The 128,184-nt window shown below is 41.4% G+C and overlaps 2 protein-coding genes across 10 annotated transcripts; one reads left to right on the top strand and one right to left on the bottom strand.

Moving 5' to 3' along the window:
* Positions 1 to 17,249: 17,249 nt before the first annotated feature.
* On the bottom strand, positions 17,250 to 119,994 carry foxp2 (forkhead box P2). 8 transcript variants are annotated; one of them, XM_077499370.1, is made up of 19 exons: positions 119,547 to 119,994; positions 110,265 to 110,328; positions 109,730 to 109,797; positions 77,789 to 77,978; positions 61,827 to 61,916; positions 51,411 to 51,548; positions 47,400 to 47,489; positions 45,154 to 45,343; positions 43,526 to 43,880; positions 42,134 to 42,238; positions 34,691 to 34,778; positions 32,495 to 32,578; positions 28,924 to 29,134; positions 28,224 to 28,327; positions 27,986 to 28,087; positions 26,227 to 26,348; positions 25,101 to 25,170; positions 23,278 to 23,576; positions 17,250 to 19,577 (listed from the first exon to the last, which is right to left on the bottom strand). In XM_077499370.1, the coding sequence occupies exons 4-19, from the start codon at positions 77,966 to 77,968 to the stop codon at positions 19,433 to 19,435; spliced, it is 2,373 nt and encodes a 790-aa protein (XP_077355496.1). In that variant the 5' UTR covers positions 77,969 to 77,978; positions 109,730 to 109,797; positions 110,265 to 110,328; positions 119,547 to 119,994; the 3' UTR covers positions 17,250 to 19,432. The 8 variants fall into 8 exon arrangements, with proteins under 8 accessions (XP_077355496.1, XP_077355500.1, XP_077355501.1 ...); XM_077499374.1 differs by having other exon boundaries at positions 28,224 to 28,300; XM_077499375.1 differs by lacking the exon at positions 77,789 to 77,978.
* A 2,447-nt stretch (positions 119,995 to 122,441) lies between these two features.
* On the top strand, positions 122,442 to 127,871 carry ppp1r3aa (protein phosphatase 1, regulatory subunit 3Aa). Of its 2 annotated transcripts, XM_077499369.1 has the most exons (4): positions 122,443 to 123,441; positions 124,431 to 124,456; positions 124,550 to 124,611; positions 125,642 to 127,871. In XM_077499369.1, the coding sequence occupies exons 1-4, from the start codon at positions 122,699 to 122,701 to the stop codon at positions 127,613 to 127,615; spliced, it is 2,805 nt and encodes a 934-aa protein (XP_077355495.1). In that variant the 5' UTR covers positions 122,443 to 122,698; the 3' UTR covers positions 127,616 to 127,871. The 2 variants fall into 2 exon arrangements, with proteins under 2 accessions (XP_077355494.1, XP_077355495.1); XM_077499368.1 differs by having other exon boundaries at positions 122,442 to 123,441; positions 124,431 to 124,611.
* Positions 127,872 to 128,184: the final 313 nt, after the last annotated feature.

Genomic DNA, 128,184 nt, shown 5'->3' with positions numbered 1-128,184 from the left:
ATTTATCCAGTTGATGAGATGGCCTGCGCGTTCCTCCCCACCAATAATTAAAGACAAAGCTAAAGGTGAGGAGTGGTCGTGACATCACATGACAGTGACAAGCTGCTGAATGAACTGGAGTATGTGCTTGTTTTCTATGTGTGAAAATATGTTGACATGACTCAGTATATTGAATTGTATGGAAAGGAATTGAGATTTTACATGATTATTTTCTCACACAGACTGTCCAACATTCTGGGTCATTTCTCACTTAATAAAAGAAGCTGAACTACAATTTGTCTTGCAAAGTACAACTATCTTAACTTACACTGTATTTTAGATTTTAAAAAGTAAGAATGAATTTTAATCTCTCTACCTGTTTAAAGACAGGCAGAACCCCCAGTGTACTTTTAAACACTTAACACGTAGTTTGGTGAACAGTTTACCAAGTCAAACGTAGTGGTGGTCGAGCCAGCCAACACTGTACTGTCATTCGCTGACTCTCAAGTCCCTCAACAGGCCAGGCCCCCCCTTTTAAAGTCATACACATTCAATCGCAGATACTGCAGTACTGGAGAACGTCGGAATGGCAACCCCAAGTGGACCAAAAAATAATGCATGCATCTCAAATGGAAATTAATCACATGATTTCCACAGTTAACTCATGATTAATCTGAAATTAATAGCACATTTTATATTTTTTTTCTAAATGTTTAATAAAGCACGGTGGATGACAGGTTAGCACGTCCGCCTCCCAGTACTGAAGACTCGGGTTCGAGTCCAGGCTCCGGCCTTCCTGGGTGGAGTTTGCATGTTCTCCCCGTGCCTGCATGGGTCTTCTCCGGGTACTCCGGTCTCCTCCCACATTCCAAAGACATGCATGGCAGGTTAATTGGGCGCTCCAGATCGTCCTTAGATGTGCTTGTGAGTGTGGATGGTTGTTCGTCTCTGTGTGCCCTGCAATTGGCTGGAAACCAGTTCAGGGTGTACCCCGCCTACTGCCCAAAGCCAGCTGAGATAGGCTCCAGCACCCCCTGCGGCCCTTGTGAGGAATAAGCGGTCAAGGAAACGGATGGATGTGGATGTTTACCTAATACAAATATGGTTGTCTTTTAGTTAATTGATACATTCATTTTATAGTAAATCATAAAGTCAGTTGAAAAAGATCTATGTACTACACAAGTCCAAATGAGTCTAAAACATCGAGTCATCAATCTCTGTTGAGGTAATGTTTCATCCACTTGGTGGCAACAGCATTTCATGTTGGATGTTGATGACAGGAACAGTACATTTTTTTCATTTCAAATTAAAAGCTAAATTAACTTGAACATGAAGCAACTCATTGACTCGTCTATTATTTCATTGTAAATTACAACTAGACAGACCCCAGTCCCCACAGCACCACCTGTTGAATCCAGTGGGGCACTATGCCACATGCCCCCAATGCAAAATTGATATGGAGAGTGAGACTATCTCCGCGATGAGACGTCGGCATGACTCAAGGCACCTGTTGTGAGAGCCGAGCATTCCCAGGCAGGGATCTCAGCCTCGGGTGGCGCTCATGTCCAATGAACAGCGCTCAGCACGCCGGGATAACAATAAGAGCAGCGCAGTCGGGAAAATCAATAAAATCACTGCTGGGGCTCTCGGCGGAGAAATAACAGGCTGCCAGAGTCTATCAGCATCTGGCTGCTATCTCTCTTAACCCTTTGCTAGTTTGGCCTTATTCAATACATAATTCACATTGACGTCTTGTTAATTGAGAAGGCCGAAAACCAACAAAAACACTTTGAACAGAAGGTTGATTGATTTTAGTCACTACTCAATTCAAGATTCCTCAAGGGTCATAAGTACAGTATTCTGTCGCTCTACAAGTTGCAATTATCAAACGACCTTATCCAACTTTGAGAGGGAAATAACAATACGATCACAATAACAGATCATATTTGGCATCTTGTGGCTAAACGCGCCCTTAGAAATGTCACGACTAATCCTCGCAGTATTAGCAAGCACGCGGATGGCGAGAGCAGAAACAAGAAAAGGAGGCTTTGGCAAATCTCCCATCAAAGTTGTCTAATTATGTTAATCAAAGAATTCTCAAAATGTCAGAGTTGCTGGAGAGAGGATGAGATTTGGAGAGGGAGCACATTAAATGATGATGATGGATTTCACCCCCGCTCTCGACCCCGCACAATTGTGATGATATTAATTAATTAAAGTTGGACATGGAAGAGAGAGTGGCTTAAATCACACACCAAAGGGTGATTATCAAGAATCAATTTGTTGCGAGATAAATATTTTCTTGAACGGAATCATCACTCAGTTTTTTCTTTTCTTCGTCTTTTTTTTTTTACTGTAGAAAGCAAGTAATTTGAGCAAATACTTGAGCAATTCTCATTTATTTGTGTATGCGATCATCAAAATGAGACATCTTTGTTGACTTTAATGCACATATATATATATATATATATATATATATATATATATATATATATATATATATATATATATATATATATATATACATATATATATATATATATATATATATATATATATATATGTATATCACACTAGCATGTAAAAATGCAATAATTGGGGGAAGAGGTAGGGTCGGCGGGTGTTGCGCCGCAGTGGATGACATTAAAAACAATCAAGCTGTTTATTGTGTTTGCAATAATTAGATATTCAACAGTGGGAGCTTCGCTGCCTCTGATTCCTTAATTTGATACAGTGGCGTCTGTGCCGCACGCTCTGCCTCATGGGGAGGAAGCGTCTATCTATCTAATCTAATTCTAACACTTAATTCAAAACTCCAGGGGACCGCTCGCAAAGTGTTGACTATTAAATTAATGTTGTTGTTTGTTTCTCGATAAACGCCTGAGCGAATCGGCGTTGCAGAAGTGTGAGCAATTGAAAAGATGCGCAGCGGAGTGTGCCTTGATTAGCATATTTACACTGCAATATGAAGCTTGTGATGTTTAAGCAGTTTTAGAAGTGTTTTTGCACACATTGTCAGCTTTATTTTAAATTGGTCTAAGCACGAAAAAAGCTGCTGAACTTTGAGGAAACAAATAGAAGGATCTCACTTACGCAGTTCCGCCAAAAAGAAGGAAAGTTGTTTGTCACACTTAGTCTACTGTAAACATTGTATAATTCAATGCCAACATGTTCAACCAAACTACATCATTTCGTCTCATGAAAGTCCACTCATTTAGTGTGTCAGCGTTACCTGTTTGACATCTATTAAACATGACACAAAACGGAGAGAAGCCACTCAGTTCAGGGCTCGCGAAGAGAGGAGAGGAACTGACTGATACGATTCACTCCTGCACTCTCTGAAGATTCTTCTCCTCACCATCTCGATTTATTTGGTTTTCCACGCCCGTAGTTACATGGGTGTTCCAACCCTAAAAATGCAAATGCAAGGCATAGTTGGAACACAGTGTACTTGTTTGTCTATGTGTTGTGTATGTGAGTGGAAGATTTTGAGTACATGTGGTCAAGTTTGCAATAATTTCTTAATAGAAGACAGGAGACCTCAGCAGACTGACTCGAACCATTCTGCTGTTTTAGATGTTGTGGTTCTTCAGCTTTTTGAGTCATCTTCAAAATAGTCAGGCTATGTGAATGTGAGTGGGAACAGAGCAAAGCATTACAATTATTAGTACACTTGGTCTATGACATGTGACCTCATCATATCCAAGCATGTGATTAATATGAATAACAGAACAGCAAACTCATTTGGAATGGGCTTGGGAGTCAAAACAAAATATTACAACCCATTTGCATGTCATTAGGAAAATGTAATGTCACACTCACCCCTCCGCTCCCATCCTTAGGGTTTCAGGCCTAATAAATATATTTAAATATATAAATATCATGAATACGTTAATTGGTATGGGGCTCCCAACACAAAGCACGACGCTTGGGAGGGCTCCAAGCATGCACACCTGGATGCCCAAAACGAAAGACAACTTTGGCCTGTAAAAGCTCCACCCAGCATATAAAACGCATACACTTGCCAACAATCGGCCGTTTTCATGGATCAGCAGCGGGAGCGATGACATCAGCTTATTGAACGACTACGCTCAAACAGATGGAGACGTTTTTCGAGTGGTCCAAAATGAGCTTTCAACGCCACACTTGCAAAAGTCAGCCCGCGAGTTCTCCATCTTGACACGCTCGCCAACATTTACATTACAAAAATGAAAACGTGCACGTCATCGCGGCGGGCTCAGGTGTCAAAAAAGCTTCAAGCCACACTAAATAAAAGCACTCCCAGTCGAACGCTGGCAAGCTAATAGAATGTAAATCACTTGCAAAGTTGCTCGTGAGTGACGTGATGACAATGAGACAAAATGAAGGAACATGTGGAATGAATGGAGAGAGGGAATGGCAGAAGGGGGAAAGGGGGGGCGGTGCGTGAGGACGGAAGAACTGCTCTTTGACCTCTCTCTGACCTTTTGGGAGAGCTCAGAGGCACAAGCGATCACCAGCTGGCATGGATTTCCATTCCATTACAACAGCTGACTCATTTGTGGGAGTTACTTTGTTCAATACAAATCGAACATATTTATGATATGCATTTATTGGATTAGAAATACATATGTGCATTACACAATAAGCAATTTTTAGTTAAAATGTTTTTATTAATTTTGCAACGTTTTCTTTTTAGATTTTCTATTTTAATATTTATCAATTTGTATTGATGTAATTAAAAAACTTTTGAATGATTAGAATTAATAATAATAATTATTAAATGTAATTATTATTTGTAGTTGTAGTATTTGTTTTTTCATTATTAATGAAATAAAATATGTCTGGCATTTTTTTTTTTTTTTCACATGGTAGGGTAAAGGAGTGTTTGAAAAGGGCTGGCACGAATTGTCATACATTTTCATGATTATTGATCTTCCATTTATTGAACTAATTACATTAAATGACCTCAAAGTTTGTTGCATTTCATATTTTGATATGCTTTGATATACTGTATAACTTGTTGCAACGTCGCGCTGAGCTGGTCTGTCCCTCCTAGCCAATTAACAGTCAAATCAACCCAAACAGATTTCCGATTGATAAATCTTTAATGATACGAGGGATTTTACACAAGGCGCACGCTTGACAGTGCTAATTTAAAGCAAATAGCGGGGCTTGATTAAAAATTCCCAAGGCACGTCGCGCGAGAAGATAAATGTTTGAATAATTTATCATATTTAATTGACACCACTTGGATGTTGTAAACAGAAATGTTTTGATGTTCATAATGCAATTTGACACGAGATTTTTTTAATTTTATTTTGGAGTGTGGGGGTGGGGTTGCTTTGAAGAAAGGAATTGCAGATGGTGGGGAAGAGAGAACAAGCAGGAGGGAGTAATTTGTAAGGATGGTAGATTTTCTTTTTTTATCCAATCAAATTTCAGCCTCTATGTGCTGCCATGCCATTGTAATCTGCTCATGACCTTCTCAAGTTTGACCCCACCAAATGAAGTCGGGTGTAAATAGTATAAACCCGAGGCAGGTATTTTTTCAGAGTAGAACGAAGCATGTTGAGAAGGTGAGCACCTATGGGAGCTTGGCAAAGAGGCTGAGGCCGGGGCAACCCTCCGATAAGAAAGGAATCCGCAATGTCTGCCCAGCTGACACCTGGTAAACACGACGGCTGTCGACAAACAAATAGAATGTACCCCTGCTGAATATGTTCAATCGAGATGGAATGTCCTTGTTGTCACAGTGAAACAAAGTTCACCTGAAAACATGAATAGCCAATGATGTTTTTGTTTTGTTTTTTGTTTTTAACTCATTCAAGCCCCAAAACGTGTAAAAACGTCTTTAATACTTTGTCACTCACGCCCATAAACATGTTTACATGTTTTGTTGTTGTTGTTGTTGCTGTTGTTGTTGTTTTTTAATACAACAGCTTCATGTCAGCTTCTGACATGAAGAGGTGGATTAAAGCAGTGGTAGTTATTAAAAACACACCGAGCAGGTGGCAGCAGAGTATAAGAGATCAGCCAGGGCCATATTGCAACAAGCTCTGTTTTGCAAGTGTTTTCACCAGGAATGTGAATATTGATGAAACTTAGCGATATTCTAATGCTAATGGACGCAAAATGGAAACAGGTACAAATACTTTTTTTTTTTCCTGATGAAAGAAGAGACTAATCTTCCTTTTTGTAGGTTCCATATTTTTATAGCAATAGAACACAATGTTCTGTGGGCCTTGCAAAATCTGTCAAAAGGGGTTTCTTCAATGAAAATGGCTGGGAGTCAATGAGTTAATTTTGGAAGATGTTATTTCCGCTATCATTTATCGTGAGCTGATAGTGCAGCTGATAGACAGACCAATCATCCCAACCACAGCATTAAAAATGGTCCAGCCCTGTTGTCTTGCGTCATTTCTCCATGAAAAACGAACACTAATATTCGTGATATTCTCTGATATCATTAGTATCAAGTATCAAACATGGTACAGCCCCATGGTCTAACCTCATCTTACGCAAACTTATGGAGTGTCAGTAGTACCCTCGGGCAGCCATCTTATGTTGCCACTTTTACTGTCAACTGAAAACACTTATATGTATATTTTACACTAGGAAGGGCAAACTTCACTGTTTGCGTCAACCATTCAGATTATATCAACTCACTATTTGTGATTTTTTTTTTCCTGATGGGCCTTATTTTCACTTGATTGTTGATGGCTCTGACAAAATCATACAGACCAATCTTTGAGTGGCACTATGTTACCTTATCAGAGAAATATAAAAGTATTTTTCTTAGCAATGAAAGGAACGTGTAGTGCTGTACCCAGACTTATTGGTACAATTATAAGGTGGAATTTTCACTGTAGGATTAGAAAGTAACGTGAAAATGCTGCAGATAAAATCAGTAGATTTGAGTTAGGTGGTCTTACTGAATGGCAACGTAAGATGGCTGCGAATAAGCGGCATTGACAGTCCATTCATATGAAAGACATACAAATATGGTGCGATATGATTTTTTTTTTTTTTTTTTTTGGGGGGGGGTGTCTGGATAAAGGTGGTCTAGGGATAGAACTGTCTTTACTGTTATAAATACATATAGGATGAGTGAGTGCGGGAGGAGAAAGTTGTCAGATCCAAGTGTGACAGGCTCGCAGTGACATGAAAGCACAAACATGTAAAGAAAAGCAGCCGTTGCACACGATCAGACGTCAGCATAACGCACGGCAACACAAAGTTGCCTCGACAGCCCCCAGGAAAGTAATTGCCACCATTTGTTTCTGCTAACATCGTTTTCTTTATCCACTGCCACGACAATAAGGCTGAAATGTGGAGAAGCGAAAATAATAATAGGCCGGCATTGCAACGTAAGCGTCGTGGTTGCCTGACAATGCATCGCTTTCACATCAAAAGACACCAAGTGAATACATTCCAGCATCTCTTGCTTTATTAACTCGCAATCAATAAACATGCGGTGGGGTAGCGAGGTAATCAGGAAGCGGCGCCATATTGGCCTGACAACATATCAAAGCCCATGCTCCCAGGCAACCGTGCTAACGCTAACAAGTGTTTTGTGAGCACGCTACAGACATTAGTGGAAGGATAAGGCAGATAAAAATAAAAAAAGAAAGAAAGAAAGCAAAGGCCTTCGGCAAAGCTGCGTCTGCAAATGTTCCTTTTTTGCAAAACATATTCTTCAATACATCAAAAATGGTGCAGTTTCCAAGATAGATGGCAGTGTTGTTTCCATGTTTTTGTACACCATTGGAAAAAAAGATGTTATGTGTAAGAAAAAACAAAATACAATACAACATACATACATACATCGATTTGGTTAGACAATATATATAGCCGTCATCCCTTTTAAGTGTGGATGAACTCCTCCTGGGTGCCTTTCCTCACAGGGTTCTTCTGTGCCCCGCCGTATTGTGGTTTGTGTGTGTGTCTGTAGGTATGATCATGGGAATATGAGGGGTGGGGTGGCTTTTTCTTTATATTGTATTATGGATGTTTTAATTGTTCAGCACTCTGAGTTGCATTTGAATGTATGAAAGGTGCTATATAAAGTTTGATTTGATTTTATATATATACATGCAACAAAAATGTAAACAATACTTTTGTTTTTGCTCCCATTTTTTTTATGAGATGAACTCAAAGATCTAAAACTTCTTCCACATACGCAATATCACCTTTTCTCTCAAATATTGTTCACAAACCAGTATAAATCGGTAATATTGAGCACTTCTCCTTTGCCGAGATAATTCCTCCCACCTCACAGGTGTGCCATATCAAGATGCTGATAAGAGACCATGATTAGTGCACAGGTGTGCCTTAGACTGCCCACAATAAAAGGCCACTCTGAAAGGTGCAGTTTTGTTTTATTGTGTGGTGGTCTGGGGAGTCAGAAAACCAGTTTGTGCTGACTGGTTTTCTCTTTTTCCTGTGAGGTGTCATGACTCGTGTCATGCAGGAGTAATGTTTGGGTCTTGTCTCATGTCTGGGGCCACGCCTGGGTTAAGTTTGAGTTCATGACCGTGAGCCAGAGTTCACGACCCGTTACGTGTCTGTTTTGGTATCGATGTAACAGCATCCAGTTTCAACTAGTTTTAGGCTATATGATGTCTGGACTATGTGATGTCAGGAATCTTTAATGCTATGTGATGTATAGGACGATCTGTAATATTATATGATGTATATGATATGATGACAAGAATCTGTAATCACGTTACGGGGTCAACAGCCAATCAGAGAATTCCATGTCAGTACTAGTCCTCATATGTCTAGCCACAAACCATTGAGATTGATTGGTTGTCTATATAAGGGTCTGAGAATTGTGTGTGTTTTGCCGGATTATTGCTCACTGTTTCGCTGTGCTTCTCCGTTGCCCAAGGGGGGCTTGGCGTGTCGTGATTCTCGATGCATTCTCGTTGTTTTTAGTTTACCTTATTTGTGTCTGCGTTTTGGGATCCAACCCTCCACAGCACACAACAGAGGTGGGATGGTTTATCTCGGCAAAGGAGAAGTGCTCGCCATCACAGATTTAGACTGGTTTGTGAACAATATTTGAGAGAAATGGTGCTAATGTGTATGTGGAAGTTTTAGATATTTGAGTTCATCTCATAAAAAAATGGGAGCAAAAACAAAAGTGTTGTGTTTATATTTTTGTTATACATATAAAATTGTTTCTAATCTTTGGTACTGGTTGTGCTTTTTTTTCCTCCTTCCCTTTTTGATGATTTTTCTCTCAATTTACATTTTTATTTTTTGGGTTAGAGCCAAACTCTGTTTGCTTGTGGTGCTGATATAGAAAGAAGATCATGAGAATGGATTCACAGGTATCAGGTGTAAAAAGATGCAGGAAAGAAAGGAGTGATGGAGGAGAAGACGAGAAGGAGAGTTAAAAAAAAATTAAATCTCATCCACATAATTTCCAGCCTGCAGGCGCAGAAATGCAAATGACAGATCAAAGAGGTTGGGAATGGAAAGTATGGAGATTGGGGAGGTGTGTGTGTTCGGGGGGGCTGGTACGATCAAACTGGGGTTATATATGTATGTTCAGGATGTGAGGGGCACATGTTGGAGACAGGTAATGGAGATGACCTGTATGTAAACACAATCAAAATCATTTTCTCTTCTTTTAGCACAATATGGCGTAGACATGATGGACAAAACTGCAAAGTCCGCCATGTTTTGTCAAGTGTTTTGAAGCAATTATTTATTGGGTACTGGCAGGGTAGGAATGGAGGAAGGACTCCGCAGAGGGTTGAGACGCACTTAAAAAGTGAGCGTGGAAGGTGAGGCCTCTCATTAATGCCTAATTAATGTCTGTCTGCCCATTATTGTCTAATTAATCATTCATGTGACTCTTCCTCCACCTGCAGCTGTCACACACCAACTTTGCTCGCCGTCGCACATGAGATGCGACAGTGCACGCGGCGGCCACTTCATTAGGTACACCTGCAGCTGTTTTTTTATGACACTGGGTGAAATTGACTGATTCAATGCAGTTGTACACTGAAATCACAACATGAATTGACACGGCAGTCTCATTGCAGGCAGTATTTTCTGTTTTCTGTCACAGATATTTGTATTTTATTTCTCTTTTTTTTTCTCCGTTTGGCACCTCGCACCTGCTTTGTAATCGGATTTCTCCACGGCAGAATTAGCATGTATATTTAATGCAGCGTCTTTTCTTCTTTTTCGCTCCTCTCTGTCTTTGCTACTTTTTAAATGTTGATGAGTGATGAGGGGAGGAAGACGAGGAGGTGGGCTGCCTTCTCCTTGCATGTCTGGCGGATATGCCACAGCGCCGCTAATAAATGACAGCTGATTTATGCGTCTGTATTCTTTTATTTATTACAAAAAAATAGCAAGCGGGCTGATTTCTGATATTAATAATACAAGTGGATCCACTTTGATTAGGCTCGTGCGGCGAGCTGTGCATATTCAGCATTACAATTAAAGCCTCTGATGTGAAATAGGAATGACACGCTAATGAAGCGAGCTAGCGAGCCTGAACCGCGACTGTCCAACAGCATTACGGCCCATCTCAGATGAAGAGTAATTATACGAGGAACACTGAAACGTCATTAAAAATCTTCAGTAAGTGATTTAACCCACCACTCCTGGCTAATGCTACATTCCTCTTTACTTCATCGGCAAATGCCGCCAGGATCTACTCCCAAGGTTTTGAATTCAATGCGAAAAAGAAATTCAAACAAACTTTTTGTTTCAGAAGTTTGACAACACTTGACTCCTTTAAAGGCACAGTCCTCCATTTTCACTCAGAAAAATGCACTATATAAATACAGGATTTACACCGATGAAGTCCTTCTCAATCTACACCTCTGGGCTTCTGTTAATGTGTGGTGGTGATTTTTTCCTAAACCCCCACGCCCACAGACTGTATTTTGCCATTTTGTGAACAGCGGGACGTTTCTGTAGACAGACCGTTGTTTACCCCTTCATCCAATCGCAGAGCGGGGGCTGACATGGGGCCATGGATTTTTATTATTATTTTTTTAATCCATGCGTGCAGTCAAGTTGCCACAGGAGTGACGTCATGCAGCTGACAAATTCGCCCGGCACTGGCTGCGACAACCCAAACCCCCCCACCCCCGATTTTAGCACCCCTATCAACATGTAAATAATCAAAAACAACGAACTGACCGAAAACCTAATCCTAAACTCAACCATAGAGGGAGTGACCTGGAATCAAACCCAGGTGAATAGCTTGCCAGTGGGAGGGGAACATCTTGACAACAACTTTTGCAGCCTCAACCATCGTACAAACCGAAAGTCAAAGACGAATCTGGACAATTTGATGTAAAGAAAGAATCACCGTGCGTTGAATACGGTCCTAGAGTGGTAATTTCGTGCTTTGTCCGATGACCAATATGGTTGTTTAAATTGGAGGACATGTTGGAATTAGCAGTTATAAAACACAACTAACTAGCAGTATTCACATTTTGTGATTATCTCCACCATAATTGCATCATGTCAGTCATCATGTTTTCCATATTTGCGCCATGTATTCTGATATGTCACCTATTTTTGTGCAGAGTGAATGGAGGACCTTCAAGGCTTTCATCGCTGGCCTAAGCACGATCAGAAGCACTGACCTACATTTACAACTTACAAGACGTTTTATTAATTTATCCATGGCAATGTGACGTCTGAGTGTTGTAATGTCAACTGTGGAGTTCCACAGGGATCAGTACTCGACCCACTGTTAGTTCTGCTTGATAGCAACACGTTGATCTTTCTTGGTGATTCTGAAAGCCAAAAACAAGTCCACAGGTTTGAGGGCATTCTGGCATCCTACCTGAGCCGCTACCTCAGTAGAAATGTTAAAATCTCGACTCGACTTTACTTACAAAAAGTGCGTCAAAAGTGCGGGCGGAGCATTGTCGGGGGTCAACTAGCACTGAAGTCTCCTCCCCCTACCAAATCCGAGCAGCAGTGCCTGGGAGCTATGCAATTATTTTTTTGCACTGTGTCCAAAATCAACTTGAGAGCAATGAAAATTATTTAAGACGCGCGTCTCAGGCACTGCAATTATAATAATGATGATCTCAATTAGCGTTGCCATTGCCGCTGGACTATTTAGCGGGCAATTTGGCAGCCCGGGGGGCTGAGGAACTGCCACGCATGGTTGGGTCAGAATTGGGGAAGAGAGGGAGAAAAAAAAAAAAGAAGAAGAAGAATCCGCACTCTTTAATCAATAAAGTGAGATGAGAGGTGTCCTGCCAATGCATGACTCACGCGTTGACACAATTGGTCTTCATTAGAGATGAAATGGATGCAATGAGGATGTGCTGCCTCATTTAGGAGTGGAAAACAGTTCTTGAAAGAGTTCAAAAAAAGCTCAAGTAACAGCTTGCAGGCTCTTTTTTAATTATGTATTTGCTATAGAATGAAGAAGGAAATAAAATGATACCTGCCAACAAGTCTCATTTATTGAATTAATAAAAACATTAAAAAGTTGAAGCCTGAAGATTTTATGACAACATTGAGTATTTGTTGTAGAGTTGTTGCTCCACTATGACTCAAGTCCAAGTTCCAGCTAAAGAATAAAATATTTGCAGGTAGGGAAAACCGGGGCTAGTTGTATCACGGGTAAATTGTCACATTCCAATTTTCATCTCCACCAGAGGGCGCAACGAAAAAGCGGAATACTAGTTTTTCTTCGTATAAATGGTGAGGGGTTGTGTACTGTCTGAGAAGAGAATAGCACATTATGAGCTGAGTGCTAGTTATCTGTTTTACACAACCAAAAGTACATTTTTTCACCTTCACATATTTTGAAAAAAGCGTCGTACATAGACAAATTCTAGCAGAAAATTGTGTGGACTCGTTAGAGGAGAGATTCAGGCATCTTGTCATGCCTCAGTCACTGCTCTGTTTTAAGCTAACTTGAAACTAGTGCAAGTATTAGCCAACATGATAGTTTGGGGCAAGTTGTCTCAGCCATTTTGGGGTTTGTTGTCACATATGCAAAGAATGGGCCAATGCAAAATGCACCTCTGGCAACTCTGTTTACGTATGCCAGAATTGTTCTTCAGATGATGAGTCTGAAGAATGAGGAAATTAGTTTGATAGGTTTTGTTTCATTGATAAAAATGGATTTTCCAGTTGTTGGAACTACAATATGCTCACATGTCAGGACTGGTTTAAGTTTCATAATGAACCATCCATCCATTAAATGAAATGCTTTAAAAATAAATAAATAAATAATTTAATCTCAAATTTCCAGTTTAAGGGAAGCAAAACAGACATTTGAGGCTGAGAGCTATGACCTAAGATGCCAACAGTTCCTAAGGACTTGAATTTATTTAATAATATTTTATGTTAAAGTTTGCTCAATGACTATAGTAAATTGTCAAGATCAATGATAAACAATTTATCTGGCTGTAAAAACAAAAACAAAACAAAACAGGAGAACAAGGATATTTTTTCCCTAGTTTAATTAGTTGCAAAATCCAACGTGACATCTTACCCCATATAGTGTGACAACTTACCCATTGGTGGGGCAACATGTCACATGTTCACTCCCTCTATTTGATGGCTTAATAACTCTGCACCAACACAAAGTACGAAATGACATGAATACGAAGAATATACCCAGGACTTTGGTCTTTCATCTGGTAGAAATATATCAAGAAATATATCAAAGTATAAAAAGTGATACAACTAGCCCCGGTCTCCCCTACTGCAATGTTGCATTCGGCCTCTTACCTGACCAGTTTTCTTCTTGTCTTATCTTAATTTTGGTGTGTAGACTTTTTACATCCACCCAATTTCATTCCTGCAGTATAACAGTTGATTTATTAGTTATTTTCTTAATAATTGTAGTGATACAGAATACAAACAGAAAATAAACAGCCTCCCTTGTCTTTACTCTGTGCAGTATACTCGACTGCCACAGTACATTACAAGCTCCTTTTTCCACCCGCGTCGCTCATGCGGAAAAGGCCTGCCTGCCTCACCAACTAGCCTTTCTTTTATTCATCGCACTGTAAATAACTCCACTTTATGAAAAGCAGCCAGTGTGACTCACAGATACCTCTCTAACCACAAGCCATTATTATTTCATGCTCTCTGAGAGGCGGGCCAGGAGCCGCTCGCGCGCTTCCATGCCTCTGATGTTGTGTCGTACACAGGCGGCGGCCCTTGTTGCGCTCCGTATGCCATCCCTCACTTGAATTCACAAACACTTGCCGCTGCATAAATAGCACGAGGAGACAGGAGGCCCTGCTAATGCTCCGGAACGCCGTTGGTGAGGAGATAACGGGTAGAAAGGAATGGAAGAAAAAAAAAAAGAAAAAAGTGATGTTTTCTGACCTCTCTTGGGACGTCACTTTGGCGAGGAATGGTTACGATGTTCCTGAGCACCCTTTGGAACGCCTGCTAATGGGCGACCCTATTGGTCATGGTGGGTTCCCGTTTGAATCGCAATGAGGGCTCCGTGATCGACAAGGTGCGGCGGGCCCGCTCCAGTTAGCCTGTTAGCGCCTTTGACCTCTCAACAGCCATCAATCCTGCCAGCCAATTTGATTTGAAGTGACAAGAAGTTAGAAGGAAATTACAAGATGTTTTTTTTTTGCTTGAAATGATTCGCTCTAAACACATTTAAATCTAATATACTACACAAAAGTATTCAAACAGTATTTTCCGTTGCAGGCTTATTTAAACTTTTCTAATTGTCACTCCTACTTGCAGTTTATCATAAAACTGACACATAAAACCAAAGAGAATGAAAGATTGTAAACACCAAAACAATCCACCAAACCCATTACAGTAATTCCGGCTTACAAAAGTCTGCTAGCTCAATGGTAATAGATTAATTAATTAATGAAATACCCAGCACAAGCTGAAATTAGCATACATGTTATGCTACAGTACTGCTAATTTTACACACAGGCTCAACACATACAAACAATAATACTCACAGGTATACATTATGTTCTTCAATGACAATGACCTGCCTCATCTTTAAACACATTTAAACTAAGAACAACAGCAAAACATACACAATTATTAATTGCTAGCTTAATGCTAATGAATTTGCCAAACAACCAGAGCTAAAATAGTATAGATGTTACAGTCATTGTAACACAAAGGGAGGTTTCAGTGTTTATTATTATTATTATTATTATTATTATTATTACTATTATTGTTTTTTTATTTTTTTATGTATTTATTTCTTTATTGCACTTTTTGTATTTTAGTATTTGATTGACTGATTTTTTATTTTATTTTTTAGTTAGTTTTACCAAATTTTCTGTGTATGATAGTGTGCTGATCTCAATGTGCATGCACTTTGGAAACGCTTGTTTATAAAATGTGCTATAGAAGAAATAAAGTGGATTGGATAAAACCCATTTAAAAAAAAACATTGATTAAAAAAACAAACAAAAAAAAAACAGGTTCTTTATCAGGAGCGGAATGTTGTACCACTGAAAAATTTTTTTTATTTTAATTTTATTTTAGAAAAATGTTATTGGCATTGTAATAACTTAATAGTAATAGTAATAAAATGACCAACTAACCATACAAATAACTTGAAGAATGTAAAGACATGTAAAGACATTTTATTCATAATATTAAGATTTTATTCTTATCAGATAATCAATATTATCAATTTAATTTCATATCATTTTTTTTTTTTTTTTTTTTCTTGACAAAATACAACTTCCTGCTCCAACATAAACATGAAATCACGTTAAATTATGACTTGGCTTGAGTTTTTTTTTTTTTTTTTTTTTTCAAACTGTGATTATGACAATTTTAAACTTTTCCTCAAATTTTTACACGTTCACTTTTTTTTCCCCCCTCATAACATAACTATACATTGACATGGCCAACATTTTCTGGTCAATTATTCTTTCTTTGCAGCTTTGCCCTAATTCTGTTAGTAATTAAGTAGTTTGTCTCACTCCTCGAAACAAGACTCGAGGTGCGACAAGACGGAACAAAGACTTGTAACGTCCATTAATCTTTAAATGCCCCCCGGCCCGCAAGTCTCTGAAGTATCCGCCCCTGGAACGCCAACTTGTACTGTATATTTTCCTGCCTTTGCAGAATAAAAGATAAACGTGTACAAGAGGAAGCAGGAAGAAGAAAGTCAATAAATGAAGCAGTCTTTGATACTGGAGGTAGTCAAGGTTGCTTTTTAAATTCCAACTTTTGGTCCTTTATTTTATTCAGCAGTGAAATGCCATGAAATACAGAAAATAATGACGTTACAATTCTCCAACATGACCTTCTAATGTCAGAGAACCTTTTTATATGGACACAGTACACAGTCATGAAAAGTATCAAAAAAGTAGCTCAATCTCGTCAAGAAAGGAAAAAAAAAATACTTTTTTTTTTTTCTCACCAATGACATAAACATATGTTTGCTACTATCCCAATTTACCTTATACATAGGTGGATCATACTCCCAATTATTAGAGAAGGATAGCAGTAGAAAGGATACATGACTCAACTGCCGGACATAATGCTTCATAAAGTATACACAGAGGTACAAGCAATAAATACACACGTTAGGTTTAAAGCCTTACAGCTATGCAAAGCAGATGCAGAAAAAAGCAGGTTCGCTACTCTGAGCCAGCGATGAGAGTGAATTGGTAAAAATTACGGTAAAAGAAACACAGACTGGATTCTTCCTCTTTAGAAAAAAGTCAGGTCAATGATGGGTCCACCGATTTTTTTTTCTTTTCTTTACATAAGTATGCACAGTTATCAAAATACAGACAAAATGAACCCCAGAAAATCCAGACAATCCTAAAATCTAGTGGAGGAGCAACTTCTGGAGGTCTTTCTGGTATTATGTGCAAGCAACTATTTTAGACTTTTTTTTTTCTCTTTTTTTTCACTGAATTTATACAAAACCCATGCAAATCTACAGGTAATATGCATTCTGTGGCTGACCCTCCCCAAACTCTGAGGTAATGCATTCCTATGCATTGTTATATGTATAGCTAGGCCATCCTCTCTGACATTATTAGCTCTTGTTCTGTCCACCAAATGATTCTTCTTCTTCTTTTTTTTTTTTGATTGACATGCATGTTTAAAACACAATATTCCCTTACAGGTAACCTATACATCAGCACTCTACAAATGTTTGAGGACAACCTATTACAATGCAAATTTCCCGTATCTTGACGCACTGGGGGGGGGGGGGGTGTAAACGTGGGGAAAGTGTAACAGCTCTTGTGTGATCTGTCATCGTCGTTCGGAATGAGCAGAGGTAGAAGCATTTTTTTATTTTTTTTTTCAAAGCCTTTTGTGTTGTTTTTGGGAGCAAGTGGGAGAACCTTTTTTGTTGGTTCTTAAAGACATAACATCCTTTTTATTTGGTGCGGTAAGATTATGAACAAAGTCACTCCTGTTGACTCAAGTTAGCAGGCCTCTCGCCATGTGGAACTGCTGCTACGTGTTGGTTCTCAAAGCTAAATGCTTACTTGCGTGCAGCTTGAATCCGCTTTGGTCGTGGCAGGCCGACACATTGCTGTTGTGCCGGTTCTTTGAAGACATTTGTTTTTTCATCAAAATGCTAGCAGAATGCAAACTCCGGTTTCGCGTTTACGTACTATTATCTCATGAGAATTCTAGAAAAAAAATGGACTAAAACCTCAGATTGGAGGATTTTCTCAGCAAGCTCATTTTCCACAAAATGGCCGAAACGCAGAAAGAGACTCCAAAATGTTATTTTCATAACAATAATTGTTTAATTTTGTACAAAATCCTACTAATGTTCTCATGAGAATTGTTTTTTTTTAACACGCGGAGGCAGAATTTTGTGTCACTTTGGTTTCCTGACAACAGAAATGAGCGTTTTTATTAAAGCAACAACACTTTCAACAGGACGAATTGTAAGCACGTCCATCTATCCAGCTGCAAATTCAGTAGATAGAGATCAACAGCAAACATGACCTAGAGAAGGTTCCCTTTCACATTTATGACATGGCTATTTTTTAATATTATCAATAAGATAAGTAAAAGGTTTGCTCTTCATGTGGTAACCAAGCCACACCTCCATTTCCACTCGAATACTATTTGGCTTTGCTAGATATTTTTGTCATGTTTGGTTCATCATGACGTGACGGTGCCATTTAGAACATTACATATTCACCAGCTTGATTAAATGAAACAACAATTAAAAAAAAAAAAAAAAAAGACCAACACAATGGGCTCTATTTTCATAGACAGTCCATCTGTGGCAGGGCACAAATACCGGCGGATCCAGATTTTCGTAGTGAGGCAGAAAGTCAATGTGAATTTATGCCTGCTTCGACCACATCTAAATAATGTCACAAGGTAAACCACTGGTGATATTGTTGAATTTGATTTGACGACATTTAGCAGCACCTGCAGATCCACTAGTCTGTGCTGGTCCACGAAATTACCAAAACAGTTGCGCCATCCGCCATGATGGATTTACGCCGTTCAAGAAAAGAGAGCCCATGATGATGCTGCACTTCTCCACAAATGTTTCTTGTTTTTGGTTATGATCCACTTTGACATTTAGCTCCTCTCTGGAATTGGTTTTAAACCTGTGGTATGTGTTCTAGAAGATTTCCATGGAGCGTCTTTGAGGAGGCCTTAAAAGGAAACAATCCCAGAGGTTAGTCGAAGGTAGTTTTTGCGGAACGAAAGCTTCTTCTTGGTCAGAGTAGCTGAGTTTGGCGTCGTCTGTCAATAAGCTAGCGTGGGCTTTGGTTTCTAGCTGTTGCCTGTGACTGCTTGCAGGTAGACAAAGCTTTCAGAAGGTGAAGGTAAAGGAAAGATGTTCCGTTGTCATGGCGCTTTACAGAGTGGCTTTTCGATTTGTATCCCTTTTTCTGACTGCAGCTTTTGTTGTGATGGAGGAATGGCATTTACAGTTGGTGAAATGGATTGAAAAAAAAAAGAAAATATATTGTAGCGACATACAAGCGGTGACACAACAGACTTGATTTGAACCAGCAATCATCTCTAGACATCAACAACTACTGTGGCTCGGTTTATTCACAAACAAAATGGTCCTTTTTTTTTTTTTTCTATTTGGCAGAATATGATGGAATTTTGCTCATTTGTGTCCTCCCTCCTTATATCCATCCGTCAATCCATGAGTCCATCATCCTTGTACTGAAGTGGCCAGGCCATCTTGGATCAAATATCTTTTTTTTTTTCTTTCTTTCTTTCTTTTCACCGGCATCTCATGCCTGACAGGTTCGTGTTAGCAATCCCAAAGGGCTGCAGCAGAGAGTTCCTTTGGAGCGTCCGGATGCATGCTCAATAAATAGTCCCAGTGGTGAGAAAGACAGAGAGAGAGAGAGAGAGAGAGAGAGCGAAGGAGGGAGGGAGAGAGGGTGAAACAAAAGGAGAGTGGGCGGCAGTTTGCATGGATTTTGTGGAGTGGTTCTTTTCCAAGTCTGGCCTTGGAGGAAAAACAAAAAACAACGAAGGGATAGAAAAGGAAAAATCACTCGAGGTCTTCTGAAAAGTTCCCTTCCTCCAGCTCCCGGTCGTCATCCAGCTCCGGACTGTGATTGGCCGTCGTCACCAGTGACATGGGACAGTCGTCGTCGTCCATGTTGGGAGGCTCCTCCTTGACGTGCACGGGCAGCCTGTGACACAACCACATTTGTCGTCACTTTTTTCTTTCTTTCTGGTAAACACGAGAAGGCCGCGTATATGCATTATCCAGCATGCAAGCGTGTTGTTTTTCGCCAGACGCTAATTTGACATGATGCCCCGCGTCGACGGCGAGGAAGAACACGAACAACGCGGCCGATGGGCTGCGATGCCTCAGACATGTTTGGCATTTAAAAGTTTACTGATGACACCAGGTTGAAATACATGAAAAGGGAGGGTGGAGTGGAAAGGAGAGGGAGGAAAAAAAAAAACATGGGCCACATGATAAATAATGGAGAATTTCTCATCCCTAAGCCCCCCGGAGCAAAGGCAGAGGAGAGGCTTTTTTATCTAGTTAATAGAAAGCGCAGCCGCTCGTTAATATGCAGGGGCTGCGCGTGTCGCTCCTCAAGAGGAAAAAAAAAAAAAAACACGGCGAGGTTCTGCCATTAATCAACTTCAGCCCTGGCAGTTGGCTCGGACGCCATGATACATGTTTTTAACTCCAAATGGACGAACATCTCGGCTCGATAAGCGGCGGCGGCGGAAGCTGGAGGAGCGCGCGACAAACAGCCAAGAGTTGGTCGCCTAACAAGAATAATAATGCTGTCACGCACAAACAAGGCAGAACATGATCTGAGGCCTGAGTCGGGGAGAGGGGTTTGTGCCACTATGATAAATCTGACAAAACCTAATTATTTCTGACACATCCGATGCATCACAAAATCCCCTCAGACTCGAACAGAGGAGGTGGGAAAGACGGGAATTGGGGGGGGGGGGCTTATCAAGCAGGAGTACATTAGGACTCCTCTCATAGCGTCTCTCCTGAGCTGCCCTCATCACTGCTAAGGAGAGCCCAAAGTGCCATTTTGAATTTGAAAAGAAAAGAAAAAAAAATCTAAATGGTACAGATGACTTGAAAGATTCAGAAGCAAATGCTGGAAATGAATATTCTGGCAACAAATTTGATTGAAAATGTAGTTGTTTCAAACTGTTGAAGGAGGTGAAAATGTCATAGAGGTGGCCAATTAAAATATGAGAAAAAAATGTGCTACATTGTATAAACAGTTGAGTATTCCTCCCTGTGGTGGTTGACCGTCATCCCCTTCAGTGTGGACAAACTCCTCCTGGGTGCCTTTCCTTACAGGGTTCTTCTGTGCCCCGCCATGTTGTGGTTTGCGTGTGTCTGTAGGTATGATCATGGGGATATGGGGGGGCTTTTCTTTTTATTGTATTATGGATGTTTTAATTGTTCATCACTTTGAGTTGCATTTGAATGTATGAAAGGTGCTGTATCCTCCTGACCACCAGAAATTCAAATGTGTCCTCTGTAGTGGACCTTTGTCATCCTAAATATCTCACACCCAGTGCATACAATTGAATTAACTCCTTTTGTGCTCTATAGGGGACATTCAGAGCTTTCCAATGATACCAAATGTGTGGGGGTGGGGCTTTGCTACCTTTGATTGCATCATAAAAGAAAATGGCTTCCCTCAGTGCAAGCACTTTTTAGGGAAGAGGAAAAGTAAGTGTATAACACTTTTTATTGAACATATTTTGGCTTTAAATGTTGTTGGCATGCTTTCTATAAGACTTAAGAACACATAAAAGTATTGTTTGAATTATTTTAATTGCATTTGAGCCTAGCATTTAAGTTTTTTAAAATGTCCTCTGTGGTGGACACATCATAACTTAAAAATAAAAAACTTTTTTTTTTTTGGTCAAGTATTTCTTATGCAGTATTCCATTTACTTCAAAAAGATTGGGGAATATCAAAATAAACATGATTGGACAATATTTTTTTTCCTGGTAGTCAGGAGGATATAAATCAAGTTTGATTGAGTCATAAATAACACAAATTGGGCCAAATAGGTACCAACTGGTTTGAGCTTTTTGGGTTATTTAATTAACCCAAAAAGCTCAAAACTCAAAATTAACTCAATAATTGGGTTGCTTTGTGGGTTACTAATTTAATTTTAGCCAACTTTGTGGGTAAACTCAAAAAGTTGTCAAATTAATAAAAAATAAATAAAATTCCTCCTTGCCTTCTTACCCACATTTGACCAATACGAACTTAATTTTTGCATTCTGGTTTTGTGAGTTTTAAGATCAGTTTTATAGAAGTATACACCAAAAACTATTGGGTCAAAAATCCTCCAAACTGGATCAAAATTGGACCCAACTTTTGGTGCTGTAAACAAATTAAATTAGCACACCATAAAATGATCCTTCAAGTTAGCATGTTGAGAGCTCAAATTGCCCAATGTTACGCGGTGCTGCTTCTTTAAGCAAATCCCTTAGGGTGTACGTGAGTGTATTGCTCTCTCACACACACACACGCACACACACATGAAAACACACAGCAGGCATGTCCCGGGGCCATCTGCTTCGTGGTATAGTCGATAGCGTGAACCTTTAAGCGCTAAAGGGGAAGCAGAGTTTTGTCTAATTGTCAGTCCACGGTGTCTTCTCCTGAGGAAGGCCTTTCAGAGGTGATGTACTATTTAGTTTAGCGCTACAGACCACTCCATTATTTAAAAGAGATCCTGGAAGAGGCGGCGGTGAAAAACACATTTCTTCCATTTTGAGGTTCTTGTGGTAGTATATACGGAGGGACGCGGCGTCTCATGTCGGTGTCGAGGCAGTCGGAGCGAGAGAGAAAAGTATGAAAAAAACAAAAAAAACACCAATTCCGTTCTGTTATTAAAAGTTAAATGACCTGAGGGAGTTGGGAATGGCAGCAGATTTGGCCCACTTAACATTCCATTTCAGAGTGGGGGTAGTAAACATAGATTCATGTATGGACGTCTGGTGGGACGAAACAAGCGTGTCCCTCTTAGACATCCTCACAAAGTGCATCTTTTGTCCATTACATGCTAGGAGAATGTCATGTGACTCTGCCAGTGAGCACTGATGGACATTGCATGAGCATTATGTGTGTGTCCATGTGTGTATCTATTGGTAGGCTGTGTGCGCGCACATGACAAGCACATTCTGTCATGTCAATTGGAAAATAAAAGTTTCGTTTCTCGCTCTCAGCACCATTAGAGAGGTTTATTTTAAAGGCAGGGTCTTCTGTTTTCAATCAGGAAAATGCACTTTTTAAATACAGGCTGTATAGCCATGAATTCCTTCTCAATCGACACTTGTGGGCTTCTATTAATGTGTGGTGGTGATTTTTTCCTAAATCGATAAAAAAAAAAAAAAAAAAAGCAGTTTTTTTTTTTTTTTTTAACTCAATTTGAGTTATTTTAGATTTTAGACCCAACTGCTGTTAGAGTGCATTCATAGACGATGCGCAAGTGTGGGAATCACATGGGGGGGTGGGAATGATAAATGTAACCTTGCCCCAGGGTCATGACATCGTAAAAAAAGCAGTGGTACCGTGGGTTAAATATCAGGCAATTAAACTAAGAAAGGGCACAAGGACACAAGGTGGGTGGTTGAACACGTCTTACATTCCCAGACAGCCTCTCAAACTCATAAAAATGTGCCAAGTGTGAGTGTACATCGTGCAAATTCTACAATAATTGGACCATTAAAAGCATGAGCTCTCCTTGATGGCTGTCAGTCTACACAACGGCTGTTATGATTCGTGGAAATTGGGGAGTTTCGGACGCCGTTTGCACTTTTTTTATTATGTGCAAAATGGCCGCCGTGAATGTAGAGCGGGAGCGAGTGTGCGGAACCTACATGTGTCCCGGTGGGGAGTAACCGGGGCTGCCGTGCCCGTTGGTGTCCAAGTGATCCAGCGAGCCGTTGAGGTCGTCGTGGGCAGACTGCAAAAGGCCTGGGGGGCTACAGCTCAGCGTGCCGGGGGGGCTGATGCCCAGCAGGCCCGGCGGACTGCCGCATAGCAGGCCCGGCGGACTCGCGCCCATCAGTCCGGACGGGTCGCCGCCCAGGAGGCCGTGGCAGCCGCCGCCCATGGAGCCACTGTTCATTAGGCCCGGGGTCCCCAATAGAGGCAGGGTGGTCTCCGCCAGAGCGGCCTGTGGACACCCAGACAACAGTTAGACCAGAGATGTCACTGATGGCCACATACAGGCTATATGAAACACGTGAAAAACAAACATGCACAGTCAAAAAGGAAATGCAAATGTTTTGTACTTTTAAGGTAAATTAGTGCTTCAAAGTTAAAACGTTAACTGAATAATTAATCACAAAAAAATATTGCATTAATCGTGAATTAACGCAGATTAATTACACGTCATTTTGACCGCAGATGATTCTTTAGCTGACAGCAGATGGTTACGTTAAAGGTAGCACAGGTTGTGTTTGAGCAATAAACGTAACTACAAGCATTAAAGTTAAGCATTTAATAAATGTTTGCGTATGATATTCAGAATATTTGCTCATGTCAAACCATTGGAGTTATGTTTTTCCCCCCATTTTAAATTATGCAAGTAATTCACTGATTAGAAAAAGAGGAGGATGAGCGTGTGCAGTAGTTACATTTTTTTGACAACGTCCTCATAACATGAAATGTTGAAAACAATTACACAACAGATGCTCTTTAAATTTGGCGGGTAAAAAATGTTTATTAAAAAAGCCATTTTGAGTGATGAATCGTGATTAATCAAAATTCCAAGATGTGGTTAATCTGATTAAAAAATGTAATTGTTTGACAGCTCTAAGTTCAATACAACTGAACTGTACTGGACTTAAAAAAAACAAACAAACAAAAAACCTTATGCAGTTTGAATATTTACCGTAATTTAATTTGCCAGTACAGGGAGCACTTATGTTCAACATATAATAAATATTACTGACAAAATTAAAATATCTAAGTTTTAGTGTGACATTTTTTTTATATTCATAAAATGTTCATCTTACAGTTAACTTAAAAACATTTTATAATGTACTACTTTTTTAAATGAAATTGATAATTCAGAAAAAAATGATCTGACCATTTTCATTAAACTCTTAAAATGAAAAGAAAAAATTACATCTTATGTTGCATTTTATTTTTAATTGAAAAAAATAATGTCCATTATTTTACCATATTCATTTTTGACTAGGGCGGTGTTTAATTTCATCAGGCAAATAAAAAACGTAAATTGACAAACATCCCTCTTGAATTCCACAACGAGCTGGTTTGATCAGATCAGAGGTGAAAAAAGGGCGAGAGGAAGCATGATGAATAAATGATGGACGGTTTGGGGCAGGAAGTGACAAGTGTACGCACTTCCACTTGCCATTCAGACGCCCTCGTCCCCTTGAAAACTTTACCTCCAAATAATAAAAACTCTCTGACACTTTCGCCTGCCGAGCATTAAAGTTATATGCCGCGATTAATTTTTTAACGTTTTTTTGCCATGAGAAACCTAGCAGACGTACACAATGAAGTCAAATCATTTATGACAGCTTGGATAAATATTAATGTGCATGCCCTTGCATTTGCACACGGATCCGATCACTCTCTGGAGGAAGGAAGCACGGGGGTGGGTGGTGGAGGGGTTCTTCCTGACTGGACCACTCTGTTTATTGAAGTGGCTGTCTAGTTCGGTTCCTACCTGTAGGCTGGCGTTTAGTGCAGATCCATATCCCAAACTGGAGGGCAGGTTCTTGACGAGTGACGGGCTTCTGGAGAGAGAAGGGGGAAATAGCGCTCAATCAATCAAGATGACAAACTTTATGAAAGTTGGCACTTAAACCACCTATGCGAGATTGGGACATCAAGAATGAACACTTTTGGGACATTTTCTACTCATTTATAAACAACTCACTTAGATAAGCAGAATGTTTACATTCAACCAAAATGTCATGAAGGGAATTGATGGCTGAAGTTTTTGTGTGTCCACGAAATATGTCTAAAATAGGGGTCACCAACATGCATACTTGCATAAAGTGTAATTGCACATCCACTGCAGTAGGTGGCAGTGGCACCCTCATTAGGACTATTAGCTCCTTTGCAGAGGTGTACTTACAACCATTTTACAGACAAATTATACTATTTATAGTCATTCAGGAGAGTTGGGGTAGGTGCAAAATATTTTCTTTTTCCTGGGGGTGACAAAAAAATAATTGATTAGCACCGAACGTGTGAGATGTCTGTCATTGTCCTTTTGACAGTTGTAAAAAAAATTCTATTCTATTCTAATATGATCAGCGTATTTACTAGAGCTGTCAAACGATTAAATTTTTTAATCAGATTAATCACATCTTAGAATTTTGATTAATCATGATTAATCACTGATTTAAAAAAATCTTTTTTCCCCCCAACATATTTTGCCTGCTAAATTTGAAGCGTACCTGTTATGTGTTAATTTTTTCAACATTTAATGTTATGAGGACGTCTTCAAAAATTTATATCCACTGCACACGCTCATCCTGCTTTTTCTAATCAATTAATTATTTGCATAATTTAAAATGGGAAAAAGTGACCTAAGGTAGTAGTTATGTGTATTGCTCAAACTCCAACAGCTACCTTTAACGTAACCATCCGCGTGTTGGCTAAAAAGGATCATCTGCGTCAAAATTAATAGTGAGATTAATCTGTGGTAATACAATGATTAATGCGATAATTTTTTGTGATTAATTAATTAGTTAACGTTTAACTTTGACAGCACTCGTGTTTACATAAATAATTTGTGGAGAAGTGAGGCCCCCCCTCCTCCTCTTTTCGGCGTTTGCTCGTACCCCGTAATCTTCTGCGACCGGCGTTTCTGGTACTCCACCTCGTCCACCGTCCACACGGCGCCTTTCACGTTCTCCACGCGCACAAAGCACTTGTGCAGGCTCAGGTTGTGGCGCACGGCGTTCTGCGGGTCAGAGGAAGACAGTGAAGAAGCGTGTTCACTCATTAGCCCCACAAGTGATTTTTTTTTTTTGGTACACTTTTTTTTTTTTTGAAAGAATTCTGAACATTCACGCTCCATTGATTTAATTAGCAATAAAAAATAAAAAAAAAGAGACAGAGAAATGAGTGAACGTGAATGCTCTTACAAGTCCGGCCTACAGTACATATCAATCAGAGTAAGTCGGCTAAAAGGAGGTAATCAGCATAGCGAATGGCTTATGGTGCTGACAGAAGTGGTAATGCCGGCCTTGATAATGGTGATGTCAGTAACCCTCTCTTGTTCTTAATGGACACGCTGCGTAAAATATGACAGCGTTGAGACGTCACCATATGTGCGTGCGCGTGTTTATCTTTTCACTATTCAAGCCATATTGTTAATGACTAAACCAATCCGATGAGGTGATTTTATTAATTACAAGGCGTGTGACAAAAAAAAATTATTATGACCATAATTAAAACATGCATCAGACTCAAACAATAAGCATGGCTTTAATATCCTTGCCTGTAATATTTATCATCTCCCTCAGCTTGGTGTTTTTTTTTTCTCTTTCGCCAAGAAAGAAAGAAAGGAGAAGGAGAAAGAAAGAAAAAAAACCTCATAAGCAGATCTCGCATCTGACCTGAAAATCCCTGGATTTGATTGATCTTAATGCCCATGGCTCTGAATATGATCATTTTAATATTAATGAGCAAATGAGCAGTTTTATTATGCATGCTATATAGTTCCAACTAATAAGCTTCTGGATGAGAGAAGAGGAAGAGTACGATGTGTGTGGGGGTGCGTGTGTGTGTGTGTGTGCAATTGGGGGGGGTAAGAAAAGCCGATATTAAACTACCTTTCATTCCTTTCTTTTCTCCTAAACAAATTCTCTCCATTCATCAAAGCAAAGGCCATCACACTCATGCTTCCCAAAAAGGGAAAGTGCGTGTAAACGGCCGACCTTGGTTCCGGGCGGGAAACAGTTGTAATTGACGGCGTGATGTCAGCGCTATTGTCCATCAGGATGCACAGCAAAACGTGCCGCACGCTTATTACGCAGCGCCGTCCCACCCTCACGCGTGCTCATTTGCATCCCAAATCCAAATTAATTCACTTTAGCGCCATGACGCCACGTCCTGCATGCTGATGCAGGATGGAAAGACACTGGAAGACAGTTTTTTTTTTTTTTTCCACTTTGTGCATGGAGACAGGACAATAAAGTATACAAATGGGCCCTATTGTGCCAGTAAATAAAGAGTTCCTCCTCCATGACAGGCCAATTCTTAACCCCGACGAGGTTTGACCTCCACTCCCGCTTGACGGCCATCTTTCTTCCTAATTAATCAATGATATGCAGAGGGACGGCGGCTTGAGGAGTAGGTGGGAGGGGGAGGAAGGGGGGTGGAGTGGGTGTCTCGCTCAACAAAAGGTGCTGATGATGGAGTGGCTGCTGTATAATTAGTGCGTCGGCGCCCTCTCCACGCCAAGCTTTTTGCAATTAATTGCGCCCAACGGAAAGAAAAAAAAAAACACAAAAGGTATCTGAGATGTTGTCATTGGGATGGAAAAGGAGGAAGCATGCAGTTTGTTTTCAAGGTTTTGCGGGGGTAAGAGCTTACCTTCCAAGTGGCGGCGTTGCGTCTGAAGTACGCAAACGTGCGCGTGAACCAGCTGTAGATTTCATTAAGTGTTAACTGCATGTCGGACGAGTCCATGATGGCCTGGAATGAGATGACATCAAATAATGCTTTACTAACGACGTGTCATGCCACACGCATGCACAGATTGAGACTGGAAAGCTTCATGCCGCAATTAATTTTAATCTAATCAGGCAAAGTTAATTTATTTCCCACTCACCTGTCTTATGAGGGTTGCATAAGTAAACGGTGGTCTGACATCTGCATTCTTATAAAACTCGTAGTTTGGGGCAATCTCTGGAAAAATAAATACTGTGTCACCACCTGAAATAATTGGTAAATTTTTATTCCTCCAGGTATTCCATCGGCTCACACTTTCATCAAATTAAAAGGAGGGGCTGAGGGGAGGGTGTGGAAATGAGAGGGAGAGAAAGGGGAGGGCGGGGGTGCACATCAAATCAGCATTTTCCATGTCTAACAAAATGCATTTTTAATTAATGTCTCTCGTGAGAGATCTTAAACACTAATAAATCCATAAAATGAGATCCGTGCAGTTAGTTAGCCCGGCGCTGAATAATTGATGCGACTTCACGTTAAACACAGAGAGTAAATATAAACATCAAAGGCAGAACATTTAAAATGCAAAAGTCAGAAACGTCCTAATGCAATAAATATTGTATTTACTTGGCCATTATTTGAACTTAATTAACACTCGTGTAATATTTATGCGCAGAGTAGGTTTGCTGTCTATTTACATATAAAGTGATTAAACATGGGCTTGCTTTTTATATCATCCCGCTCTGTGTGGCTGTGTGTGTGCGCTATACAACTGCAGTGTCGTGTTATAATAGCTTATTATCAAGTGTAAAACACATATCTTAAAAAAAAAAAAAAGGGGTATGCTGTGTAGTTGGACCTACCCGACGACAGCGGCATTGAGTATTTGTCCGAATGGCGTCGGCGCATGGCTCCCATGCTGGGCACGTTGGCGCCGCCCAGGACCGAGGGGACCTGGGGCATGGCCGCCATTGGGGTGATGGGTGCCGTGGGCGTGGTGGGCGTCTGCGGTAAGTTAGGGGGCGACGCCGACGGCAGGTTCTTGGACATGGTAACACTGGATACCAAGTTGAGCTGGAAGGAAGGCACAGCGTGGTTACTGAGGCCAGAGCAAGAATTCAGGAGGATTCGGAACAAAAAATTTGCAGGAATTAGTTGTAACATTTAAGGCCTTTTCACACTGCACTTAGCAATGCACAGAACATGTTTCTTGTCTATTGAAAAATGCTCACTGCTAACTAGTAGGCTCTTCCAAATCTGGCACATGAGAGAATATACTAATTGACACAAAAATGACATTTTTCGGCAGTGGTGAATTTTTCACAAATCAATTTTAAGCTATAAAATGCACTTCCACTTTGAAAGTATGTAACAACTAGTGTTGTTCCGATACCGATACTGGTATCGGCAGAGGTGCCGATACTGCATTAAAACAGTGGTATCGGTATCGGTGACTACTCACAAGTAACATGCCGATACCATTAATTCCAACGCTAATATAGGATTTTGGAGGCAGCATCTTGTGTCCTGCTCGTGCACGACATTCATTGATATGTGACATGCTCACTGCATAAGATATCCTATTGGTCCTTGAATGCTCTGAACCAATGGCAGGACAGCTTTTTCATGTTGAGGTGGGGGGGGGGACAACAGGTATCGGTATGGTATCGGTATCGGCCGATACTGCAAAGCTGGATATCGGTATCGGGGGCCAAAAAACGGTATCGGAACAACAATAGTACCAACGCAGGGGAGCAACAGCAAAAGTAATTTAAAAAGGAGCCAGAAATGTGAAAGATGGAACTTTTTGTCGTCTTCCCTCCTCAATACGAGCATGTCGAGTCATTCCGCAGCCCGTCTCCGAGTGCCACGTGTATGCGCTCCCTCCTCCCTCCTTGACGCAGCTGTGTGTTTCCTCTAACAAGACTCGTGGAGAGGAGGCAGCCCATCTCGGCTAATTACAACCGCCAAATTGTATCACGCGATTTCTAATTAGAGCACGCTGTTCGAGATTAGCCAACGATCAGCCTCCGTGTTATCGGGGCCCCATCTCGCTTTAGCTCTCTATTTATCACTCCCTTGAACGATCCTCCTGTACATTTGCGATGTAACACATTCATGTTCATTCAAATCCACGTCTGCTTGTTCGGGTCATCACTGGAGGATGAAGGAGGTCTACTTTCTTGAAGTTGACTATATCGGAGAGGCGATCTCGTCCCCAAACCTGGTTACATGAACAAAGAGTGACTCGATGACTTCATATGTCAGTCAGCGAAAAGTATGAGGCCACTCCAGCCGCAGCTCCACTCACTAATTGTCCATCTTTTGCCTCCAAATCTCATGTGCGATCCTCCAGCCGAGTGGAAAAAAACGCCAAACTGACCTTTCAGTCGCGTGGCTAATTTCAGCCTGGAAATGGTAATGACATCGTTACATATTCAAACCAAATTGCCTTAATTGTGAGTCGACAAGTGGGGATGCGTTTGCAGCGAGGAGTTTGGCATTGACTTAAAAGATGGGAGGGAGGAGGGAGACCAAAGGAGTGAGAGGGTATCGCTCGGCCCATTTGTGTTGATAAATAGGATAAAATGTCGTTGGAAATACTCTGGCTAGCTGTCGGGCCTTTCAGATCATAATTAAATATCCACTTGGCTGTAACGAGCACAGCAGAATAAAAGTTAAGCAGAGGTTAAAAGTGGATATTTTTATTGGTTCAAAACTTCACTTATCTGCAAAGTCCAGTCAATGAATTCAAAATCTGGCAGTCAAAACTTTGCACAAGTTAGACTTGAAGATAGCACAAAAGCAACTTGATTCATGACTACCCGATACCTTGAAATAAGGCCAATAACAGCCTGATACTGATACCTGGTACTGATATCCACACATCCCGATGAGAAATTGCCCGATTATTTCCAATCGCAAAAACCATCATGTGTAAACAATACATTTTGAAGACTTTTGAAAGCTCTACTTAGGATGTTTTAATACCAATTAAGGCCTTACTTTTTTAGAGCCCATAGATTCAATGCCTTGCAAGACTTAAAGGATCCGTGGGAAGCATGCTTGAAAATAATTTGGAAGTTATGATGGTTTCAAAAGAGGCGATTAACAGCTCCCTCAAAACATGGACAAACTATTTTGAGTTTAAAAATGTCGGCAGACCAGCTAGGACATAGGTATTATCGTTACTGTACACAAAACCACCAATAATTTCTTACTGTTACTTTAACAATCGACGACCAACTACTTTAACAATGTAGAAAATAGAAATATTGACAGAATGGCCTGGACGTATCAACTTTTGTTTGCACCAGCTTAGGTATAACATTGTTTTATACAGGTGTGTCAAGAATTGGAAAACCACCAATAATTTATTAGTGTGACTTTGAAAATCTACTACAAACTACTTTGACAATTTAAATATATCGTTAGGCTAGCTTGGACTCACCAAGTTTTGTTAGCATTAGCTTAGGTATTAGCATTACCATATTCAGTTGCATCAAGGACTAAAACAACCAAATAAAGAAAGGACTACTTGCAATCTAAAAATATCATCAGACCAGCCAGGACACATCACGTTGTGTCAGCGGTTAGCTTAGACATTAGCATCACCAATAATATCTTACTCTGTGACTTTTATCATGATACTTAGCCTCAAAGACGAGGGAAGCCTTAAAACGAGGACGTTCCTGAATGTTCATTTAGGAATTCTGTCAGAATGCGCCCCAACCACCCCCGCCCACTTTCTTCGACACCATCAAATGCAATTAGCTGCTCTTTCATGTGTGCTTTATGTAACGCAATACTTCATTAACATCATTCATTCATATTCAGCGCGGATTAGAAGCAGTCGTCATTGGAAGACCCGGAACCGTTCTGCTGCAATTTTGAAGAAAGATGTTATAATAAAAGGGGAGTTTGATTCTTGATGGAATTATCCGATGATTACGCAATCATGTGATTATCTTCATTCAGTGTTTCCAATGAAAGTAGGCACTTGCTCGGCAGCATACGCATGCTCCAATAATTCAATGTGTAAAATTGGACAATATTTGTGAAATAAATATGTTAAATGGCTGTCTAGAGAAAATCCTCACATGGGACCCATTTTAGCAACAATTGTGTGTTTATATCAGCATTCACTATCAATCCTCAGCTATAATTTTCTGCTGTTTGTTGCTAAAATGATAGCGTCTGAGTGCCAGGGGCTCAATCATCCAGCCAACAGGTTGTTTTGGCTATTATATCTATCACAGAGAAATGACCCCCCGACGTTTTTCGCCGAGCACTCCACGCTCCTTTGGCCATCTAATATACTTCCAAACTTGTGGTCCACCCGCCAGAAGCGGGTGATACAAATCCCATTACATCTTCATCTGTGCTTGTCATTCAAAACATCGCTAGCGTGTTTACGGAGCAATATGCACTCACTGGTTTGGGAGATGACTTGGGTTCGGAGGGCCGCATGTGCAAGTGGGTCATCATGGCCTGGAGACGCTCGCGTTCTTTCGAAAGCTGGTAAAAGACGGAGAAGAAGAGGGAATTAAGTCCAAAAAGTAAAGCAACATGCAGGATGATGTCCACAGGTCAGGCAAAAACAAAATAGCGTTTCATCTTTTTGTCAATAGCCGAATTTAGGTCAGCGAGGACCTGACGGTAACAAGGCAGCCGGGCGAGTAATGAGGGGGTCTTGAGTGTGGACTAAAAGTCCCGTGCACACCGTTAAGGGGATGGAGGCGCAGCCTGCAGCTGGCAAGAGGTGAAGGGGTCCTTCTAAACATGGCGTGAGACGTACCCGCCTCTCCGGGTCCAGTTAGTGGCCCCGAGCCTTCACGGACTATCATCAATCTAATACATGTGCAGGAGTGACAGGGACCGCACCTCGAGCAAGGCTTAATAATAATAAAAAAAAAAAAAAAACAGCACACATACATAAGAGAGAGCCGGTCTTCATTAGTAGTGATGGCTCTTGAGGAAAAAAAAAATAATAAAAAATGGTCACACAGCTCCACTTCACACAGGACAACAAAACAAAGAAGTCAATACAAGACAACCAATAGCATGCTGTAATTCCCCGTCTCGTACTGGTTGAACAGGTCAAAACATTTCCTTAGACAGATGTTCAATAGGGTTTAGTTTAGAGGATGGAACAGATTGACACTGTCAAATGTTTCGTTCTTAGTCATTCTTATCTGTTTTTATCCTGTTGGAGGACCCATAACCGTAACGTACTGCCACTGAACCCTTGACAGTCCTGAGATTTCACTGGACCCTGCATGGGTTCAAGTCACCTTCGGCCCAAGGCTAGAACACGCTGTCAAGTACTGCTAGGTCCATAAATATTGGGAAAACAACGTTTTTTGCAACTGCCCTGCTTGTTCTTGGAAGGTTTCCCCTTCAGTTGTGTCTTCAGAAAGTAAAATGCATGCTCAATCGAAATCAGGGCAGCCCATTGCTAGAAGTGGGCACTTCTGTCAATTGTCAATTCCCGTCAATGACGGTGCCGGCCTTTTGAAACGCTTCCACATTTTCGGTGCATGAGGCAAAGCCTCGTACTCTGTACTCACTGATCGACGGACGTAAATCTACTTCAGTCGTTGCTCAGTCCTTATAGTTTTTTGCAGCTCCGCGTCATTAAGCACTCGCTGTAAGGTGGGCATCGTCATAGATGAGAATTGCCCACCTCTGTTGACTGACTTGGTCAATTTTGCCTGACAAAACTCTTTGTGCTTCGGGTCATTGCACTGTGAAGCGCCATCCATTGAGTTTTGAAGCATCTGGCTGAATATGAGTACAAATATTGCCCAAAACAAATGAGAATTCATCCTGCTGCTTTTTGTCAGCTGTCACATCAGCAATAAATAGAAAGGTACCAGTTCCATTGGTAGCCATACAAGTCCACCTGGCCATGGAACAGCCAATTGGCCCAATACTGAAAAAGTGCAAGGTCAATTTCCAAACTTGCAATCCCTTTCACCTGATTTGAATGCAGACCCTACTTTAAATAACCATAAATTAATAAAGCTGTAGAAAAAGCACATCTTGTTTAATCTCACATCCATTGTGGTGGTGGTGGAGGTGAATTATGTCCCAATATTTATGCACTGTAGCTCTTCTTTCTGATGCGACTTGCTAAAAAGAAAAGCTCCTGACAATTATTCCGACGTGTATATTTGAATATATCCACTTGTTTCGAAATAGAAAGACGAGCAGATGTCAGTGGCGCTGAGTAATAATGTCGCTCAATCAGCGCGCTCATTATCTAGCCAGCATGACTTCTTAATAAGGTCACGCTCCACCTACTGAAAATAGTTCCCTCCTTTTGAGCGTTCTTCAGGTGCAAAGTGCAGTTAATTAACACGGCAGGCTGGGAGAGACGCGCTCGCTATTAATTGGAAAGAAAAAAGCAAAGCGGGCAAAATAAAGCACACGCTTAATTCAATTAAAAGAGCCATAATGGTTTTCGCTGCGAGGCCTGAGGATCCCATTGTTTGGTGGCTTTGTTTAATTCAGCAGGTCCTGCTTTTGCGGCAGACCTTGTCGTGGCCTCGTTTGACAAATCGCAAGTCGTGACGGCGTAATTAGGCGGCGGGGAGTGACAATGCAGAGTTTCTTGAGAGAACTTACTTGGATTTCCAGCTGCTGGACAACCTGCATCTGCACCCGACACTGGGCTGTGCTGCGATCATCCAGGGCGTGCTCGTTGTTTAGATGCCTGCGATTGAACACATTCACTTATTAAGCACCACATCAGTATCACCTTCAATGTGATTTGGTTGAAATTTCTATAGTGGGGGAATTATCTATAGGATCCCGTTAGGGCGCCATTGTCCCTCACTGAAACGAGGTAATTAGAAGCAACATGACGGCGTGTGGCGCCATGTTTAACATGACAATAGGCCCGCACCAGTTGAGATGGCTAACCGGCGGGAAAGGAGCTGGCTCAGCGCGGGTCGCTTTTGTCTCCTCGTTTACGCAAAACAATACACACCATTTAACAGCGGCAACATTTTGACGCACAAAAGCATCTCCTCCAAGCGGCATTAAAGCGATCTGCTGTGTTCGCCTCATTAGAAGAAAGAGACTGCCAGACAGCTCCAACAGTCAATGAGGGTTTTTGTCTCGACTGGATTTTGTCTGTAGAACACAAAAGCGTCATCGAGACAGACCCCTTAATATAGAGGAAAACAACAAAACGAGATGCGAGGGTACGACGGTCCCTTGCAGCCCGAGCAACTTTGGGGTACTGGCACATTGGAATTTGAATTCTTTTAAAATGGCACAATAAACCTCTAATAAATTATGAATTACTTATTTCTTTTTTGCCAGGCGTATGTGTGTCCTAATTTCATTAGATTTATGGTTCTTAACCTAGATTAGATCAATCTGGGGTTGCACAGGGTTCAATTCTAGGGCCTCTGCTGTTTTTATACAGGAACTAGAACTACTGCACTTCCCACTTGCATGTTTAAGAGTCATGGGAAATGTAGTCCTACTAGGCTACTACTTCTTCGCCGGTCAGACCCAACGCAAGCTGAGCTTTTCTGGCGGCACATTTGCAATGTTGCAATGCGGGAAGGGCACGAGGTAAACCGCACAGCCAGCTTCCAATAGCTGCTGGGACTGAGCTAAAAAGATTGGATAATGGTGAGTGCATTGCTTGTTTAGCACTGTTGAACTGTGAACGAAGATAGCATTAGCTCAAGTAATGACACAACCACCGGTCACCAGATTGACGAGCATCGTCTATTTACTGCTAGCAATGAAAAAACACATTTTTACATTTTCTGAAGAGAAAAATCAGTTTTTGTGCATTTGTAGGCCTTCAAAAACAACGCTGTTTTCTCATCAAACTGTGTGTCGCAACGGCAGCAAGCAAGCATTTCATGAAATTTTCCGTTTAGATGAACCAGCCAAAAGTTTGAAATACATCAGATAGAATTGCTGTCATTTCCACAAAAACTATATGGACCCCGCAGCGTTGTAGAGTTGTGAATGATCACTGCTGGCACAAGCGAGTTTTGAGGAGGGAAATGCAAATGCCAAAGCTGCCGCTTTATCTGCCGTAATAATAGGTTCACTTTCAGAGCGTTCAATGATCATTTACAGCACAAACTCAGTTCGTCATGAACTTGTAGGCGCAAAACAGTCCACAGCCATCCATCCTGTTCAGAAATGTTTCATTAGCAACCAAGAATAAGGAAGCATATGGGAGATGAGGGAGTGAGGGGAGGGAAGAAGCGGCGTGTTTCTGCAGCCCAGCGCCTAATTGCTGTTTCAGGATGTGCATGCAGAAGAGGGGGCATTTCATTAATCATTTAATCACGTCCCTCGCAGGATGAGGGAACTAATGTTGCAAATACCCTTTTCATTTCACTGCCCATAATGCTATCTTATGCACTTGATGTATGGCGCGTGTCATGAATTACAGCTGCTTCAAAAGCACAGCGCACACTGCTCGCCGTCCCCAAAGATACCTCATTACAAAAAAGAAAAGGATGCGGACGGGGAGGGGCCTCCATTAACTTTTGTTTTTTTTCTGAATTCAGCCCGTGCGCATGTTTGCCAATGATTCAAAACACACCTTCTGCTAGTGGCCAGTTAGTGAGGCGATTACAGGGAAGATTACTACATTTATGAAATATTCAAATGGCAGCATGTCCTACTGTGCATTAATAATTCCGCAAGATGGGGAGAATAATGGCAGGGAGTGGCGCAGGCGGAGAGACAAGGAAAAATCATTAAAAAAATACAACTTATTTACTGAGCTGGGGCCTCACATTCCTAAGTACAGTGGACCCCCGCTATTTGAGGGGGATAGTGACCCACGAATGGTGAAAATCGTAGTATAATTGAAGCCCATTATAAATGCATTGGAAATATATAGATATATATTAGGGGCGAACAATGAATTGAATTCAAATTGACATTTAGAAAACTGCACCTTTCTAATCACAAAAGCTGCAATTGCAAAAGAAAAGAAAAAAAACGGCATTATTTTGGTTGCTTTAGTGTCCTTGAGCAAGATACTGAAACCCGAGTTGCTCCTGATGCTGCGTCATCAGTAGGTAAAATGAGTAAACAGTGCTAAAGTGCTATACAAGTGAAAACTCAAATATTATAAAGAATTTTTGGTTGTCTTCACCTTTAAACTCAAAGAACAAATGTTTTCAGAAAAAAAAAGGGGGGTTACTCCCAATATATAAATAAAGACATCTGCAAATAGCAACTAGAACTGTGAGTACAGTATTGCATATTTTTGTGCATGCAGCGGAGTTGTTTTTGGAGATTTTAAAGCCTCCAAAGTTAAGTCAAAACATTTCCTGGCAATACTATAATTCTATTATATGCGCCCCACTAGTCTAAACCCAGAAATTTGGTAAATATTGTGTTTGTGGAATAAGAATCAAGCAGAATAATCTATTTTTATCCATATAAGTGGGCCACCATTTTGTTCTGTACTGCCACCTGCTGTTGGCTGAATTTGACGTCAAAGTGTCCACGGGCTCGGCTTGCAATCGTCATATGACCCAACCCAGAAGTTCTGCTTAATTCTTATTCCACAAATACAGTATGAATCAGAATACCGTGTTCAGACAAACGAACATAGAGCAAAGCTATTTTATAGCTACACTTTGTAACAATTTGCCCCAAAAATATATTTCAATATCCTTTTTATTTGACTATCTATGACTGAAACTTTTTTTTAATTAGCGGATTAACACCTTAGATGTTCATAATGGCCAATAATTTTCAGATTGGATTCAGGTTCGAATTTCCCGTCCTCTGTCTGTATGGGCGTGAAGAAGGGAAAATGCAGTTTAATTTTGTGGCCAGAGGTGGCAGTAGCGATTTGAAATTAATTGTTCTGCGTCTAAGAAAGCAAAGACAACACGGGGATTTAGCAAATATGTTTCCTGCCTTGTTTGTTTATTGCATCCTGCAGGTTTTTCATCACCAACACATCTTAAAGGCTTCCCCCAACAGATGTGTATACAATATGAATATGTATGGGGGGGGGGCCATCAGCGTCCACTCAGGGCCCAGTAATAAATCTACACTACGACGGAGTTGGGCTAATTGTCATGGGCTGCGAGTTTCAACACCCAAGCTCCACCCTGTACACAGATGCTGAGCAAAACACGCGTGCAGCATATGTACACATGCATGCATGCGCACATACGGCACACAGACACTCTCCCTGTGGTGGTGATGCATAAGGAATGCCCTCCGTTTTAAAGGTCTTGTCACAGTGCGGCAGACATGTGGAAGGCTAGAGGGGAAGCTCAAGTATCAAGGGGCTGCGGGGGAAGGCGGGTGGGCAGCCTCGCTGCCGACTCTATGAGACACTTGGCTGCGGCCTTGTGGGTTTAATTAGCAGCGAGTTACAGACGCCAGGTTAGCGGGGGCCGAGCTTGCCATTTCAACGTCAGTGGCACTAATAAGGCCGCCGAGTGGATGACTTAAGCGCGAGCGTGTCATCAGCAAAACCGGCACGCGGCTAACACGTCAACACAACACAAACTCAAGGATATTATCTTATTTTGCACTTCAGAGAGCCTCGTCGCGCACACTCGCCACCTCCCTTTTCCAGGTGAGCGCGCTTCAAAGAACAGAGGAGCTTTTAAACGCTGATGGCGACAAGTTTCCCCGGCGCAAGACAACAAAAGATGACTAAACGTGTCGCAGGCGCCGAGCGGAACGCCAACAGCGAGCGATTACTCCTCCTCCTCACACCCGTAACCCGCACCCATCTCGCGACATGGAAACTGTCATCTGAATCTGACACCCGCTTTATGTAACCCTGTTTAAACGCCGCTTGTGTGTAGTCGACTGGCATCTCCGGCAACATGAAAGGCCTCCCCGTGACACCGACAATCACCGCTCCGAGGCACGCCGCCGAGCAGCCATCTTTGTTCCAGTGACGAGCCCGCCTCCTTTGTTGCCGTCTGTTTTCATGTGCCGGCTGGGTTACGGCAGAAAGAGCCAGCCTCTGACTCGCAGGGGTGTGTACGCGTGCGTCGGGCGGAGAAGCGAAGCGAGACGCTGTTCTGTTTTGTTGGAGGCGATGTTGTGGAAAGCATCCGTACCAAAACTGTCAGCCAACCTTTCAACTTCCTGCCTTGCCTCCGTGCAGCAACACCCTCTCGCATCACTTTGCCAGCTTATTCCAGTGCCTGACCTGTCGTTTTTTTTTTCTTACAGTGTCTCCTAAATAACCCGCTAAGCTACCTCCACTATATCCTCAGAGCATACAGACCATCTTTAAGTAAGCGTACCGAGGTGATGTAAAGATGGAGGGAAAAAAAAAGTGATAATCCGACACAAGCTTGCCTTCTCATGCGTGCGTTCGTCTCCAAGCTGGAAGGCAAACTCCTCTACCTGCACCAGACCACACAAACCGGCTCAAGTCATACATCATGCCTATGGATACATATATTACTATATATATTATATTGTCCGTTATATGGAATACTTTTGTATTTTTTTATAGTTAGTTTTTATTTCATTTTGACATTGCTTTTTTTTATTTTTTATTTTTTTATTATTCAGCTAGTTTTTAATGAGTTGTTAGAGCAGGTTTGTTAGTTTTTATTTTTAAATGTTTCATTTTATTATTTTTAGTATTAGTTTTGTTTTGTTTTTTAAACATATGGATCATTTGATGGATGTGAGGAAAATGGATATAGCCTGTTATATGCAGGATCGTAATGGTTTGGGATTTTTCATTACGCATAGTTAGTTTTATTTCATTTTGGGTGTTATTATTATTATCATGTTTTTTGGTTGTTTTAATTAGTTTTTAGATCAGGTTTCAAGTTAGTTATTTTTCTTAATTAGTTGCAATATTAGTGATAGGTTTTTGTTTTGTTTTGTTTTTTAATTACTAGAAGTATTTTTCAGCCTGTTCCTGTATATCATTGGCGTCAGGGCGAAACCTCGTAAGCCACAATTTGGTGAATTTCAGATTTTTTCAAAAATCTATACTATTGGTCAGACTACATGGGTGGGTGTTATTTTTTACAAATTATTGACCAAGCTAAACTGTTAAAAACAGGTTACTCTTTTTGATGATGTAATGTTAATGGTTGAACAAATGTGTTGTTTTGGGGGGTCTTCTGAAAAGTGGCGATTTTGGATGTACAAGGTTTCGGCCTGACACCAGCGATATGCAGGGTTATAATAGTTTTGGATTGCTTAGTTTTTATTTCATTTGGGCTTTTTCAAATTCTATCTTTTAATCATTTTTTTGCGCAAATGTGTTATAAGTTTTCCTTTTTTTAATTCTTCGTTTTACTTTTTAATTTTTTTTTTTAATTTGCCGTTTTAAAAATTGTTTTTTTAATATATGATGTGTGTTTGTTGAGTGGAAGAAAACAAACAAAAAAAAGGTCACCAAATATAAATACATAAATATTAATAAACTCCAATTCTCAAATGACTGTTTGATTTTCCTTATTCTGTATGGATACACAGCAATGCCGAAATACTGTAAATTCATTCATTTCAGTGTTCATTTCGAAATGAACACCGAAAACAAAAATTAAAGACATTTTTGCTCGAATTATAGTATTATAGTATAAGTATAGTATAAGTAAGTATCGTAATGCATTTCAGTTAGTTTCTATTTTTTAAAAGCATTTTTATTTTATTTTATCAACAAAACTGCAATTCTTCAAACTTTCAATTGCAGTTTTTTCATTTGTTTTCCATAACGTTAACAATATTGTTTATATGTAATACATATTCTGCAGGGGATAAGCAAACACTATTGCAGTCTGTTGTTGTCATTTACATTCAACCTCTGATTCATTCCCATGCAATGGTGTCAATTAAGGTTCACAATATGAGTTGATAGTGCGTGAAAATGCGACTTAATATACTGTCTGGCTGTTTCGCCCAATAAACACCGGGTTTATTACGGTTAATTCCGAAGCTGGATGAGTTTTTTTGGCTTGCAACCGAAAAAAAAAAAAAAAAAAGAAAAAAAACAAGTCATAACAATCTCTGGACTCAATCCACGTGGACGTTTATAGCCCGTCGGAAAATACACACCAGATCGTTATTTCACAGTTAATTACAAATCTAATTAGAATATTCAAATGAAAGCCTTCCCCGGCTTTTCTTCTCCGAGTGAGAGAGAGAGAGCGGGTGAGTGGCGGCGTGATAACCTGTAATCGTCGGGCCCGCAAACACCTTCCCTCCTTTGATGTCCCCTCACTGACATCCCGGCAACAAAGCCGGCCAATTACAAATGAGCTAATTAACTAAATTGTTGATGGAGCATGAAGAGTTCATTCGCTCCGCTGCCGCGCACCGTGACAACAACTGAATGGCGGCCCTTTGTTGTGGAGGCGAGTGTGCGGCCGTGCGAGTTGCCATTAGCCTTTTGACGACTTCCTCCACAAGCCTATCAGGCGCTTCCACGCCGCGTAGGAGATTTGTTATGGATCACGACTGGCTGCTCGACCTGAACCCTGTCAACGAGCTGTCGGCAAGGTCAAAGGGGCGACGGTGAAACTCTGCTATATCGCACTTCAGCATTTACGCGACTGCTTTTGTGCAGATTTTTATGCAATCTTATTTGTTTATGGATTTTTACAGTAGTGAAGTGCATCTCAGAAATACAATAAATACATTTAAATACCATATTAGTGTCACCCGGAAACAGTGTTTGGCCACTTTCGCGTTTCCTCACGGGCATTTGTTGCTGATGGATAACGTAGGACTTCCTTGCTTCCAAAAGCCATTGATTATCGGAGTAATTAATGGAGTGATGATCAATTCCAAAAAGATTTGTTCATGACAGCCTTGCAATTTCGATGTGTACGCTGTCAGTGAAGTACCAATTTGTGCCACAATTTGCCAGGCAGCACTGAGGTCTACAGGAAGAAAAATTTGTGTAACTAACAGTGAGACGAAGTGGCTGTGATAGCTCCCCATTTGTCATTCTTTGTAGAGGATAAAGAATATATAACGGTGAGCAGTTAGATTGTAGCACCATATGTGCTGCATCAACTCACTTTAAATAGAAATGTTAGCTTGTGAAGACACATATTGTTATCTTACTTCAAAAACTGTCCGAAGTCCTCGCAGATGCTCTCGCAGCCGGGCCACTTGCATACGCCGTGGCCATACAAGGGATGGGAGCCGCCATTTTCTTCATGTTGTGAACTGTGTGACAAAATGAACAGGTAGAGGTTAGAGAATTACGAAAAACAGGTCGACAAGAACATAGTAGATTCTGAAGTTGATAAACACTGGAGAGGACGATTTCCTAGTTTTGACTACTCTATTCAAGTTATAATAATGTTTTGACCACCCTTTAAAAATGAGACACTGTCCAGTCATAGCTGCGCTGCTAACTAATTCAAACATGGTCAAATATGGTGCTCCCCAAATTCATTTAAGAAGTAAACAGTTGGCCTTGGTAGAGGTCGACTTTTACTCAGACTTGACCATGATGTGATGCGTGTTTCTACGGCTACAAAGAAAATTGTAGCGATATCCTGTGTGTAACTTGTGTTGTCTTTCTCCAAATAGCACCAAAATAAGTAAAGAAAGCACATCCCATTAAACAGTTTGACAGTTTCACATTTCGGCCGCGTGCACGCGCGCACGTGCTCGCCAGGCGCCGGCTTTTTCCGAGGGGCTTACCCCGCATCGATCGGCGGCGTGTTGGTAAGCAGCACTCCTGACAATACTCCTCGTTCGATCATTACCAGACGGCGCACGCACGCAGGCGGGCAGGCGGCCCTCGGGACACGGGCAGATAAAGTCTTTTTTCCTCACGCTTCCTCCAGATATCCTTTTTCCCGCCTACTAGTGGCACCGCGGCGATAGCATCTACTGTAAACCAATTACACAGCACTTCCACCTCCAAGCGGCGCCACCATAAGGCCTTATTATAATATCGCCCAAGTAAAGCCTTTGAATAATGCATGGGCCGATATGTGAACAGTCAGTGTCTTGGTGCAGGGGTGCATTCATAAAACACGCCATCACAAGGATAAACATCCTGGAAACGCCACTCAAGGCATCATGTATTCTGTTTACATGACAAGCAAGCAAGGAAGGTAATTTTCAAAAGCGGCAGAAAGCACTAAATACTTAATGTTATCTCGTCTTGTCTGCCAGAGAGGTTTGTTGTTGTGTGTGCTCCTGCCTGCATGTCTCCCTTTGCTGGCTTTTGATATCCGCGTGCAAGCTAAGCGCGTTCAACGGCACACGCGCTCCTCTGGGACGACAAACCTCTTGTTTTGTGCACACGACGAGGAAAGTGATCAACTATTAAACAAATAAACAAAACATCTTGTTTTCCCTGTAGTTAACAACGCCGCCTCTTTGAAGAGGAGCAAATAACGTGGGAGTGCACAGTTGTGAAGGAAACAAGCTTATGTTGTTATTTGTTTCATCTTGTGTTCCCTTTTTTTTTTCCTTGCAAAGCATTTAGCTATTTACCCCTCTCGCTCCCGTTCCCGCTCGCGCTCTCGTCTGTGGTTGAGGATAGGGGACTGTCCGTTGGCGATGGAATGGTGCGAGATGGGCGGTGACGCTTTGGGGAGGTTGGAGGAGGAGGTAGTTGACGAAGAGTTGCTGCCGCTGCTGTTGCTGTTGTGGTTGTTGGTGGAGAGGTCCAGGCCGCCGGTGACGCCCGCGCCCGTGTTGTTGTTGATGCTGACGCCGTGTTTGATGCCGTTGTCCTCCATGGTGTGCCCGCCTCCGCCGCCGCCGCCGCCGCCACCACCACCTCCGGCCCCGCCGCCTCCGGTCACGTCCTTCCACAGCTGCTGGAGCTCTGCGGGGCTCAGGCCGGCTGGAGTGGAAGACATCAAAAGAAATTACCCAAAATGGCAACCCTGATTTCCTATTATAGTGGGAGTGTTTTTTCTTTTGTTGATAAGGTCAAAATATTAAATAAAATAAAGAGTTAAAATGTGTATGTAAACCAAAATAGCTTTATTTTATTATTTGTAAAAATAGTATATTCATAACTAATATAGTTTTCATTAATTTACCATTAATTAACAAAATACTTAAATTTTTGCTTAAATTATATATATATATATATATATATATATATATATATGTCTAATTATTTAGTAAAATTAATTTAAATACATAAATGATTAAAATCAAAATTAATACATGTGCAAAATAAGTACATAATACATATTTTCATTAATTAAATTGTTATTTATTGTTAATCATAACTATTACCAAATATTTAATAAAATAAACTAAATGTTAAATGCTCTTTTAAGTAATATAATTATTTTTTTTAATTAATATCAACCAATTAGTTGATGAGATAAAATGACAACTAAAAGAAATTATTAAATAAGTTTTAACAAATTAATTTGAGGAATAAAAATTGTAAAATTAATGCAACTCAATACTACAGGACATATAAATACTAAAATTTAAAAATGTACAAAATAAAATGTTATTTTATTATTTGCATTAAATCAAATAACCAATACTTATTTTTCTTTCACAATTACTACCAAATAGTTTTTAAATGTTTTTTTTATGTAATGTAATGTTTCTACTAATATTCAATCGGTTTTCTGAAAATATATATATATATATATATATATAATATAACCCTTGTGAGGAATAAGCGGTCAAGAAAATGGATGGATGGGATGGATGGATGGATATATAATATACACATTTCTGGCATTTGTGAAACAACAAACAAAGATGTTTATTTTGATCAGGGGAAGAAAATGGAGCCTTTGCTTGTCAGCAAAGGAGGTAAACAAGAAGAAGAAGAGGCAGCAGGGAAGCTGATGGAGTGTTGGGGAACAGACGAACAGCAAATACGGACACGAAATGAGGTATGGAAGGTGTCAAGGCGATCATGTGGCAAGTTAGGGACAAGGCGGCCGGCGGACGAGCATACCAATGAGGGCAATGCAAACACACAAACGTACAACGAGATAACACGGTGTGACCACAGGTGCATACCGATGAGCCAGACACAGCCAGACGGGGGGGAGAGAAGCATTTGACAAACATTTGCACCTTAAACCTGCCGACAAAACACAGGAAGCGTGCGCGTCGCACGCTCTCCATCCTCTTACCTGGCGGGGGCAGAGTCTGTCCGGGCAGGGCGGCCTGGCCGGGGGCGGGCCCGGGCAGCGAGAGCAGGCCCTGCCGCTGCATGTTGAGCAGGTGCTGCTGCTGCTGGAGCTGCTGCATCTGCAGGAGCTGCTGCTGGAAGACGAGCTGCTGGGCGGCCAGCTGCTGCTGCTGCTGCTGCTGCTGCTGTTGCTATAGTGAAGGAGAGAGCGGGAAAATTACAGACGAATTAATGACTTGGGAAAGTGCGGCAAGGAGAGCGACTTGGACGAGCTTTAGCTGTGAGAGGAGACACAATGAAAACAGCAGAGGTCCCAGAATTGAACCCTGTGTGACACCATACCTTCGGTTATACATGTGAATGCCTATCGCACATAGTCGTCCATTCACTTTCTTTTTTTGCTCAACATAGTTAGTATGACGGCATTACAATAATAAAGAAATCACATGACATATGACATACTGAGGGCACCAAATTCCCTGCAGTCAATGATGGCCAAGCAGGGCGTAAATTCAAAAATCACGAGTCGGGTATGTGCCTTGACCTCTGCCGACCTCCTGGGGTCGAACGAACCCAGGTTAAGAACCACTGATTTAAGTCAAAGTCCAAAAGTGCAAACTCTGAAGGACAGCAGTAATAATAATGCATTTTGGTGTGTAGCTTGAATAAACTAAGAAAAAACATCCACATGTATTGTTATAATTATTATTATTATTATTGTCTTTTGGTGTATGATTCTGCTTTTTCAGAATATAATGTATACGCTATGTGACATTTTTGCTTGTATATATTTTTTTATATGATGCCATCATCTTACTCTACAATAAATTGGGTAAAAAATAACCCCAAAAAATGGACCAACCTAACTTTGTGCATTATTAAACAAATTAAATTAATAATCCACATAGCAACCTAATGTTTTGGGTTGTATTGGGGTTTATTCGTTTGACATATTTAACTGAGTCTAGAATGAACCAATTCAACTTTCTGGGTGCAATAACTCAAACTGTTGGACAAAAATGAATTAATAACCCATCACAAAGCAACTCAATTTTGAGTTATTAATTTAACCCAACTTTTTGGGTTAACTGAATACCCAAACAAGTTGAGTTGGTGACCGACCCAATTTGGGTTATTTTTTGACCCAAATGTTTTTAGAGTGTGGTGTGCGGAAAGAGCGTGAGAGTGACCTTCAGTTTTAATATATTTCATATTTCAGTGGAAAGTTCAACATAATACACTAGGGTCCATAAATATTGGGACAGAGATTTTTTTTTTTTGCTGAAAAAACAAAAAACACAATGGATTTGAAATTGATTGTCGTGACCAAGAGTAATGGGTTATATAGCTGTTTCATAGCCCAGTGGAAATATGTGCCTTGTACTTTATTTACTGATCATATGGACTGCTGACAAATGCAGCAGGATCAATTCAAAAGCGTTCCGGGCCATATTTTGTGCTCAAGATCAGCGCTCATTGGACGGCGCACAGTGCAGATGCACAATGACCCTATGCCAAAGCAGACTGCAAAAGCAACCGAATCAAACCACTTGGATCAAATCAGTATGTTTGCATCATAGAACTTCAGTGATGTGCTCACTGGAACACAACCTGCTACTTAATGGAGTGATGCAGAGTTTCTGCCGTCTCCCGACCATCCCATCCCACCTCCTCTGGAGAAATAAGGGAGCAATTTCTATTCCATATTCGACGGCAGCAAAAATAAAACCATTTACAAATCCAAACAGAAACAAAGCCGCAGGGAGGTCGCGCGCCGCTTCCTGTCGGGGCGTCGTAATGGGCTGCAGGAGGAGACAAAGGAAGAGCGACGCCACGCGTGTTTTCCGATCAATTTGACTGTATTTGGACGAGGCCTGACTGGCCGGCCATTGAGGCTGTCAAGCTCGCGCCGTCTTTCTTCTATGATAGCCAGCTGATGAGACAGTGCTATCTGTTTGTGTTGACCGTCTGCCTGTCAATGTGATTTATGAGTGGCACACAGTGCAACTTTGGGATAGCAGAGCGCTGATTTGTGTCTTCATGTGTGTGTATGTGTCGAAACAATTCACTAATGAGTCGCACCCAGTCGCCTTTTTTCCCTTTCGGTCTCTTTTTGAGAAATTGTTGTTGTTGCTCGAAACACTTCATTAACTGAGCAAGTCACAGCATCCTCTGCATTAAGTAGCTTGGATTGATGATTGGTGCGGCACGTCTAATAGAAAACAAAAAGAAGAAAAAAAAACGTACCTCTTTAGCTTGTTTGCCAGGATGTTGTTGCTGGAGAAGCTGGAGATGAAGCTGCTCCTGCTGTTTCTTATAAAACTCCTGCAGGTGTTGCTGCACACAAACAAACATGCACATTAATTCATCCACGTGCGCGTCTCCAAATTTGCTTTCATATAACCCAAACAACTCGACGCTCTTTATTGCATTGTACAGGAAGGATTTGAATTCATTTACAAGCTCGCTCATGAAATGCAGCTTTTCCTCTAAATATACAGCCACAAGTTATGCATTGATTATGCAAAAAAGTGCTACACATTATCAGTAATGTTTTGTGACAGCTTTTGGAATTTGCATCTGCCTTTTCCCCTTATGGACCCAACTAAAACAGCACAATCTATATACTGAAAAATAATAAAAACAAAACATTACTTGTATTTTTTAACAAGCAATTTGCTGAGCTGTTTTTACTCTAGATGTTAAGTTCTGGAATTGGATCCCAAAAACGCAGACACAAATAAGATTTTAACTCTTTATTTGCATATCATTGAGATGCGTGGAACAAACTTGACTTGATGAGAAACAACGAGAATGTATCAAGAATCACGAGACGCTAAGCTAACTTGGGCTGTGGAGGTGCACAGTGAAACAGAGGTAATAATCTGACAAAAACACACCCTTCTCAGACAGGCTTATATAGACCGTCAATCAATCTGATTCGTTGTGGCTAGAAATGTGGGTAACAGGACTGACATGGAATTATTTGATTGGCTGTCACCAGACAAAGAGATTAAAGATTCCTGACATCACATAGCTTCTGACATCACATAGGTTTCTTACCAGTTGAAACAAGATGCTGGTTACATCAGTTCAAAGCAGACACTTGACCTCACGGTCATGACCCAAACATAACCCTTGCATGACAGTAAGCATAACAGTTGCATGATCCTAGTCATGACAGTAAATATAACCCTTGCATGAGCCTAGTCATGACAGTAAATATAACCCTTGCATGAGCCTAGTCATGACACTAGAGCTGAAAAATGAATTAATCAACAATTAATCGAGGATCAAATTAACTATTTTAATAATCAAGTAATTTTCACTTTCATTTAAAATTGTGCAAATCTTCCAATTTCAGCCTCTCAACATTACAGCAAAATGGGCAGTGTAAACACCTAAAAAGTTTCATTTAACACTTAAAGTGTTGATATTGGTCCGTACTGAACATAGTTAAAACAACACTTAAAAGTGTTATTTGAGATGAGATGAGACTGAAATGGAGTTAAAACAACTCCGATGCTAGCTGAAAGTTAACGCTGGTCAGTGTTGATTTTTAGCTTAAAGTGTCTATATTGGACAACATTGAATATAGTTAAAGAAAAATCACTGTTAAAATGTTTTTTTTACACAAAGATGGGGTTAAATCAACTCTGATGGTAGTTGACATTTAACACTAGTCAACACTGGTCAGTGTTGATTTAACACGACACACTACTCCCTTTCTGCCTTTCATGTAAGGGACTCATTCAGTTTTGAATTGCTAAGGGGACCTGCAATAGAGAATGACCTGTAGCTTAGGTATATATTTAGCATCTTGCTAATGCATTTAAATGTAGCCGAAGAATATTTTTAAATGCCAATTGTTATCACTTTGTGATCTTTCTATTTAATAGTACTCACCATTGAAATGGATGGCGCAGTTCTCTGCCATATAGATGCATCTACATGATTAAATAGTCACTAATAAAAATAAAATAAAATAAAAAGATGGGAGGCTACGACTGATTGCAAACTCTTGCTCCATTCAATTCATCAACATAAACCAACAACAGAACATTGCTCTCAGTCTAGTTTGCAACGGAGTGTTTCCCGTTCATTATGAACAAATGATGCTTCGACGTAATACAACGCCACTCGCGTATTTCATATATTACCAAAATCAAATTCTCCTTATTAATAATTGAACATTTAAGTGCCTTTAAGTTGCCATGACAGACGCGGTCACAAAGTCTACCGCACACAACGTGACGTCCCGGAATAAAGAGGAACAATCGTGATAAGTGACAATCTTAATTAAACAATTCTCCTTGCCTTAATCAAATCCACAAATGAGAAATGCACTTCAACTCTGACACTGCCGCGTTCCTAAATGTTACATCATCCGTCACCTACAGTATCACTCAGCACCGAGTGGTAGCCCGCAGTCCCAGATGGGGGAATTGAACCGGCGACACGTGGGAGATGCTTAATTAGAGGCGACGTGGAGCAAGCGAGGCAATTTCAGATTCCTCTCGGTAAAAGCGTGTCAAGGACGTACGGAGGAGCGACCGGTGGCTAGCATGCACAGGTGTCGGTTTTCATGCATGGAGATAAGGTAAAGTTACATTTTGTTTAATTGGTGTTTGTTTCATGCTTTATTTGTATGTTGTTGCGCAAAGTGTTGAAGTATGTGATGTTTAAAGGCTCATAATTACTGTAACTCTTATGGCAACTTCCGTTAGCTTGCTGTGTCGTTTAACATTACATGCAAGCACTATGTAGGAATAATTGTAAATAAGTTATCATACATTGTTGCAATGAAGAACTGCTTCTGCTTGCAATGAGGACTGCTTTGCTCTGTTCCCACTCACATACACATAACCTGGTTATTTTGAAGATGACTCAAAAGCTGAAGAACCACAACCTCTTAACGCAGCAGAATGGTGCGAGCCAGTCTGCTGAGGTCGCCTGTTTTCTGTTAAGAAATGATTGCAAACTTGACCACACATGTACTCAGCAATCTTCCACTCACATGCACAACACATAGACAAACAACTACACTGTGTTCCAGCTATGCCTTGCATTTGCATTTTTAGGGTTGGAACTAGGGGTGTTAAAAAAAAATCGATTCGGCGATATATCGCGATACTACATCGCGCGATTCTCGAATCGATTCAATATAAAAAAAAAATCGTTTTTTTTTTTTTCTTTTTAAGAGCTCAGAATTGTTCATTCGGTAGTCTTACCGATTCAACGTCTTATCATCATTGCCTTTTTTTTTCTTTTTTTTTGTGTGTGTGAATCGATTTTTAAACTTCCATTTTTAATGGAAAAATATTCAACAAAACGTCTGACTTCGGGTTAGGATTCACACCTTGAGCATGGAAGAATGTTATATGAACGGAACATTAAGCCTTAATATTTTATTTTAATGCTGTTCAAACATGAAACAGATTACAACCTCTATAAGACTGAAATTTCAGATAAATAAATAATACATTTTCATATAAATCTTACACTCTACAAGCTTACTGATTAGTATTTTCTAAATTTGAATGAAAAAAAATCGCAACAATCGACTTATAAATTCGTATCGGGATTAATCGGTATCGAATCGAATCGTGACCTGTGAATCGTGATACGAATCGAATCGTCAGGTACTAGGCAATTCACACCCCTAGTTGGAACACCCATGTAACTACGGGCGTGGAAAACCAAATAAATAGAGAGGGTGAGGAGAGGAATCTTCAGAGAGTGCAGGAGTGAATTGTATCAGTCAGTTCCTCTCCTCTCTCCTCGCGAGCCCTGAACTGTCTTCTCTCCTTTTTGTGTTGTGTTTAATAGATGTCAAACAGGTAACCCTGACACACTAAACACTGACACACTGGACTTTCATGAGACGAAATGATACAGTTCGGTTGAACGTTTTTGGCACTGAATTATACAATGTTTACAGTAGACGAAGTGTGACAAACAACTTTTGTTATCAACTTGTGTGTTTTCTTTCTTTCTTTCTTTTTTTTTTTTTTTTTTACACATTTGGCCAATAAAGATCATTCTGATTCTCAAAGTGATGTCACATGATTGTCTCCCCTTTTTTGACAGTGAGTGTGACAGTGTGAGAGATGCTCAGGAATACTTTTTTTTTTTAAACATATTTCAATGTGTTTTAATAAGTTGAAATGTGTTTAAAGTATGTTTGAAGGGTAAAGCAATTAAAAAACTAAATGCTATACGGCAGATTTGGTCTTGAACTGGGTGTTGACCGTTTACCTGCTGCAGCATGACCGCCTGCTGCTGCTGGAGGAGCGCTTGTAGCTGCTGCGGGGAAAGCACCTGCTGCTGGAGGATCTGCTGCATTTGTTGTGGCGTGATCACCTGGGGACTCATCATGGCCACTGAGACTGGAACCTGCGACGTAGCAGAGGAACGGAAAGGGGGGTTGAGGAAGAGACCTTTTCCAGAACTGGTCAGGGAATACTGATGGACTGGAGGTGGTACACAGCTAAATATGCAGTTAATATGACACCTGCACAGTCACATTTATCACAAAGCTTTAGCACCATTTAACTCTGAAAATGTAAAATTGACACCTCAGGAGTTAAAACAAAAATGTAACCCTGAAATTTTAACACTCTGCTTTTTGCTATGTTGGCTAGAGGAGATGCTGAAGGACAGGTGGGTGCCGTGCCTTTGTGTTGCTCGTCTTATTTTTCCATCCTCCCCATTCCCGTTGGGAAAAGTAAGCCATTTAAATAGACATAGACCTTAATTAGCAGGTCCCTTGAACTCCCCTACTTCAGCTTTTCCTATCAGTGAAGCTAATGTGAAACAGCCAGGAAGTGGATTAAAACAGTACGCTGGTGACTCACAGCTCAATTGCTCAGAAATTTACTTGTTTACTGTACTTGACTTCAACAAACTGCACAAAATGAACTCCACTTGAATACGATTCTTACAAACGAACATAGCTTTGGATTTTCCCCACCAAACATAATATCAACATGTAGTCACGCCCAGGCGGACACTAATTTGTCGTCCGGGCGGCCATGACGGTAGCCGTCCCGCGCGTTGTGTCAAGGGGCCAATAAGACATCCCCGTCCTCATCGCCGCTAATCAAGGCGCCTTGATTACTTTCCACGCGTCTCTCCTCCCTCCTTTCTCACTGCCTTCCTTGCCGGCTGTCAGGCCTTGACACGTCCTTGTTTAGCTCCTCTCCCCTTCCCGGCCCAGGTTCTCCCCCCTCTTTGATTAGCTGAGACATTTGCATGGTCACTACACATTTTTCATTTTAGAAGTCATTATGCATTAGTGGCTCCTGATCGCCCGCCTTGACTAATCCTGATGAACTGAAAATCACAGCTGAAGGTCAACTCGCAGCCGGCCCCTGCTGCACATTCATATTCATATTCAAACAAATCCTGCCTCCATTGTTCATTAGGGTCTTAGCGAGGAGGGAGTCGGCCGAAGGTGCAAGAGGACGTGAAGGAGGAGGTGGTTGTTGGCGCTGCGATGTCGCTCCTCTCCTCCGGACGTCACGCGAAATGCGTGCACAACAAGCGGGAGGCTGAACAAAAGCCGTCAAAAAGTTGCAAATTAAACAGCCCGCGTGTAATTATGCAAATGCCCTGCTTACACCTTCAACGTTATTAACCCTTAAAGGTACATTGGCAAGGTAAGTAAGTAATTACCCCGCAGTCACGACTGGTTCTGTGTCAGGCCGCCGTGACAATGGCGCAGAAACAACATTAAAGATGCACTCATTAAGACTATTAATTGGTTGCTGGCTCAGAGATGTTTTTGCAGCACAAAAGCAGACGAGCCTTCGGATTTAACAGAAATGTATGCGCATGCATATATAAAATGAATTTGCTTTTAAATTCCACACTATACTTCAAAGTGCTTCTATGTTGTCTAAGTGGGGAAATAAAGGCATTCATGGTCAAATACCTATACAATGAATAATGCAGTGAATTTATTTAAAAAAAAAAAAAGCATTTTAACGAGTGAAGCAGAATGACAATACAAACTAAAAACTAGTGGAAGTTGCTTACATTCGTTTTTTTTTGTTTTTTGTTTGCCCAAAAATCAAACAAGGAGGAGAGGAAGTGAAGTGCAGCACAATGCTAAATTCCCGCATTTAACTGCATGCTTTTCTGCTTGACGTATCAGAGGCGACCAGATGAAAGCGGATAAGTAATTGCTCTCCTGGTTCGCATTCTTCACTGACAACCCATAAATTTAATTTTACACGCACGTTCATTTACATTTTCGAGTATATGACATGATAATTGCGGGAATATAACACCTCCATTCGGCGAGATGCCGCACCGGGGCTTGATTGACGTGAGCGTCGAATTGAAAGGAACAGCGGGCTGAATTGCTTCGCCGAGAAATGATTTTGCTACGCAGGGGGGAAATTAATGAGCATTTACTCCATGATGATGGCAGTGGCACAAACACGCTGCAGAAGAGAGGACATGATATCCAATTGGAAGGTGTGTCTGTTGCTTTGTAATCCACAAGGATGCATTGATGACAATCTTTAAATGTTTGCACAATAGACACACAATAAGTTTCGTTTGAAATGTTTTGATTTTATTTGACTTTGACTAATCAGATGCAACCTTAAATTTGCACCAAATCGCCATCCAACATGTTAAGAGTATCGACTTGCATTATAACACGAAATAACTAAGAAAAAATAAATAAATAAATAAATAAATATATATATATATATATATATTAATCGTAATTAATCGCATGGCTTCAATAATTAACTGACGATTAATCGCACATTAATCGCATGTTTTATACTTCAATTCTCTATCAAAATTTTCAATACAATGTACATTTTTTTCCTAATTTAAATATGGTTTATTATTTAGTCATTGATACAGTAATTTCATCACAATTGAATAAAACAAATACAATTTAAAATATGTATTGCACGTTAAAAACAAAAAACAAAAACAAAAAAAACAAGTGTGACTGATTTGTGTTGATCATTTTTCTTTCACTACAACATGGCATAATTGCATTTGTAAGACAATGGTGACAGCTCAGTGCATTTTTCTTTTCATATGAAGAGCTGACTAATTTTTAACATGAAGTAACTTGTGAAATTATGCACATTTTTAAAACTGTAAAATACAACCTAGTCCTCAGAAATATATGCATTGTTATTTAATTTATTACTACGAAATTGTGTTAGTGTATTCCTATGTGGAATGCTGAATGTTTTTATTTTGTTAAGTGTAATACGGTGTGCATTGTGAAATAATGTGTATTTACTGCATACGAACCAGAAGCGATCGCTGTGTACTTTTCATATTAAGAACTACCTAATTTTAAATAAGAAGTAACTTGCGATCTACTGCACATTTTGAAATTGTAAAATACAAGTTGACGCCAGTTCCCACAAATATATGCAGTATAATTTATGACTAAAACTATAAATTGTGTTATAGTGACTCCTTTTCACAACGTTGAACACTTTTATTTTGTTAAGTTTCCGGATGCGCCGTGATGCCCCTCTGAAGCGAACATGTCGCTAGTACTTTCACTAGAAACAGTGGTAACAGAAGCAATAATCCGACAAACACACACACACACACACTTCTCAGACATCTACTACAGACAGTGAATTGATCTGATTGGTTGTGACTAAGTAAAGGATTAAAGATGGACATCACAAAGCTCCTGACATCACATAGCTGTCACATAACTTAAAACCAGTTGAAACTAGATGCTGTTACATCAATTCCAAACAGACACTTGACCAAACGGTCATGAGCCCAAACTTAACAGGTCATGAACTCAAACTTAACTCTGGCATGACCCAGACATGACCGAAACGTGACGTGCCTGATGGCGAGCCGACCTGCTCGATGGATGTCTGTAGCTGGAGGTAACAACACAACTTTTAAATAGCGTGATTACTGTGGGAAATTAACAAAAACGAAGGTGCTACATACGAGGAATGGGCGTCGTAAAGTTGAACTTTCTTTTAATAACAATTCAAAGGAATGGATTGGACAAATCTTCAATTTTCCATGTCTCCCCAGTCCCAATGCAGGTGATTCCAATAACAGCTCACCAGCAAGCTCTGGAGCAGCTTGATAACGATCCTCACCTGCGTTGGAATCGGGAGAGATGGAAAGCAGGCTGGATAGCGTGCCCCGAGGACCAGGGTTGAGAAACACCGCGTTTTCCACAATGAGGTGTAGAGAAATGGATTTTCAGGAGGAACCTGGGCGATAGCCGGCGTATCCCAGTTAAACAATTAGCGGACAACTCGCCGTGTGTGGTAGGAAGCAGTGATTAGATGTCAGCCATAAACATGGCGGGGGCGGCAGGGAGGTGTGGGATGGTTATCATGGACAAGAGTGTCGGACAGGCTGAGTTGCGCCACGCTGAGAACTGGAAGGCTTGGAGCTGGTAATTACTGCGGACCCTTGGCAGGGAGAGCCACTGCTAATTAAGCCAAGAGCTTGTACACATTGAAAAGAGGCAGAAAGACAATGAAAACCAACCGCACGATGAGCAATCCCAATTCCATGGTCCCTTGGGGCCAAAACTCAAGACGACCCTCCTCGCTTGTGGACTTGTGACCTCTCGTTCTCCCTTGAGCTGACGCTGCTCATTTACTATCCAATTACTGCCAAACGCGGCAACACAATTATTGATGGCCGCCACTTTGGGCGTGAGGGGGGGAGCGGAGGCCCTGGGGGCACCTGCCGTGGCGAGCGCGCGACTCTGAAGTTCAAGTGTGCGCCCGCGAGATCAATACTGAAGATTGTCAGGACTCAGGCTAAGTAGATTACAAAATGTTTTCCCAAATCAATTTCCATAAGCGCTCGGCGGTACGTGGGAAGCTCCATTTATCACAACAGAAAGAAGCATCATGTAAAAGCTTCTAATAAAAAGAGCCCGAGGAGATCGGGGGGCAGGCTTAGCACAGTTTTTCCTCATTGATTTATCTCGACATGCAGATAGACATCGATTAAGTCTTTTTGAACGCGGCGTGCGTCGCTATACGCGCGCGACCCCGCTTGTTTGTGACGCTATCAGTACAAATAGCGGCGGCTTTATCGCTAAAGTGGCGTGCGTGCGTTCTCTCCCGACGGATGGCGCCCCGCAGGGTTTTTCAGAAAAATGCTGAAGTAGAGAAGATGCTGGAATAGAGTGTGGCGGGTTGGCGGTGGCACTTCCCTCTGATGTTCCAGGTAAGACGGCCTTCCACTGGATCAGCCTCTTCATCAGTGACACACAGTAAATTACAAGTGCTTCAAGCGGCTCACTGAATTACAGTTCATCACTTGGAAAGGCTTCCAACAACCCTCACCCCCTCCCTCTCCCACTCCCACTCCCCCCCTCCACACACAACCATCACCGGCGGGGCCCAGCCGTATCAGATCTGCCGGTTAGGATCCAATTAACACCCTGGCCAGAATCATCTGATTGCATGTGTAAGTGCTGGTATAACTCGTTTATTGCGGCCATGTATCTTCTGTCACAAGGTAAATTTGTTGCCGCTACATCAAAGGTCTGAGATACTTCTTTTTAGCCCCCCCTCCCCCCCCTCACTTGCCTCCCTCTCTCCAAACTCAGCTATACGCCGCCTTGGGGTTGCATTTCAACTCCTTTTGCATCACAATGATGAACCTGCGCTGTCCTCGCAATTTACCAAACTTGTCCTGTAGGTACAAAAAGGAAGGAGGGAGGGGGGGGCGGAGGGAATCTTGTTTTCTAGTTATAAAAGCAGTTGTGTTTGACTTAAAATGTGCTGACGCTTCCCCCCTCTTCCCCTTCTTCTTAGAGTCAACACAAGTTTTGCTCATGAATACATCATATTTTCCCCACTTTTCTCCATGGCCCTTAGCTGTGATCGCATTTTCAGACGCAACCGGGGGCTATTCATACATGTAAATGTGAGATAACAGCTTTATATATATATATATATATATATATATCAGCTAACCTGCTCTCATCAACACTTTTTTTTAACCAAGTTATAGAGGAAGACTGCAAAGCAGATGTTGATTTTATTGGGCTGCAAAAGGGGCTCATGGACATCCCGAAATTAAACAAACACCTGTTATTGAATGCTCGGGGTTCTGCAGATGGCACTCACTGCTGCAAGGAGAATAATTGCACCTCACTAATACGGTGGATGTTTATGCTGTGCTGTTATGGCTTTTGCATGTTGAAGATGAAAAGATTTAGTCCGATAGTTGCTATTCATATCATCTTATTCGTATCGTTGCTGTTTTTTTTTGCTTTTTTTAAATAGTACTTAGCACTTTCCTGGATTATGTTGTTCCACGATAGACGGAATCTGCAAAGTAGCAACCATTTTTTAAAAGCTTTATGAATAATACCAATCAGATATGCATATGAGGCGCAGGTATTATTTTTGTCCACTTGGGGGTTACCATCAAGTTCTACGGTAGGGTTGAACGATTTAAAAAAAAATGTGTGTCCCCCTTAATATTGTGATTGCCATTTAATATACTATCATTTTTTTAGGTCCCCTTCCCAAATATATATATATATATTTTTTTTTAGTAAATACAAGCAATAGATTTATCAGTATCACAGTCAGCAAAATTAGATTTACTTAACACAGTGATTCTTAACCTGGGTTCGATGGAACCCCAGGTGCTCGAGCGAGTTCATGGCAGCCGATCGATTCGTGATGATACGCCCCTCTTGGCCATCATTGACTGCAGGTGATCGCGCTATATTGCTTAGCCTATCTGCGTTGCAGGGAATTTGGTGTGCTCAGTAGTCAACTTTTGACTGTTGTAATGGTATGACGTGATTTTTTCATAATCACTTCATACTATAAAGTGCTCGGTTGACAATATGCAATATGAATGCAATATGAATTCACATGTATAAAAGGATCATATGGTGTTCCACAGGGTTCAATTCTGGGGCCTCTGCTTTTTTTTCATTGCATTTGCTTACCCCTGGGTTCTATATTCAGAAAACAATGGTGGTTGTTTTTAAGTACTAGAAAAATACAATGCTTTCTGAATTGAAGACAGCCAGATTGGATGAAAAGGCTAATCTCCCTGATCATTTTGTTCATTAGTAAACCCGAAACCTATGTGTTGAATTTTTTTTTTGGGTTAAAGAAAAAAAAAAGGAGTCATATTCTCACCAGTACCTCCAAAAAGGTAACCACTGACATAGATTGCACTCAGCCGTCACAGCCCATGGGCGCCAAGCTAACGTGGCCTCTCCGCTGACTTACAGAGTCGCATCTGGAAACAGCGAAAGTTTTCTTTGGGTGTGTTTCATGCCGCGTGAGGATGCATTATGTACACGCCAATGAAACCATCACCGCGCGCCGGCCTCACTAATCCTCGCCGCTTCTCGTTGTCGGCGTTTCGTTATTTGTGTTTCAAATGTCAGTGTATAAACGCCTTTCACGGGGCCAATATGAGTCCAGGAAGAAGAAGAGCGGGGCGCTGGAAGCAGCATGGCGGCGGAAGGGAGGATTTACCGGGAGAAATAGGTGTTTATTGAGCGCTCCCGTGGGCTTACTGTGTAATAATAGACCTGTCACATTACGCAAATGTGCAGGTTTGTGTGTTTGTGACTTGTTTCTTTGTGTGCGAATGCTAGAGTGGCCTGCCTGCGCATCATCAACTCCTGCGAGCAAGCAAGCAAGCGAGCGGATAGAATTAGTCAGGCGAGAGCGACTTTAGCCACTAATACGGGTAATTAAAACTGCAAGCGGAGGCACTTAGATGCTTGTGTACTAAATAATTTACATGCCATGATCTATGGATCATTTCCTTTTCTTAAATAGCAAAGATTGAGGAAGACAGCAGAGGATTTATCAGTAAAGCGGGATGTCATGGTGAAATTAATCCTTTTTCCACTTTCTGCTGTGTTAATCATACACGGGAATCAACGTGCGTGCTAGAAAACACATTGCCATTGGCAAAGAAGAAGCTAATAAAATATTGCACTGTCAAACACATTGTTCGATAATCCCCGTAAATGAAGCGGTTTCATTCGGAACGAAAAAATAATCTATTTGTGATACTTTTTCCTCAATATTTCGATTTAATGCACACTTATTTTTCTCAAGATCCATGTGTTGTTTTGCTTTAACAAGCAATAAATGAATGTGTATTACAATAAACAAAATCAGATTTACCATACATAGGCTAAACATGGTATCATAGACTTACGTTAAAATAGACAGTTTATCTATTTCAAATAGTTATTAACTTCGTAAAAACTTTGACTTACAGTGTTTTGAGAAGTGTTCCCTACGCAACTATACAAACAAGTGTGGCATAAACATAAATCATCAAGTCACAAATCAGATTACAACAATAAACTTAACTTAAACTTCTCATGTTTCATGAAACAATTACGTAAATATGTGGACTGCACTTCTTAAGGACTGAACGTATGTAGACACTAGAAGTACAATGAGTAATTGATAAGAATAATCAAATATCAAATTAATTCCAGAAATTTGTAGAGACCTTGCGTATTTTAAAATTGCTAAAATTTTAGCCTCTTAACGTAAATCTTTGATTTCTGTAGTCCTTCATGAAGGCAGAAAAAAAAATCAGCTTTTACTTTGAAAAACAATGCTAAACAGTTTTTGCCAATTTTCTGACATGTTATGCACCAAACCCAGAATCAAATCACAATTTACATTTTTGCATTTCCTTCACTGTCAAAGTGAAATAATGCCCTGTTTATGAATAAAGGAATGGAAATTAAAACTTTTTTTTGTTATCCAATTCAGCGATTAATCGACAGGGTAATCAACAGATTAACTGATTATTATTAAAATAATAGTTATTTGCAGCTATACTAGACATTGTATGAATAAAATAGAAATATTCATGAGAAAAATCAAGCTTACCAAACAAATACAACAAAGCAGACTTCTACTACATCGCAATGTTGATTTGAATCTGATTAATTGTTCAGCTCTTGCTGTAAATAATTGGAAGCACTGTAACAAACTTTTTTTTTTTTTTATAAAATAACTTCATACCGATGTTTTATACTGACATTTCCACGATAAAAGCACTACCTCGATAAAATGTCACCTAGAATTGGAATGGCTTTGCAACAATGAGAGTTTTTGGAGGCAGGAGGTGGGGATGTTAATAAAGGCCGGATCAACAGTTGGATTAGTGATGGCCTAAGACAAGCTCGCGATTCATATTGATTCTTATCGCCAACACCAGGCAAGGATGGAGTAAGCAAATGTAAATATTCAATATTTACCTTCTTGGGCTGTTATTAGAGGCTTGGACACGGCCTGACTGTTATCATGCACCCACAATACTCCCTTTCAATATTGTCTCTTTGCTACATATGTGTGTATTTGTAGACCAGGATTCCACTTGTGCAATGAATTCAAGAATGAAGCAGAACAACAATCCCAACTGCAACAAGAAGACATCTGTTTCCAAATGATAGTGATATTTTTAGCACTCCTGATGTGCACAGGCTTGCATGAGTCTTTGCTAAGTGTATCTTTTCGTAATTAAACAGGCGGGATGTGACACCAATTGAAGGTGTTGCCATTGCTAGACTCTGTGAAAACATCACCGAGTGAGGTTAATGCCAATTTCCCACTCATTAACTGCCAACCCAGTTAAATTGCATCTTTGACGTCTACAGCCGTCAATGGCAGTAAATGAGTTAATCGCGCTAATACACCCAAATTCCCGTGAATTTGGTCCATGAAGACAAAATATGAATAATGATCCCAACAAAAAGGCCGGTAAGCAGCACAACAAAGTTCCTTGAGAACAATGAGAAGCGTGTTAACATGAGCCAAGGTAACAACAGCAGGTGTCAGTGCGGCGTGTTAATGTGTACAGAGGTGTGACGGAGGTGGAAACACGCATTTATGCAAGTGTGACCTTTTGTAAAATCAATGACGACGGGAATAGATGGCTCGCAATCAATCAGGTAAATTAGCCACAACAAGTGGAAATGACAAGTAGATAAAATTAGCAGACTGCAACATGCTAGGAAGTCGTCAACAACACTTGAGATAGAAGCGCATCTTGCACTTTATCCTTTTGTAACACTACATACGAGCTTCCTTAAGCTGCATGGAGATGGGGATACAAGACCGCTTTCTGAATTCAAGGTTCAATCTTTTCGTTCAGTAAACCTACTGTATAATTTGAATAAAAAAAAAAACAACATTTTATTTTTCAATAAAGAAGGGTTAGGTGAATGCGCATAGGAAACTATTGCTCTATTACTTTTAAAACGTGAAATTTCAATTAACACAATGACAGATAATTGTAAACAAAGCCTAAACGAGTACCCGATACCTTATTTTGGTATTCGTCCATCCCTACATTAAACTTAAAGAGTATTTGTGGCGGCAAATATATCTAATATTGAGCACACTTTGTTGGGAAATATTCAATCTCCAACGTGCTCCGATTTGACACGAATCACTTGGACGTCTCCTTGGTGTGTTTTTCACATGCCAACGCTGAGCTTACTGCAGAACACCACCCGTCCGGCCGGCTTTAGGATTCTGTGACAGATCTGAGGGATTGCGCAGGCCAAATCAAACACACTTGTGGAACGCGGGGAATCTTTTGGGAAGGGGGGGTGGGGGGCATGTATTATGGATGGACTTAAGGAGATTAGACAGGGAGCTGCTTTACCTGCAGTGGACGCTGCTTGTCCTGGCTCTTTGGAGATTTCAGGCCACAGCCTGGCTGCTGCAACAGTAATTGCCTCGCTGCTTGGAGGGCCTGCCAAGAAAGACAAAAAGAAGATGGGCAAAAAAGAAAAACGGCAGGCTGTTTTTCTGGCAACTCACAAAGATAAATAACGAAAGGGTGGAGCGACTTCAGGGTTTGAAGCAAACAAAATAACCATATATTGTTTTTTATTTTATTTTCCCAGTGCATAAAAAGCAATGCAAAACAACAAGTGCAAGAAATCATTTTGTACATTTTTCACAAAAATCAACTCCCTCAAAATTTTCATGTTGCTGAGGTTTGTCTTGTACGAAGGCATGAAACTGGCGAGTATGTTTGAACGTATTTGCGTATATGTTCTAATTTCTTTCCATACATTCGAACATACCCACAAATACGTTCAAACACACTCACGAGTACACGCAAACATAAACATAAATATGTTCAAATGTACTTGTAGGCTAAATGCTAACACATAGCATGGTTTCCCATAATGCCATGGGTTATTGCTTGCACATTAGTATAATGTGGGTGAACTTTTTTTTTTAAGTGCTTCTTTTTCACTTGGCCATGCACAAGTAATACCCCATGGCATTCTGGGAAAATATGCTGTTTGTAGCATTTAGCCTACAACGAGATTCAAATGTACCCATGAGTATGTTTGAACAATTTTTTGAGTACGTTTAAACGTATTTTAATGTTTGAACTTCAAACATACTCACAAATACGTTTGAATGTACTCGCCAGTCAAATATGTTTACTCCACATTGGCAGTTACACTTCTATAGTCCTGCATGTCATTTTAAATCTGCCACAAAATTATTAGGCCTACTCAGATTGTAGTATAGGACAGTATAAGACTAAGTAATGCAATAAGTAATAATAAGTATAAGTGCCACTAAGCCATGTCTGCCATCTAGTGGCAAGTGGTGATATTACATCTTAAAATTAGTTACATTTTTTTTTATATATATATATTTAATTTCCACAACACAACCCCAACACCCAAAATTTTTCTCCTCATTTACCCCCCATTTTGAATGTTTATCACTGTTTTTTTTTTTAAAAGATTTCTTTTAAATTTAAAATTTAAAAAGTCTACAGCACATCTGAGGAAGAGGATATGGAGGGTTGGGGAGGGGTTGGTGGGCCTGGGTTGAAAAAACAAGGAGGCATCAGTAGAATTGACCTGTCTAGTGCGTGCTCAACTGAAATGCCCACTTCTCTCTCTGCACATTACCGCTGCATTTGCATATTCATAATATCAAGTTGAAGTAGAGCGCGCACCATGTGAAGTGTCCCCGGGAGCTGTAATTAAAGTTGACAAAAATCAACATCAGATTACATTCTGAACGAATTAAACGAGCAGGCAGGTTTTATACTGCAGAAGACGATGGAGATGCAAGACGATCAAAGAAATAGTTTGCAGCTGTTTACGCAAGGTGGCAATGGATCGTTCCTCTTTGTAAATTGCACAATTTCTCATCAGAGCACAGGGATGTGGTTTTTGTTGTTGTTTTTTTTTGTTTTCCCCTGGAGCCTATGAATCCCATACCGTAGGTACACCAGCAGCTGGGCTCGCAGCTTCCCTCCCATTCTTCAAGAGCAGATAGATGAAAGCGTGAGGCGGGAAACAACATTGTGCACAGCTGCTGCTCTACATTGCTGCTTGCAGCATCAAGTGCGAGGGACGGCTACAACTTTACAGCTCGTGAGCACACCAAGGAAAAACTTCTCGGGGAATATACTTGGCTGCGTGACGGTATCCATGACAACGGCTGCCTCGACAGGACATGCATATGACGCGGCTCCGCCAGCAGGTGGGAAGGATGTTTGAACAAGTACATTGAGATCCCGAGCAAACACGACGGGAGAGGCTGTAAAAAAAAATGAGAATGAGAAGGCATGAAGAAAAAAAAAAAGTTGCCATGTGTATGCCCCTCGAGGGAATGTAGCCACCATGATCAATTATGGAAGGACAGAGTTGGGTGTCTGCACAGGAGGAGCCAGACTCAAGTAAACAAACACTTCAGTCAGGAACTGGGTCCTAAATGCATTGATCTGTCTCCATGCTAGGAGGAGCCAAGTGGCCACTGCTTTATATGCATATGTGTGTTAGCGTGTGTAATGTGGAGAGTCCTAAAAGTTGACTCCAAAATAATAATAATAATAAAAAGTTTTTACATACAGTTTGCTTTTATACAAAGCCAATTGAATACGTAAATATAACCGTTATTTTACTTGTAATTTTTCGTGGCAAATGTGGGCATGGGGAAATTGACTATGTTCCTTTAAAACTTGAATTGTTTCAGTACATTACATTCATTTCATTTTATCATTATTACATTACATACTGGTAAGAATACGCTACATACAATTTCATTCAAGACAAGGACAAAAATTGGAACATCTTTCTGACACTGCCGATGAATTCTGATGTTTGTCACAGGATAGCACCAACTAGTGCCGAGGAGGACTTACTTGAGTTCAACATTTTTTTTGTTTTTGCCTCAAGTATTGGTGTCTGGTATTGGCAGCCTGCACAAGTGAATGAAGAGAAGGAAACTATAATTTATTTATGCTTGAAACATGTAAAGTGAGGACCAACGTAAAATACAGACGTGTTTCAGCTTTGCATGTAAAATTGTGGAATGGACTGTAAGAAAAAATCAAATGTAAAATGTTTAATGTGACACTGCTAAAATGCATCATTCATACATTCATTCAATTTAATCCAAATTCTCAAAAACAGCCTTCCTATATGTTGATTTGGCCATTTTGCCCCCTCACTGTCACTATGCTGAATATCCGTGCAGTCACCATTTTGTGTCAGCCACATCCCACAGCACAAAACGTGGAGAGAGAAGTCATCAAAAGTTTGCGGAAGAGCAGCACAAGTCGACAAAAACACTGCACGCTGCATACCTGTCATCTATTTAAGCCGGGTTGCTATGCACAAAAAAAGTTGACATCCGCGCTCTATTAATGCACACATTGTATAAACAGCACAATGTGACACATTCTTGAGAAGGAGAACGAGAGGGCGGGAGAGAAGAGGGGAGGGGAGAGGCTGCTTTATAAATAACAAAGCACTCACAGGCATATTTGATGTTGATATCTATCACTGAGGTTGGAAAAGAGGGGGAAAAAATAAATAAGAGGAGGGAGAATAACAGGGCGACCGAGACTGTGACACGGGGATCCTAATGAAAATAAGATTCGGCCCAAATGGAACTGGTGTAATTGGTTTCAGATAGCGAGGTCGGCAGAAAGGCGATACAGGCGAGTATTATGCGAAAAAAAGGGACGGAGAAACAAGAATGTTTACACAGGCATTCCTGGGCTACATTAATAGGCATGCACAGATCACCGGAGAGGCAAAACATGGGGAGAGAGTGAAGAGCAGACTGACACAGTCGGGGGGGGAAAAAAATAATTCATCATCCCTCCATTCACCTTCTCTGTGTTTAGATTCCATAGAAAGTGAGGTAATAAGCAACACCGATCACAATGCGCCTTTGTAAAGGAGCATGCAAAGACCTTAAACAAGCATGAAACACATTAGCAGAGTAGGCAAGACGAGGCCCAGAAAGCATTACAAATCTCCAGATTGCTTTGCTTATTGTGTGTGCAGGATCGGCGAGGCGTGCGTGAGCGTGGAGGTGTTTGCGCGTGTGTACACAAGGAATAAGCCATCCGCTAAGAATGTCACTCTTTCAAATCCACCTGGAGATCCACGCGTTATGCAGCCGTGACATCCGAATTGGATATGTCTGAAGAGCTGTGACATTGTGTTTGGACAGCTCAGATCAACTCCCTGCCTTGCCGCCACGTTGGGGGGGGGAGTCCTTATGAGCGGGATGTGCTGGATATTGGTACGACGAGGCAGGCGGGGGGGGGCGGACCCGGCTCGGGAAAAGTCGCCGTAAACATGGCGACGGAGGCCTCGGCGCGCCGAGCAGATGCTTTGCGTGCGTGCGTGACTCGTGTTTGGTGGAGGGAGTAAAAAGGGCTGCTGTTCGACACGCCGGGCCGTCAGCCAGAACAACTGCAGTCACGCCGACGGCGTTGACAAGTCCTGCACACATGGATGGCCGCATAAACACACGCACACACGCACGGCGACGCTATACACAAAACGCTTGGACGTATACAACAGAATGATTGAAGCGGGGATGAGGTGGAATTTGTAGCACAACATTGTGGCATTTTAAGACTCATATTTGGGTTCCATCTTACATTTGGAACCCATGAGATTGTGCAACTGATTTCGGATGTACTGCATTACTTTTATAAAGACGTATTCTTGATCTTCATTTTGTTGACCAAAGCTCCCTGAGTCGGGAGTAAGGATGTTTTTGATACCCTTTTTTTCAATGGATATAGTACAAGTAGAGCTGTCAAACGATTACATTTTTTAATCAGATTAATCACATCTTAGAATTTTGATTAATCATGATTAATCACTGACTTAAAAAAGCTTTTTTTTCCAAACATATTTTGCCCGCTAAATTTGAAGCGCACCTGTTATGTGTTAATTTTTTTTTTTCATTTAATGTTATGAGGACGTCTTCAAAAATGTATATCCACTGCACAAACAATTAATCATTTGTATAATTTAAAATGGGAAAAAAATGACCAACGGCATATGTAAACATTTATTAAATGCTTTACTTTAATGCATGTACTTATGTTTATTGCTCAAACTCCAACAAGCTACCTTTAATGTAACCAACCAAAAAGAATCATCTGCGGTCAAAATTAATACTGTGATTAATCTGTGGTAATACAATGATTAATGCAATAATTTTTTTGTGATTAATTAACTAGTTAACGCTTTGACAGCACTAACAAGTACTCAACTATTCATACGATATCACTAGTACTATTAAACTAAAAAAATACAAAATAAAAAAAATAAAGAGACTGATAATTTGGCCAACTATGGCAACCACGCAAGGTCAAAATACTCATGGGCCAGACTGGACCCCAACGGGCCTCTTCCGGCCCCCTGGCCTTTGTTTTGAGACCACTGCTGTAAAGCATGATTCCACAGTAAACAACAAGGATGCATTTGAAAAAAAAATGCTCGAGTGCAAAATAAACATATCGTATGTCTGCGGGTAATCGGTCGTTCCCCTGCCTCCCGATTGCACTTTGAGTCCTCAACTTCCTTCTCACTCACCTCCCCCTTATATCACCTTATTCATTTCTTCCTCTCATCTCCTCTGCCACTCTCTGCTGCTGCTTGTTTATTGATTCTCTAGATTAAGAATTCCTTGGGTGGAGGATTGTAACACACAAGCATCAAATTATTTTGGGCTGTGCTTATTTGCCTTTGCCTTGCATCTATTTGGCCTGCGTCTGTAGACAATTATGCCTACCCAGGCCCCAGACTCAGGTGCTAATAATGAAGGACAAATAGAATCATATGTGTAAACTTCCCCCACTGATGAAAATTTATATTAACTTTCTGCCACAGTAAACAGAGCCGCATAGCTACACCCTCCCGGGAGGATTGACAAGATGAATTTGCTCGCTCCAAACACCGGGAAGAAAGTGAAGGACTGTATAGGCGGGGGTGGAGCGTCGCCGTGAAGCCTCGCACTTCATTTTTCACCGCAAAACGAGCGTCTACTTTGCCCGTCTGCAGGTAATGTTTATGCGTATAAAACAACGTACATTCGCATGCCATAAAACTTTGGAGTTCTTCATAATTCTTCATTGCTTCAAGGATTATGAAATCCTATTTTTTTTTCTTCACCCACTTTTCCTGTCGGCTCTCTGCAGGTGGTTTTAGCAAAAGTCTTTACTTTCACCTGGGCTCTATCGCTATGCCTCCAGATAAGGTGACAGCAAGCCCTTTCAGCGGCGCTCTTTATCTACAGCTGCTCTTAGGGAAAGTCCTTTCCAAGGCTCCGACAGCTGAGAGCTTCCACAATGTGCTATCACAAAGAGACAGGCAGGAAGTAGAATAGAGACGAGGGGAGAATAGAGTGCGTGTGCAAGTGAGTGATGGACAGTGTGTGTGTAAGGTCAAGTGTTGCTCTTTTTTTGTACAAATGTTCTCTTTTTGAAGACACACAATTTGAGATGCTGGCGTCCAACTGGACGTGGCTCATTTGGAGACAATTTTAGGATTGGAAGGCAGACAAAGGAAGACACCGCGATTGTCTCAGCGGTGTAAATCGGAGGCTTGATATATTCCGACAGTGCTAAATTTGAGGAATTTAGGCAAATATTGAAGCCATTTGGTGTTGTATCGACATAAGAATCTCAGAGTAGATGTAGCAACTTAAAGAACTCAAATCAAAAGTTCAAATAATGTCGAGAGACAAGCAGTGGTATCAATAAACCCAAAACTGCACACATCTTACCAAAAACTATCATTTCACTCAGCATTAGAGCAAGACCCAAAGTGGTTTTACTCGTGGGTCAATAGTACGAGTCTGTCTGGTCCTTGAGCTTGGGTTAAGTGGCGGGTGTAAAGTGTCACCCAATTCGAGGGTCGATTCGAGAGTTGTCTGACCTTAAACTGAGAACGACCTCACTTTTGCAACATCGCAAACTGAATCAGGCTGGCCAACTGAGAAGTACGGATGGTTGCGTTTATTTTCCGAGAAAGCAGTAGAACCAGATTCATTCTCCCACTAGCTAATCAAATTTCTAATCTTTTCCCAATCTACTTCTTTCCATCATACCTGGCTGGTCGTCTCGTGGATATTCCAATTACAACGGCGTGCATTTGACCTTTAAGTGAGCCGTAGAAGATACACTTATCCGCCTTCCACTCTGACGCCCAACGTCTATCCATCATCGGTGCATGCATGTGTTAAAGGTGCGAGGGAGACGGAGACAAAAGGAGCTGTCGTGGGTATGGAGTGTGACGAGGAGTGGATAGACTTTTTTTTTTTTTTTTAAGGCTCTGTGATGAAAATGTAGCAATGCATAGGTGTGGGAATACATCAAACTATAGCACAAGTGCTTTCATGTGCCGCCAGACTGACTGAGTCATAAACAGAGCCGTTCCCAAAAGCTTGCTATATCACGCTTGTGAGAACAAGCAACAGAGAGCACAGTCCCACTTCTCTTGTTCCATCCCCATTCGCCGCCCTTTTCCAAAGGGCTAATCTACATCTTTCATTGAATCAAGAATGGAAATTTGCAAGAAATGCTTCTTTTTCAATTTCATGCTGAAGTAGCTCAAGTTAGTGGATGTAATTTCTCCTAACAAGAAAATGTATCACTCGGTTGCACACTGTGCAAGGAACAGGCTTCCTTTTTGATTTTTTTTTTTTTTTTTTTAATCCCCCACTTCTTGAGCTTTGATGAATGTGCCAAAAGCATGATCGCTCCATCATAGCACCCCGTGCAAGGACAGAACAATTACATTAAGAAGTAAAACCACTGGTTGAAAGTATAGTATGAAAAATACTTAAATCAGAAGCCTGCTAATCATTTGTTGGTCTGAAACAACCCCAATCCGAGAGTAGGAAAACTTGTTTTACGCTGAAATTCTGATATGGGAACAGAAAGAAGCAAGTGGGCACACACTTTGACGACGTTTTCCTGTCAACATGGTGACCACATATCTGGGCTTAACTTCACCGGGGGTCGCGTTTTGAGCCTTGCGTGCCAAGTCTCAGCGGATTTCACCAGGACCGTTGTTTTGTCTCATTTTCACACAGGTCTGGTGTTCCGCTTTTTCTTGTCAGCAAGACAATTGTTTGGCCTGTGTGTATACGACAATAAACCACACAGATGTCATAGAATTTCATACTATAAACCAATTCAAAATGAATCTAACCGTCAAAATTCCTTCCCATTTACCTTCCCATCCATGTCATACTGGAACTAGAACTACTTCCTGCTTCGGTGCCTAAGAATCATGGGAAATGTAGTCAGACCAAACAAGCTGAGCGCTTCTGGCGGCACATTAGGTTTCATTTAAGGACATGAAGAATAACACTTGATATTCAGTTTTATGAAGAGGGTTTTGGGACTCAAGGTGTGTTCAATGATCACTCACACACAGGGAGCACATGAAAACATTTGATAATTTATCTGATGCATTAAAATCCGAACAGCGGCATGTCAACTCGAGTTACAAATTTTTTCGGGCGTAACTACCGTATTTTCTGCACTATAAGGTGCACCGCACTATAAGGCGCACCTTCAATGAATGACATATTTTAAAACTTTTTTCATATATAAGGCGCTACAGTAGAGGTTGGGGTTACGTTATACATCCATCATATGGTGCTGTGCTAAAGGGAACGTCAACAAAACAGTCAGGTCAGTCAAATGTTATTAATAGATTACAAACCAGCTTTCTGACAACTCCATTCACTCCCAAAATGAATAAACAGCTGTTTTATTATTTTCTCTGACATAAAGTATTAGTATTAGCTAGCGATCCAAGATGGCGGGATCTTCTGCGCATGCACGTCACCGATCGTGCAGGGTCAACGATAGCGTCTTGACAGCAGGACCTGTTGCGGCTCAATATTGATCAATATATAAGGCGCACTGGATTATAAGGCGCATGGTCGTCTTTTGAAAAAAATTGAAGGCTTTTAGGTGCGCCTTATAGTGAGGAAAATATGGTACATTAAGCAATTGTGAGTGCATTGATTGTTTAGCACTGCCAACCATGAATTAGCTATTGTAATAATACAAACACCAGATTGACGAGTGATTACATTTGTTATAAATGCTTCCTAGTAAGAATTTATTGTACATTTGATTTTCAGTGAAATTGTAGTGTCCCGGTTTTTTATTTTGAAAATCTGCCCACCCTAACTATAAATCAAATGTATTACACTGATTTGAATGCTAAAGTCCAACTAGGTGACTGATTGGGGAACAATATCGCTAAAACAATGGCATGCATGGCATAGCTCCACGGAGCTAATGTATATTTATTATGTAAACCCCTGATAACAATGCACACGCGGAGACAATCAAATCTGGGAGGGACTCGGCAGCACAGACTCGGTATCAGCTTAGTGTCTAGTCAAGCTTGAAGTGCGGCCCAAGCCCCCCACAAAGCGCCTTCCTGCATATCCTCACTTTTACTGGGGCGGAACAAGCAAGCCTCGCAGTGCCATTGCTGATCAATTGAGACCTATTACGTGTTCCTACGTGGGCAAATAAGCAGCGGTTAAGGCTTGATGAGGAATGCCGTACTGTTGGAGGGAGAACATCAAGCACCGATTTGGTGAATCAAACCAAGACTGGGATAGATCTTATTCAACAAGAACATTGGGAATGCAATTGCTCTGGGACAACCGATTTTCGTAAATAGAGTTGACATATGGACAAAAACGTTGCGCATTACAAAAATGGCTGCTATTATTCCAACCTTCAGCGAGCGGAGCCAAAGCCGACGCTAAGTAACACGTCAGTCAGTCGCTTTCGTAGCCTTGAATTCCCCGCGGCGTGGCGCTTATTTACTGCATTTGTATGAGAGCCTTGGCCTCCTCTCCTCTATATGTACACACAACGTTCAGAAGCAATGCATAAAAAAAAAAAAAAAAAAAAAAAAAAAAAAGAGCAGCCTGGTCGTATTACAAGTAAAAACATCTTGGGAGATGGCAGAGAGCTCTTTATCTATTCAAGAAATGGGTCAGGGATGAAGGTAATCTGAGGAGCAGAAAGTGTTAACAAGTGAGGAGAAAAAAAAACAAAAAACCTTGATACCTGGAATCTGTTAGTCGAGATCCTGGGCGCATTAGATAACGAGGGCGCCAATGTCATTAACGATGCTCCCACTCCTTGCAAGTCGCCTTCTTAGCCAGATTTGAAGTCATTTTAATATTTGTTGGAGGAGCAGCAGAAGAGAGGTGGGAGGCTTGCGGGGTATACACAACAAACGTCGGGCAAGCGTTTCGGAGGCTGATTTGTTACTATTCATGGCTAAAGCGGAGAGGAACTGTAATACTAGACATGCTTGTTAAATTCACAACACTCCAAAGCTGCCTTCTAGCAAATCCCGTCTTTTGCTTGTCAGCTTAAGACACCCCACCATATGCATATGTAGGATTTTTTAAGCTCTGTTAAATGGATAGTGGTGCCGTGGCCTATCAAATGACTGTAAGCCACTCGTGGTGTGTACGTGTGAGGAAGGGAATCGTTGAGAGAAAAGCAAGCAGCTTCGCATCATATGCAACACAAGATGCGTGTTTACGCCACTTCATGTACAAAGAGCAATTTACATGTATATATCCAGGCTGTGTGTGACAATAACACTCCATCCTGCCATATTAACGACCGGTACTGGGTTTAAGCCAACAAGAGGGGAGTGGCAACCAACAATGACAGAATGCCTGTTTTCGATTGCCGCGCCACAAAAGATGATCGCCCATTCAGCACCGAAGCAAATAAATTATGGTGGAGGGTATTGAGCTCGGACTATTGGCTCGGTCCCTTCAGAGTACGTGGTTGTGTGAGTGGACTTATAGATCCAGTGGCCATTTATTTCCCGGTGCTAAAGCAGGGCAGTTAGGGAGGCGTAAAAGGAAATGAGTTGTGAAGTGACCATTGATCCCGCCCGGCGTGCAGGTTGGCAGAAGGCTGCGGGACTATCGGGCCGCAGTGTGACCGCTGGATGACTGCCTTTTATTTACACGCAGGTGGTTAACCCTGGCCAAGTTCATTTGTCAACCGCCTAACGCAAGAGAAACGCAATTAACTACAAAAGAAACGTATAGCGCGATACAAAAGCCATTTTTTTGCGTCGTGTTGACATCCAGTTGGGTTATAAACAGAGTGTTTCATATGGACTGTGTTCTGCATACAAAACAATCTCAGCAGTGGACGCAGACTAATGACTCCAAGTCCAATATATCCTGCTGGGATTTAATTACCGCATTTGCTATTGTCTTTGGAACTACAGGTAGGTTCACTTGGGCTTCCTCTGGGTTAAAAAAAAAAAAAGTGATTTAGCATCTGCTTCCAGATGTCCCAATCCTAACCAAATACACTCAATGGAAAAGACAAAAATGTTTGACACTATTAAGTAGGGGTGTGAATTGCCTAGTACCTGACGATTCGATCCGTATCACAATTCATAGGTCACGATTTGATTCGATACCGATTAATCCCGATATGAATTTGCTTGTCGATTGTTGCGATTTTTTTTTTTTTTTACTCAAATTTAGAAAATATCATGAAAATATATTTATTTATTGATCTGAAACTTCAGTTTTATAACTGTGAGCCACTGTATTGAACAAACAGGTTGTAACCTTTTTCATGTAAGAACAGCATTGAAATAAAATATTATGTCTTAATGCTCCATTAATATAACATTCTTCCATGCTTAAGGTGTGAAAGTTAGACGTTTTGTTGAATGTTTTTCCATCAAAAATGGACATTAAAAAAATCGATTTGGCTGCCTATTGAATCGATTCGAGAATTGCGAGCTGTAGTATCACGATATATTGACGAATCGATTTTTTTTTAACACCCCTACTATTAAGCTATTAATTCTCTCTCTCTCTCTCTCCCTCTCTCTCTCCCTCTCTCCCTCTCTCGTAAATATATTATATTAGGGGTGTGCATCTCTCCAATAAGAGCCATTCAATATGTATCTTGATACATGGGTTGCAACACAATTGAATGTTTATTTTCAAGTGGTGCAATTCAACTCAGTTCGATTCTGCGGGATTACGCTTTGATTCGATATGGTACGGGCGTTACGCAATGAGTTCCTTGAATGAACTTGTCGGTTCCTTCAAAGAGAGCTCTCTCCAATAAAAGACAATTCGGTACATATAAATGTATATTATTTTAATGTGGAACAATTCAATTTCATGCACTTGCATCTTTAAAATCAAAAACAAATTTGAGATTCTAATTGTTTTGTTTTTTTTGTTGCACCTCCACCAGAGCTTGGGTATGGGTGAGGACAATGGGCAAAATGAACAATAAGCTTTATTTTATGGACAAATTTTCTCTCTGATGTTGTGAAATCCTCCTATACTTTAATCTTATGTCATGGTCTTCTTCAGAGCCAAAATTGTATTTAATTTTGCCTCAGTTGCTTCAAGAAACAACAATCCAATGACCAGTCCATTTAATAATAAAAAAAAAGCTCAATTAAAGCCTATCCCAAGTCATATTCATGATTAAATATTGACTGCACCTCTACTTCCCGTACCTGCAGTCATCTTTGAAGCAGCCCCTGACTGCTTGAGCATAAAAATGCCCATAAGTGTTTATTTCCAGCAGATTTCATTCCATCTCTCTCGCTTTTAATGCCCTCTTCACCATTCCTCCGTCGCTATCTTCCCTCTCTCCCTTTTCTCCTCGTCTCCCTTTCAAGCCTCGACGCCTGACATTTCGCCACGCTCTCGAGAGACTCCGGCGCGAAATGGAGTTACTGGGAGAGCGCCACTGTAAATTTCAGGAGGCCACGTGTAATGTGCCTTAAACAGAGATGGACAGGCCAGGTTGGAAGGAGACGGAGAATAAAAGGAGACGGTGCTGCAGGAGGAGGAAGCGGCGGCATCACTATAGATAATAGAATAATGCTGTGTTTTGTCTGGGGAAGGGCGTGCAAACAGTAGCCCTGCTGTCATTCACATGGTATATCTTTAGTGTCATCGCAGAGGGGAAAACTACAGCCGTATATGTCACCGGCCTGTATGTACCATCCTGTGGGGACCGTCCGCCGATAGCTCGCCTTGGAAGAGAAAGAAGGATGGCGTCTATTGTAAATAAGTCGGACATGGAAGCTGTCTTTTCACTGACCGGGCAATAATTTTACAAAGACGTATGTCGCTTCCTTTTCAGTGCTTCTGAAGCCACGCGTTTATGAAATGGAACATATTTCAGGTGGAGGTCTTTCTCCTGTCCTGAGAGCTGATTGATGCACCAAAGCCAGGGCCAATGGTGTCTTATTTACACAGTGGAGTGAGGCAATCTCAGGCCTTAAAGATAAACCTAATGAGCTTCTTTGTGTAAGGGTGCAAATGAGACGCCAGCCTCCCCCCCATGCCTTTCCTTTCCTTTCGCATCCAAAGGGGACAGTCTGGGTGATTAGGCCTTTAAATTATGCTCAAGGGCAAAGCACAGATTTGCATCTTGTGTGTGTGCGTGTGTGCGTATTCTGGTAAAAAGAGAAAGAAAGAAAGGCAGGTGAAGGGCAGCAAGGGAAAGATGCTTGAGGCTTATTTGTGAGAGGTGACAATAGTTAAACAATGCAAGTCAGCAGTTTTTTCCCAAATTTACCTTACAAAAAAAAAAAAAAAAAAAAAAGTATCTTGTACAAAGATGCATGGTGAGTGGCACACACTCAATTACTTTACATTTGGGGGGCAGGTTTGAATTCGCCCCCAAAACCCGACAAATTAGCCGTCACCTGCTGTCAAAATTCCTCATCCTGGCCGTTTCCCGCCAGCTAAACAGCTCGGAAGGCAGGTTAATTGCTGTCACCGCCAACTTGGACCACTGCCTCAGCACTCATGGAGCAACAAAGGTAGCTTGGAAGTAGAGATGGTGGCCGAGCTGTGGTTGCAACTGATGTCAAAATGCTGCAGTCAATATAGCGCTTGATGAGCAAGCAGATGATTGGTAAACAAGCATCGTTTGGGTTTGTTCTGACCACAATATAGGCCAGGAGCTGTGAATATCAATTCCGAGGGGCGGGGCAGTACTCCCCAATACAATATTGGCTCATCAATCCTGATTACCAAGCTAATCAACTAACAGCCTCTTCATCTTGATGTCCAAATTCAAAGATCAATGCTCGCATATTCATACAGGGCCGCATTATGACAACCTGCACGCTCAATGATGAATCGATCGCAGTTCAGGATTACATTATTGCGTTTTTTTTCCCCCCACGCTTTTATAGCGATCGCTACGCGTGGCAATTAGCGCCGAGCAACATTCATCATTTGCGTCGATGCATTTCCGCGGCTGGCAAATTGCAATCAGATAACGTAGGAATCTAAATCGCTGATCTGAAATCAAATTAGCTCTATTTAGGCAACCTTTGGGGGAGGCGGGTGGTGAAACCCCCGGCAGAAATTAGTGGCGGCAAATTCGATTGCGGACACACTGCTTATTATTCCGATCCATAGATAACAAGGCCTTTTTTTTTTTTTTATGTCAACTAGAAAAGATGACTAGATTAGTGCAGACTTTACTGAGATACAAGATAAGGATTGGATTGAAAATTCCATGGTAATTTGTTTTAAACGACACTGTCAGAGAAATATTCACTAAACTATATTGATTGTTAGTGAGGATGATACAAATGCTAAATCTTCCAACTTGATGATCTGCGTCCTACAAGGCGTTTGGGCCAATCTAAGGCGAGAGACCTTAAGATGCTGCTTTTCTAATTATAGCTGCAGGTGGTATTTGGGAAGCTGCAAGGTAATGGCACAACCCAGAGGGACAGGGGAGGGGAGAATTCATCAGTGCTTATTATTAATCATCCCTCCAGCAGCGTGATGAGAGAGTGCAGCTTCCTATACCCACCGGACCACTCAATGTCACGGCAAATCTGGGAGGAAAATTGCAGCCAACAGCCTTTCTTGAAAACAGACACTTGGATATGTGTTGTTTTGGGGGGGTTTCTCCCTTCCCGACAAACAGTTGAACGGTTGCATGCATGCTGTCATTCACTCACTTGCAAGGAAAGAATGCAAGCAAATGCACGAGGACGCCTCCGTCTTTTGTCTGGAGCGCTGGACCTCGTTGTGCCAAGTGTGTGTGTGAAGATTTTAAAAAGCCTCCAGAGACCTGTTAGCTGGACTGCTCATTTCAATGTGTCGGTTTCTGGCTCGGAAGAAGGCCTCGCCTCTTTTTTTTTTTCTTTTTTTTTTTTCTTCTTCTCACTGTCACACACACGCACACACCGGAACAAGCTCGTAGTCCAGCGCTGGGACTTAACTAAACATTTAAAGCTATTTGTGTCCTTTTGCTCTGTCAGTGTTGAAGTTTGCTCGACCTCAATCAGGTGCGTGCACGGAAAGCGTTGTGGTGTGGTGATAAAATGACGACGTGTGGCCACCGGCGGGGCTGCTGGGGAGCTGCAGCAAGCATGGAGGATGGGGTGAGGCCGGCCGGGTATGTTATGGGTGGGAGTGAGGGGGGCCTGCAGGACATGCTTCATTTTGCTGCACTGACCCCCACCACCCTGCAAACATACACCACCATGGGGCTTCAGCTGCTTCCAACAACACGCACACATATTTACACACAACTTGTATGAAAATGAGCAGCAAACCAAAAGAGGACACACGACGACCAAACCCACGGCGTTGCCCTGCAACCCCCTCGACCCCCCTCCCTCCACAACCGCACCTCCCGCTGCTCTTTTGGCAAACTGTCAAAGCCATCATTCACCATGAAGAGACACAAGAGGCACTTGACTCTTTTCCTCCACTGGCGCCTGACTTTCAAAAATGCCCCGAAACACTACGCTGAGAGTTCAGGCACTCTCAACTTGCTCTGGTAGACAATTCAGAATAGTTGAAGGAAGTGGAAATGAGGTGCAAGTAATTAGGAAGAAATATATATATATATATATATATATATATATATATATATATGAACTAAGTCATGGTTTAAGGTGTCACTGCTGCTTGGCGACTCTGAGCCAGTGCCGAGGCAGGAGGCCCTCTGGTGGACACTACACTGCCATGACACACACACACAGGCACAGACAGACTCCCTAAAACCCTACAAATTCCAAAAATCAAATAATGGAAAACGGAATCAAACCACCATCAATCTTGAGAATGCCACCAAAAGTCACAGCAACGCGTGCTAAAGAAGTCCAAAAAGAGCCGCATGTAGATGTGCAGTGTACCTTACGGAGAAGAGGAGCGTGATGGAGAGGGAGTAAAAAGGAGGGAGAGAGAGTGAGTGAGCGAGCGAGCGAGCGGGGGAGAAGCACAACTTACCTGCTGTTGTTGCAGATGCAGCAGCTCGACTGTGCTTACTTCGCTGCTGCTCGTGTCACCAGCGCTTGATCTCCCATCTCTACTGCCAGCCTCTAATTGGCTGCTGCTTAGGGTGCTCATTCCATTTTGACTCATTGAACTGTTGCTTATTGTCTCTGTGGCCGACTCCTGCATCATCATGATTTAAAACCTAGAAGTGATTAAGAGGCACCGGTTAGGGCTCTTCTTCTTACAATTTGACCAGTCCACCCCCCTCTTCCCCCCCCCCTCTGCATCCTATATATTTTTTTTAATGCAGCCATTATCCTCAGCCCCCCTCTGCAAATTAAAGCATTTCAAGAAGAGGTAGAAGGGGGGGATGCAGTAAGGCGCAATTATGCATTCATTGTGTAAATGAAGCAGTACAAAGAGATGCACGTCCTGGTCCTATTTGACAAGGGAGCGGGGGGCAACTAAATGTGCTTTATAACCACTAAAATGTAGGCATAAATTAAAGATTCAAGAAGTTGCATTAATACTGCCATCGCCGCACTAAATAAAAGGGAATCATTTGTGGAAATAAAAGGCAAACACATGGCCGGGACAATTATGTGACGATTAAAAAACATACATCATTTCTGGCAATCATCTTTACGACGGGCACTCGGAAAATACTTTCCATCTTGACCCTGCAAGATTTTTTTATTTTATTTTTTGGCATGTGTGAAGTGGTTTAATGACGCAAAAGCTCATCATGTCCAATTACAATTTGGCAGCAGGGAGGAGGTGGAGCCAAATCACACCATGTGGACTACTTTCACCAAATATTAGCCCAAATCTTCTTTCATCAAAGCTCGTCTAAGAACACAAAATAAAATCCACGAGACACAATCAGACTTGTTCCTGAGAGGCATAAACAAATTTCGAAAAATAATCAAATTAAGATGAGATCTTCAAATGAATTCTATCTGCATCTATTTGAAAAGCAAGGAGAGAAAGAAAGGGAAATGAATTTATCACGACTATCGTTAATGATTGTGCTAAAAACAGCATAAATTATGTATATTAGCTCCTCTCTCTTTCTCGCTCTCTCGTAATAAATGTTTTATCATTTTCCCTCTTGCATTTCATGCTCGCTACCTTCGCAGGGGCAGAGAGGACATCACTCAACAATCTCATTTGAAATGTAAAGAAATATTTGCACAAATATGCACCCCAAAAATTTGCATCTCAAGTAATTAAAACAACTTTTGTGTTATTTGATTATTTTTTTTCAGCTCCAAATAAAAGTGTAGTAAGAATTGAGCCACTGATGAAAGCAAACAAAGGAGGAATGAGTGCTGCCAATGCTCGTGTCGTGATCTTCTCTGGCCTAGTAAATTCGCTTTTAATGGCGTTGTGCAAATGTCCTTTCGTGTGTGTGTGTGCGTGTGTTTGACGAGAGGCTGATAGAGGACAGGTCTTAAAGGATGTCCACAGCCAGGATAAACAGGATCCGGGCGGAAAAGAACAAACAGGACTGAGCTGTTACACAGAGCAGGGCGACAGCTGCCTGGGACACAAGCAAACAGGGAAGAGGCCCGCTTGTGAACAAACAGGCCCCTGTTTAACACGCCTTGCCGCTCACCACCGATGGAGGGAGGAAAGACGCAATGGGTGGGGGGGAAACAGAGAAGAGGGAGACAGAGGGAGGGAGGCGGGGGGGTGCAAGACTGGCACAATGTGACATCCAATCCGGAGATGAATCTCGGACTAAGAAACTCAAGGCTGCGGCCGAGATCAGCCGGCTAATAAGTATTCAAATTAGGCATAAATTTTACATGGCCGATGTTTAAAATATTCAGAGAAAGACTGTCTGATTGCCTTTACTACGTTTTTATGAACATTCTAATGGCGCCTGAATCGCCGCTTCTTTTTTTTTTTTCTTCTCTCTCTTGTACGACTGCTAAAAAACAGACAAAGAAGGAAGAGCCAGCAAGAAATAAAAACACGCTCCTCCAAAATAAAAATAAAAAACACATTAAGCGTCATGATAATGCAGATGTATGCAAAGTGTATTCGCGGAGATCAGATGGTGCTTTAACCTTAATGACAGCGGTGAGATAAATTAATTAGCCAGCTAAAAGGCGGCATTCAAATCTGCCAATTAAAGTGTCAATTAGAAACACAGCCGAGCTGCAATGATGAGCGGGATGCTCAGCTACGACTGCGGGAGGAGGGCTGATGGAACGGTCTCGCACGCACGCACGCACGCCCACAATTATTAGTAGTCAATAGGGCTGAGAACTGATATTCATTTGCAGCAAAACAGAAAATAATAGCGTCAAAATTAAAAATCTCAACTTTATTGAAAGGTCATAAAACAACTACAAATTTTTATGTTAACAGTGATTATTTTCATTTTAAACATATAAAGAATAGACAACTTTGTTTTTAAATTGTAAAAGTGCAATGCGCTAAAAAAAATAAGGGTAAATAATAGTAACTAAACTAAATTAAAGTAACTTTAAACATAAATGAACTGTTAAAATGTTCACCTCATTTTCTTTTAATTTATAACAAAAACAAAAAGTGTGTAGAGTTCTCAGTGTTATAAAGATAAGAGAAAACTTAAACAAAATACAGAAATATAAGGCAGTGTTTTAGACAAGATTGCAAACATGTTTGCAGACAGTGAAAAACTGCACGGACATGTTGAAAATTTCTTTGCAACAAGTAAAAACTGTCTGCGAATATCTTTGCATGCTTTTACGAACCCTAATGAAAACCCAAAGTTTGCTACATTACAAGCATTCGTCACTCATATTGGCCTGGTTGATAATCGATTGAGCGTGTGCATGACAACTGCAGATCATCCTGCACACTTGGCCTTCGATGGCGGAGTGACAAAAACATCTCTTGACGGGGAGAATTTGCCCAAATGACTTGGCGGGTACGTGACAACGCTTTTTTTTTTTTTTCTTGCATTCCTCATGCGTCCACACTATACCACCTTAAACAAACAATGACTTTCAATGTGGTTCGTATGGAATCTATCGGCATGTTCGTCCTGGTTATGTGCCGAGCTCTCTTCCAAGAAGTGACACAATGGAAGAGGTGGGACTGTTATTTGCACAACAGTTTGTTTCCGGTTCGGTTTGCGACGTGTGGGCTGGGTCAAAAATACTCGCGCTTCCGACTTTGTGCCCCTGGGTTGCGCGTTCGCAACCCGGACTGGAAATAAACTGATGTGCAAAAAACAGTCCCGCCTCTTCCGTGGCATAAACCCCATACGCACGTAGGCAGCGAATTCCGCGTTAAAGGTGAAAGAAGCGCTCCATCTTTGTTTGCGGGCTCTAAAAGCCCTTAATGTTGCCTCATTACCTGGCCTGTCTGCCGCTCTATCATGTGCGGTAAACACACACTATGACACCGGCCATCCATCGAGCAGGCGCGCACAGCTGTCTGCTGTCGACTGGCGAATTACACACACACACACACACACACACACACACGCCCAATACACACACTTATATGCTCCCGTTAATGCACGACAAGCCTGACACAGGTTCAGTTCACAGTCTCTGGGCAATTCATTGTCACCGCGTCTCTATCTGGAAGCCTCATTTTGTATGCATCGCTTGCAAAAAAATGTTTTCATTAAGGGAGAAGAGGAGAAATGACCGGTAAATATGTGATCCCAGACGTCCGTTCCTTATCGCTTCACATTCCAGGTGCTAGACGGGATATTCTTTTCTTTCTCCCCCCCCCAAAATAATAAGAAATATAATAGAAATTACATTTCACACTCTGATGGCCCCTCACAGTGCTCTCATCAAGCGGAGATATGGTCACCATTTCAAATAAGCACAGATTCTGTGCTTGAGTGAAATTAATTCATCATTGCCATAAGTTACTACGCATACCAAATAAAGTAGTAACTAGGCAAGGGCAAAAAGCGTCTATATTCAATATTTGAGATTGCCTAATAAATCAAATCAATATGAGCTGACGGGGAAAAAAAAAAAGTCGCAATGATGTATTAAATCTACAAATCAAAAATAAGTTGTAAATTGATGCCTTGAACAAATCCTACATAATGATCCTATGTAGGCTTGTATTCTGGCTTTTTACAAGGGGGCAGCAGCAGCAGCAGCTTGAAGCTGGTGTGGAAAACCGACAAACCCCCAGATTAAGTCAGGCACGCCAGGCTGCCGTGTCTTAAAAGCTTCCTTTTTGGCACGGCGGGGCCACCATAAAAGAGCATTAATGACTACTTCTTATAAACCTGTGTATGGTAATGGTTTCTGCTCTCAGATAGAGAATTTCAAAAGTGCTTTAGATTGACAATAAAAAAGGTGTGAAGGGGGAGGCGTGCGGAAATCATATTTACAAAATCAGAAAAAGGCCCAAATGAAAAGAGACGAATATGAATAATGGACTTTTCCCGGGATTAACATTATTCAAAGCAACAGAATCAAAACGTGGTTATCTGCTGTCCAACGAGCCCGACGTCGATGACAAAACCCGCCGTCGTGTTTCAATTCTTCATTTGAGCCGGCAATAAATTGTAGCGCCGTGATAGCACACATTCAGGCAAGACTGCTCCCAACTTAATTCTCCTATTTACAATAAGGAGATGAGACGGAATAAGATAAAAGGCCGACTTCTTTGACAGTGTCCATGAATGGACCGACAGTGTGTGAGTTTGCGGGAAGAAAAGACAAGCATAGGGGAGTCTGTAAAGAACACAATGTCTCTTTACAATTAAATGTATGATGCAAACGTATTCTAAAAAACTGCTATTGTACACTTGTTATGCAATTACTCGGGGAAAAAAAAAGAAACAAAAAAGCAAAGCAATGGAATTTTTTGAAATGTGCTTTTTTTAAGGCAAAGAAGCCATCCCGTATCATTTACAGATATCCCTGCCACCGCCGTAGTGGGGGTGAGCCAGACAAGTGACGAAAGCCCATCAGTCAGCTCTCATTTGCATATTTGCCAATTGCATTAATTAACTCGGCCCACCTAATCAAGGCTAATTGACCTATAAAAAGGGGGGTAGGAGTGGGGGGGGAGCCCTCATTGTCTGGTCCAATCATCTTTAGCAAGAGTAGAGGAGGCGCACCAGAGAGAGCCGCCGACTTCCATTTAAAAGTCCTGCACGCTTGCAAGTATTCCACTGACGCTGTGCAACTTCCAGCTCCAAAGAAAAACGGAGCCGCTTTCAGACGGGACGGACTTTTTACGCAGGAGCAAAACGGGTGACGGCCGCCGTGAGCGAGGAGGCGACGAGGGCTGGCCGCCGCTGCCGCCGCTGCTTGGCGGATCGGCCGCACACACCCACGCACTCGCGGGACGCAGCCGGCTCAAGACATATCTCATTGTGGCGGTTCCAGTTATTTCTGCTTGATTAGGGCCATTATGTCCCCCACCTCTGATTGATGTCGTCATTCCCCCTCAGCAGTCCTGCATCGATAGATCTTAATGAATTGGTAAATAAGGGCGAAGATTGCGCTTGACAACACCGCAACACTCCTCATTCATAGCTGATAAGATTTATGTAAGCAATTAGGGGCATAAAAAGGGGGGCTGGGCAGGACGGACTGCGGGATAGGGGTTGGGGGGGGGGGGGTGATCTTTCCTAAGCATAAAGTCACATCCAAATGGGACATGGGCATTCCTCGACTTAACACTGGCTTAGTCACACTTCTTTCATGCTCGGCTGGGGACTTTAGAACTGCTCAGGGGAGACACATCACCCTTGCTCCTGTCGGGATTAACAAATTGATTTTTTTTTGGATTTTTTTTTTTAGCAAAAACAAAATATAAAGCTGCAGCGTCACAATGAAAGAACAGATTAAAAGCAGGGGAAAGAAGTGTGTTATTTAAATGATCATTGAATGAATATATATATATATATATTTATTTATTTATTTATTTATTTATTTATTTATTATCAATAACGAGTGACAGGCCAGGGTCGCCCAAAGGTGCAGGAGTGAGCAGAGGTGGAAAAATGAAAGCGGGAGTGATACGGGAGCCGACCCCAAGCCCCCCCCCCCACACAACCACTCCACTCCTCCCCCTTTCAACAAGCACATGCAAATGAGGCCCGTGCTGCTTAACTGCATCATTTATGTGGATAATAGCGGCATCATCATTACGGCAACTCAAATTAAATTACATCACAATTAGCATAACAAAGTGATTGGCTCAACTTTCAAAACAAATACGGCAGCTCTGGCTAATGAACGCTGTTAATTGGCCGGTGTGCATGCTAAATAAAACACGGAGGTAAACATGTGCGCCAGGTGAATCATTCCCAATATATATTTTGGACCAAATGAACGCACAGGAGAAAAGTGAATATCACCAGGGGGATTTGCGACTCAAAATGTGTAGCATTTAATTTTATTGCACTCCAGAAGCTATTACAGGCCAGACTCTGGAGAACAATGTAAATTATCTGCCTTCAAAATAGACTTTGGCCAATTCTCCATGTGAACTAATCACGTAGCTCATTATGCATTAGGGTATTAAATTATGAAGAAGAGCCCCTTTTCGCATTCCTGCACAAAGCTGGATGAAATGTTAATAGCGTGCCCACGCTCGCCCAATAGCGTTGCCCGCGCTCGGCCTCATCAATATTTAAGTCAAGAAATTATCCAACACTTGTCTTTAATAACAATAATTAGTGCTTCGCCCGTGATCAGTCTAGTGACCTCTCCAGACTAAACATCTGCTGCTCAAGAGTTTGTTTATTTTCTTCATGTGATGAATATTGTACTAGGATCGTGTGTGTGTGTGTGCCCTTTAATTGTCTTGTTGGATTAAAAGTAGCAGCAAATGCATCTGGAAATGACCACCCCCCCCTCCCTCTCAACCACCTCAGCAGCAGAAATTAGCACAATTACAAAGTCTACATACATACACACACGAGGCAATTTATCACAACTAATTAAGCAGCAGTGCAAAGTTACACAGCCGCCAGTAAAGACGGCAACGGCAATAAAAAAAAAAAAAAAGTAAAGAGTTGATGGTGGATGACAGCATTGAGAGACGACTGGATCAGTGAGGGGTGGATGGATGAATGGATGGATGGATGCATGACTTTTTTTTTTTTTTTTTTTTTTTTTTTTTACCTTCAAAGTGAGGAGAGCAGAGGTGTCGCCTCCGCCGCCGCCGCCGAGGGCTCGAAAGCGAGTCGAGCGGTGTCACCGCGTGTGGAGAGGCAACACTATCTGTGTCATCACTCCAGCCGTGTTTATGGGGGGAGATGGCATCATAAACAAGCCAAGCTCAAAGCCCCACAACTCCCCACCCCCCACCCAACTTAACCCCCCCCCACCCCCACCACGAGCACCGCCGCCACGCATGCACACCCACCCACCACAAACCAGCCCCCGCCCCACTGTCTCTCTCTCCCGCTCACTCTCTCTCTCGCCAGCTCACCACCAATATGCCATTCATGCAAATCACCATTGCCCCATTAGAAGAAAAAGAAAAAGAAAAAAAACAGCAGTAGACTTCTCTCCTGGCAATCATTCCATCATTTCCAGTTGTCACCGGGGCAATTACCAACCAGGCCCCCCAACCCAATCTGGACATGATGCTGGATTGGGGGCCAAGTGTGTGTGTGTGTGTGTGTGTGTGTGTGTGTGCACGCTGGTGGATAAAATGGAAATTTATGACGCTGGCTTCTTTCTCTCGCCTCACTTGGAAATAATTAAACCTTTTTTTTTTTTTTTTTTTTTAATTTACGCCACTGATGAAATACATCGCATTCACAATAGTGGAAAAGTTATCACTTCCTGTATGAGTGGAAGTTCAACACAGATTTACAGCAAAATTAACTTATTTTTTCTCTCTCTCTCTCTCTCTAATTGCACTCTTAAAACTGTTGGGTCAAAAATTGGCCATTTTACCCAAAACAACCCATTTTTGGGGGTCGTTTTGTTCCGAAAACAAGGCTTGTTCTGTACATAACAACCCAGAAAATTGGGTCAAATTGACCCAAGTTAGCGGCTAGATCCCATTTTTGACCCAAATTGGCTTGTTTTTGACCCAGCGGTTTTAAGAGTGTGCAACTAAATGAAGATAAAAGCCAAAGCGTGTGCATGGGGGTCGCTCGGCGACTCTCCCGTCCCTCTCCCGACTCTCTCTCGCTCTAATGGCACACTCTCTCACTGCGGCTCCAGCAAGCACCATTGTGCACACACGCATCCACAGGCGGACCGGCGCACAGCTCGCCTCTCCAAAACCCGGCTGGAGGACACCCCGAACTGCTTTGATTTGCTGGCGGAGGTATGTGTCGTCTTTCTCCTCTAGCGTGTGGTGTGTGAATGTAAAGGAGAAGGGATGAGTGAGGGGCTGCTCTGGAAACAATTAGCCAAGGCGCGCTCGGGCGACCGACATCCTCGCGACCACAAAGCGCCGCTTGCCGTGACGCATCCTGCACAAGATCACACATGAGCGCAGAAGGATAGAGAGGCTGTGACCTTCTTACCTTTTAAGACAAGAGTGCCAGAGAAATCCGCTCCCCCTGGTAGGGAAACATTTGTCGACGCTCAGATGCCAAAATGAAGCGCACAGGGGAGGAAAAAAGCCAGCGAGAAAAGTACAAATCAAAAAGTAGAAGAAAGAAACTGAGGAGCATCACTGGTGAGGTATTTACAGGACAAGCGGACAGAGAGGGGCGCACCGCTGCCTGGTCACGTCGGAGAGACAGTTGCCGATTGAGTGCCGCCTAATTAAAACAAGTCAGGCAGCCCCGCTGGATTGTTTTGACGCCCGAGGACCAATAGTACACAAAAACCGGCGGCTTGATCGTGCGGCGGCGGGGGGAGAGAGGGGGGGGCGTATGAGGGGTGGGGGTGGGGGGGGGGGGGGGGGGGGTTGTCAGAGGAATTGTGTACGTTTGGGATGAGGAGGGGGGGAGTGGGTATATAGGAAGGAGTTTTTTTTGTTTTTTTTAGGCTCATTGACGTCTCTTTTACTTTTTCCCTCAGAATGAACCCTGACACTGATATGCTATCGCGTCCAAATAGCACAAAACAAAGCAACCACTGTCAAGGAAAACAAGGATGTACATTTATCTTATGATGATGGGATCCAGATACTTTGCAAAAAGCTGATCTAAGTAAAAGTAACTACCGTAATAAACGATAAGAAGGAACATTTTGGGCTAATTGTCTATTTTTTTTTTAATTCTCACTCATTCTTCTGCTGTCTTTTCTCTTTCTCTCCCCTTCTCCCTCTTGCATGCCACAGATGTTTTCCTTAGTTGCTACGATAGACAGGAATCTACTGGAAAAGGAGAAAGCCTCGGTCTCCCCCAAGAGAGATGAGTACAAAGCCCCCAGTCTGCTCGCAGCAGATGCGGAAAGACGGTCCATCTGCCACCAGCTCGCTCAGAGATTTCTTATGTCTTGCTTTTTTTTTTTTTTTTTTTTTAACAACATACACAGTCTATGCAACCCACACACAATCCAAAATTTCAAAATTCAAAATTAAAACAATAGTTTAAAAAAACAAAAACAAAAAACAAAAACAAGCACCCTGGGCAACTCTGACAGATTTATTTCAGTGAAGACGCAGCCCCCAACGCGGGCTAAAGACCACTTGAACTCGCAGCTCTGAGCGGTGGGCTGGCATGATTTAACAGGCTGCGAGCAGCACATTATCTCCCGCTGCAGCATATTTCAGCCGTATGATATTATTATTATAAGGCCGACGGAAAAAAAAAGAAAAAAAAAAAAGGCAGCATCCGAGGCAACGAGGCTAAACAATCAGTGTGAAATGAAGACACGCAAAGAAAGGAAAATGGTGCCAATGTGACTGAAATAATTACACTAATTGTTTTTAAGCATGCACATTATGCCTGCAATTTCTCCATCTCAGAACTTGAGGCTCCCTCAGACACTTTTAAACGAATCCACCCTCAGTGCCTCCGTGCAAAAGGCAAACAAGAGGCCCCTGGCCTGAGAAACGTCGACTTCACTAGGGGAATGCTATGCTTCTTTCTACAGATCTGTGACAATCGGGCCTCCTCCCTGCAGTTATTTATTCCCTTTGTCTCTTCTTCCAGCGCTTTTCTGCTGCCAAGGTCAACAGAGACAAACAGGCCCACCAGCGTCTTGATGTGGTGGCAGCGGAATAGAGAGAGGTGAAAGACAGTAAAAAAAAAAAAAAAAAAAAAGTGTGTGTGTGTGGGGGGGGGGGGGGGGGGTTAGGAGCAATGCATGGCGGTGGCGGGTGCAGACATGTGTAAGTGGGTACAGTGAGGAGGGGGTTCTTGGCAGCAGCTGGCTACAAAGCTTGCCAAGAGCAACAGCAGTGATGATGCCTCCCATCTACCGTTCCCAAAGTGCACAAAATGGAGTGCAATACTTGCTTGGAACCAGCAGGGATGCTGCTGGTTCGCTTGCAAATAGGAATGACTGATTTTGAAAAATAATATACAGTAATTGCAATTTGTTTTACACCGAATATTGTGATTGCAATTTAATATATTTAATATGCAATTATTTTATCAAGGTATTCTTTCCATATATATATATATATATATATATATATATTTATTTTTTTTAAAGATACAAGCAATAGGCTAAATGAATCAACAAACCATACCAGATTTATTCTACGTCGTTTCATCTTATAGGTTAGACCAGGGGTGTCCAAACTTTTTCATTTGAGGGCCACATCCAGAAAATCAGAAGGACGCAAGGGCCACATAATGTTATGAAGAGAAATTGTGTTTAGTCCTAAAAATTGTACAAATAATTTATTTGTGATTTTGCATATTTAGAAAAATGCTCCAGCATTTACACCATTTTATTTGTAATATGGCAGTAGGGTTATTATAGTTTTGGAATTTTTCATTTTAGTTTTTATTTTGTTGTGAGTTTTTTTTTTTTAAGTTAGTTTTAATTAGTTTTCAGGCAGGGTAGTTCTGTTTTTTTTTTATTAGTTTTAGTTCTTTAATAAATGCTTAGTTTTAGGTTAGTTAGTTTTAGTTTTTTTTTTTTTTTTTTAAATGTTTATTACTTGTGCGCAATATTTAAAGAACATGATGGGCGCGGCGTCATTATTCCGGTTTATATCAAAATAAATCTACTAAAAATCACATTTAAAATCATCCCCAAAGGCTCATGCATTAAATTAATTACCAAATACTAAAACAAAGGACATTTTTGCTACAATTATAGTTTTATTTTAGTTAATTTTGTCAACATAAAATGTAGTTTCAGTTAGTTTTCTTTTTTTTAAAAAGCATCTTCGTTTTTATTTTATTTCGTTAACGAAATTAAATTGTTTTTGGAATTTTAATTTTATCGTTAGTTTTATTTAACTAAAATAACCTTTAATAGCACCTGTGTTTTTTCGACACCCTCCCTTCTTACTTTGACCATCTCCAAACATTTTTTGTTTTTATTTGATTTGAACTGAGTCAAATGCCATTTTTAGCATATGTCGCGGGCCACTAAAAAGTGGACGGTGGGCCGCAAATGGCCCCCGGGCCGTCGTTTGGACGCAAAACATTTAACTACCACAATTAGAGTTGTTAACTGACTATAAACACTTTGACTCGCAGTCTTTATCACTTCAATGTTTCATGAAACAACGATGGACTGTTTCTTAAGAACTGAACTTATTTAGACACTGTAAAAATAAATAGATAAAATCGAGATACATGTACAGGTACGAAGGTCTGGAGCAGAGCAACAAGATGTCAACTATTTGGAAGTCAGCTCAATAAGTCACTGGCGTAGTACAGGAGCAGGAGTTCAGAACATACAACCTCTTTAAAAACATTACAAATACGAAGCCCAGTTTGGTGTAATGGGCTCCTTGGTCACCATACACAAATTGTGGAAAACACAAAAGAAAACGACATGAATCTCAACATCATCAAAGCCAACACTTGAAGGGTGTAGTGAGAAGGGAAGGGAGGGTGTCCTGATTTGTCTCCACCCTCACATTTAAAAAACAAAAAAGTAGTTGAAGTGGTCTGTTCAAATATGCTGAACAGCTCCTTGGCAACTAGCACATAATGATAGCAAAATGTTTCCAAAGAGACACACACAAAAAAAAAAAAAAAAAAAAAAAAAAAAACTACGCACACATCAGCCATGTTCATTCATTGTCACATGAATGTTCCACAAAGCACAATTTCGAGGCCACTTAGTCCCGAGCCAAATAATGCATAATGAGGGGGTAGTGCTATTTAAGTCCTGGCCGGTGTTGATCACATGATATGTTGCTTATGGCCAGAGAGCACAGACCATTAAGAAGCGATGATTATATAAGTGCTCGGCAGGCTGCAGCGTTTTAATTTACTGTACTTAAAGCAGCGACGTATCCATGGCAACTTGCTTTGCCCTATTCAGAAATCCCCTAATGAAATGCCTATTAAGTGGCTGATAATGACAGCATCCAAATATATTTGCATATGTATTTCACATGGGAGGAAAAAAAAGAAAGCAATGAAGTGAAGAAAGCGGGCCGTGATTTTGACTGATTCGCCGCTGTTTAGGTAACTGCAAAAGCAGTTATTATTGGACCCAAGTGAAGTCGACATAAATGGCCACACTCAAAACAAGTGCCCTGTATCTTTTTTAAATGAAATGTGGTGATTATACAAGGAGAAGCGATGCTGCTTTCCTCTGAGAGCGTCCACACGTGACGTCCATTTGGCCCAGAGCCCAACAGGATATCCCTGAGAGACTGTTTTCTTGAATTAATATCAACAACTCCAGTAAGCAGCTCGAGGGAGAAGACTCCTTGACCGAGCAGGGACACGGGTTCCGATTGAAAATAAACCAGGTTGGACGCTCATTGCACCCTGGACTATCAACACCCTCGTGTATATTGCGCTCAGCAGCAACTCCGTCGGAGCCCGTCGCTGTGCCTTTCTGCAGACTCAAGGCGGGAATTAAAGTATACCTTTCAGGCAAAGAAATAGATGAAAAAATAGAGATTGAAAGGACGCAAGTCAGACGGTTCAAGCTGACCGCTCAACAGACACTCGAGGTTAAATTGGATATACACAAGGCATCTCTTGAAACGCAGATTTGAATTAAAAGAACTTGCTGAAATCAAAGACGCCGCTGAGCTGAGAGAATTTACATAAGCAAGTGAAGCTCACAGCAGTTTACCTGCTAGACGGCGCACTGGAATTAGATGAAAGACTCCAGCTTGGCAGACAACATCCCGCCCTTTCCCCACTGTAATAGATATGATCATAAATGAGATGACTTCCGACGTTGTTTTGTTTCCTGAGGTACAACAGCGGTTTCACGCACTGAAACCGTCCCGGTGAGGAATCCGAGAGCCATTTGTGATGTGTAGTGTCTGAGGAAGCCACAGCAAAAGGGGCCTTCTCTGACGGGATGATGATCATGTACACAGCGCACAGCTAAATGGAAGCCAGACACGCTCCAGTGGAGGTCAAAAGAGCACAACACCTGCCGAAAACCTGTTCTCAAAGATCTTGGGCTGATTCTGAGTAGGAAGTTTTACGCATCTGTTGGATGAAATTATGACAAAATGTCATGTTTTATTGACATTTGTGGATGTGGCCATCTTTGTGGAGGGAGTATTCCTTACTCCCTAATCACTTGATAGCGATATTAGATATTATTAGAGTGCACTACGGAGGATGTATACTGTGTGTGTATATATATATATATATATATATATATATATATATATATATATATATATATATATATATATATATATATATATATATATATATATATATATATATATATATATATATATTTAATATTCCTGATTATGGCATTTTCAGCCAAATATCTTATCTCAAAATATTTTAATATTTCCTCAGACCAAGTAAAAAAATGCCACAATCAGCAATATTAAAACGATAAAAGGCTTGCAATATTTCAGTTGATTTGTAATGATTCCAGAATGTAAGGCATTTTTGCTTATTTAATTGCATTACAGAAAATAATGGACTTTACCAAAATATTCTAATTTTCTGAGACAGTCCTGTATATATTGCTCGACATACACTCCATGCAATATATGACGAAATTTGGCATGGGTCAATATTAGATTCTGCTCCTTTGATAATGGTGAGCAAAAATAACCCGGTTAAAACATTTAAATTACGGCTCTAAAATGACCTTCTTTGAAATATTTGGGTAAATAAAAACTTTTTTTTTTTCTCTAATGAACACAATCTTTCATTTTAAACAAAACATATGTTACAGAAGAAACATACCAAGTTAAGTTTAAACAAGTAAATGTTAACCTTCTTAGATTTACTTCTTCTTGGTAAGTTACAGTCAGTATTTTTTAACAAACCCATAAGCTACTCGTGTGTTAACTAAATTGGCATTGTTGGTACTTCTTTTTTTTTTCTTTTTTTTTTTCCAGACATTAAGCAACATCTGTGTTTAAGAGGTGCCTCATTTACTCAACTCTTCAATGGCCAATCATATTGCACCCTGCTTAAAAGTTCCCTCAAAAACAGATAGCCAGCATTGAAAGTTTTTGAAACCTTGACTTTTTTTAAACTGTCAAACCGGCAATCAGCCCAGCCTACATGAGATGTATGGCTTTTTCTATCTAACTATCGGTTGTTCACTAATTTTCAAGAAATATAAAGCGGGATAAATTGAGGGCCAAGCCGATACATGCGACACATTAGAGCAGTACTACAAAATGGCAGACTCACTATATAAGACACTATGTAGCGGATGGGGAGTGATTCGCAACACAGCAATGCACAGGAAACTACTGTAGAGCATGTGCACTTGGTGATCATGCTGTCAACATCAAGTCGATGTATTTGAGAGCAGCTAACGAATTCCATGCATGTGGCATTAAAAATAACGTTAAGAAATCAACAGGCACTAAATAACTGAGCGTCAGAGTTGCTGTGGCAGTTTTTGCTGACAGCGCAACAATCCATTCATGGCAAAATGAGACACTGAAAAAATATTCTAATTCATTCATTCATTTAAAAAAAAAAATCAGAAGAAGAATAAAATTATCATTCGGCTGTTTTAACGCTCACTTTTCTACAGCCGCAACAAATTCAAAGCTAATTTTTACGGGATTTACATCTGGAGGTAATTCACTGCATGGAACTGAGCCCACTGGAGGCCACGATAACCCTCCAACTCCGCCACCCTCCCTTCGACTTTTTTTAGGACTTCCGCTGAAATGACACACATAAAAATGTTTTCACTGCGCTGTCAACTAGACACGAGGAGAAGATATAAGTGCTGCAGACACAGACGGAGTGCTGGCGATAAATAAGCCAGCACAGCTGCACTGCTGTTAAATTTCGTCCCCAAACAAAGAAGTGGACTTCAAGAAAAGAAAAGCGGCGCACGGGTTAATTCCTGACACCAGAGTTGGGTGCACGTGGGAGTTTATGGGCACCTCTCAAGTGACCAGCTACATCTGGCCCGTCTAAGTGGGCTGTCTAATAAATGGCACACTTTCCCAATGATCCGCTTTTTCAAAGCAGAGGCAAACGCTAGACAGATGGATCCGGTTACACTCTATGCATGCCGTCTAGTATTTATTTTATTTATTTTTTTTGCATGGAATTATGCAGAATATAAATCTTTATCGTAATCCTAATTTTAAAACTCACCAATACCAAGTACTGTACATACCTTTGACGACAAAAAAAAAAAAAAAAACGCTGCTTGTTACAATAACGTTCAAGTCTTGAAGCATCTTTCTTTCTATATATATATATATATATATATATATATATATATATATATATATATATATATATATATATATATATATATATTATTCATTTAACACAATGACAAAATATTAAGATAAAAAAAAGTGTTTGATCACAAGTTTTCAGTCATTCATGAATTTATTTCCCCATCTAAAATTATCTAAAATTGTCCACCGTAATGTAGACTGAATCATAAAAAGCCGGCAAAAATCACTGCTGATGTCAATTAGCCACACGGGGAAATATTTCATTTAAATTATTTATGTATTTCATTCCTTAGAGAAAAGAAACAAAAGGGGTAAAGAAAGAAGCAAAATGTGTAATATCTGCCCCTAATCAATACAAAACAGTCATGTCACGGAACATAATTGTATACAATTACAAAAAAATAATTCAATAAAATAATCTAAAGTAGACAAATTTATCTAAAATCTCAACAACAAAAAAACTAAATCAGCAAATGAGGCAATGTTAGCAGTAAACAACAAGCTTGTTTCACTTTTATGAAATAATAACTTTGATATCCTCAAATGAATGATCAATTAATCATCAAAAATATCAATCTCGTCATCATTTTCGGACTCAGCAGCCCAGAATTACTCAAATCATTAAGATGTCCTTGGCACTCAAAACTAATAAACAAAAAAATGTTGGTCAGTATAATCAAGAATGCCAGCAAATCAGGAGATTGTATTATACACGGTGCAGACAAAAAAATAAATAAATAAAGCTTTTTTTTGAAAGGTAATTTTTGGAGAGCCGTATTATACACATGTGCGTATTATACAAGGGATTTTACAATACCTGGTATCAGTACTTGCCAATCCTTACAAAAATCCAAAGAAAAAACACTGGTGGGGGGTTGTGTGAAGAACATTTGTTTAAAGTTCAAAATGGAATGAAGTTTAACAGGACAACACACATTCGCCCCCATCCTTTCAATACCAGAGTTCCCCTCCCCACTCCGCTTGGCCACACTTCTATCCTAGCTCTAAATGTATTTTCCAAACGAAAATAAACGGACTGCGACCGGTTTGAGGCAGTCCTGCTCCGGAATATGAGATCAAATAAAGGCTTCCGTGGAGGCTGAAAGGAGAAATGAAATGGCTTCTGAGGAGACATGTAGCAAGTAATAAAATTACTCCTTTATATCTTCCTAAACAGCATGTTCCCCTCGTAGTGGACGAGGGGGCTTCACTTTGGTCAAAGACAAGTACGCAAGTGGCAATTTCTCCTTCAGGCGAGATTCCCCGATACAATTGTCTGCAATTTCCCTCCAGAAAACGAGAAACTATTCCGGCAACAAGTTAAGCGAAAGTTTCACTTTGACGACGTGCTTGGCGGACGCCACCGGTGAAAAGGTTCGCCAAAGTGGAACAGCGAAAATGATTTATAAGCCAATTGCTTTTCAATGAGGCTCAAATGAACGCTTGTGAGCATTGGCGGTTGACCACCGTGTGACACAAACAGTCGACCATCTTCGGGGGATGGATGGAAAAATGTCACAAGTTTGAAAATTGCTTTGCCATTGGGGCTATACACGCACTATTCCATTTAGCATTGGGAAGGGATTTACAACAAAAGTCTCCCTGCTTAAATTCAAGTAGTTTATTTGTATTCCTAAATAGCTGGTCACAACAGTGCTCACATACTGCATTAGAGAGAATGTTCAATTGGAGAGAATACATTATAATTCATTTTACAGTGGCTATTAAACCTTCAGTAAAAAAAAAAAAAAAAAAAAGCTTTGCAACAAAGATTGAGCCACTTATCAGAGAGACTCACTGCCTTTAAAAGCTGTCCATGTTCAGTGGGCTGAGTGGCAAAAAAGCAATCGCTGATGACTTTGAAAATAGGACTAGAATGTACAATTTATCAAAACGTTTAAGGCTAGCGGGGATTTCAGCGAATCAAAAGGTTGTGACTGTTCAAAAGCCACATCCAGAAGGAAGGCGCCAAATTGTGGAATTAAAACAAACATTAACATATCAATCTTGAGGTTTGGGCTTAAGTGTCCAAAAATATCTTCAGGGTTTTTTTGTTTTTTTTTGAAGGCAAGGAAAAATACATTCCGGTACTGGTATATTACGGTACTGCTATATTTTGCCATGAGATTAAAACAGAGTTAGAATTAGAAGACATTTTTTTCATCAATCATTTTTGTTATTACAAGCAAGGAAAAAAAAATACTTAAACTTATTAAACTAATTATTATCTAACACCCCATCTATCATGATACGTGTCGTCATACATATCAAAACATATTTCAAGAGCGATGCAGACCAGGGCTTAATTGATATAAATTGTTTTGACTTATTTTTTTTATCTTTTTTTTTTTTTTTATGTAATAAACTTCAATAGTTTGGGCTTTGACCCCCATATATATATATATATATATATATATATATATATATATATACATACACATACATATACATATATATATATATATACACACATACATACATACGTATATATATATATACATACATACATACATACATATATATATATATATATATACACACACATATATATATACACATGCACATACATACATACATATATACACATACATATACATATATATATATATATATATATATATATATATATATATAATAAAAAATATATATATATAATAAAAAAGTTAGCTTTGAACTATCACACTTGATTTATACCCTTGAATATCTTGTGAACTTTTTTATGTAAACAGGGTTGCTTTACACCAAAACTAGTGTGTAAATCTTTCATGAGAAACGGCTCAACTCTAGCTTTAATAAATACACATAACCGCATGCAGCTAGGCTAGCAGGAAACAACTTCAAGAAGTTACGAGCTATATGGCAACGTCATTAACTTTCCCTCCGCGCTGGCTTTTGCCCCCATCAAAGCGCGTCGCCGTGTATACAGGAAGACAGATGGCAAAGGGGATGTTTCTGGCGGCTTAAAAGTACCCATCAGCCACCCGCACCAACAGAAAGCAAGAAAGCGCGCTCACAAATACGTACATAGCACAACTATTAGGTAATCTCCTCCTTTGTTCACTTTCCCTGAGCCCCGTTGACTTGCTTCTATCTCCCGGTTTCACCTTTAGCTGTGCCACCGACATTGCTGTACTGGAATGTGCCAGGATGAATGGAGAGGAATTAAGATTTGGAAGTAATTTCATATATTTGTTTTGTTTATTGAATTAGGATGACAGTACCAGGATGGTTTGAAAGCCAAAGAAGTGTGCAGAATGGTGGCGGCACAAAGGCTCTTTGTTTTGGGACAAATCTGAAGTTTCCTCTTGGATATTTAATATCCTGCAAGGTACCAACCAGAGTTACAGTAGTCTAGTGTCTGGGTTTCATATGAGGGGAGGGGAGGGCGTGTTGCATGTACTCGACTGCTGTGTGGCTCACGTGAGGCGCTCCCAACAAAGGCTGGGGAATCAATCAATTGGTACAGAAAATACCTCCTGTGCCAGATGTGGCGGCTTGAAAAACATCTTTAAGAAGACTTTTGCGTGCGTTCCCCGAGTCCAAAACGGTGTCAAAATACGATGAAAATAAACACGTGAAACAGGGCTGTCAAAAACGCTTTGACTCGTGCTTGTTATTTACAGTTGCTTCTCGCAAGCGCAGCGTGTCAAATGCTTTATCACACTTTCAACGTTCGAAATGAATCTCGCCTTGCAAAAGGAAAATGAAAGACATGTTTTATCAGCAGGTGATTTGTTTTTTTTCTCTCCTCCTGCATCTTTTACAAGTCTTTGGTAGTTCCTCGACTTGCTCACGCGTGCATGCGGGGTGTAATTATAAATGCAAGGCTTGCTAAAGGGAGCTGAACTTTTCACACCTTCCAAAGCCACAAAATTGGATGATTTTGCGGTTGCGCAGCTGCCGCGCCACGCTAATGCAAGGCGGTGTCATATGAAAAATATTCCTCTCCCCAAACCACAGGGCTGGTCATTAATGAAACGCAGGCGGCGCAGTGAGGTCATACAGAGTCTAGATTTCAGCAGCCACACTTAAAAAACGCTCATAGAGAATAGAGGAACATGAACACAAATCAGATTCCAGCTCCAAGGACGGGGGGAAAAATAAATAAATAGAGAAAGGCACCGGCCCCGCTCACATTTTCCCCCAGCGCTCTGCAAACAACCGTCAACTGCAGCTCAGAAACAGCTCACAATGAGAGCAGACTAAACAATCTGCTGCGGGCCAAGCAAAATGCTAAGCAACTCCGCACACAGGATGTCTCAGCCTAATTGCCAAACGATCGAATCGCACAATGGAATCCGTCCATTTGGCAGCATCTTCAAACTTGGCGCCACGCTCTCACCTTTAAAACTGTCAGCTTTTTGTGACCAGGGGAAGATGAGAAACACAAATCGCCCGGGCAGATTTTTGTTGGGCTTTATGGAGCTTACGGGAAAACTGGATGGGTGGGGAAGTGGGGGAGCTTGTAAACGACTGATTAGAATCCAAACTGGACTAAAGGGCTCCCCCAAGGAGAGGTGAATGCTTGGGATGGACGATTATGTGGGAGGAAAAAAAACAACAAAAAAAACATCAATAATTCAAAATCTATTCAACTACCAAGACTCAACTACTCCAAATTACCATCATAGCCTCATGCCAATTCATTCCTGCACGCTAAACACTATTGTTAAACACTCTTTTCTATTTTTTTATTTTTCTATAAATGAGCTAATAAATAATCACGTGACATTCAAGAATCTTAAATTTTCACTGCATGGACTAATTTTAATTTCATAAGTCGTGGGACTTACTGGGCTAACTGAGAACTCGGGTATCATATTCTGGCCCATATGTAGAAATGTGTGTTGGTACAAAGGTTAAATGTCACTTGAAAGAACAACCACAAAATAAATTACTAACAAACTAAAATAGTAATATAATATCAATTAAAAAATATATAAATTTGTGTGTGTGAATGTTATTTGAAGGAATATCAATTCGGGAATTCGATCATAATTTCCTTTTAGCATGTCAATGGTATTTTACATTGACTTTAGCATTAGCACTGGAAATGTTTTAAAAACAATGTCTTGTATTTATATATAATGTAATTAATTCTTGTGTGCTTAATTTTTACAGTATACTTCAACAGTTCAAAACAGCACAATTGTTTTTCTTCAATGATATTGTTTGTACGCATTCACTGCCATAGACGGGAATAGACGTCATTGATCCATTTGAACTACTTTTTGTTTTTTGTGTAATTTCTTAGGCCTTTTTAATTGATGTATATTTCACATTTTATATTGCACTACAATGTTGTGGAGGAGAACTGGGTACTGGAGTTGAGAATTAATATTAACTAAAACCTTTATACCGGCTTTTTTTTTTTTTTTTTTTTGCAAAAATTTGTATTTTGCCTAAATCATCTCATCATGATGCAAATGGTTCAAGTTTTTTGTGTTTCCTGAAAAATTTGAAAAAAAAAATGATATTGGCAATTACTTTGAGAAGGTGTCAATATACATCACTTCAGCTGTGTTTGGCTGCATTGTCCCTGTCAAATAAAAATTTGAACTCAATTGAACTGGCCTGGCAGTGAGCGGTTAAGTTCTGATCAAGAGAAGCCAAAATCTAATCTAAATCACAATTACATTTCTACTAATTGTGTGGCCCTAGTTGGACACTAGACAGTTGAAATTGACATTGGGACACCAAACAAAGAACAGTTCTGACACCGTGCCCCATGTGGCCCTGTATTTTTGCAGCCATGCTCACCCGTGACTTCAAACAGCAAAATAGCAGCACATTGACGAAACACAACACAACTACTGAGGGATTAAAGCAGGCAGGGTGGGGAGGGGGAACACGCACAAGGTAGTAGGCCTCGACAGCAGATGGTAAAATTAACATTTCAACAGTTCTTTCCTTTCATGTAAGTCTCAGCACAACTTTTTTTTTTTTTTTTCCCCCTGCAAGAACGCGCTTTTGGTAAGATAGAGTGGTGCAGAAGGCATCTGGAAAAAATGGGAAGAGGGATATCGGTTTATTGCTCCTAGTGGTCCACCTCTATGAAAAATTAAATAGGCCTGTTTTGCAGGTTTCCCCTCTCTGGAGTGCTCCTAGCTGCATTAGGGAATTATCATTCCCATCATTATATGTCAAACAACAGCAGGTAATAAAACAAAATAAACTATTATGGAGTTTCTAACTCATGAAATGCTGAAAATGGTAGCTTGATAATCTCGAATGAAGAATCCAGCGTCCATCGCTGCATCCATTAATTTGGACACAGTCCTGGCTAAATTACATGTGTTCCACCTCTGTGACATTTTAAATGCAATTAAAAACTGGTTATGGAAGTGCTCACGCCAACTGGCCTGTGATGAAGGCAAATCACCGGCGTGATTAACATGCAAACGAGCTCACGCTGGCAGTGGAGATTGGGGTTTGAAAACCTCAATTACTTTTGTGTGATTATCTATTTACCAGTACACAGATTTCCATTTCTCATCTCCAGCCGAGGTTCTCCACGCCAGAGCCTCAATTATGAGCTCCGTACCTTTTATTTATGATGCGCTTAATGTTGTATTACAAGCGCTGGTATTTTTCACTGTGATGCATTGCGCCTATACTGGCACGGCCACCAGACCAACTCTTCCTCGTTTGTTTCCCGAGGACTTATTAACGCATCCATCCAAGCCTAATTTACACTCACTTTAATCCTTTAGTCTCTCTCTATTTCTCTCGCTCTCTCACTGTCTCCATTAGACAAGAGGAGTGAGAGTCATGGATGGAGGAAAACAGTTTCCCTTTAATAAAAATGTTTTCCACTTAAACCGGAAAATATCTCATATACATGAATTTGTGCACGACCGATTGCATTCGGTAGGTGTCTATTGTAAACTGAGAGGAAGGTGAGCAACAAAACACTCATCGTGGACCATCCTGTTGACATCAGGCCGAGAAGCAAAGGATGGATAACAACAGTCAAATACAGTTTTAAATTGATATTTTTCATAACATTTTTAATTAATTATACCATATATGTGCATACATTAGGGCTGCAACTAACAATTATTTTAATAATCCATTAATTAATGACCTAGATTAAAAAAATATATTTTAATTTCCAGCCCTTTATTTAACTATTTAACTTGACAGTACATTTTTTAGTATTCAATGACTGGTTTGGTAAACATGTCAAAAAACATAATGTGGTCATTGTTTTTCACATTAAATGCATATTTTTGCAAATGTTTTAATTTGATTCAACATTAATACAACCAGTCTGCTTTCATGGAGGAGCACTACAGAATTTGGAGAATATTTACTGCTGAGAACATGAAATTTGGACAATTTTAAATTAAACAAGGTCTCTAAAAAAATTTATTGATTCTCAAAAATAATTAGATTAACTTGATAATTGATAAGTTTTCGATCATGATTAGCCAATGTCTGTGGAAAGGTATGTGACACATGTCAATCCATGCCTGTCATTGCCAATCACAAAAAAATAATCGCACAGTGTTGCCTGAAACAACGATCCATTTTTTTTTCCTATTTTCTCACATTACAGACCAAAACAGTAACTGAATCGTGTCTGCACATTTTCTGTATTTTTTTTTTTAAATAAAGGGATGGAAAATTGGATAGATGGATGTTTTTTTTTCTACATTGATTCATCAACTAATAAAAAAAAAAAAAAAAAGACTTTAAACAAATATATATTCATCTATTTGTATTTATAATGTGTATATGTGAATGATAAATGTATAAACAAATTAAGTTAATAATAATAATAATAATAATAATAATATTAATAATAATATAATCATCATCATCATCAAGACTTTCTCTTCAATTTTTAACGTGAAAATTTTTGCTCCCATTCATACTATTCGGGCCCTTTGTGACTGTGGAGGACTCGTGCATGTTTGCCTGTGTGTGTGGTGGGCAACCATAAAACATGCCCCGTTGATCCAGTGAAGCAAAAAGGAAAACAGTGCCATCAAGTGAAATTTCCGAGGATTCCTCAAACACCTCTGTGAAGACTGATGTGGAATTGCAGGAAAGCTGGAGAAGCTGAGTTGTTCATCAAATGCTATTTTATAAACCAAAATGGATGAATGTCTACTTGTTTTTAAATCAGAAAACATCTGGCAAATCCATCACTTCTTTTTTTTTATTGCACATGACGGTGAAGAAACGAAGGAACAAAGAGAATGATCATGATTAGAACTGTGGTCGCCAGCGGTGGATACCACGTTGAGCGAATGAGACGGTGGCGATGGCGAGAATCACGAGCGAGACCGAATAAAAGACAGGAGCCAGGGAGAGAGCTCAGATAATGGCAGATAATGGACAATTAACTCCGGCTAGTAGCGCCGGCTGCAGTGAATAGCGGCTTGGTGGTGCAGCAAGTCCCCAATCACCACTCGACCATATTCACATTGGGAATAGGGGCAATATCAAGCTGCGGGCTCGCGGGCCTCCGAGGTGTACACGCTGCATTAGCAATCTCCACAATGCCTTCAAACAATGCTCCAGAGCAACAAAGTGTCCCAAAGTGCCAACGCTAGCACTCTGCCACTGGGGAAGTGTGTGGAGTCCTAACCTTGCCTATTGTTTCATGTCCTTTCACCAACCAAATAAACCCAAGAGCCATAAATCTGTTGCAAAAAGTGTCATAAAGACATATACAAACAATACATGCTGGACATATACGTACGCACGTAATCTAATTGCAGAAGTAAATGAGCGAGTGCATCAAAGTAACAAAGTGTGCCTTTTAATCGGGCGACGGCCAAGTGTTGGAAGTGGCCACCCAGCCCACCACCACCTTCAAGCTTCATCTCAATCTATTGATCTGTGAAACACGGAGGCCCATGGGAGCCAATTCACTTAATATCACACATCTAATGATGAGATGAATAACCATAACGCCGCTTGCTAATTAAACGTCTTACAAACCATTTAACTGACTGTGCGTCAGGAGGGTTCACCGGGGGTCGCCGCGTTTGTTTTTCATTTCTGGCTCGCCAACGAAAACAGGAGACATGCAGGAGGTATGAGGAGTTGGGGGTGTTGATGGTGGAAAACAGCTCATGACACAATGGTGAAAACACACTAATGATTGTTAGCAGCTATGGCACTAATCCCGAATGCTGTCAAGACTTTGAAGGGAAAACAATTCGGAGGGGGGCGGAGTAAAAGCGAGCAAGACAAACATCTTGGCTTCCGTGCTTTTTTTTTTTTTTTTTTTCTCCCCCCACTCACTGCAAATCTCTTTGGCACACATTTGCATCTGTTGACATTATGAGATCACATGCACTGTAAATACATGAAAAAGGAGCGACCTTCTGTCTCGGTGAGAATGTGTCTGATCCACGTAAAGGTGTGTTTAACATACAGTCGGTGAGCCAATGTACCAACAACATCCAAAACACTAATCCCTACTTACCGTTAGTAATTACCCAACATTGAAATGCCACCGTGTTGTGGTAAACGATAATACGTGCGGGTATGCCGAAGACAAGTATTTGTATCTAAAGCAAGGCTCAAACTATTATTTTTCTTTTGATAATGAATTACTTCATTTGAGGATGAAATTTCTAATTTTGTGGAGCATTTTTTTGCAGGTACCTGAAGCAAGGGTTTGTATGCCTAATTCATGCCTGTTGGCAGGTACCTGATGCAGCATAAATAGCACCGAGCTTGCGTCGAGCCTTCTATTAAAAACACATGTAGGTTACCAGCAAAGCTTTTTGGGAGCATCTGCGTAGTTCAATTTTCAGAAAAACAAAATCAGTCATTTTCAGATTTGCTATTCAATGTGTTTTGAGACAGACAAGGGGTGCAAATTAGCGGTTAGCACAAAAGTCGCTCAGAACTATGGTTTCTTTTGTGGTCCTTCTGAATGACATGATGGTAAACACTATTATTCCTTTAAAAAAAATAGATATGATTCAGGCAAGCTGTCCATTGAGGGGACTGGGAACAAAGTATCACAAAGGTCCAACGTCTGCCGCGATGAATATGTGTGAGATTATAACCCATGTCATCATTTCCAGAATGTAAAACACTCTTCTTCTTTTTCACCCGCTGACTATTCACTAAATAAATGGGGAAAAACTATCACTGCCGCGAAAATATTGGACAAAAGGCAGAGGGGAGTTTTGAATGACCCTTTTTCACAATAAAAAAGGCTGTCCAAACACATTGGGAAGCAGCCGAGTGGGAAAGAAGCTCTTGAGTATTTATCAGCAGGTACAAAGCAAACGTATTACCATGTCACCTGGACCACTTAACTGTACGGGTCGAAGCGGAGCTTTACATAATGCCAGGTGAAAATATCAGTGCGGGTTTCTTTGGATCTACAACTTGGCGCCGAGTACAACTAAAGGATCATTCCGCGGACGCTGGTTTCCAAACCCGGCCGCTCTTGAATTGAACCGATACGCTGACTCGCTGCTGAATAAGTCTTTCTGAACAAAAATGGTGGGAATTAAACGATTTGAAAGAACTTTGTGAACGTCAAGTTACGTTCATAGACTTTAACAGACAGCTGTGGCTTTTGGCGCAGCCAGCAAAGTAGAAAGTAAACACCATAACGTTGGCGTGCTCCATCGTAAGCGGCCACTTGACTGCAAGACCTTGAATGCAAGTGTTACTTTTCGACAGAGATGCTTAAAAAAAAAAACATTTAAGTTGTGAAATTCCAGAACTACGGACAACATCTTGGACTTGCTCTCCATATACAGCAGCCGTTCATTTAATGCATGAACGTGAAAGAGAAAAAACATCTGCGTGTGTGTGTTACAGCGATTCTTCCAACAATACGCCCGTTTATTTACTTTATCTACAATACAATGCTTCACTGAGCATTAGCAACTCGGCGACACAGGTTTCAATCAGCCGTTGAGAAACGTGTGCACTCGTGTGTGTGCTCAGCCAGGTGGGGAGATGAGATGAACGCGACCGCCTAGGAGGCAGCAAGCAGTAACAAAGAGGTCGCAAGTGCCGCAAAATAAAAGCACGCAGATGGACAGAAGGTTCCAAAATAATACAAACAGTGGCAACTCTGCTTTAGGGGGAAAATGGGGGCCAGATGGTACAGTTTTCCCATTTTTTAATGGGTTTTATATTTAATACAGGACTGTGACGTTTTATCAATGTTCATCTACATTTTTCACAAAATGTCATTAGTCCAAAGTTTGCTAATTGCAAAATGACCAAATGGCCTATGGTTGGGCACACCTGTTCTAAAGGGCTGTATCTGTGTGTGTGGTGTTTAGTAATACGATTACTTCTGCTGATAACGGTGAGTACACACTGTGTCCTTCTCAATCCGTGTATATTTGTGAGTCTTCGCATTATCAAGCATTCTCTGGTGGGCACTTCCATCAATCATCAATTCAAGTCAATGACAATGCCCACCTCTACTTTTTGAGATAGACTCTTTTGTAAACATTTTGTTAATAAGCGAAACTGACCACTATACATGTTCTATGGAGGCATCAATTTTCGGGAGCCAATAATGTCACAAATTATGAACAGGTTCGTTCATGGTGCGCATGTGAGTATGTGCACTGTTAAGTGCACGCTACATGTCCGCTACTCCGCATGATGTCACCCTCCACCACTCCACCCCTGTGGAGTGTGCGGGGTCCGGGGTTGGGGTGCTTGGAGATTGTTCTCCCCCTTACTCTTACTTCATGTTTACTCTCACTCTTACTTCAAAATCTGGCCGCTGTTTGGCAACCCGTCAGACTTCGCCATTCTGTCTTCCTCTGTTGGTCACTGTTTTTACGTCTCTTGGATGGGTTGTAATTAGGGATGCACAATAATATCGGTGGCCGATAATTATCGGCAATTATCGACCAATTTGACGTCAAACAGATAAACCAGATAATAGAGAAATCTGCCGATAATTATCGGCAATTTGATTTCATACAGATGAACCAGATAATAAAGAAATCCAGCAGTAATTATAGACATGCCACGTTGGTCCATCTGTTGTGGCTCATATCAATAAAATTCTGCTTCATGGTGCTTTATATACATTGAAACATTGTGCAAAGTTTATACAATGTTTCAATGTATTTGTTAAACTTCTAAGTAGGACTTGAAAGCATATTTGTATTCAAGTTAATTTTGCAAACAATTATCGGCTTACTTATCGGTTATCGACATCAGCACCTCTAAATTATTGGTTTATCGGTATCGGTTGAACATAGCATTATTGTGCATCCCTTGCTCTAATTGTGAATGTTGTTGCCCTGTACTCATGCATGTGCAATGAGGATAATTATTTTTTTTATTTATTTATTTTTTTTAAATGAGGATAAATTCTATCACATTCCATTATACAAGATCCATCCATCCATTTTCTTGACCGCATATTCCTCACAAGGGTCGCGGGGGGTGCTGGAGCCTATCTCAGCTGGATTTTGGCCAGTAGGCGGGGTACACCCTGAACTGGTTGCCAGCCAATCGCAGGGCACAAGCATACCTAGGAACAATTCGGAGCGCCCAATTAACCTGCCATGCATGTCTTTGGAATGTGGGAGGAGACCGGAGTACCTGGAGAAGACCCACGCGGGCACGGGGAGAACATGCAAACTCCACCTAGGAAGGCCGGAGCCTGGACTCAAACCTGAGTCCTCAGAACTGGGAGGCAGACGTGCTAACCAGTCAGCCACCTCCATTATACAAGAAGATGGGATTAAAAACAAAAACATGCGATAAGGTCGCGTAAGAGATGACTGTACTCGTTTTTCAGGTATGCATCTGACCTAAAGAGTTGGCGCTGCACGCCAAACTACAAAAGTGCATTTTTGGGAAAGAAAATGTGAAGTCAAAGTGAATGGAAAGGGAGAAGTCTTTCCCCTGAGTAGTGCAGAGCGTGTTTCTTCCAATAAATACAGGTGAGCAGCTCGACAGCGCAGGACCACCGAGTTGACTGACAAGTGAGCGCTCTCACTGACCTCCATGCTTTTGTGTTACATGACAGAGAGGAGCTCGCCTGGACTGACAAAGAAGAAAGTGTGCGCGGATTTTGGCTGTTAAAAAGCGCACGCGCATCGTGGCCGGCCAGTTGCCTTCACAGGTGAGCAGCGGGAGGGAACACCCGTGTGCATCGGTTACACAGGGAGAAAGTGAGGAGCTGCAAGTAGGGGTGGGGGGAATATATGCAGTGTGCCGACTGAATCTTTTCCACATGACGGGCCTCGGGCTGTTTTTGTCAACTGCACTCTTGAGTAGCAAGGAGTCAGGTAGTGTGACCACATGATTGCCCAAGAGGCACTACAGTGAGAGATGGAGAAATGGGGAGAGAGAGGTAAGGGAGAAGTGAGAATGATGGGTTGGTGGGAGGGAAGAGGGGAGTGGGGTGGGCTTTGCATGGACAGGGCCCATGCAGCAAACATGATGAGGTGTAATCACAAACCCCATTCAGAGTGCAGTGGAGTTTGTCAACATACACACAGTCACATTCCACTGTCTGTCAGCTCCATGACCCGAATCAAGCTCGCTGTGTGTTTTCACACACACGCGCACACCCCACACGCACACACGGACGTCCGTTCTGCTTCCAAGCAAGTAGCAGTTTCACAGTCTGGTCTTGTGCTTATCCCTTTTCAGGCTGCGATCAAATGATCATTACGAACAAAGGATTTGGATCTTTGCCCGTGGAGTATAACCCACATGGTTTGAGTCACACCTAAAAAAAAAAAAATACAGAACAGTGTACTTACAGAGAATAACGGAATTGTAGTAATGAAAGAAAATGTCCTTCAATAAGCAAATAAATGCATTTTTTGGAAAGTAAGTTCAGACACCGTTGCATGGAATCTGAACGAACCCCAACTCATCAGCAGGTAAAAATAGTGCACATTTAAGTTGAGGTCACGGCGACGTCCCGGTGGAACACTGAACTGTCAAGGCCTTACATAAAGCCTGAAAAATGAGGCGGCGTGACAGTTTAGTGATAACACAGCAGTTCAATCTGTCAGGACAATCAGCATTTAGACCTTGGGAGAAGAATGTGCGACTGTGTGCAACCGATTGGTTGGACACGATCAGCGGGCCAGTGAAGCCACTCGTAATTCTTCCCACCTGAAATGGTGAGTTCAAACCAGTGTCAGGCCGCTCTGATGTCACGCCTGTCTCAGGTTGAGTTTCACAATAATCTGCGGCTCGGAGGCCAGCTTCCGCACCCAAAATTTCTCCAATTAAGTTGTGTGGAAAGAAAAACATGTGAAAGATGAGACCCTGCGCTTGTTTGAAGAAATTATTGGAGGGGTGCTTCATGCAACCAAACCTACGTCAGACCTATAACAGGATAAATACTGTACTACTGTCATAAACTAGATAGACTAGACAAGAATAACAGACGTTCATGTGGAGTGGTAGGAAATCTGCAATCAATTCCTAATGCTCTCTACATTGGCGGCGTGATGGGTCACATATGGTTTCATGGTACTGTTTGGCGAAACACATTTCCCTTATGAAAATAATGTGGCCCATTTAAAAACAGGACAGCCCTCAATCCTGAGATCAGCTTGGGACGGAACGTCATCGCTCCATCAACTCTTGCTCCAATTTGCTCACACTATCAGACCCAAAAACCTCATTAAATCCCCATATGGAAAGTTGTGAAAGTTGCAGAAGTTCTCTGCTAAAAGTGTGAAGACAACACAGTGGACCAAAGAGAAGAGGCAGGAGATCCTTGGGACTGAGCGGACGAAAGAAGGGAGAGTGAACCTTTGATGAGTAAGAGTTTTTGTTAAGCGAGGGAGCTTAACTTTAAAATATTCCATGTGGCGGTGAATGGGGGATTGACCAGTGGTCCTGATCTGAGCCACACACTGGGGCACTGGGGTTAATGGTGGATAAAGATAAAAAAGGGGGGGTTGCTTTGCCTGATCTCATCCTCCCCCACGCGTTACCCTTCAAGTTTCACCTCCCGCACCAATCCCGAATCGGCTTGACAATGGAGGCTGCCAATGGGGAATCATCCGAGTCTTTTTGATTTCTCCCTCTACCCCCTCGACGGGTCTGAGTGGCCGGGGTAAAGATCCGCAGAGGTTCGCCCACTGAGAGGGCCGACACTTAGCAGGCTGAGAGAAACCGTTTGAGGATTGGAAATGAAATGACAAGAGCTCTCTGATCTATGACAAGAAATCAATTTCAGACTGGAAATGTGAGCAGAGGGCTGCTCACTCTGAACTGGAGTTGCTTTAAAGTAGCCAAGTAAAACTTAATTGCTGGAGATTTTGTTATATCACTAAGTACAGCAATTGGGATTTTTTTTTCAATGATTAAAAGGAGTTTTCAGACCAGTTAGTGAATATCTGCTGGCTGAAAAAGTAAGCACTCGTCTTTGAAGATATAACTGAGCGTTTGATAAATTAAGAACTGGTTTTCGAATCTGTTTAAGGCAAGAAGAGCATCTGGACTCTGCTCTGGAGAGATACGACTCTTAGGGGAGTGGACCTGGCAGGACTGGTGAACAATGTCAAAGACACTGCACTAAATATTAGATGTTCTTTCATACTTTAATAAGTATATCCAAAACCCCAATGGCATTGATTCAATGATGATTAAAAGTCATTGAATACGATAGGGAATGTATCCGTTTTTATTGTTTCATGATGATTGTATGTCCAGGCTAAATTAGCCAGCTCAATTTAACGTTAGGTTCAATCAAAAATTTAATGTGGATTCAAAAGGGCTAAACAATTTTGAAAAATAAACAATTCGCGATTCCCCCCACCACCACCACCCTGTCAAAATTTCTTTACAAGGTCTGCTTCCCATGATTTTATTTTATTTTTTTAACAAACAAAGGCAATAATCAACAATTTCAGATTTATTATACATAATTGTTCTGGCTTACTCTAAAATAAAAGCAAAGACAGATTTGAAAATTGCATTGTACTACATTGTGATGTCGATCTGAATTTGATTCAGCATACTGTGTTCGAGCTAAATCTGATTTCTTTGATTCTCAAATAAGCCAACATGTTCCTGACTGTGTCAACTTGTGAAAAAAATATTGTTTTTTCCAGCTGTAACTCGCACTTTTGTGGTTTCAGCAGCTCGGACCGGGCCAAACCCATCACACTTCGTATGACTGATGTGCCTCATTATATTGTACACTCTAAAGCACAACACATGCCGACATGCAACAACAATAAAAAATAAAAAAAATAAAAAAAATAAAAAAAATAAAAAAAATAAAAAAAATAAAAAAAAATCACTTACCACTTTGGACTTAACAGTGTGCGTCTTTTCGGGTTGTTTCTATAGGCGCAGAGTAAGCATATTTCAGCCTAAAAATACAAGAGGGGAAAATTGATGTTTGGATTCAAAGTAAAAGAGCAGTGCAGCGAACAAGACTGAATTGGTCCTCGTGTCTCTGTGTGCAGCAGTCTGATTTACTCTAATATCACTTAAGGCTCGTATAATCCTGTTCCGCTACAAATCTCAATCCAGACGTCAACAAAATAAATAAAAAGACAGCAAAGCATGCTCACATTTGTCGGCATATCATAACTTCTGAGCAAGAGTAGATTGAAAAGCCTTGGGGTGTGAAACAGGCACAACTGGAGGGGCAATTCTATCAAGGTGGACAAGATTTGTTACATTTGAGGGAGGGCAATAATAGGCTCCTTTTGACCCTGACTAGCCACTACAATCACTCTCCTGGGCTTACAGAACTGCACCGGAGTGGACAGAAAAGGTACATTGGAAAGTTTTCAGTTCATTTCAACACTGGCGGACATGAAATGATACTTACTTTTCAGGGGTAGAACACTTCCGTCACACGGGTGGAGGGAGTCCCCACAATGGCTGGCAGCAACCTGTGACATGAAGTATATCATTAGTCCACACACATTTAAGGACATCTTTATTCTTAATACTTCCGAGGTACATTCTGAAGTGCGGGTGCTGGCATGTGCGGGCTCGATCGGGTCTTGCGTAACTATTTTCTTTCTGTATGGCTTGTAGGTGAAGGCAATAAACTGCGGAACAACAAAGTGCACCTGGATTTTGCCATGAAACAGGAGAATGTACGTGTGCATGTGTGCTTATCGTCAGACGTATACACACACACACACACACAACTCTCTGTAGTTAAAAGGTACAACGCCTGAGGGGACGCAATCTCAACACCAAATAAATCACGGTGAGACTCTGACAGACAATTGATTCCTCATTCATTTCCATTCAGCTGAGTAGACAGTCTAAACGATACGGGCTCAATAGACTTCCGATAGAGTTAGAAAAACTGGACCAAAAAATAAAATAAAAAAAATCCAGATGGAAAGGTCTATGCACCATTTTTGTGATGGAAGCATGCCAGAGGTGGCATGAGGGCCAAAGAACGGCCCGGATGTTCCTATCTGAGATTCTCTCTCGCTCTTAATCTCCCAGAATTCCAATGACCCCTACAGGCAACCGGCAACTGCTGAATCCTGAGGAATGTGCTCTGTGAACTGTACCAGAAAAAAAAGAAAAAAAAAGCCCGAAGCTCAAAGAGCACAGCTGAAAACAAAACATGCCAACTGCTGTAATTTCTCACTGTTTTGAGTTTGTGGAAAATGCTGCACAGATTGCTCGCTCAAGACCGAGGCGGAGCGGCGTGCGTGCATGTGGGAAGAAAAATAAAAGCTTTTTTACGTTGAAAATCAAATCCCTCATGAATGTTTTGTGTCCAGCAGTAAAATCTTGACAAGTAATCAATTTGTGGACTTCGATGGCAAAAGCTGGCGTGCGCTACTGACTTGAAACGATTTGACGAGTCGAGTTGACTTTAACGCGGCTTCACCACTTGGCCGGGCGTGTCATATTTTATTTAGTCAAAAAAGAAGCATTAGGGGCTATTAAGTCCACATGACCTCCAATTGGCGGGGATTTACAAATACCACACATATCTGGATACCAAAAATATAATTCCACTGGTAAATTCTATCTACTTATAAACATTGAAGTGCATGAAAGTATTCATGAAGGCCTAATAATGCTATAGGCTGATATTTACATAAAGTACTTGCACACTAAGTGAAGATAAACTATTTAAGAGAGAGGGGGCCGCAAATACCTCCACGGTGCAGAAAAAAGGAGGGTCCACTGATGAAAGAGGACATTATGCTAACAAGTAAGATTACAGTACACAATAAGTTTATCTTGAAAGTAAATACGGTGTTGGAAGGGGAAGGAGGGGCGCAATGGGCATTAAGGAAAGTGGGCTGCAATATTTCTGCGGGGACCAAATGCTCCTTATCAGTGCTCGTCGAGCAATTCAGGGCCGCTCAAGGAAAGATGAGTCTGGGAACTGATTCTATTCATGGTCAGACGTGTAATTACCCTCAGCTCACAGTCTAGACGCGGGCCGCTTTCACAGTATTTAAGACCCCGTGTGCAACGTGCCCACGCCGGCTCCAAGCGCCGAGACGCGCACGTTAAATCTGTGGCCAGATAAATTAGTAAAGAATGCAATAAAATGGACACAATGAGGGGAACTTTATCCTCGCCGCTCCTAAATGAGATTTCTTTGAAATGCAGATCAGCTGCTCCAGATTAGCGAATTTTAGCTGCTGTCAACATCATAACAAAATACAAATGCGATTGTTCGCCAGCGCCTTATCTCCTTGCTTCCATCTGCTGGCTGGTTATTTACTCCCCCCTGATTTAGTATGCAGATCTAAATAAGTCGCATCAAAAGGAGGGCTTACTGCACAATGGCTTCTTAAGCTTCGACATCAAGGTATTTGAGGAACCGGTAGTCACATGAAAAGGCTGCCCATCAAAGGCCCATCTCTAATGAACTCTCCCCGTATCAGAGGGGGCTTGTGGGGGCTGGGCTTTAATGCCCGTGTCTGTGCGGAGGGGGAGAGAGGAGAGCACGAATCACCAAGCCGTGGCGGGTACGCTGGCGGGGAGGGCGGGGGGCTGCTGGTGGTGGTTATCGAGCGAGATTAGCTCGGCGCAGGCGCTCGTCAGGTTTTTCCATCGACCATTCAACTGAACTAAGTGGGGATGAGGAGGGCACTCGTGAAAACTGCTAGATGACGAGGGACAACCAAAGCGTAGCCACAGGTTGCTAACTTCACGTATTTACTGCCAGCCCAGTAAAAATGGATCTTTGACATCTATAGCGGTTAATGGCAGTGACTGAGTTCATATAACAATAGCAACGTGATAAGTGGCCACCTTATGGCTTTTCCTAAAGAAAAAGAAAGAAAAAAAAGACCATAGCATAAACACACATGAAAAAAATAATTGGGTGCTTAAGGACAATATCTATTTTATTTTCCAAACTGCTCCTCAATGAGTAGTGTTTCATTTGTGCTACTGACGTGGAATTTTTAGGTCAAGTGGTAAAAATTTGAAACGTCACAGTAACTTTGATCTGTCAAAACCCTCAGAATTTCCGCACGTACGAGTTATTGATTGATTGAAGTTTTATTGACAGGAGCAACCATGATGAAAATGTCCAGGGTTGACGGCTTGACACTTGAATTTCAAGGCGTTTTTCTTTTTTGTTTTGTTTTGTTTGTTTGTTTGTTTTTGTTTTTTTAATAACCAGACTTTCTTCAGGTTGTGTCACACAAGGATGTTTGTCAAAAAGGCCATTTCTCCAGACATTTGTCTCACTGCTAATAATAAGATAATGGCTACATGCTACTGGAAACTATCCACGCAAGCTAATAAGATTCAATATGAAACCTGTACCACAAAACATAAATACGGCTTAGAGAGGAAATGCTGTAGCGTAGAACTGCAACGAGTCTCACCAAGATATGTTTTGAATTTTGTGGCTACAGGAGACACACAAAAACTTGTAGACTTGCAGGTGTACCTAATATTGTGACCAGTGTCAACATGATTTCATAGAGGCTTTATTTTTCCTCCATGTTTGTTTGCAGGTTTGGAAAACAGTGCCGGTAAAGCTCTTTTTGCAGTGCTCGTGCAATAACCTTTAATTTCATGGCGTATTTGTTGTATTCAGCACACAGGCCGGATTACAAGTGACAATCTCCAGACTTGGAAGAGGGGAGCTGCACGGCGAGACTGCGAGATCTGCTCCATCCTCCTCCCCCTCTTCATCATCATCATCATCATCACTGCCGACACCATCCAGCTTTGTGTGCACGAGGCCCCCACCAACAAGCATGGCGTTTACCAGCGAACAATTAGCCCCGGAGCAAAAGCAGGGCCACGGTGCTGGCACATGTGGTTAAGAGGCGAACGCTGCGGGAGAGCGCCAGATGATGAAGGGATGAGGATGGGAGGAGCAGGCAGGAGGAGGAGGAAGAGGAGGAGGAGAAGGGAGCAAGTCGTGTGCCAGACACGCGTGTGCCACTTTTTTTTTTTTTTTTTTTAATTTGGACTACTTCCTTTAACATTCACTCCAAGAGTGAAGATGCTAATCACGTAAGAGTGCTCATAATTAGCCACATTTTCGGAAGCCAGCCAGATTGAACCACGAGGGCATCTCCTGGCTGAGTCACCCCCGACGCGATCCCCCCGCCCACCCTTTTCCTTCCACTTCTTCTCACCCCCGCCTCCGGCGGCCCGTGTGCGGCATGCCAACTGGGCTCGGTGCCAGTCGCGTTCACGACCACGAGGGACCCTTGTCGTGGCGCCTTGTTTAATGAAATGACAAAACAACAGATTTGCATATGCAGAAACAGGTGTTGTAACAGGTTTGACTTGACGCCAAAGGAAAAAAAAACAGGAACGAAAAAGTTTTTGTGCAACAACAGCTGCTTGGAGGTATTTAGGCTCTGATGGGCACTCAAGACGGCACCATCTGCCCTGCTGCTCACCAGAAGTGACTGTCTAAATAAAAAGACTCATCACATATCATGAAAATATACGGCGCCATTGTTTCAAAGCAACAGCTCGATTTGCGAAAAGCGTGTCCGAAAAGCCTAAAGCTGTGATCCACTCGGAGCCTGTAATTAGCCTCCCACCGATACGCTGCCTTCAGACCAGAGCCATGCGTCATCTTAAAACTTTATACGCTCCCCGCATGGACGAAGCCAAACACCAGCAAAGCCGCTGTGGTGGAAACACAGCCATTGTTTAGAGTAGGATTAGGGCTCGTCGTCCAAGTGCACAAGATCCCTTCAGATGGTGAAAGAAGATAAAATCCCTCCACCATGGTGGCGTTTAGCGAGCAAACGCCATCTCAAAATGAACATTTGTGAGAATGTCAAATGTCCCCCCCACAAATCTTGGCCAAAAGAGAGGGCAGACTTCAAACATCCCTTTTGTCCTTTCACGAAAGACACTGTACGGCACTCCAACCAACAAATAGCCTCATCATCATCACCCCGGCCGCCCATCCCCCAGCATCCGTTCTACCCATCCTCTATTATTTGTCCGAGTGAGACAGAAGGAACAAACCTGAGACAGTCGTGACCCTGCGCGAGCGTTCTATCTTGGTCTGGAGCGACGCCGGCAGAAGGCAGCACCATATGCCCTCAGCCCCGAGCTGGATGCTCTTTCTGCGGCCTAATGTGCCTGTCAAAAAGTGTTACTGTCACAAACCAGCCCCCGTACACCCTCTACCACTCGAGCTTTATTTGCTCCTCTCACAACATACTTTCCTTTTGGGGCCTAAGTGAAAAAGGTACCACTCAATGCTGTTTGTTTACAACTCATCCCAAATGAGATTTACTGGCGACCAGAGCAGAGTGGATTAAATAACAAGCCATTTGACAAGTTGTCTATCTCAGATAACCAAACTACAGCTCTTCCCAACATCAAAACAGATGAGGTAAAGGCTCGCACAACTCTTCTGCCTCGAGTGCTGACTACAAGTGACAGGCTGGCCGTCACATGTGGTTAGGAGCTCTGAGATGACCTTGCCTTTTGCCACGAGTGACCTCTTATTTTTAATTCAAGACAAACACCCCAAAACCAACACTCTCTTTTTTTTTTTCCCACCCTGGAGAGAAAGCCATTCATCAGACCGTGACCCCAGCACGTAAACAAGTGTTTGTTAAATGAATGGAGGGGAAGATAACAGCCTGTCACTGACTGAAAAGATAGCTACGAAGTCGCCCTTCATTGTGTTGTTCCGTTGACGGAATTGTTGCCGCCACAATACTGCAATGCAACTATTTCTCCTGGAGGAACAGCTTTCCTTCTGAAGTCCACCTCCATGATGACGCACGACAACTTCACGGCCACCCAGTGGGCACGCTCAAGTAGAAGCCGTGGGCCCGGCTAGCTCTCAGGTATATTCTAATTTTTTTCATAGTCCACAACTCCACCTCCATGGTGACACCAGGCGACCTCGTAGCCACCCAGTGTGCACTTTAAGGCGAACTAAACAGCACGAAGCCCCGGTCTCCAGCTGGTTCTCAGCTGCACATTTTTTTTTTTTTTGGGACCTCATAGCTGCCTCGAATGCACTTTGAGGCGGACTGATTAATGTGTGCATGTGTCCCTGTATTTTTACTTTTATTTTACTTAAATAACGAGTGTCAACCCTACATCATAACATCAAAATCAGAGCCACTCATTTTGCAGCCTTTAAGCTTGTTTTCACCTATTGCAAACAATCAACAAACAATGTCAAACTTAAAGCATGTCACAGACTCAATTTAAGCTTTGTTATTAACTCATTCACTCCCAGCCATTTTCACTGAAGCAACCCCCTTTGCTCCCAGCTGTTATACTGAATTTTGACTGATTTTACAAGGCCCACAGAATATTGTGTTCTATTGCTATCAAAACATGGAACCTACAAAAAGAAACATTAAGAGTCTTTTCTTTCAACAGAAAAAAAAATAGATTTGTGTCCGTTTCCGTTTTGTAGCAATTAGCATTAGAATACAGATAGGTTTCCTTGATATTCACATTCCAGGTGAAAACACTATCAAAAAGAGCTTGTTGCAACATAGCTCTGGCTGATCTCACTCTGCCGCCACCTGCTGGCCATTTTGTGTAGTAGTAGTAGTAGTAGTAGTAGTAGTAGTAGCCATTGTTTTAAGCCACCTCTTCAAGTCAGAAGCTGCATGAAAGCCTTCTGTATGCTCTTGCATAAAAAAAAAGGTCATTAAAAAACGTTTTTGGGAGTGAATGAGTTAATAAAACAGGAGGGTGAAAATTGGATTTTGACGGCATGGGACATTTGAGTTGAAAGCTTTTATCGCCACACATCTAATTATATGACTAAAGTTAGAGTGTGAAAGACGCTTCACAGACTTTGGGCACCTACTGCATCGCTACTCAATGAGAAAACAACGAGAACATGGTTCCAAAATTACAAATATTACAGTAAAAATATTTTATAAAGTAGCACACACTCGCATCCAAATGCGGGTTCTTTCCCCAAGTCAGATGAATGCCAAAAGCTACACATTTGACACGTTAGCGTGAGTTTAAACAGTCAGCATGACAGCGTCAAGTACATATAGCACAAAGGAGTCCAAGGTCTCCTTTTAATCCTCGTACCCTGATCACCTAACCCAGCACAGGTCTCGCTCCGCCCCCGACCGACAAACTGTGGATGGAGTTTGGCTTAAGTGACCCGGAGCATAAGTAAAAAAGTCTGAGCTGTCCCAAGACCCTTAGCAACTGGGCACACAAAACATCATTACAGTGATGCGGGTAATTATGGTGCAAAAGGGTGGCCTCTTAAGCACGTAATACACTCTTTTATCTTGAGAAGTAAATCTTTCCGAGGCTGACAGCTTGCAGCGTATGAGCCCGGTAAACAAATACTTTTGTGCGGCACAAAAGTGCCATTAAAGGCCAAAACTGTCAACACAAATTCCATTCTTACTTTGGTGGGGGATGGAGGGTGAGGGGGGGACTCAACGTGATCACTTCTGGTTGCCTTGACATGCATGGAGGTTGTCATGGAAACATTGCTGGGAAGTTAAAAGGGATAAAATCTGAAGATTTTTCATTTAATTGCCTTTTTGGCTTGGCAACAGGGTCAAGATAGACCCATTTTTTTGGGTTGATTTTATCACTAATGTGCACATGACAGATGTGTTAGGCCAGGGGTGGGGAACCTACAGAGAATGGACTCCCCAGCATTATGATCTGGATAACCATGTTATTTTAAAAATAAACAAAAACGCAAAAAGATATCATTTGTATATACCATTTTAGTATGGCCACATTATTTTTCTTTCTCTTTTTTTTTTTTTTATAAAAAGTGTAGGTTCCTCAGACTTGTGTTACAGGATGGATCAAAAATGCAAAACTACCTGTTTCATTACCTAAACGTTTAGATCTATGTGATTTTTGGCCGTGTTGCTGATTTTCGTGCCGAATCTGGCCTCCCTCCATTGTCTGTCTCAGCTTCCGTGTGCAAAGTTTCCAGGAATGGCAAAAAAAATTGCAGCATTTTTTTTTTTTTTTTAACCTCCGCTTGATTCATAAACAGTGATTTCCACATTTAAAAAACAAAAAAAAAAGCTGCTTTCACAAAGCTAAAAGCTGACTGTTGATTTTGATATATGATTGAAACTTATGACAGGTTACACACATTAATCCACTGGAAGACATTCATTTTCCTATTACCATAATGTAGAGCACGGCCACCCGATGATGAATGCAGCAATCAAAAAATGGATGCCGAGCGGGGGAGAGTGGCTTTAATAAGTGCTCACATATTTATATTATATATATATATATATATATGAAGAATTGACCTTTCTTATGGCACAGCAGAGTATAATAATAAACAAGGGCTATTTTAAACCCGCTTTAAGAAATGATTATAGGGCCACTCCAACAAAGGGGCTGATTGTGCACTGTCACCGACATATTTCACGAGGGCCGTTTATTGCCACCCGCACCTTTGAAGCGCTGGGGCTGCGGAGTGAGGCGGGAACGCCGCGGTGCACACCTGCATAACTCAGGAGGGAACACCTGCGCACCCTGCGGCTCCCACGAGGAGGGTCGCTGCAGCTAATAATCGAGAGGTGGCCAGATCATCAAAGAGAAATATTCATTTGTGAGGTATTTGTTCGGGGTGGGACAGTATCGATACAGTACAGATGCTACAGTATCGACACAACGGGATCTTGGATGTTGATATTAATGCATCTCTGCATTGTATTTAACTGGACCTACCAAAATTTCTTCCTGTCTGCTTAGAGTGCTCGACAAGATAGTTTTCACTTTCTCCGTTCAACACGTATTGGTATGATTGGAAAAAATATTGCGATATTATCACAGCATGGGTTAGTTACTCAAACCCAAGAGAACAGTCACAGGGTGCTACTGTGTTTTGTATTAGCATGATTTATGACATAAGTGAGAGTTAAGCATGTGTGTTGATTGATAAATGAGCACATTTCAAAAGACTGGTCAGAAAACATTTGAGTTCTGAATCAGAATAAATATGTTCTGTGCAATGCTGTAAAACAAAACATTCCCTCGAATGTGGACAATTGATTGCAAATGAAATTTGCCAATGCACACACAAAAATGTCATTTTTTTCTCTCACAAATGTAATGCTGCAATACTGAGTACACATCGAGTATTATTCAAATTGTGACAACTGAGAAAATGATTAAAAGGCTTACTTTTATGTTTACCACTGCATGCTTAAATACAAAATTCACACAACATTTATGTTCAAATTATATTGATTAGATTTTTTTTTTCTAACTAAATAAAATATATGTTGGTCTATATTCTGCAAACTTTCAATACATATAATTTGCTTATCTTTTTTTCCCTTTCATATATCTTTATAGTGACTGTCAAATAATGATGATTTTAATAATGATGATGATTTAAAAAAAAAAAAAAAAACAAAGGTGAAAACAATAGCATACAAATAAATAAATAAATAAATAAATAAATAAATAAATAAATATAAATTAAAAATAGCACGACTAAAGTGAGGGCTCAACGTCCAGACAGCAGGCCGGGCTTACGTGACCAAACAAATAAAAAATAAATAAAATAAACAACAACATTTTTATGTATACGACAATAACCAAAGTGACGTATGTTTAGGTATACAAACTAATGACGTAAGTCGGACGCGAGTTGGGTCTACTTTCTAATTTAAAAAGAAGTGTTACAACTTACCAAAAAGTGTCAGGTATATTTTCCTCGCGATGAAGTTGGTAAAACAAAAAGACAAAAACAAAAAAAGGGGGAAAAAAAAAAAAAAAAGACAGGTAGTTGAAGAGGAAGTCCTGTCTTGTGGTCAAACTCTTCACAGGTGACAGTCCGAGCTGACCATGACGAAAAGCAACAACAAGCTGCGGCAGAGTAAATAAAGCACAAATATTCCTCCGCTGGGCACCACCGTCTCGCACCAACGCTGTTATTCGGCTTACTAGTGCAACCCAGAGGGGGAAGATAGTACACTCGAGTCCTGTTTGAATGACGCGCAATGCGTGTGTGTTTTCTTCGCGTTTCCATTCAAACACACACATCAAGATGTATCCACGCCACGCAATTTGGGACTAGAACACACATACACACTAAACCTCCTCCTTCTCCTCCTCCTCTTCATCATCATCTTCCTCGTGGCTCCCTCAGCGCGGAGGTGAGTGTTGTTATTTTTGGGCATGCTGCGACCCCGTGTGACGTCACAGCACACCTGCTCCGTAAACAAATTAAAAGTCAATAAAAAAAAAAAAAAGAAAACTTTTGTTATCGCCATTTTGTTTTCACCCGACTTATGAATTAAGCTCTTGTTTATTTCGCGTGATAAAATGATAAAATAAATCCGAATAACCATTAAAGTTCATTGCATGTTTCTGTTCAGGAATATTCATATATCAACCATCGTAACAAATGTCTCAAAATGTCATTTCATCAAAGCAAAATTGTTATTTTTAAAAGGATCAACAAATGCTTTCTAATAAATAATAATAATAAACATTTTTTTTTAGAATTGCTTATTGCTATTAAATCATACTCACAGATAGGCAGTTAAAATCGTATAATATTGCTGCAAAATGAAAGGTGTGGGTTGTAGTAACATACATTATATTTTTCATATCATAGTTTTACAGGTAATCCTGCTTGTTCAGTTATTTATAGTAAGCACAAGAGCAAATGTTCAATGTGTGGAGATGAGTAAAATAATCATTATTATTTACGAATAAAGGAATTCTTTAAATGTAGACATTTGAATTTAATGCATGTTATTTATGTTGTGGGTAATAAATTATATTCAGAAATCAACATCAGTTTAGGATACCTATTCGAAAACATTTTTTTTTTTTTATATATATATATAAACCACAATCAAACCAAGATGAACATTTTTACTGTCATTCGAGAGAACAAGCGTGGTGATCATGCATAGCACTGACCCGGATCATTGCTGTACACATACACAATTTGTTTTCTTGATTAAAAATGATCAGAAACATGTTTGAAATCGTTCAATAACAACCCCGCACTGTTTTTAATGGTGTAAATATGTCCTATGTTTGTATATGTTTGCCTGTATTGAAAATGTTGAATAAGACGCGAATATTTCAATTTAAAAAAATGGCAAATGCGTCCACGGTGGACTGAAACGCTGTTATTGACATGTGGGGATTTGCTGTCACCAAGTGGTCATTTGTCGAATGACAGACAGCAATGACCCAAAAGTGAATTTTTTTTTTTTTTTTTTTTTTTTTTTTTTTTTTACTTCTTGTTTTTTGAGTCATGTACACAGAGAACACTATTACACCCTAACCTCCTGCCCCCTCCTCACCGCCACCCCTACAATGTGTTTTATTCATCAAAGTTACAAACAAGTTTGATGGATCTTAATCATTCAAGTTTTCCTTTTATTACTTTCACAACAATCAGTTCATTTCTTTCAAATCACTTAAATTCTCATAGATTATTATAATAGTGGAAAAAGTCATTTCGGGCCCCACGGAAGGCCCGGATCCGAAACTGTTTGACACTTTGCCAGGTAGGAGCCATAAATTTTATGAAACTGGCCAGTTCTAAGTAAGCCGGTAAAACAAAATTTGAGGCTAGTGAAAATTGACAATTCACAGAAGAAGAAAAAAAAAAAAAAAAAAAAAAAAAAAAAAAAAGGATCGATTCTCCTTCCAACCAGCACAATCAGAGAAGATAAGCAATAGGAGCCATTTTCATAAATGTTGTTTTGGACTCTCTGAGATGTGAACAGGTCAAAGGACATCTTGGTGTGATTATTACAGTCTGACCGCATATGGCCTGAGCAAACTTTGACTCATTGAAAAGTTTTTATCTGTTTTCTGGCCCAAACTACTTTCTATCGTGATCAAACGCCGCCATCTAGTGATCACACATTGAAATTACAAGTGTTGTAGACACAATCAGATAACAGAAAACCGAACGTGATCGTTCATAAAAACCCATTGTCTACAATAGTTTGTATACTCAGACAATGTTCATTATCGTAGAGTCAACCTTAGTGGCTGTATTAGTCCACGTGAGAGAAAAGGAATGGATGCCTAAGAATAGCTGAAGTCCAAATAGGCCATTAAAAGTCATTAGAGAGAAATATTTGGCACGGGAACAAAGTCTTCTTTGTGGACAGAGGCCACCTGTGAGGGATTGTGCGACTGGCATTGAAGTCGACTGACAAGATTTACTGTAACCGTAAGGGGATGATGGTCGCACTGCATATCGAGGATTAGTTGAATTAAACTTCACATGGTTGAACACATTCAGGGCTTAATCTGCTATACAAAGAATAGAATAATCTTCCCTTTTTGGTCCAGAAATGAGGTGAAACGCTGTCACTCGAGAGAAGAACGGTTTGAGGCCTACCCAGTCATACAAACAATGCATCATGGGAAACGTAGGCTCCTGCAATCTGGGGGCACTTGAGGATGTTCGTACTAATAATAGGACTGAAAGTTGCCTTTTTGTTTGGATTTTAGAGGAATGCTTGCATCATCCCTGCGGACGTGGTCTTTGTCATGTCCAGAGTGGCGTTACATAAGCCCCGTTTGGATTTATTTATTCTTGTCGCTAGCAAAACACATTGTGAGAGGATAAACGAGCGAATAACCAATGCGGGCCCTCGCTTGAGCTGCATGCGTCCTATTAATAGGCCTGGCCCGGACTCAGCTGCAACCCGACTCCATCTGTCCAGTCACGTCCCCTCTCCCTTGCTCGCCCCTTCTCCAGTGTCCCCGCGGCCAGGCTGAGGGCACTGTGCTCGGCGCCACCCTCCGAGGCAGACAGACGGCAGGACGGGCCGACAGCTGGCTCCTGGACCCTCGTACACCATGGAGGCTCTGTCCATTCAACTCCTGGAGGAGGACAGGTTGTCTTTAGGAAGGCAGGGCCGTGAACGGGGAGAGGTCAGGATGCAGGCCTTCTCTCCTTGGGGCTCCACCACGGATGAGGAAGAACCCGAATGGGAGGCAACTTCTTCTGTCCGGAGGAAAGTGTCCTTCGCGGACGCCTTCGGTCTCGACCTGGTGTCCATCAAGGAGTACGACGACGCCAACGCCGCTGAGGACGACGGGGTCGCCGAAAGGGATCTGCCGCCGCAAGAGGAGTTCTACCTGTCGTGTCTCTTTGCGGCGCCCTCGTCCGAGGAGGAACTGGTGCGGCGATTGGAGGCACAGATGGTGGAGCTGGAGAGTGTGGAGCTCCTCCCGGGAACCACTACGCTCCGAGGTAGCGTCCGGGTCCTCAACCTCTGCTTCAGCAAGTCCGTCTACGCCAGGATCACGCTGGACAGCTGGAAGAGCTACTTTGACCTGCTGGCCGACTACGTACCTGGATCGAGTGATAGGAAAACAGATCGGTTTACCTTCCAGTACACCGTGGTTCCTCCGCTGGAAAAGGAGGGGACCCGAGTTGAGTTTTGCCTGCGCTATGAGACGTCGGCCGGCACTTTTTGGGCTAACAACCAGGAGATGAACTACGTCATGTTCTGCCACTTGAAGAGTCCTGCCAAGCAACAAGTGCAGGAGGACAGCGTCAGCTTGAAGATGAAGAGGAGCTGCCTCAGAGCCAACAGGTAAGATATTCACTTTTCAGGTTATTCCGGTTTTTTTTAGGTGACATTTCAGGATATAACCTTGAAACTGAATTTCATTGACTATCTCCAAACTTTTGAATGCACAACTGTTTCAGTACTATTTGGCCAATTTGCTTGTTCACCTGTGAATCGACAAATACATTTCTTAACCACAGAAGTGGAGAATCCAGGTCCAGAAAGTAAAAACCCTGCCACTGGCTTTAGGTGCTTTGATTCACCCGGCAGGTAAAGAAGCATGATACCTGCTGGTTGAGTAGAAAAACCTCAAATTTTTACTTTCTAGACCTGAATCACTGCTGGCTAACTCTAACCATCTATTCAATGCAAGGCTTCACACCGTTCTCTGATGGAAGTGTCACAAAGTGTCATGAGAGAGTCACCAAAAAGGCAGAGAAGTAGACGTTCTAGGAATAAATAAAAACACACCTGTTGTGAATTTTGCATTTCCGATCCTTCTTAGACAACAGCAAGTTGTGCAAGTACTGATACATTAAACAGTTGAATCTGAGCATTCCAAAGTTTATAGAAGGTCAAATGAAGTTAGCCTGTGAAGGTAACAGTGCAGTTTCGGTTCATTGTTGTGTAGATGTCTTTACTCGACACGCTCTGCTTTTGGGGCTAAAGTAGGAGCTATTTCTGCCTGCGGTTATGTAATTTGGCAGTGATGGATTATTTTGCCCATATATGGTGGTGTTGTCTGTCTCTCGACTGTGGATAGAGACAGACATGCACTTCCTGTGTGTACGTGCTAGACATATGCAATAAAAATCTGATTGCGTAGCATGAGAACATCATGTTGTGACGCAAGAAAACAGGATTATTTGCCTGTGACATAATCTGAGCCAGATTATGCACATCATGAAATGTCATCATTGCTGCTTCTTTTCTGTGTGATACTGAAGGAAAAGATACAATACAGAAGGTCATAAACTGCAGACTGATGCGTGTGTTTGTTTGTGCTATTACAGGAGAGCAGGCGCACAGGATAAGGAGGGTATGGACACACTGACACTCGTCGCAATGTGTCACCATTATATTGTGTTTGTCAAAGCTGCCAAGCTAAGATTTGACCCTTGTCGACCTGTAGAGGCGGAGGAGACGAGGGCAGAGGCGCCGTCGTTATTCGTCCCTGCTGAACGAAAACCTTTGGTGAGGTTAATATTTGAATGTATGATTATTTTATCTTACTAAATTGTGTTGAGACTAACTGGAAAGTTTAGAGTTAATTATATAAAGAAAACAGGCTTAAACACCCACAATATCATGACGCCCAATAATACCCACTACAATGCAAGTTTTATTATATTAATGATTATGAGTTGCCTATGTCAGAGTGGTATTAATCTAATGATATGTTATTTTTCTGAGTGCAGTTTCCAGTGGTTAAAATAGTACCGCATTGGGTGCAAAGTTGTGAACTGAAATAACCACTAATAACTACAGTCAGTGACGCCACCCTGTTAATTTTGGATGTAATTCCATTGTTGGCCACGAGATGGAGGTACAATATGGTTTTACACCGTAAATTTGAAAGAAGAAGACTGAAAGCAGGAAGTGGGCCAACAGTATTCCAAGATCAGCCTTGATTGTGCTGAAAATTATTCAGTATTAAATCCTCCCTAATCCTCATTTACATGACATTTACAGAAAGCGACTGCTGTTGCTTAATTTCATCATGCACATCTTTGCGCATGATTATTGATGTATATTTTTTAGTTTGGCAAAACGTAATGCTTATTGTAAACACTAATGGATCGGGACACTGGAACACTGTCCTATATGTTTGTCTCATCTGTTGCTATTGTTCTCCCTCAATATATTCTATGGTTTTATTATTGTTATCATTTTAAAAGTGTGTTTAAAGAACTTTAAAAAGGTGCCATTAATATCTAAAACTTGCCTATGATATTTCTAATCAGATTTCACATATCGTGGGGGTGGTCTGGATCACAACACCCACAATATATAATCAGTTCTACATTACTGCAAACGACAACCAAAATAATAAACAAACAAGGTTTCTCTCGAGGACCGGATCTTGACACATGTGCTATCGATGGTGCATCATGTAGGCCTATTTCTAAAAAATGTTTAGCACAACTAAAAATGTTTAAGATGTAAAATGCCGCTTGACCCTCAATATTTTGCTCCAACTTTGACCTTGTGGCCTCTTTGACAGATGGCGAGCCTAAAAAGCCGACAACGAGCGGCACGCTTGGCGCACGTGAAAGAAATCTTCTCCCAAAGGTGGGGGCAAGCTTCCTCGCGTGATCCCGCCAGCACCCTTCGGCCCTCGGGGGAATTCTTGCTTAAACGCCAAAGGAAACAAGTACTCACCTATCACCAAATTCCGTTGATTACACTGGACTGGGACAATGATAAGCAGCAGCAGTGGGTGAGCTCTAACATGGATAATATCTGGACTGGGAGAGCCAAAGTGACCTTGTCGAAAGCATCAGAGGAAAATGTAAAAGGTGCGCTGTCAGTTAATGATATTTGGAGGACCTTTCTGAATGGGAAAGGTCCTAGCCCCGATAACGAAAGCTCCGCGCGTGATGTATGGCAGGCGTTTATTCACGGGCCTCGCTGTGAAGATAACTGCGGTGTTCCCGAATCGGAATGGCTGCAGACCGCCGCCTTGGTTCCGCCGGCAAGTGAAAGCGAGCACGTACCTCGGAATGCACGGCTGGCCACCTTGGCGGCCTCAGCTGTCGGTCAGGCGCTGTCACATGCATTGCCTGCTCACGTTTCCTCATACGCTGAGAAGCGCCAGCCCTCAGAGACACGCGGCGGTGAAAACAGTGTTGCACCCGGGTCGCACACCCGGCCCGTTGCTGCCACTCTCCGGGAATTTGGATCTGCGGGGGCCGTGCTTGTGTCCTGTGACTCTGTTGACAGTTTAAGTGAGTGTCACAAGCATGAAGAAGACCGGATAAAAGGAGCAATACAAGGAGACAACACCTCCAAGCAGCTCACAGCTGCCGTAGCAACAAGCCAGAGGGGGTTGACGACAACAAACATGACAGCAAAGGCTCAGAACGCCAGCCGCGACGGTGATAGGATCTCGCAGGGAGAAAGCCCAGAATGGGAAGACACAGGTGGCGCGCACAATGCGACGGATGACATGGTGGCATCTTGGGACACGATCGGACAGGGCACAAAGGATGCTGCCAGACGAGAAGCGGCGGACGGAATCGCAATGAACTCTATGCGTGCTGTCACATTGACAGACGAGGAGGCAGGTGAAAATCAAACGGCGCACAGCCCATCTGAGCCAAATGAAAGTTGCGGAATAAAACCTGCAGATGAATTCAATCCGAGTCAAATAGGAGGTGTTGAATCAAAGACTGAAGGTGCGGCGTTACACAAGAACGTTAATCGTAAAGAAACTTTTTATTGCACTCTTGAGGCAAAACACGACGAATTAGGGGCACTGGGTGATCATGCCGTCGTCTCCAACGGTACGGGAGTTGGCACACCCTCGATCATTAGAGAAAATCGTGACAGCCTCAACGAAAACGCCCATGACAATCTTTTATATCCAGATAAATGTCGGAGATTGACACATGGGAAGAAGCAGGACTGCAGCCCAACAAAGGAGAACATCTCAAGGAGTGAAATGTTAATAGAACTTTGCAAGCAAACTGAGTCATCAGCGAGAGGCCAAAACGAGCACGGTAGCGTGGATATAGTCAACTTCCCTTTAGTGGCAGAGTATAACGTGGAGGACGCTCGTGTAAAGAGCACCCAATCAGAACCTGTTGTGGCAGAAGCCCTTGACGTGATTGAGTCCAGATTGGATGGAGGAAAAATTGGAGACCATTCAGTCAGGAGGGTCCACGGTCAAGTCAGAAGAAACACAAATGTCGGCCATGATCCTTCAGGAAGGAACGAAATTTCCGCAGAAGAAAGTGGGCCGTCGACACGCAGTCCCTCCAAAGGGTCCGGCGGTTTCATGTGGTGGAGCATGTTGTACATCCTGAGTCACATCACCAGAATCGTCACCTGCAGCCTGCTCGTCGCCGGGTTCGTCGTGGTGGTGGCGCTCTACGAATTCCCAGTATTCTTTGTGCTCTACATGTTTTCAATGGCCTGGTGGTTTTACAAATGGAGGGGCCCTCAGGGGGCAACAAACAAGGCGAACGTCAGTTAGGTAGCCATAGTGACGGAAGATGCCGTGTGTGAGTGTGTGTGTGTGAAATATAACACTATAGTAATGTTCCTTAATCTTCATAGTGTATGATCACACAGCCACATAGTGAAGGAGGATGACGGAGTAGGTGCAATAACGCAAACGTTACCATTTGTAACGTCTGTGATTTTTATATTTGTATTTTTGTCTTTCCTACTTTTTAAAGTAGTGCAGTGGTTGTCTGGCTTTCTTGAATAAAATAAACTGGTCAAATCCTTTTTTGGGCTCAAGAACCATTTTTATAACCTTGCTCTCGCAAGATGGATTCTCACGGTATTTGTGAGTTCACAAACTCCGGAGAATACCATTTTGGAACGCTCCCGCAGATAACTGCCGTTCCCCAACTACTGATGGTTCGGACCAATCACAGAGCGGGGGCGGGATATGCAACTGTGACGAAACCAGGAAGCCAGTGCCGATGGCGGAGCTAACAATTCTAATTCTGTTCTCGTGGAATGACTCACCGTTTCCTTGTTGAATGTTGAACAGCAAGGGGCGCTTCGTGCATTTCTAGCCGGTAAGATGTTCGT

Source organism: Festucalex cinctus, chromosome 16 (genome assembly GCF_051991245.1).
Source record: "Festucalex cinctus isolate MCC-2025b chromosome 16, RoL_Fcin_1.0, whole genome shotgun sequence".
Lineage (NCBI taxonomy): Eukaryota > Metazoa > Chordata > Actinopteri > Syngnathiformes > Syngnathidae > Festucalex > Festucalex cinctus.
Note: the sequence above shows the minus strand (reverse complement) of the source record. Positions and strands in the feature narration are given on the sequence as shown.

Coding starts and splice junctions, on each gene's coding strand:
- foxp2 (XM_077499370.1), bottom strand. CDS start 77,968: ATGATGATGCAGGAGTCGGCCACAGAGACAATAAGCAACAGTTCAATG. Junction 47,490..51,410: donor AGGCGGTCATGCTGCAGCAG/GTAAACGGTCAA, acceptor GTTTGTGTGCAG/CAACACCTGCAGGAGTTTTA. Junction 34,779..42,133: donor GACTTCGGACAGTTTTTGAA/GTAAGATAACAA, acceptor GTTCAATCGCAG/GCATCTAAACAACGAGCACG.
- ppp1r3aa (XM_077499368.1), top strand. CDS start 122,699: ATGGAGGCTCTGTCCATTCAACTCCTGGAGGAGGACAGGTTGTCTTTA. Junction 123,442..124,430: donor AGCTGCCTCAGAGCCAACAG/GTAAGATATTCA, acceptor GTGCTATTACAG/GAGAGCAGGCGCACAGGATA. Junction 124,612..125,641: donor CTGCTGAACGAAAACCTTTG/GTGAGGTTAATA, acceptor CCTCTTTGACAG/ATGGCGAGCCTAAAAAGCCG.